At 57.8% G+C, this 139471-nt stretch overlaps 2 protein-coding genes across 2 annotated transcripts; one reads left to right on the top strand and one right to left on the bottom strand.

Moving 5' to 3' along the window:
- The first annotated feature begins 31241 nt into the window (after window positions 1–31241).
- On the top strand, window positions 31242–111339 carry NCAN (neurocan). The gene is made up of 15 exons (XM_074939610.1): window positions 31242–31584; window positions 54403–54482; window positions 74295–74696; window positions 76233–76407; window positions 77666–77793; window positions 79356–79649; window positions 81297–82418; window positions 83706–85604; window positions 92492–92608; window positions 99222–99335; window positions 101028–101186; window positions 104630–104712; window positions 105736–105880; window positions 108322–108504; window positions 109237–111339. The coding sequence occupies exons 2-15, from the start codon at window positions 54410–54412 to the stop codon at window positions 109377–109379; spliced, it is 5037 nt and encodes a 1678-aa protein (XP_074795711.1). The 5' UTR covers window positions 31242–31584; window positions 54403–54409; the 3' UTR covers window positions 109380–111339.
- Window positions 111340–121049: 9710 nt separating this feature from the next.
- On the bottom strand, window positions 121050–138926 carry HAPLN4 (hyaluronan and proteoglycan link protein 4). Its single transcript, XM_074939282.1, has 5 exons — window positions 138699–138926; window positions 134447–134552; window positions 130828–131190; window positions 128779–129081; window positions 121050–123837 (listed from the first exon to the last, which is right to left on the bottom strand). Exons 2-5 carry the CDS (start codon window positions 134550–134552, stop codon window positions 123491–123493), a joined length of 1119 nt encoding a protein of 372 aa, XP_074795383.1. The 5' UTR covers window positions 138699–138926; the 3' UTR covers window positions 121050–123490.
- Between the last annotated feature and the right edge of the window lie 545 nt (window positions 138927–139471).

Here is a 139471-nt window from a genome sequence, read left to right as displayed (position 1 = left end):
CCTTGCCAGAGCCGCTCACCCATGACTGGCCTCCCGGGTGAGCCTCTTGTGCAGCACTGCGTCGAATGCAGCAGTAACCGATACCCCAGATCCCCTGTCAGCCCCTGGTGCTGCGTCCATGCTTGGTTTGTTAGGCATCATCTTCCCACTGCTTACAGGAGCCAGATGAGCCACCCAGGGGACCATCAGACAGCGCAGCAGGGCATGGGTGGTGCAGGCTTGTACACACGCACATGCATGCACGCACAGACCCACATACAAACGTACACAGGTGCACACATACATATGCACAGAGCCTCACGTGCACACTCCCAATGGCGTGCACACACACACAGGCACCCATTCACACCACTGCTCAACCAACGGGCTTCAAGCTCGAAGCACGGCGAGCCGGCCTCTGGTCCATGGACTGAGGCTGCTAATGAGGAAGGTGGTCACAGCCAATTTGTCAGGGGAGTTGTGAACTGAAGTGGGCCCAGCCCCCCCATTTCACGAAGGCCACCCAACAGCACCAGCTGATAATGGAGCCAGTCCCCAGCCACCTGGGCTGGAGTTGTGGGGAACAGTTTCACATCCCCCCAAATCCAGTGATGAATACTGCTGCCCACTCAGGGTGCTCTGATGGCCCCTCCCCGGCAGGAGCAGACAGCTGGTCTGGAGCGCTGAGGCCACAGATGCTGGACTGGGGGTGTCTTCTGGGGGAAGCAGAGTTCACAGTGCAGGGTGATGGCAAAATGCATCGGTCAAGCCGGGCCTGTGGCATCGATTCAAGCAGCTGTGGGAGTGCTGTGGCCCATGGGGAGCTGCAAGATGCCAGCTGGGATGCCCAGGGGAGGCCGATGTGCCCCTGCCCATGAGGAGAGAGGCAATGCTGGCTTACAGGGTTAAAATGTCTTTCATCCCCAAAGATCCCAAAGTGTTTATCGATTGCGTATACCTGCATGCAAGGTACCCATAGCCACCTCGGGGAGCAGCCTGCCTGGGCTTAACAAAACAGCCGCTTAGGGCTGAAAAAGAGGAGAATTGCATCCTCTTGACACTGCAGCAGCGAGCTGGAGTGGGGGTGGGGGTGGGGAAGGACACCAAGGTTAACATCCCCGAGATCATTAAAGACTGTGAGTCCTTGGGCCTCAGTTCCTTTCCCCTCCCTGAGCCAGGCTGCGGAGGAGTGGCCGGCAGTGGAGAATGGACAGAGCATCCAGAGGAATTTTGAAGGTGGCCCCAGCAGGGGAGAGCTGAGGGCTGAGAATGAGGTTCATGTCAGATCAAGGAGAAAAAAGAAAAAACCATGCTTGATGAGAGGGAAGCAGCAATCAAGTTTATTCAGCTTAACGATCTCTGAGCTAGCAAAGTTCGGCAGCCAGGCCAAGGGCTTGTCAAGCAATGTGCAGCACCGCCGACATCTGAAACAAGCAAGGATGGGCGCTCTGCACCGGCCTGCTAGGGGTCTTATTGGGATGGACAGGAGCATGTCCCAAGGGGTTAACCCAGCTGGTTTTGCCGGGGAGGAGGGGGGTTGGGGGGGGATGGATTTCTGTGCTAGGTGAATTATTAACCCTGGAATGTGCCACTTTGTTCCAATCTGCAAAGCAAAATTTTAAATTCAGATGAATTTAATGAACGAACAGCAATACCGAGCACGGGCTCCAGAGCCCCTGACTCGGCCCCAGCCTTGCCAAGCAGGAGGAAAGCTGCTCCCTGTTTCGCAGATGGGGATCCAACACCCTATGCACCGTGTTCTGCCATGGGCCACAGCTTTACCGCCGCTCTGTTGCTGTGCCAGCCAGCTCCAAGCTTGCAAATAGCAGAAGTCCCCCCAAAATCAAATCATGAGATTTTAACCATACTAAACGCTGGGTCTTTTTCGTTTGCTTTTGGGGTGTAGAGTCTTTAGGGGATCCATTTTCAAGCTTTTCTCCACGATTACGAGAACTTGAACCCACTGGGGCTCTGGCTCTCTGGCGCGTGCGGGAGGCAAACGTGCCTGGGGTAGTGTCCAGGCCAAGAGAAAGGGCTCTTCCCGGGGAGGCCTGGCCGAGCAAGAAGGGGGCCCGGGCACGTTCTGAGCCACAAGGGGAGTCGGTGGCAGAGCCAGGCTTCGGGCTCAGGAGCGCCCAGTCCTTCGGTCGGACCCCCAGCTCAGGCATCACCCCTCTGCCAGAGCACACGCGCCTCCCAGACACTCTGCTGCCAGAGGGGGGATCGGCCCTTCCAGCCCAGCTCTCCCCGTGCCCACCTAGGGCGGAGTTTACTTCCCCTGAACCTGGAGTGACCCCCCACTCACACACACACATACACACAGCAGAGCCAGGGCCCCTTCCCGGCCGCTTAAGGGAAATCGCCACAGAGTGCTGCTCCCGAGCCCCTGCCCGTGTCCCTCAGCAGAGGCTAATGGGGAGAGACGGTTGCTCGGGGCAGCGTCTGTCGGCTCAGATTAGAGGGCGCTCGCTGACTGTGGGATTCCTGCCCCCTGAGCCAGGACGGGGAAGGTGAGAAACTTGCTGCCTGAGCCGTCGGCAGCCAGTCCCTGGCGCGGCCAATCCCAGCTCCCACGGGGCCTCGCTGGGCAGACACGCATGCAGTGGCAGGAGAGGAAGCTTCATGGGGCTACGGACCAGATTCCAGTTGGGGTGGGGTGGGGAGGCTGATTCTCTGTTCCCTTGTCCCTGGGCTTGGAGTGGGGCTTTGTGCTGCCCATGTTCTGGGGCACTGCAGGGCCCTGCCTGGCTTCTGGTATCAGTTAGAGCCACCTCAGGGCTACTCTGCCTTACACTCCGCTCCCCATGGCTGCTGAGATGCAGAGAATAGCCAGAGTGCAGTGCCCTCTGGCCATGCCCCGGGGCCATGCTTGGCCAGGGACTGGGAGCAGAGCACTGCGCAGGGGGGATTCTCCCCTTTATGCTGCCAGAGCGTAGTAAAGGGGCTTTAGCCAGGTGCTGGAGCAATTTCCTTAAATTTCCCAGGATCTGTTATAAACCTTCCCCCTAATTTTACTACCTTCTTTCCTTCTTCCCTGCTGCCCATCCCCCACTGAGAGACATTGTCCCTTCTCCCTGGTGATTCACACCCCCCCCTCCACCCAATCCCCAGCGCCAAGCGAGCGGAATTTGCATAGTAATGAAGGCCTGGGAGTTGCAAAATATCTGGCAATCATGTTTGAAATCTGTTCAATTAGCAACTTTTCAGGACTATTTATCCATCATGTCAGCGGCTTGGAGTGCAGCGGAGGAAAAAAACCCCACCCAGCTCCTAGAGATTGCTAATTGAGCCACTTCTGATGTGTGTTTTGTCCTCGTTTTTTCTATGACAACTGTGCAGAATGGAAGGTTGCCTTTTTATTCTCTTCCTCCTTTAGGAGGCAGCTCTTAATATGCTGGTAATTAAGGGCTCATTTGGCTCAGGTTCCTTTTAAAAGAAAACATTTTTGCAGAAGCAAAAAGAAGTCATTAACAATAACAGCGCCTTTATGGCAAACGTATTGGCACCGAGCAGTGGTCAGGTCTTCTGACAGGAAAGCTCAATTGCTGTGAGCCAGCCCCAGGACCCCTCTTATCACTGTGGCATGGTAGCACCTCCAGACCCTGACCGAGATCAGAGCCCCATTGTGCTGGGCACTGCAGGTACACATCAAGGGACAGGCCTGCCCTCCAAAAGCTCACAAACAAAACAGACAAAAAGCATTATTGAGGCTCAGAGAAATTAATGAACAGTGAGTCTGTGCAGCACCAGGAATCCAGCCCAGGGCTCCAAAGCCCCAGTCCATCTTTCCTGCCTGTCAAGTGGTGGGTGAACAGCTCCAGATTCCTGGGTTTAAGTTTAGACCTGAGACTCTGTTCCAATTCAGCTAGGGTCAGTAATGGCTGGAAATCGCTCACTGCCATTTCATGGCCAACTTGAACTGGGTTTGGTGGCTCTCAGCCCAGCTCCTGGTGTTCTGAGGTTCACGTGGCAGACCCACCGAGGTCTGAATGGACCATCCAGGGGGTGCGCCCTTGTGGCCCATAGAGGCTGAGGCACCTAAGGGAGGATGCTTGCGGGATGCTTGCCCTGGCTCTGCCCAGACTGTACTCATCCTGTGCATAGAGCACAGCTCCCACTTAGAGCTTAGGAGTGGGTGCATCCCTACAGCCCCTTAGACACTCTGCTCTGGTGTATTTGCCCGTTCTGGCCCTGACCCTGCTGTGGGGCTCAGTCCATTAGCACAGCCCCTAGTCTGCATCCAGGACTTGCTGCTTACATAGCTAGCCCGTTGCTTTCACCAGAACGCTGCATGGGACGGCCATGGGCCGTAGGCTCCAGCTGCCCAGCACAGCCTGCCTGGGGGTGAACTGGGAGGAGCAGCAATGGGCTGGGCTGGGCGTCATCTCCCGCAGGGCTGAGCTGGTCGTTACCTACCCTGGGCCAAGCCACTCTGGGCAGCGTCGCTCCCCCAGGGTGAGCTGGTCTCAGCGGCAGACGATGCTCCTTGTAACTCTTCATCCACCCTCCCCCTTATTTTGCTTTGGAAGCTGAGTCAAAGGGAAAGCGTCTTAACTGTAGCTCGGCTAATCACACATTGGGGCTGGGTCTGCTACCTCTGGAGCCCTATCCTTGGCCCTATCTGAGTGGCAGCCCGCGGTTCCTCCCACCGATATCTCTGCTGGGAAAGGCAGGTGAAATTAACTTTTTAAATAGCCAGCAGCCCCTTCACAGACAGTCTGTCTGATCTATTGTGTCTTTGCTGCAGCCCCGGCATTTTAACTTCTGCTCTGGGTTTTCTGGGGGTTCCCTGTCATTTTTCTGATCCAGCGTGAGCTTCACTTAAACACTGAAGCAAAAGGGGAAGGAAAAAAAGAACCAAGGTCTTCCATCGCCCTGGTGCCTCCCACCTGCCAGTAATTTCCTCTCCAAAGCCTTCTCCAGCAAATTATCTGTTATTCTGACCAGTTTAGAGAGCGCTCACGTTAAATAGACATCTCCCAACCTGGCATCTGGAAACTGGGAATGGCCAGTGCCTGCGATGGCAAATTCAAAGCTGTGCACAAAAAATATCACATTCAATGCTTATTATCTGGAGCTGCCAAGCTAGAGACAAACAATCCAGTGATGAGTGGCTGCCGCATTGCTCCAGACACCCACCGTTTACGTTATTTTTTGACAATGCTTTGCCGGCACAAAAAGCAAAGACATCAAGGAAAACCCGAAACCAGGGTCTGGATCCTAGAGCCTTCCTCAAAGCCCCTTGAAAATGACACAGGACTTTTCCTTGCCTTCAGTGGGCGCTGGGTTGGGCCCTTAATAAAAGGAGGGCAAAGTTCCTAGTCAATTTCACGCCTTCATCCCATGTTACTGTTTCCCCTGCTATAAAGTCAAACGGATAACGGAACCCAACACCCTGCGCCCAATAAAAGCCGGAGAGAGCAGCCAGAAAGCAGCTCTGCTTCCCAGGGACTATTTTTTATGGACAACACAGCATTTTATGATGGACATTTACAGGCAGATGGCTATTCCCCCAGTGTTTTACGGGCTGTCTGTATGCAGACACAGAGCTGTCAGCCCCAGGATTGCCATGCAAATCAAATCCTTCTTGCTATTTTTTGCCTGCAGGAGAAAATTACCCCTCTGATGCTGATTGCAGGGAAAGCAACGTCCCATCATGACTGCTGCAAGGCCCCGTGGGTGGGGGTGGGGTGCATCTCCTTTTGCAGGGAGAAAACTCCCCCCACGTGGGGAGCGGTGGATCATCTGGATGAAAGTTGTTACTGTCACAGAGTCTGAGTTTAAGGGCAGAAGGGACCAGCAAATCATCTCACCTGTGTATCACCAGCCACCGCCACACCCAGCATCCCTGCCCCAAGCCAACAACCAGAATCAGGCCAAAGAATTACAGCCCTCAGGAGACCCACACCACAGGCAAAGAACTAGCCCCTGAGCGAGCAAGCAGCAGCCAGCCAAGCAGCTGAGAGAGAGAATTCTCAGTCCTGCCAGTGGCTGTATCAGTGGCTTGGGTGAGATGAGTTTGCTAGGTCTCTGTTCTGCCACTATTGAAGCTGGTACTGATTGACAGAGGGGATGTCTACACTGCGCACTAAGTGCAGGCTCTGACTCTGGTTTGAGTCCGTACCCCCATTCCATGCACCTACCAATCAGTCTGACTCGAGTCACTAAGCGGTCAGTACCCAGGTCCTAGACCCCTGCTAGAGGGGTGGGTCAGAGTCCAAGTCCTGCCGTGACTCGGGTCCAAGCCCTGTCATCGTGTAGTGTGGATGCAGGTCTAGCCGCAGGCCCAAGCCAGAAGGTCTGCCTAATGCAGTGCAGACGTGTTAGCGCAGTTCTGAGACCCGGGTCCAGCATTGTAAACCCAGGACACCCAAGCATGGGCTTGGAAACACCAAGCCCACAAGCCCGGGTCCCACAGGCCCAGGCTTAGTGAACAGTGTAGACATACCCAGAGAGACCAAGGATTGAATGGGCCCCAAACACTGAATTCCAAGTAGCCAATTCCCTGTCACCAGAGAAGCCAGGGCACCATCACCCTGTGCCAGATCAGAATGGCGACAACTGGCACCCACGTTACCATGGGCTTCATTGTTTTACGTGGTGCGGGGCACCCGTGAATTAGATCTTTGCTCTCTTTGTGCTCCTGGCAGGCGTGGAGCTAAGAACTCTGCAGCTCTTGTCCCAGTTCCACCCCTGAGTCCCTTTGTGACTTTGGCCAAGCCACTTCTCCACTCCAGGCCTCCCCGTCCCCACCTGTAAAACCAGGAAGACAATAGGGTTGCCAACCCTCCAGGTTTGGGCTGGAGTCTCCCGGAATCGGCATCCATCTCCCAGCAACTATTGAAAGCAACCCGGGAGATTTTAATAGGATATTTTAAGAAAACAGCTTTACGTCAGTTTTCTGGGAGGGAGGGAATCTCCTGGAATAGCTTCAGGCAGAGTTGGCAACCCCAGAAGACGATACTGAGCCCCCCTCCCCTCCCCCGCCTCGTTCAGAGTGGCTGGGGAGGGCTAAGTCATGTTTGCAAATAGCTATTCTTTCTTTGTGCTAATCATCCCCATTTCCAGGAAGTCTCGCTCCAGCTCGGTGCTCTCTAGGAACAATGCGGACAGTAAATGCAGCTGCTTAGTTTTCTCCTCCAGCGAGAGCCGCTCAAAAGGCGGTTGAAAGTGAACAGAGAGGCTCCTGTGGCAGGGATTCCAGGCTGCGTTCCAGCCCGGCACTTCGCAGCCCGTTGGGGGGTAGTTTTCATTTTGTAAAACAGCTAATAGAAAAGCTGGTGTTTAACAAGGAACTGGCTGGGGTTCTGTTGCTAGGTCCGTGGGGCCCGGGTGCACCTGCAAGATCGGGGCTTAGCATCTCCATCCTGGTAAGGACACCGAAACCATTCTGGAAGGACCTAATCCTTCAAGGCCGCAAGAGCTCTCAGCTCTCATTGAAGTCAGTGGGAGGGTGCCCAGCACTTGGCAGGATCCAGTCCCTATGTGAGGAACAATAGTGCCGATAACACAAAAAGCCCCCCCCCCAGCCTCAGGAATCCGCGTTGCTTAGGGGCGACTGTGCCGGCAGCTCAAGAGGCTTTTCTTCGCTGGAAGGGAGCTGATGGGGGCTAGCTATTGACCAGGAAGCCGAGTGCACAGGAAGCCAGCACTGGTGTCTTCTGTGTGCCGGGGTCTCAATGCCTGAGCTTTGCTGGGCAACCCCCAGCTGGCGCAGCGAGCGGTTTCCGAACCAGACGTGGGTGTTGTGCCCTTTTCAGTTAATTAGCTGTAAACACTGGAGGGGAGAGCTGAACGCAGCTCAGGGGCTGTTCAGAACCTCCTCCCGCAAAGGGACAGGGCCTCTGCAAACTGGCCCTTCGCCTTGATTTTCTGGGCCGCACTGGCAGACTGAGGAAGCAGCTGACCTGTCGCAGGGGCTGCAGTGCATTGTGGGGGATGTGGTCAAACCATGCCCAGGGATGTGATTCATGACAGAAGAGACAGCGCATGCCCTGGGGGCGGAGGGCAGGGCGTGGGCAGGGCGTGGGCAGGGAGGAAGTGATGCTGTGTCAGGGGAGAGGTGGCCAGATGCTGCACTGGACTCGCTCAGTTAAGCCAGTCGCCAGCCACAAGAAAATGAGCCTTCAGCCTCACAGCCGGGATTTCAGGGAGGGTTAAACTGGAGTCTCCCCACCCCAGTAAACTCAGATCTGGGCCAGAGCTTCCTCTCCCTGGGTCCTGCACCTGCTCCCTTCAGCTCTATTCCACAGTGTCACTGTCAGCGTCATGGAGCGGATGGGACTGCAGGGGAGGCCGCATGCCCAGTGCTGCCCTGGGCCAGTGACAGCAACTGGTGGCTCCACGGTCAGAGAACCCCCCACGATTTCTGGTGTTCAAGCCCCCTGACACAAGGGGGCTCCTAGCTCCCACCAAAGCAGACATGGCTCAGCCACCCCGAGGGGATCAGGGGAATCCTGGAGCCCATTCTAATGGCCAGAGCACAGGGCTGGGAGCCAGGAGCCCCTGTGTTCTAATCCCGTTCCCACCACTGCCTCCCCAGGAGACCCTGGGCAAGGCACTTAACAATTGCCAGGAGCTGGGACTGGACACCAGAGGATGGGTCACTCAATAATTGCCCTGTTCTCTTCATTCCCTCTAAAGCACCTGGCACCAGCCATTGTCAGAAGATAGGACTCTGGGTCAGATGGACCATTGGTCTGACCCACTGTGGCCGTTCTTATGGTCATTATGTGCCTCAGTTTCCCCATCTGTAGCAATACTTAGAGGACGATCGGTAATGTGCTTTCTGTGGCAGGCACTGTCTCTCATCCTGTCGGTGCAGCCCCCAGAGCAGCCAGGCCCCGATCTCAGTCGGGGCCTTGAGGCAGCCCTGTGATAGAGAGATCGATGACAGCAAGACCCCCACACCCAGGGAAACGGGGAGAATTATTCATCTTCTGTTTGCAAAGCGCCGTGCAGACAAGTGCTGCCCAACGGGGGCAGACTGGCACTGCCCAGAGCAGTGGCATCACAGCAGTGCTGGCATCCTCCGACTCCATGCCCTGCCCCGACCCCCTTGCTCCTTTCTCCCCCCAGTTATCCCAGCAGGACTGTCCCTCTGCCATTGCCACACTTGGGGCATCGATCTTGGGGGGCGCAGACCGGGCAGGAGTCACTGCCTTCCGTGCCCGCTGACCAGTCATCATGGAGCCGCTAGGGAACGCAGCTCCGTAATTAATGCTCTTTGCTAAATAGGATGATCATAGTAATAATGCGGCGACATTTCACAAGCAGCTCTCTGTGCTGGGAAGGAGCTCTCTAGAGCAGAGACTAATATCTCCCCCTGGAAAGAGACAGATTAGGGGATATCATTACAATTATCTTATTAATCTGAGGAGGTTCAACAAGGCCAAGTGCAGATTCCTGCACTTAGGACGGAAGAATCCCATGCACCGCTACAGACTAGGGACCGAACGGCTTGGCAGCAGTTCTGCAGAGAAGGACCTAGGGGTTACAGTGGATGAGAAGCTGGATATGAGTCAACAGTGTGCTCTTGTTGCCAAGAAGGCCAATGGCATTTTGGGGTGTATAAGTAGGGGCATTGCGAGCAGATCGAGGGACGTGATCGTTCCCCTCTATTCGACATTGGTGAGGCCTCATCTGGAGTACTGTGTCCAGTTTTGGGCCCCACACTACAAGAAGGATGTGGAAAAATTGGAGAGTCCAGCGGAAGGCAACAAAAATGGTTAGGGGACTGGAACACATTACTTATGAGGAGAGGCTGAGGGAACTGGGATTTTTTAGTCTGCAGAAGAGAAGAATGAGGGGGGATTTGATAGCTGCTTTCAACTATCTGAAAGGGGCTTCCAAAGAGGATGGATCTAGACTGTTCTCAGTGGTAGCATATGACAGAACGAGGAGTAATGGTCTCAAGTTGCAGTGGGGGAGGTTTAAGTTGGATATTAGGAAAAACTTTTTCACTAGGAGGGTGGTGAAGCACTGGAATGCGTTACCTAGGGAGGTGGTGGAATCTCCTTCCTTAGAAGTTTTTAAGGTCAGGCTTGACAAAGCCCTGGCTGGGATGATTTAGTTGGGGATTGGTCCTGCTTTGACCAGGGGGTTGGACTAGATGACCTCCTGAGGTCCCTTCCAACCCTGATATTCTATGATTCTATGATTAGAACCGTGCAACTAAGGCCACAAACCAGTCTCTTCTAGTGGGGTGAGGCAGAGAATGGGTTGACTCTTGCCAGTCGGATTGCTCCAGCCCAGACACAGCTGAGCTGGGAAGGATGTTCCCTTCAGCCCGTGATGGCTGGATCTCACCACAGGGCACAAAATGGGGAGTGTAATAAGACGGACAGGTGGCTAATTTCAAACCGATGTAGGGATGTTCTTTTTCAGCACAGCGCACAGTTGGCCTGTGGAACTCACTGTCACAAGGTAGCGCTGAGGCCAAGGGGATTCGCTCACCAGGATTTGCCAAAGAGTTCCGACATTTACATAGCGTGACCATGCAGAGTCAGAACTCAGTGTAACACCCCCCAGGGTGAAATCCTGGCCCCAGCGAAATTAAGGGCAAGAATCCCATGGGCTTCCTGGGGCCAGGAGTTTCCCCCCACAAGGGATATGAAGCCTCCTATTTCAGTCTCTGATTGATGGGATCAGGAGAGGTCTTCCCCCAGGGGCAGGTTGTCCCGTCATGGCAGGGCCCCTTGCACCATCCCCTGGAACAGCTGGTGCCAGCCACTGTTAGAGACAGGATACTGGGCTGACCTGGGTTGGACCCTGGTGCTGATCCCACCTGGCAAGTCCCATGTTCCTATTTAATGTGCGGGAGAAGGGAGCCTGGGAAAGCTGAGACCTGGCTGTAGAGCTAGACTGTGCAGCACAGGCCCGTGTCTCTATCACGCAGCGGGCCCCATGGGCAGCGAATGGCTAGTTCCCCTAGCAGGCCCATGTCTCTATCACGCAGCGGGCCCCATGGGCAGCGAATGGCTAGTTCCCCTAGCAGGCCCGTGTCTCTATCACACAGCGGGCCCCATGGGCAGCGAATGGCTGGTTCCCCGAGCAGGCCCGTGTCTCTATCACACAGCGGGCCCCATGGGCAGCGAATGGCTAGTTCCCCGAGCAGGCCCGTGTCTCTATCACTCAGCGGGCCCCATGGGCAGCGAATGGCTAGTTCCCCTAGCAGGCCCGTGTCTCTGTCACACAGCGGGTCCCATGGGCAGCGAATGGCTAGTTCCCCTAGCAGGCCCGTGTCTCTATCACTCAGCGGGCCCCATGGGCAGCGAATGGCTAGTTCCCCGAGCAGGCCCGTGTCTCTATCACACAGCGGGCCCCATGGGCAGCGAATGGCTAGTTCCCTTAGCAGGCCCGTGTCTCTATCACACAGCGGGTCCCATGGGCAGCGAATGGCTGGTTCCCCGAGCAGGCCCGTGTCTCTATCACGCAGCGGGCCCCATGGGCAGCGGGTGGCTGGTTCCCCGAGCAGGCCCGTGTCTCTATCACGCAGCGGGCCCCATCGGCAGCGGGTGGCTGGTTCCCCGAGCAGGCCCGTGTCTCTATCACGCAGCGGGCCCCATCGGCAGCGGGTGGCTGGTTCCCCGAGCAGGCCCGTGTCTCTATCACGCAGCGGGCCCCATCGGCAGCGGGTGGCTGGTTCCCCGAGGAGGATGGTGTTCCTTGGCACTAGCCTAAGTTGCCGGCAGTCTGGGGATATTTGGAGCACAGCACAGCAATGAAGGACAAAAGCTCCAATTCTGAGCAGATGTCAGTGTATCCTTGACCACTAATGACCGCTTGCTTTGCTAACTGGAGACGCTATTCTGCCTACGGGCACCGGCAGAGCCAACAGCGCAATTAACAAGCCTGGGATGGATAATGGGATCTCGGTGGGTGTGCATTTCGCCAGCACCGCTGCCCCATCCCTGGGCTGATCATCCCCGGTTCTTGGCAGGGCTCTCTCCTACTGGGACCACAAGTTACAATCTGGACTAGCACATCCACACAGGGCAGATGCTCCTGGGATCCTAGAGGCTGGGGGAGAACTGTCCTGATCATGTGTCTCTGGGTCCCCTGGGGTCAGTCCCATCACCTCTCTGTGCCTCAGTTTCCCCATCTGTGAGGTGGGGAAATTCACTCTGAGCTTCTGGTAGCCTCATGCGGTATCCAGTCTGCTGATGGAGGGCACCCGAGGTGCACAAAGGTGGGCTCTGCACCAGGCAGCGGAGCAGGAGGGGGATCCCAGCGCCCGGGCACAGCAGCAGCAGATAGTCATGCAGAGACGGCCCCAGGTTATTCCCACGCCTTTCGTGTCCTCTGCACCATGTAAAAGAGACCGAGAGATTGAGGGCGCGATCCCCTCCGAGGACCCCTGATGTTAGAACCCCTCCCGCCACGCGCTCTCTGGAGCCTGGGGAATTGGAGCCAAGAAAAACAAGAGCTGGGCCAGTCCTGCTCCCCTAGCAAACCTGCAGAGATGTCAGTCCAGGGGGACCCAGCCTGGAGCAGCTCTGGATCAGCTGCAGCATGTGTGTGTGTTATCCTGGGGTCCAGGCCCCCTGCCCCATACCACGCGACTGCACTGCTCATGTCCCTGCCTGCGACCCCCAGCGTGCTGGCAACTGCCCACTCGGCTCCTTTCCAGGGCGCATTTTGCCTCTGCTGCAGATTTCCCGACGCCATGAAAAATCCCCATTCCAGCTCGGCGAGGAGCTGCTCCCCCTTTAAATCCCTGCCCTGCTTCCTTGCTTTGCAGCCGCAGTGAACAGCTGCTGCAGCGGGAGTGGGGCCTTCCCCGGTGTCCTCATGGAAATGGAGGAGAGGCTGAGGGACCTGGGGTTATTTACTCTGCAGAAGAGAAGAGTGAGGGGGGATTTGACAGCTGCTTTCAACTGCCTGAAAGAGGGTTCCAAAGAGGATGGATCTAGACTGTTCACCGGCCAGGGGCTTGTCCTTGTCCGTTACTTCAGCTGGCTCCTTGGCAGCACCAAGGAATGGAGCCAGGCGGGGAGGCTCAGCCCCAACGCACCAGAGAAGGGCTTGGACAGGGCCCCTGAGGAGCAGGACCAAAGAGAGGGGCCCTCATCCAGGGTTGGTTCTAGGGTCCCATTACTGGGGGGCAAGGGGTTATTTGGGGGCCCCTGGGTGTTGCTATTTCAAACACAACCAACCTGCCAGGAGGCCGGGCTGCAGCATGGCCAGGCCAGAGCAAGGGGTTGGGAGGCCAAGGTGAGGAAAGGGAGCCAGGGCAGAGTGAGATGAGGGGGCTGGTGGCCACTGGGGCAGAGCAGGATGATGACTAGGTGGTGGTGGGGGGGCACAGCTGAGGATCCTGGCAGCTGGGCCCACCAGCAGAGGGAGAATCCCTGACTAGCCATTCTAAGGCCTGTCCCTCTCCAGTTCTCCCAGCCTCGCCAAGGATCTTTGCCCCCTCCCACCCCCCCAGGGCCTGGCTCTGACCCCGAGGCAGCCCCATGCTCTTCCATCTCCTTTATGAAGAGACACCGCCGCCCCCTGTGGGCTGGAGCCCCCCACTTCACCAGCGTCCTCCCCCTGGGAATGTAATTCTGATTGCAAATTAAACAAGGGGCCGGGCACTTCATTTTTCATGTGCGATCTCACTGCCAGGAGCATAATGAGACTCAGGGACGTAGCAAAGCAAAACAAATAGACGGCTAATGGCATTTCAGCTGGCAGCGGGGAACGGATTGCAGCGGCACAGCGGGATCCCCCCCACCCCACTCTCAGTGGGGAGAACTTTGACAGCTGTTGGCCTGGCTTATTTCCTCAGTCGGGCAGAAGGGGGTTCCTAAGGAGGGGGACGGGTTGGTTTTCTCTTCCGGTCCCTGTTAATAACAGCAGGGACCGACATGCAGCCAGTCCTGCAGGGAACAGCGCAGGGTCTGGATCTACTCCTGCTCCCGTGTGGCCGGCCCCTCAGGGTGCTCGGATCAATTGCCCTTCGCAGTTTCATTACCAGCACCGTGTGGATGGGGACCTGGGTCCAATGGATCCTCCATCACGAGGCTTAGACCAGGAGGAGCTGCACTGAGGATTCGTCTCCCGGCAGCTGAGCTGGTGGCAGCTGCCGGGAGCTGGGTATTGCCCCCTAGTGCAGATCCTGGGGGAGTCATGCTGGGCCAGTCTCCATGCTGCCACGCCCTGGGCTGAGCCGCAGGATTGCCAGCCCCCAATGATCAAAATTCGGGAGTCAGGCTCCCCAGAAATCAGGAGATTATCCGACCGCCGGATCAGGGGCTGCTCTGCACACACCAGCGCCTCCGTGCTGACGCGGGGTTGGGGGATGATGGAGTATTTGAAAGGTAGGGGTCAGGACAGGGGTCAGGCTGCTCTGTCACCCGGGGTAAGCGTCACCTTGGGGGGAATTTATGGGCCACTGGGGCTGCATTTATGCGGCAGTCGCGAGGCATCGCCAGCTCCGTGATTAGCTCTGGCAGATACGCGGGAGCAGGAGGGGAGAGAATCACATGCAATTAATCTGAAGTCGCCCAGCGTCCGCTGAAAGGGGAGCTGGGACCTGGGCTGGGTCGGGTTAAATTATTGCTCTTATTATAGCATAATGGAGCATGAGATGCACCGGGCTGCGCTCTCATCCGGCACCCCGACATCAAAGCGTTTTGCAAGGAAGGGGAGGGGAAGGACATGCATCGGCCTCCCTTTTTACCAGGTGGGGAAGCAGAGGCGGCCAGAGCGGTGGGGGGGACGGGACTGCAAAGGCAGCTTCGGCCACCTCAGAAATTTGCCACTGAAGGACATGGGGAGACAGATGTCCTGTCCCCTTCGAGTCACGAGTGATCATGCTAAGCTGGGACCCAGACAAACTCTGCACTGGATAAACCCAGCTTGCCTCCCTGATTCCTAGCTGCATCCAACTGGCTGGGACATTCCTCTTCGCCTCTGTGCACTGTCAGCTCCACCCCAGAGGCAGCTGCACTTCAGGGCTGTAGGAAGCGATTCCTCATGGTGTTTGTCGGTCTTGGATGTAAGGCAAGGCTCTTGCAGACTGAGTGCCTGGATCAGGGTCGAAGGGGAAGAGGGAAACGAGGGGATGTGGTGTCCCCAAGACTAATTCGGGCCCCGATCCTGCAATATGTGGATGGGCCACAGGCCGCAACCACAGCGGGATGAGGGGAAAGGAGTGCCGCCTGGGAGTCTCCACCAGCTGGAGCGACGACCGGCGCAGCACATGGATTATCGCCTCGCCAGGCTGGCTCAGCGCGTGATTAGCATCTTCCAGCCTCTCGGGTGATGGATGCTGCTGAGCAGGATTCAGCCAGCAGAGGCTTGGAGTGATGACAGCCCCTTGGCCCTTCTCCAGCACCTTCCAGGGGGGATCTCAACCCTGTCACCTGCCTCAACGCACCAATCACGCTTCAGATCCCATTATGGGCTTATTGCCCTATTGCTGCAACTGTGGAAACTGAGGCACCGGGAGGGGAAGCATCAGGTCACACAAATGAGTCCGTGGTAGAATCAGGAATAGAACTCAGGAGTCCTGGCTCCCATCCCCTGCCTTCACCACTAGCCAAAGCTCCAGTACACAGGGCGAATGGGCCTGGCTGAGTCTGATGGACGGCATGATGCACCCACTTGCCATATAAGTGGGGACTGGGAGGAAAGTGAGGGTCAGTTTTGCACAAGGAAAAAGTTATCCAGAGGAGGAAGCCTTTGAAGGGATGGGAGTGGGCCCTAGGGGGGTGAGCGGAGTCCGGGGTTCTAGCCCCAGCTCTGGGAGGAGGCGTGGCCCTGGTTTCAGGGTGTCATTGATGTGTCCAGGTACCAGCGCTGCAGCTGGCACAGTTACCGCAAGCCGGGGGTGTTGCCGCATCCATTCAGAGCAGAGGGAACCCCCCCCCGCTTCCCTCCGAGAAGAACCCCCCCATTCCGGAGCAGGTAGCTCCTGAGTAACTGAGTGAACTACACTCAGTGCAAGGGGCTGTGCGCATGTGCGTCTGCACATGGGGGAGGGCGCGCCTATGCTCGCTGGGTGATGTCGGCGAAGTCCGTCCCCCCCCCACCTGTGCCTCAGTTTCCCCATCTGTCCAACAGGGGCTCTACGTGCCTTTGCAAAAAGCTTGGTGCTCCCAAGCAGGAGGATTGCTGGCCGGCCGGGCGAAGGGGTGCAAGGTCGGGGCATCCACCCCATTTCTCAATAGCTGGATAAAAATCTGACACACAAGGTGGGGGAGGGAATCTCTTTTATTGAACAGTGTGTGTTGGTAAGAGACAAGCTGTCGAGCCACCGAGCTCTTCTCCTGGCATCCTGTCTGGGCGGGACCGCCCCGGGGGTTCTCAGTTGCCAGCCCTGCTATCTGGGGGGGGAAGCTGGGAGGTGAGCGGCTCCTCCTGTGCTGGGGCCATCTCAGGGGGAGCGCCTGGGGGCTTCGGGGCTGGGCCATGGCTTCTGTAAACCCCTGTCTGCCCCTCCCTGTGCGCCGGCCAGACGGAAGTTCCCCACCACGGGCAGGACCAGGCCCAAACAGCACTCTGTCCTCCCCCACCTCTGGGGCCGGTGGGGCGCCTCTTGCCCCCTTCCTGGTGCAGCGAGATATCAGGGGGGAGGTGTCCGTCCGTCTGTCCATCCTGGAGGCGCCTCTCTTCCCTTTCGCTCGCACCCCGGGCACTGGCCCCAGCTGCAGTGGCCTCATTAATAAGCCAGTCTCCGAATGAATGTGGCCGTTCTCCTGGAACAGGCTTCATTAGCAGCCGGGGAACACGAGCAGAATAACAAGCGTCTCCACAGGATGGCGGGGGGGGGAGGGCTGGGAAGCCCCATGCTCAGCCCTCCAGGGGGCTCAGCACCACTGTGCGAGCGCGGGCACCCTGGTCTGGCGAGCGTGGCCCAAGCAGCCACCTGGGACGCTACTCACGGACTTTCTGTGCAGACTTTCTGTGTCCATTCCACCCCTTCCCGTCCCTGCCCCCCACCAGGACTCCCCCATGTCTCAGAAAACAGGGCGACTTTTAAGGATATAGTGGCACAAGGGCCCCTGCCAATCGCCCCCACCCTGTTCTCACACACCAACCCCCCCCCCCCCCGCCCAGCCCCAAACTCTCATCATCTTCATCGTACGGGGGTGGGAACTGATGCAGAGAGGGGGCACGGCCTTCCCATGGCCACAGAGGGGGCTGGGAATAGGCCCGGGAGTCCTGACTCTTTGGCCTTGTCTAGGCAGGTCTCTGTTTTGGCATGAGTGTAGCCACTTCAGTGCAAACTCCTAGCACAGATCCCCGTCGTCCGCGCCCTGTTCTCCCCGCCGGGCCTGCTCCCTCCCAGATGCAAGCCCAGCTGGGGCTGGCGGCTTTCCAGGGAAGGGGGTTGCACTCCAGGCAACGCTGAATTAAACATTAAAGCCTGGCGCTGGCTCAGTCTGTAACAGGGTCTACTTGCGGCTGGTGCTGAGATCCGCCCAGCCGCAGAGTTCCTCCCGCTGGACCCCGGGGCGGTCACTGAGCACAACTGCACCCAGAGCCAGCCAGCCCCCGCCGCCAACCACTGGCCGGGGAGGCACCGGCTGTGCGGGACGCCCCCGCCGGGCCTGCGGCTCATGCTGCAAGGCTGGGCTGCTGGGACAGGTCATCCTGCGGGGGGCAGAACCCCCCCCGTCTGTCTGGTTTTCCCCTCTTCCCCTGTGCCCTGGGCCGCGCCTCACACCGCTGGATCTCCTGCAGAGGACGGGGCTTTCACCTGCTGCCCTTTGTTTGCCAAATCAGTCTCCTGGCTTATCTACAGCGTGTCAGAGAGTCCAGCCGCGGCAGCCCCTGGGGTAGGACAGGCCGATTCCTGCCAGGGCAGCCTCTTACCCCGCGTGCTCCCCGCTCTGGGCACTTCCGAGCCAGCGGGGCTGCTGAGGAGTCCGTTCACGGAGCGCAGACCGGAGCCAGCGGGGGTGCCGGACCAGGCCTTTGCAGGCCAAAGCAGCTCCCGGGCCAGGGAATGGGACACAGACCCTGCCAGGCTGCCAGCACATGGCCGTGCCCCGGGGGAGATGAGTTGGGTGGGTCACAGCGGTTCCGAGGGGGCAGGTATCCATGGCACCAAACTCCACCAGAGCTGAGGGCACTAACCAGCCTCTGTGCTGGCCAAGGACTGAATGGGCCACGGAGACCGAACTCCCCTCCTGGAGTCTCCCCGGGGTGGGACGGCGGGGGGGCTGGGAGATGAGAGGGAAGCTGCCTGGCTGCTGGGCTGGGGCTAGTAGTCTCGGGTCTCACCAGCAGGAGTCAGTCTTGCCTCCCTCAAGCATTGCCAGGACACTTCCTTCTCTTCCCTGTTGCTGACCCTAATGCACGAAGCACACTCTCCGGCAACCTCGGTGAGGCCATCCTGAGTCACAGTGGGTGACATCATCTCCATTGCCATGACAATAGTCCGAGGATGTCACACGGCCTCCCTGTGGGGATCCAGCAATCAGGGACAAGACCGCTCCGGGAGGGGGACATGTGTCCGCACACAAACATCATCCGTGCAAACAAGGGCACATGGGGAACTGCTGTGGGGGTAAAGGGATCAGGTACTGACCTCTTCCCATAGGAGCCTGGCTGCCTCCACCCTTCCACAGAGCAAGAGCACGTGTGAGTCGGCAGACACCGGCCATGCAAACTGCATTATCTGTCTAGATCCTAGTGTGCCCATCTATCAAACTCCTCCCCAGATCCCAGTGAGCCTGCCCATCCAACCATCCCCACACAGCCCCCTCCGTGCATCTATGTCCCACACTTCCAGTGTCTGTCCACTCCTCCCTCCATCCCCGTACACACACCCTCTAGCTAGCTAGGACTCCAGGGTCCTGCAGCCTTGCTCCTGGGGGCAATTTGCCCCAGGTCACAAACTACTCTACTCCCTGCTCCATTCAAAGGCCAGCCCCGGGGACACTGATGTGGCCAGACCAAGATGTTCCCTTTCACTCCCTAGTGGCAGCTGGGCGGGAGGCGCAGACTCTGACAGCTGGGCTTGGGTGCTCAAACTGCGCCATGTGGGGGAGAGGCCCATTGATCCTGGGCAGTCAGTTCCCCAGTACCTCTCCGGACCCAGCTCCCTGCCTGCCATTCACAAAGGTGCCCGCCTTGCCAGGGCACGGGGACCAGGGTTTCCATGGGAGATGTCAGCAGCATCCCTGATTTGCTTCTCTAGAAATCTAGAAAGATTGGAACCGGTTCTCTTGGTATTTGTTGTCTAACGTGAATTGATTGCTGGTGGACGGGGCCGGATGCACACAGCCCCAGCTGACAGGCCTAGCTAGAGAGCAGCCACGGCTGTAGCACACAAAAGCTTATGCTCAAATAAATGTGTTAGTCTCTAAGGTGCCACAAGTCCTCCTGTTCTTTTTGTCTGAACAACAGCTGCCTGGGCCCCTCCACCTTTGCCCCCAAACCCACCGGCTCATCTACCTAACCGGTCCTGATTTTCATAGAGTGCTTCACACACTTGAACCTATTTATCCTCACCACTCCCCGCAGTGCTATTAACCCCACTTTACAGATGGGGAACTGAGGCACCGAGTGGCTAAGTGATGAGCCCAAGGTCATACAGAGAATCTGCGGCACAGTCGGGACACAGACCCAGCTCTCCAAGTCCTAGATTAGCATCCTGTCCACTGGACCATCCTTTCTTCTCTCAGCAGTGAGGACGGGAGGTGAATTCCAGCTCCAGGATCCATTCAGCCCTTAAGCGTCCGGGCTGGGTCAGCTACCAGGGGCGGCGGTGGTGTTTAGGAACCAGGCTGAGACCCACCAAACTCATTGCACACCTGGCTGCGAGATGGCTCTGACTCCTGGCAACTCTGCATCTCTCTAGCCCCTTTTGTCTGAGGATCCCTGTCATGGATTCAACCTGGGAACACGGTCAGGGTCCTCTGACCCGCCTCTGAGCTGTCACGTTGCGGCTGACATAGGATGGCTGGGCCCTGATGGTTCAAAGCTCTTGTGTGAGCAGGGAGGGCGCTGGCCCCAGGGCGAGGAATCTCCTGTTAAAGGGCCCAACTTTGAGGGGCTAATTGTCTTCCCCCAAATGCCCAGACCTCTTCTCTCTCTGTCACAACAAAGGGAAATCATCTGTACCGGGAGCTGCAGGAGGGTCACCAAGGCAACGCCGCGGCTGGTTTCCAGAGCGAGATGGGCTGTCTCCAGCTTTCAGACACTCTCCGATGCCCATTCTCCTCTCCCGCAAACCGGTGCAACACCAGCCGCTGCTCCACGGGAGTTCCCCTTGATTCACACCATGGAAGCGGGATCTGAATGCGGCTTCTCCTGCTCCAGGATTGCTGGTTCCTGGTGCTCCCGGCTGGGCCGGCAGCACCAGGCCCTCTGGCTGCCTAGCAGAATGGCTGTAGCTGGGCCCTGCTGGAAGTGCACAGATGGTGAAAAACCAGGGGCCAAGTTACCTAAACTTGTCAGCCCCTCAGGGGAATAGGAGGCGGAGGCTGGGTTTGTGGTTTGGGGAGAGGTGAGCGCCGGTTCCAGCGGCTGGAGCATTTCATCCCTCGATCCCACCAGGCAGGGGTCTGGTAACGGGCACGTGGGAATGAGTCTTCTTTCAATGACAGGTGTCAGTTACTAGGAACTCCCCGGGGCGGAGCCAGATCGGCAGCATCACTTGGGCCTCACTGATTTCAAATGGGGAGGCTGAAGCTTAATGAACCATGCCCCAGAGGAGAAGGGCTGCCCCAGAGTAGCCTTGGCTGGGAGTTTCTGCCCAGTGGGGTGAATGGTTTCAGGGATCTGCCCGGCCACATCGCAGCCTCCCATGTAGGGCTTTGGGAGCAGTGACAGGTGTAGCAGCTCTCATGAACGGTGCAGAGCTCACAGCCAGGAAGCCACGGTCTGGCTGCCAGGGGACGAGAGTCTGGGGCACAGAGAAGGGTAAATTTCTACCTGGTGGTGAGTTTGCAGGTGCTCCTGGTTTGACCCAGGGGAGCGGGAGGGATGTCTCCTGAGACGCCCCTGGCCTTATTCCGAAACGGCAGGATTCCCCGTGGGACGGAATTTCCCCGGCACCAGTAGAAACGTTCTGAGCTGGGTCGTGTTGGGGCTGAAAGTCACTCGACGCCCTGTGCCAGCTGCAAAGGGAAGCATGAATCTCAGGCTCCAGGGCTGGATCCGAGCAGGGTCCAGGATCATGCCCCTCCCCAGGCACGGCTCACAGCATTGCTAGGGGTGACACGCTGGCTGGGGTGGCCCAGTGCGCTGAGAACCTGTCACGGGAAGGAGGGGGCCACACACTGAAGTTTTGCCTCTGGCAGGGGCTGGGCGGAGCGAGAGCTCGGAGTGGGGCGGGAGCAGGGGACTCCTGTGCCCATTGCGGTAGTTTTGGGTTGGTTAATAACACGGGCTTGTCTTCCCAGAACTCTGGGGAGCACCCGGGTTCGCGTTGCCAGCCCCTCACCTGCTGCAGAAGCTCAGCCCCAGCTCAGGGCTTTGCCCCCTGTGGGAGAGGCACCTGCTAACCGGCTGTGAGGAGCTGGGGTGAGGAGCCGGCCCGGAGAACGCGTGGAAGGAACCGAGCAGTGTGAGGGGCTGGCAATGTCCTCCCTGCCTCCATGGCCTGCCCTCATTCGGAGCCAGCTCCCATCCACTGGCCATTTCCCTTAGCATGGGGGAGCCTGGCACGGTGCAGCCCCTTCCCCAGAGCACAGTCCCCCTGCGGAACTCCATGCTGCAGGAGACAAACACCCTGGCTGGATGTAATAGCAAACCGGATCATTTCCAGCTACACCGGCTAATCCACCAGCAATCAGCACTCACACTTCAGGGCTACGGCTGGTGGCCCAGGTGGGGCAGGGCTGGAAAAGGAGCTGAACCCCCATCCCCATGGGTTGCAATTGTTGGTTACTGAGGTATGAGAGCAGAGCCTGGCCAGTGATTTGCACCTCAAGTTCATTAGAGGCTGCTGGTTTCCCCTTCCCTCCCGGGAACCTGTTAGCTGCAGCTGCTGCCGTGGGGAAGAGCTGTGAGCAAGGGGGCAGGGTGTCTATTATATCCCCATCTATAAGCCATGATGGCTGGTGTCTGTTATAACATTTATCATCACTCGAGAGAACAGCACAGATAACTCACTGCCGGCGCCCTCACTCATGAAGACAAATGGCCACGGGCAGATGAGCCATCGAGGGTTTGCTGCTCGTACAGCAGGGGCGGGCGGGGGGCCGGTGGGGGCGCTGGATCAACAGGCAAAAGGAGAGCGCAGCAGTGGGGTCGGGGGATGGGGAAAGGACAGTCTGGAAGAGAGCGTGCGAGCCAGGCCCAGGGAGCAGAGGGCGTAGAGACAGGGCTCCGTTTGTGCAGCGATCGCCCACGTCATTGGGGTTTGCCAGGGGGATCGCTGGGAGCAGGCCGAGGCCCGCAGTGCAGATGCCGAGCTGGATGCCTGGTTGCTGCGATCCCAGCCAAGGGAGCCGCTCCAGGCTGGCGTCTGGCTCCCGGCTAATGCTTTGCACTGAACCAGCTACCAGCTGATTTAATTGGGGATCGGTCCTGCTTTGAGCAGGGGGTTGGACTAGATGACCTCCTGAGGTCCCTTCCAACCCTGATATTCTTTGATTCTATGATACGGCCGCAGCCCCTGGGTCTCAGCCCCAGTGGAGAAGGGCTCAAATGTCACCTAGCTGCTTCCTACTCAGTCTGGTGGGGAGCAGAACAGGAGCCCCGTGGGAGATTGAGGCATTCCCCCCCTCGGTCACTGGCCCCTGTCACCCGTCTGCTTACCGGGGTCGGGGCACCCGTTCAGATATTCTTGTCCCCATGCATCTCCCCCCTCCTCCCACAGGTAGCCCAAGTCTCCCTGGGCCGGGGAGTCCCCCGCCCCATTCACACAGCGCAGGAGCCGGTGCCCCCAGGAGCAGACCCCCCACCCCGCACTCCACTGATCAGGAACAGACTCCCCGGGGGCCGGGCAGCAGCACCGCTGGCCCGGCCGCCCCTCTGTCTGGAGGGCACCGAGACCCCGCTCGCCAGCTCACAGCACCGCTCACTGAGGTGTGGCTTGGCTGCCCCTCTGCCTGGACAGCAGCAGCCGGGTCACATGTCAGTGGCGTTGGGACCATGCAGCCAGAGCGATCTCCGGACACTGGCAGTGGCCGTACTAGGACCACTGCTTAGAAGTGGCCGGACCATGGCCCCCAGCTCTGCGGCCTATGGAACTTTGAGCAAGTACAAAACCGGGGCCGGGGCATTTGCTTCCCCCAGATGCCCCTCATTGCCGCCTGCTGCTGACCAGAAACGCTGCAAAAGGCTCTGGACCAGCTGCGAGTGGCAGGGGATCCCAACCGTCGCACCCGGCTTAGCTGGCACCGGCCCTGAGGACAGCCTGGTGCCTGCCACACACGAGTGACCCAACCCTGCAGCGGCTTGGAAGGGAGGGAACGTCGCACCCTGTACCGGGCGAAATGCTGGTGTCTTACCTCGCTTTCCTCTTCCGAGTCCCTTCTCCGAGGGGTGCCCTGGGGCTTCCCCCGCCCACATGTTCCTTCAAAGGTCTGGGCTGCTCTAACCATCGGCCCCAAACAGAAACACTGGCCAGATGAGAGCTAACTGGAGCAAAGTAGGGTCCCCAGCTCCAGCCCTGGGACTCAGCAGGCTGCCTGCCCTGGGCCCCTGGAGGGAGCAACCCGCAAGCAGCCACCACAGAGGATCCAGGGGGGTTCCCCTGCCCCCGGCAGTCCCCCGCGCGGGCCTGGGTCCTTCTGCTGCACTCCAGTCACTCCTGGCTTTGAAGTGGAGATGGTCCCCCCGGCTGCTGAGTCTCCCTGCGCCTTCACTTGTGCAGCCCTGGGTTCGAATAAACAAATCCAGGGGCGGTGGAGGAGAGGCAACAGACGGGGTGAGGTTGGAGGGGGCAGGCCTGGTTCTCCAGAGCCCCTTGTCCAGTCAGTTACATCCGGGCAAAGTGGGAGTTCAATGGTACCCAACCATAGAGCCATCGGTTGCATGGCTAGACGGGACCACGGCCATCATCTCGTTTAACCTCCGGCAGGAGCAGCTCCCCTCGCGTTTCCAGCCTGCAGCCCAGAATTTGCAGCTATCTTTTAGAACGGCATCCAGTCTGGGTGTAAAGACCCTGAGCGCTGGAGAACCCGCCACATCCCTGCGCGAGCTGTTCCAGTTCCTCTCCTTGTTCTAAAACACTGTGCCCTAGTTCTGGTCTGAATGGACCCATCTTCAGCAGCGAGCCCTTGGATCCCACTCTGCCTTTGCCTGCCGGATGAAAGAGCCCGCTGCTCTCAGAAGCCATTCTTCCCTGTAGGTACCTCTCGCCTCTGATCGAGTCACCTCTTAACCTCCTCTTTGATAAGCGAAATAGATTGAGCTTCCCGAGCTTCTCTCTGTGCCAGGCCTCCTGGGAGCTCTGTCCTGAACTCTTTCCAGGTCATCCACATCCTTTCTGAAGTGCGGACCCTGGAACTGGGCACTGCCTCCAGGACCGGTCGCACCAATGCCGTACGCAGAGCTCACGTTCCGCTGATTATCCTCCGTGACCCCCACAGTCCTTTGCAGGGCGATTGCTTTTCAGGATGCCGTCCCTCATCCTGCGTGACCTCCACGCTGGGGTCGGAGCAGTCTGACCTTGCCTTTGGCTGCGATAAAACACATTGATCAAGTGAGCCCAGCTCCCCAAGCAATCCACTTCGCCCTGCATAACTGGCACTTATAACTGGTCTTTATCATTATTAAACACACACACACCCACCTTTCTCAGTGTCCCCTGCAAACCCTACCAGCAAGAATTTAATATTTTCTTCCGGCTCACTGGACTCGGGACCGGGACTGATGGGCACTCTGTGCCAGCGTGACTGGCCACAGAAAGCGCATGGCCACGGAGAATTGGGCCCAGAGCATTTGGGCATGACAGCCACAGGGTCTGATTCTGCTCCCACTTACATTGGTGCAACCTTGCTGATGTTGACAGCGTTACTCCAACAAGTTTCAGGACTCCTGGGTCCGATTTCCTGCTCTACCACGGTGACCTTGGGAGACCCCTTGACCTCTTTGTGTTGCACTGATGGGCGCAATTCGCCCCAGAGCTGAGGGATTAAGGGGGCCCAGGGCTTGGTGCTGTCCATCGATGATGTTCACCCTGAGAGCCGCGGGGGTGGGAGACCAAGAGTCAGCGCTAGTGCCCCCAACAGCCAAACCAATATTGACACTGTTATGAGCGGGGTGAAACCTCGCTACGGGCTGCCTTGAAACCCCATGGGAACGGGTGTGTGAACGCGCCCGTCGCTTCTGAGAGCTGCACGACACCAAAACCGCATGGGGCCCGCCCAGGAGTTCTGGTTCTGTGGGTGGAGGGTTTTCTGACGAGTATTGTTTTATTTTTGGGGGGGGGAGGGGCAATGAGGGAAGGCAGGAGACAGAAAATGGGGAAAGACTCGGAGCGCCAGCCAGCTGGAAGGAGCAGCTCGAAGCCCGATGTCTGACCCCAGAAGAGACCCGGGCAGAGGTGTTTGGGTCCGGCGGAGGAGATTGCGCTTGGTGCTGGGAGGACAAGAGGCTGTTTCCCGCTGGTTGATTCCACAGTCCCAGGACTTTGTCCATCCTCTGAAACGAAACGAAACCGGCTCCGAGAGACACCCGGCTGCCCCCCCTTTCCATCCCGCCTGGAACACCCGCAGGGCCGCTCCGGTCGAACAGGGGCAACATAAATACATTCCCAGAGCCCCTTGGAGACCCCCGGGAGCCTGTCATGTGCCAGCGGCTCCCTAATCTCCTGCGGAGAGCGACCACCTTGCGGCTCCAGCCCCGCAGGAATCCCAGCTTGCTGACAAGTTGTGACAAAGGAAGTTTCTGCTTGGCACACGGACGCGCCGGCAAGGCAGGAGACAGCGGCAGCTGCTCAAGGTGCTGTCTGCGGGGGAAGAACGCCTGCCGAAAGTCTGTTTATTCCTTTGATGGAGTTTAAAGCGCCTCCTCCCCCCCCCCCACGTCCCATCCCCCTTAGCTCTGGAGGCAGATTCAGCAGATAAAATATTGATCGTTATTTGTCTGACAGTAGCACCGAGAGAGATCAGGGCCCCCCTGTGCGGGGAGCTGCACAGACCCAGCCCCCGCCCCACGGAGCTCTCGGTCTAGGTAGACAGGAGAAAGGGGGCGGGGCCTCGGCGAAAGAAGGGGCGGGGCCTGGCTGTGATGCGGTGTCGCCGCAATCGCTGCAAACAGGAGTTTGTGACACGCTTTTACACTAAACCACGTGTTCTGACTCCAGCTCCGGGGGCTCCGTAGCTCCGGCTCCCTCTCGCTACCTGCACAGACCTGTGCCTGCGGCCCCTCATGGCTCCCTCGGGCCGCAGGGGGCATTTAAACAAGGCCCCCGCTGCAAACCTCAGCCATGCCGCTCTCTTTTCCCCGGTGGGACCCAGGGCTGTGCCCCCTGCCCAGGATGGCCCGGGGGGGAAGAGTTTGGGTGTTGCCCCTGAATTCTACCTGCTCCTTGACAGAGCCGCTCCGGGCTCACCTGCCCCAGGCTCCAGAGCGCTACAAAAATCCATCAGCGGGCCGCTGGTTTCCCCCAGAGCCCTACGGCTTTCAGCCCGGGCCGCTGCAGGGCGCCCGGCTGACCCCCAGCAGCCTCCCGGAGCCCGGGCTCTGTGTTCCAGTTGCAACGTGGTGGGCCGGAGGGGTAGGCAGCCCTGGGCGGAAGAAGCAGAAATAAACCCATCTCCATTCTCCCCTCATGCGGCCTGCTCCCCTCCGGCCCCGCGGATCCTCGGCACGGCAACTCTCCACTCTTAGCAGCTTTCCGCCTTTATTAATCACCCGCTTGTTGATTGCTTCCGATCAGCTCCGTGACGGCGACTCTGTTTGGCCCGGCAATCTCCCCCCTTCTCTTTCCAGGCGGCGCATAATCACTTTTCTAACGTGCCCTCTCATTAAAGCCCTTCAGACGCGCTGGCTCGCTCCCTGCGGCTGCTGACAGCGATATGGATGGAGCAGGGAAGCGAGAGACACGGGCGGGGGGGAGGCAATTAGGAAGTCGGGCAGACGGAGAAGGTTGGGCTGGGGAAGGAGGGTTGTTGGTGAGGGCAGGAGGGATGCTGGAGAGGCAGTTTTGTTAAGGCATGGAGGAGGGGGCTTGCGGGGGGGAGGGGGCAGCCAGAGGGGAAGGGTGGGCAAAGCGGGCCGAAGAATCCAGCCATCCCTCACCCCGCAACCAGAATCGCGTCTGGACTGGGCAGGAGTCTGGCGACGCTCTGGGTGTGACCCCGGCGCTGGGGAAAGGGGCCCCTGACGGTCCATGCCTGGGCAGAACACAGGCAAGGGCAGCCCCCCCCCCCGCACACCTAGCACCCACCCACTCCCACCGCCTCTCAGCCCTCAGTTGGGCGAGGTCTTGGCCCCTGCATTGCTCCTTGGCCTTGCTGCGGACCGCGGGGTCGGCGCTAAGAAGCTTGTCCTGCTGGAAGATGGAGTGAGGTCAGCCAGGCCTTCCGCGCACGGGCTCCGGCCACCAAGGGGCCCACGTCTCCCGCCAGCCATGATGGCCTCGACCTCTTTCTTTGTGTCTCCCCCAGCTCTGGTCTGTCCCCACCCCACATTGCAGCCCTGTGGAATCCAGCCCTGACCCTGCGAGCCCGGCCACTTGCACTCCCATGCTGAGGGCTAAGCAAGTGCTTGGTTGCCGCCTCAGGTCCCTGGACGTGTCAGCTCTTCATGGCTGGAGCCAGAGCCCTGGGCTGCGCTGCGAAGCAGAGTCTGCGAGCGGCAAACACGGGGGGCCCGATCCTCGGGCCGTGTAAATCAGCAGCGCTCCGCTGGCGTCACGGGAGCACGCCCGCTGAGGAGCCGGCGCAACAACAATTAACCAGACGTCTGCTAATAAAGCTAATGAGCAGTAAATCCCCCTCCTGACCGAGGATTATTGGAAACCTCCAACCTGGTGAGATTTCACCTGCTTTTCTGACAGGTTTATGGACAAAGGTTCAGCTGAGCGGAGTGGAGCTTGGAGCGACAAAGCCTCCGACAAACCAAACACCCTCCCCAGGGCTTTGAAGGGGCGGCGCTTGTGGAGACGCGGGGACCTCCACGCAGCTATTCACACCGGGGCAACGTCCCTTCTGACTTGGGAGCGGATGGCCCTCGCTCGGCTCCGGGTACGGGGCTGGGCGAAGTGCAGGGCGACGGAGAATCAAGCGCAGGGGTGTGTAAATCTGCGCCTCTGTCAGCCCACGCGCCTGGATTGTTCAGATCCGGACGGCTGGATTCGTACGAGCGGAGCAATGGGAAACCAGGCCCATGGTTCAGAATTGCCCAGTGGGCCCCCCAGGTCCCTCCAGCTGCGCTCCCAGCCGTAACTAAACAGGAACACGGCTTGATATTTCTCAGGTCTTAGAGCAGCAGGGGCTGCCTCCACCCGTATGGAACTCCCCTGCGCCCCGCCCGCTCCCCTGGGAGCCCCAGCTGGGCGAGGGTTTGCCATTTCCGAAAGCCATGTCTGCATGGGGGGGGGGGCAGTGGAGACAGGAGAACGCACGCCTAGAGCCATGCACCTCACCGAGACAAGGGGAAGAAGCATGGTTTAATAAATTAACTAATACAACCCCCCACTTCCTCCCACACACACTCATGTCTGATCCATTGTGCAGATCAGAGGCTATGTCGTAGCCTCTGGCTTTTCATCTGCAGCTTAGAAAAATAAAGACAAGGGAAGGGAAAGGGTTTGAACAGAGAGCGCCAAGAACAAAGGGGAAAGCAATAGCACGGCCAGCGAGGAGGCAGATGTCTGGGAGCTAGTTGATTTCTGAGCTCTGTGTGTGCGTCTCTCCTTCCGTGTGTGTGTCTGTCTGTGTACCAGGGATTTATCTGGCAAGGCAGAAGCTACTTCGGCTCGAACGCTATTTCCCTGTTGGAGCAAAGACAGAGCGCGGCTGTCAAAGGCCAGATGATTTCTGTTCCCCCAAAGTCCTGCACATGTTGGAAAACGCTAGACACAGGGCGAGAAGCCGGGGGCTGCTTGGGGCAGGGCTCAGCTCAGTGGTTTGGACCAGGCCAGGGTAAATCTCAGGCTTGGAGTGGATGGTGCTGAAATCGCATTGGCTGTTCCCGGCCGCACCGGGAGGCAGGACTCCTGATTTTGGCTCTCAGCTCTGGGAGGGAGCTGGGTCTAGTAGGGAGAGCAAAGGACTCGGTGGGCATCAAAGCTCCAGGCCTCTACCCTTGGCTCCAGGCGACAGTGGGGTGTAGGGGTTAGTGCCGGGGACTGGGCCTCCGGACTCCTGGGTTCTATGGCTGCCTCTAGGTGTGAGTGTGATCTAATGGCCAGAGCAGGAAACTGCTTGGGGGCTGGAGGTGCCCGGCTCTTTGTAGCCCAGGGAGTTGGGTCGAGTGGGTTAGAGCAGGGTGACTGTGGAGTCAGGGCTGTGAGGGTAAGTGGTTAGAGACACTGGAATAAGGGTCAGGACTCCTGGGTTCTCTTTTCAGGTCTCAGTGTGCGATTTTGAGCAAGCCAGTTAACCTCTCTGCCCCTTTTTCCGCTGCCTGGGGACCTCGGGAGGAGAGCAGCCCCCCTGCAGCTGCGCTCAGGCAGCGGAGGGGGAACAGAAGGGCTCTGTGCTTAAATAATATTAGGCCTGTGACAGTGACTCACAAAAGCAGGAAGTGGCGCCTGGCTCTTATGGGCAAGTCCTATGCGTGGGAACAGGAAAGGAGAAAGTTTCGGTCGGGTTTCCTCGGCCTGGCCCTCAGAGGTGAAGAGACAATTCTGCCCGGCTATAGAATTCCGTAGGCTGGTGCCAAAGAACGGCAGAAAAGCCCCATTCTCCATTCACATCTAGAGGGTGGATAGGCCACAACTGGTTTAATCGTCTCCGCTGAATGCCGGGGCTCTTCCCATGGGGAGATGTAACTTTCACCCCAAAGCCGCACTCACCCACTGGTTCCTGCTACCGGCTGGGTCCCCGCTCTGGTGTTTCAGGGGCGGCGGCCGAGTGACCGCCGGCTGCGCTTAAGACCCATTTTCCAGATTGGCAAACAGGATGTGGCTGGCCCGGCCTCGCACAGGGAGGCAGCGCCAGAGCCAGGACTAGACCCCAGGAGTCCGGGCTGCCGCGCTGAACACCGGAGACCCGGGTCTCCATTGCGCTGTGCAGTCATTTACCCTGGGGCAAATCAGCACGGGAGGGTTCTCCGTTCCCTTGCACTGGAGTGAGGTCTGGGCCAGGGGCAGGCGGATACCCAAAGGGGTTGGCGGTGGATCCCTGCTCCCTACTGCTGTCAATTTGTATTAACTCCAGCTCTTCACCTTCATTTCTTGACCTTTACCCATTCTTGTCACCTTCCTGGATTTTTTTTTCATTATTATTTCTACATTTAAACACTAGCTGCTTTCCTACGCTTAACTATGGCCAAGCTGGACTCTTGGGCAAGTCACATGGTCTGTCCGGGCCTCAGTTTCCCCATCTGTAAAATGGGGATCATGATCCTTCCTGTGGCTCTCTGGGGCAGGGCCTGTCTCTCAGTGTTTCCCGGCACAGTTGGCATAGTTGCCCCTGATCCTGGCAGGGGGAGGGGGAGTCTCTGTATGCTACTGGAATATAAATAATGAACAGTAGCAATGCACCAAGTGGGTGGTATTAAAAACGCAAAGAAACCCAGCGCAAACCCAGGACTTTGTCCTTCCACCCGCTCTGCCAATGACTGTCCTGCCATCGGGTCTCAGATCTCTGCCTCCCAGTTGCCCCCTAAATTCAAAGCACTAGAAATTGCTACTCTATTGATTTATCAGCACCACCTTCTGACCCCTGCTCGGCGGCCCAGCGGGCACCCCATGGGGAGCACGGCTGGGCACCCACACCAGAGCTGGCTGAACCTGCAGGATTTCAGTCTATTTTGTTTTCTTGCTGGTCAGGTTGTTTGCAAACTTTAAAGCTGGCTAAGGCAGCTGAGCAGCGGTGGGGAGGGGGGGTCTCTTCCTAGGTTTTGCATCCCTCAAAGAGCAAAGCAAAACAGAATCCAAATAAATATGCAGCTCCCAACACCCCCCGGATCGAACGAGCCCCCGCTCCAGCCCCCCAATAATCTGGGAAAGCTTTACAAAAGTTCGGGGGGGGACGACTGCGCCCCGCTTCCGCGTGGGTGATTTGGGGGGCGGGGTGCTGGCGCGGCCAGGAGTTTGAGGGGGGATGGAGGTGTGGTGAGGAAGGGAGAACCGGCGACGCATGCGCAGCACGGACACACGCCCTCCCCTGGAAAGAGCCATTGAGCATCTTTGCCTCCCGGCTCCGGGCAGGTGACGGGGACCGGGCAGCCGGGGCAGGGGGCTCGCGGCCCATGGCTGCGGGCGGGGACGCGAGCAGCCCCGGGGCCCAGCAGCAGCAGGCGGCGCGCTGGGCTTGGTGCCCCCTTTGTTCCCACCCTGCTGCCTAGGATGAGCCGGGATTGGCTCTGCCCCCCAGCCCGCTGCAGGAGCCACTGACGGGGCTGGGCATGGAGCTCTGCCCCCGCCTGGGGTAGCCCCCGGCCCCCCAGTTCTTCCCGAACCCTCCCGCCTGCGCTCCGAGATGCGATCGCTCCCCAGCCGGCGCTGACCGCGGCCCCTCTCTCCGGGCGGCACGGGGGTGCATTCCTGCAGACCCTGGAGCCCGCGGCGGGGCTCCCCCTCCGCAGCAGGTACGTGGCTCTCTGCCTCTCTCTCCCCCCGCTCGCCTTTACAGCCCAAATTTCTCCCCTCGCCCCCTCTCGGGGCTCTCCGCGGGTGGCTTCGCTTAGCCCTGGCCCCGCCGCTGCTTCTCCCAGCCGAGCCACCAAAAGTCCCAGCACTTGCCAGGCACCTTTCGCAAGCTGCTTCAAATGACCCCCCACCCTCACCCCTTTGCATGGACTTCTAGGCATCTCCGGAGGAGCATTGTCGAGCGCCTGCATGGCTGACTTTTCTTTGCAGAACAGCTGGCTCGCGGCACAGATTTTTAAGAAGGGGGAAATCTCCCCTTACCTCCCCTTTGCTGCCCCCCCCCTTTTTTTTAAAAAAGAGTTGGTACCGGGGTTGTTTGCATGATACATTATGGCTATTGCTCATTGCCTTGTAACTGAGCATCTCATCCGAACAAAGCCGGGTTGTCTCTGGTTGCAATGGATTTAGGGGGTTGCTTTCTTTTTAATTAATGTATTGTGGCGACTGGAGGCGTTGGGTATATTGGTTTGCAGCCTAGCGGCGTGTTAAGAGGCGGTAAGCGAGGTTGACTTGGTGGGAGATCCAGCAATCCCGGTGGGACAGAGATGGCAGGGAGTTCAAGAGAGGTTGGCAAAACGTTAGCTCTGGTGAATGGAGAGCGGACTGGAGCCCCATGGATTGGTTCCAGATGAGCCGGTTTTCTGTGAGTGTGAAACACACACACACGGGGAGAGAGAAAGGGGGAGAAAAATAGAAGGAAAGGTGGTGGATGAGCCCCCCTTCCTCCCGACACAACCCCGGGGCACTGAAATTATTGGTGAGAGACAAGAGTCTCCAACTGAATGAAAATAAGCTACAAGTAACTCGGTTCAGAGCGGGAGGCTCGAGCCAAGCCAAGATAAGACACGGTGGTAGAAGGAGGAGAGAGATGGGCGCTAATGAGACAGGTGGAGAGATGCTGAATAATTTATTCTTGTTAGTAGGAAAATGCTGAAACTAAAATTTCAGCTAAGGGGGAGTGCATGTGTGTGTGTGTGTGTGGGGGGGGGGATTGGTGAGGCAGGAGCAGGAATTGATACCAGGCTGGCAGGATGGGAGAAATATCATTAGAGAGGATTATACCCTGTTAAATCACACTGCAGCCTTGCAAGCCAGGGGGGTGGGCCGGGCAATAATGCAACACCAACGCAATCCAGAGAGGAGAGAATGTCAAATAACGTTGTGAAGATCTATGGCTCTGCCTCCGAGTCCTTTCCCCCTCCTTCCCAGTCCTGTGGAACTCACTCGGAGGTAGCTAATCCGACACAGAGACAGCATCAGCTTACAAAGGAGCTAGCTGTATCTGTAGCCTCGTCTCCACGGCCTTTGTTACCAGATTCAAGGAGGGGGGATGGATCACCCCCTAGCTGCCCTGTTCTGTGCATTCCCGCTGGAGCACTTGGCAGTGGCCACGGTCAGAGACAGAAACACGGGGCTAGATGGACTGTTGGTCTGGCCCAGCCTGGCCGGTCTCGTGTTCCTGTTCTCCAGACGGTGGAAGTGGGGGTTTGTGACAGTGGAACTGTTTATTTCAAAGAAAGAAAGAAATCAAAACTTTCCGAGCCAAGAACATTGCAACTCGCCCCCCACGTAGTCTGATGGGCAGAGAGCAAAGCTGAAGCCCCTTCACGTTTCCTGCTTTGAGATTATTCAAGGGTGGGTGTGATGAGGTCGGTTGTGATGTCGTGCATTGCTGGAGCAGATTGCCTAGAAGGTACCAGGACACATCCTGGAATTTCAATCGGCAGGGCAGGAGATCAGGGTTGCGTATATCAAAGTGCCAAGAGCCAAGGCTGGTTTTCCATTGCAGAATACCTAAACAGAGACAGCAGTGGCAGGCCAGGCCGGAAACTCCAAGACTTTTGGCTATGCCTTCCCAGAAGACACAAAGAAGGGGGGTAGCCAGCACTCTAGAGGATTAATTGGGCTGGATTTAATTGCAGCGCTTTCAAAGAAAGAAAAGAAACCATACAAATGACCGAACCTTTGCTAACTTCACTAAGAGGCTTGGTTCATTTGCTAACACATTTTCCCAGTGCAAAATATTTGCAGTCTAGCAATAGGGATCTGTGTCTTTTTGAAAGCTACTCTTTGCACCTGCCATCGTGCATGCCAGCTTGAAGGCATTCCTACCTGCATGGGTTCAGCAGCAGTTCAAGGGGAGATACTTGTTTTGCTGTTTGGATGAGCTTGTGTTTAGTGTGTGTGTGTTGGGGGATCAGATGCATGTTTGTTTAACAGGAGGAAAATAACTCAGGCTGAAGGTGGGGTCTGAACATTATCATTCCTTTAATGTATTTTGTTCCTGGGTAGCTCCTACCATGTGATAGAAAAAGCAAAATAAAATAAAGATAAATACTCTTCTGAAATAAAGGATGCAGACTGCACGCCCAATACAAATCACACCTATTAAAGAGCCCATATTGGACAAGATCGCAGCTTTCCAAGGTGCTAATTTACTCTAGCAGAGTGGAGGGGAAAATCTCTCATTGCTTGAACGATACGGGGACAGCGAGTTTTGCAAAATCCTTTTGTTGTGGATGGTGGGCAGCGGAGGTAGAAAAGGAAGCGCTGGGATTTGCGTGTGGATTTCTGTCTTTCTGATTCTTGTCCTTCGCCGGTTGATATCGACATATGGATGGAAGCAAAACCCCACCCCCTCCCTGGAAGGCAGAAGCAAGTTTGTTACTGGAGGTGGGTGCTGGGAGATGCATCTTCTCAAGGGCTCGTATCCTGTCAGTGAGCTAAGAGGTCTCTTCAGTCTCTAACTGCCACCCTCCTCTTGTGCGAGGCAGCAGCTGGGCAGGGTCTTTTTGGGGAGAGATCTGCACAACTTGGCTCACCCCCTCCTCTGTAAAATTGGTTGAAGCCTCAGATTGCAGGGCACATCCAATCGGGGCGGTTCAGCATGAATGACACCCTCTCCAACAGCTCCCCCAGCTGGCCAGTCCGCGGAGTAGCCCCCCTCCCAATCATTGACTGGCCCAGCTGAGGAAGGAGGCGGCCCCCCACCCTGTCACCTCCTGGGAAGAAGCTGAGCAGGTTTGGGAGCAATGTGGGGTGGGGCTCTCTGGCTGCTCCATGAGCTGTGCCGGAGCCCTGCAGCCCAGGTGACAGAGATGCACAAGCGGCAGGCAGGGCTGGTCAGTCCCAGAGGCCCTCGGCAGCGTGAATGGACCTCGCTGATTCTTGGCTTCTGCTGCCCCATCCCAGGGCCACAGCAACCACATGGTGCATCCAGCTGCCCCCAAGATTCCATCATCTTAGGTGGCCACCTGGCGTGGCGCCAGAGAGGTGGAAGTGACCTGCCAGGCCCATTCCCCAGGCAGTGCAGGATTGCTCCCTACAAACGTGCCAAGCGCCGCTGCTCCCCTCCCTTCCCTTGGGACACAATTCCCAGCCAGCTCCATCGCCTACTCTACAATCCCTCTTGTGCACCAGTAGCTCTCCAGAGCCGAGGTACCTGGCTGGAGTGAGGAAGGAGTCAGGGCCCCCTTGGTCGGGGGAGGGCTATTCCTGATACAGAATAATCTCCGGTCCCACTTTAAGGTCCTCTGGGGCAGATGCATCCCTGTTACCCCAACCTCAGCCACTGGTTGTGGGGCTCAGCCGCAATGGGCCAGTTGCTCGGTCTAAAGTGGGGCAGCTCCATCGAAGGCTGATTTACACCATTAATTATGTAGGTTCCAGGAGCACCTGGAGGCTGAGATGAGACCAGGGCCCCATTGTGCTGGACACCGTGTGATCAGACAGTGCCGACCCCAGCGATCTTACATCTAAATAGACGAGACAGACACGGGGCAGAAGGAGAAACAGAGGCACGTGGATGGGGCGGGAGGGTTCAACCAAGGTCACACAGGGGGGTCAGTGGCAGAGCTGTTCTCCTACCGCCCAGTCCAGTGACTGGCCAAAGGGAAGCGCGTAGACCCCAAGGCCGGAAGGGGGCACTGTGATCATGGGCTCCCTGGCTGCACGGCACAGGTCGTAGGACTGCCCCGCAGTGGTTCCCGTTTGGACCGGAGCATGCCCGGTACCATTCCTGTCTGAAACGCAGCGGGTCGTTCCCCGCACCCCCGCAGTGTGGATGAGCAAACGTGGGTGGTGAGATTTACCCCGGACAGGCGGTTTGGCTGGGAAAAGGCAGCTGGTGCCCCCCCTCCCCAGCTCCAAGTCAGAGCGCAGGGCCAGGAGCAAATAAAGGGAGTCTGGTATGGGGCTCCTGGGAGTGTCCTGCCAAGGGTGATCCCTACACCAGCTGCACAGCGCCTCAGCCTGGATTCTGGGCTCCAGGGATTTCCTCCCCTTCGATTCAGGCCCGGAATGTTTAATTCCAGCCGCCGCCAGGCTCTGCGTTACAGCCTGCCCCAGCCCCTAAACGGGAGCCCGAGACTCCTCCTGGAGCAGCTGGGAGGCGCTGGCCTCCCCTAGAGATCGGATGGGCCAGTTGGAGGGCGGTCCCACAGAGAGCCAAGAAACGTTTCATGTCGGTTGAACTGAGTTGGTCAGGTCTCATCCCAGCCCCTGGGACAGGCTCTGCGCTGGAGCGGCCGTGGGGGCCGAGGGCAGTTGTAGAGATCCAGGAAGAGGAGTGGATTCTGGCCTGAAGGTCAGTCTGAAGGGCACTGGCTGAGCCCGGTGGGTGGGTGGCGTAGCAGGGTCCAGCACTGGTCTCGCTGCTGATCCGGGCTGAGGTGCATGTGTGTGTAAGGGCAGGACTGGTGCTGGGATGAAACCAGCCTACATAGAACCCGTCAGCTGCAGCCGGTGCCATCCCCCGCCTTTCCACTCAGGCCAGAGTCACCCAGGGGCTTTCTGGACGAAAGGGAAAGGGGTTCATTCCCCAGGCGTGGCAAAGGGACCTGCCAGAGTCCCCCCTCCCAGACTGAGGCATCAGCACGGGGAGAGCTCCCCAAGCTCACTAGGGCGATGAATCCCTTCTGCCCACACCCATGTGGCTCCGGGGTTTGGAACTGGGCAGTGAAAACTAGCAGGGACGCCCAGGCCCCAAGCTTTGCATATTCATGAGATGGATGAATTATTCATGAGGCGACAGCCCGCGACGGATGTGAAAATGCTCACCGCTGCTCGGGGGGCTTTGTGGGTGTTTTTTAAAATCAATAGAATCCGGGGTTTCTCCCGGGTTTAAAAGGCAGACGGTAGCCCGAGGGCTGGTCCCGCGTGAGGCAGGGATGAGATTCCCAGGCGTCCAAGAGGCGTGTTTAGCAGCCGAGCCCCGTCTTCTCCGGCTAGTGGAAATAATGGCATGTATTTATGCGTCGTGTGCCAAACAACTGCCTACAAATGTCTCCCTAATTGCGAAAAGCTGCCGGATGAGTGAATTATTGTCTATCACACAAGGGCCCAGACAGCAGGCGTTTCAGGGATTTGGGGTTTATTTTTTATTTTTTTTTCGCTAACACTGTTATGCCATGACAAGCCGCCTTGGAATTTCATTTCTTTGCTTAGAGGAGGGGGATATAATCTGCTTTGTTCTGTTTGGAACCACTCCTTTCTTGTTTGGTTTGGTTCAGTTTGGTTTGGTTTAATAACCTTAACATTAGCTCTGAGGGCGATCCCAGCTAGTATTAATTAATTAAACTGCTCTTCTTAATTATCTGCTCGCACATGGGTCGCTGTGGCAAAGGGAGAGGACCCTAATGACCAGGAGTGGCTTCTGTTGTGGCTAATTGACACCCCAGCCCATCCCGCACTGACCCCATGCATGGCAGATGTGCTTGAATCCGAAACACAATCCAATCTGTTACAGCAGAAATGGACTTTACACTATGGAACATCTCCTCCACCCCTGTCCCAGGCCAGCCGATCCCGCTGGTGTCTCTGCCGTTCACACCAATAAGCAACAGAATCATAGGCCTGGAAGGGACCTGGAGAGGTCACCTAGTCCAGACCCCTGCATTCAACACAGGGCTAAGTATTCTCTAGGACACCCTGACAGGTGTTTGTCTAACCTGCTCTTAAAAACCTCCAATGACAGCTCACTCAGATCGCCAGCCGAGTCTTGGCTATCTAACATTGCTGGGTTTAAGCCATACACAGGGAGAGGAGTACTCTGGGGAATTGGTTCACGAGGGAGCCACAGAGACATATGCTCCCACAGCAAGACGGTCCTGCCGCACAGCGCCTCCTAGCGTCGAGCGGGGGTGGGGGATTGTTTCAGCGCTGACTCGACAGGTAGTTTGCCCCCCTGCTGAGTCACGTGGCTTAAACTAAAGCTCTAAATGGTGGCAAATAAGATGGTGAGGTTGTTCCCACCTCCAGCAGCATCCTCCTGCCCTGCAAAGGGCGGCCCAAATGACCTTTCTTCCTCACCCAGAAAAATCTCCCCAGGAACGGCCACAGCAGTCAGCATAAGAGTGTGGAGGGGTTCAACCCCCCCACCTTTGTGCCTCAAGAATCAGCTGCTCCACCACCCTGCGGAGGGACACGTAGAAGTACTTACATTGCATTAGAGGCTTCTAACCACTAGAGGGAGAGACGAGTCCATAAGCAAAGGGGATGTTTAATCAGAGGCATCATGTAAAGTTCAGGCCGAGATGGTGAGCATGAGTTTGTGCACACGTGAGATGGGCACAGTGATCCTTCTTGTGAGACACAGAGGCATGGGGTGGAGGGTGGGGTGGGCAATGAAGCGGGAGAGGCAGCGTCTCCTGGCCTCCTCAGTGCTTCATCCAGGAATGTCTTTCCCCCTAGAATTTCAGGTCAGGGTGAAGTGAAATTAGCCAGCATCCAAGTCAAACAATCCAGGCCACCCTTTGCTCATTCTTCTCTCTGCGGTGAGGTGCTTTCTGGGAGCCCTTTGAGGTGCGAAGTGCAGTACCAAAAAAATTAGAAAGAAACAACAATGAAAAGGCATGAAAGGGAAGCGTGTCTCTTTCATGTCTGCTCTGTGTAAGCTCTGCCTTGGTGGGGACGATGGCATTCTATTCAGAGAGATCCAGGTCCTTTTGTAAAGAGAAGCCAACTCCTGGTGGAAGCAAAATTCTGTATGCCTCAGTCGGACACCTGGATAAATGATCTGGGGGGAAAGGGTAAACAGGGTGGTGGCAAAATTTGCAGACAATACAAAATTATTCAACATAATTAAGTCCAAAGCTGGCTGTGAAGAGTTACAAAGGGATCTCATAAAACTGGGTGACTGGGCAAGAAAATGGCAGATGAAATTCCATGTTGATAAATGCAAAGTAATGCACATTGGAAAACAGAATCCCAACTGTACATACAAATGATGGGGTCTAAATTAGCTGTTACCACTCAAGAAAGAGATCTGGGAGTCACTGTGGATAATTCTCTGAAAACATCTGCTCAATGTGAAGTGGCAAGCAAATAATCTAACAGAATGTTAGCAACCATTAGGAAAGGGATAGCTAGTAAGACAGAAGATAGCATAATGCCACTATATAAATCCATGATACAGCCACGCCTTTAATAGTGCATGCAGTTCTGGTTCCCCCATCTCAAAAAAGATGTATTAGAATCGGAAAGAGTACAGACAACGGCAACACAATGATGACGGGTTCGGAACAGCTTCCACATAAAGAGAAGAAAAAGACTGGCAATGTTCAGCTTGGAAAAGAGGCGACTAAGAGGGGATATGACAGAGGTCGATAAAATCATGGCTGGCGTGGAGAAAGTGAATAAGGACGTGTTATTTACCTCGTCCCATAACACAAGAACCAGGGATCACCCAATGAAATGACCAGGCAGCAGGTTTTAAACAAACGAAAGGAAGTATTTCTTCACACAACTCACAGTCAGCCTGTGGAACTCGTTGCCAGGGGATGTTGTGAAGGCCAAAAGCATAACTGGGCTCAAAAAATAATTAGCTGAGTTCCTGGAGGACAGGTCCAGCAATGGCTATTAGCCAAGATGGTCAGGGATGTAACTCTGTGCTCCAGGTATCCTTAAACTTGTGACAGCCAGAAGCTGGGACTGGATGGCAGGGGATGATGGATCACTTGATAAATTGCCCTGTTCTGTTCATTCCTTCTGAAGCATCTGGCAGTGGCCAGTGCTGCAAGTCAGGATACTGACCTAGTATGGCCATTCTTATGTTCTTATGGATTCTAAGTAGCCCTGTCACGTGCCATAGGAAGATCTAGAAGCCTTTCTCTACCTATCACCTGTGTTCAAGGTTTCATGACCCCTGCTGTTACCTAACCTAGAACCCCTTTTCCAGACATCCAGGTTCTAGGTTTCCCTATCCCACATCTCATAGCCAAATCTAGAACCCTTTCTCTTCTAGCTGTCCAGATTCTAGGTTGCCCCACCACTTGCTGTAGCTCAGCCTAGCCCATTACTTTCCCCAGATATCTGGGTTCTAGGTCACCTTACTCCAACCTGCTATAGCCAAACCTAGAACCCTTTATCTCTCAGGCTAAAACCTTGCAATACCCACCCTTTTGCACATCTCCTTCACCCTTTTCAGCCTTGGTGTTGGCTTCTCAGAGTGTCTTTCTTTGCTCCACAGAGGTCAGATGGGTTGGGATCAGTCCTTAGCAGCATTTCTGTGTTGGGCAAGGGCTAGTCCACTACACAGGAGGCTGGTTGGGGTTTTGATTGCAGGTTAGTGGATCAACGAGGCATGGGGAGGGAGAGAGCAAGAGAGATCTCAATAATTAATGAGCTGTCAGCACTCGGCGGAAATATGAAGCCAGCTCGTTGGCTGGAGGGTCGATAGGGATCTATCGATATTCTCACTGTTGCTCAGAGTTAAGTACATGGGCGGGGGGGCAAAGCTGGTCCACATGCTCTCCCAATTAAAGGCATGTTAAAAAAAAAAGACCTAAGTGAATCTATTGCTGGTGAACAGTGCCAGGTTTACACTCTTGAAATGCTCTGTTCATCCACCGGGCAAGGTCAGCTGCTCCCACCTCTGGGCCTCAGCCCTGCCCTGGAGGGACTCCCTCTGGTGTGGGGATGGGGGGTAAGTCCCTTGTGATACGCTCAGTGCTTGGCCCCTCTGACCCTGCCAGATTGCAGGGCGGGGGAGGAAGACAGTCCATGAATGGACGCCTGGGGCCTGGACTGAGATCCACTGACTCATTCCACACAATGGCTATGAGGTTGGGATGAGCTGTCATTCACTTGTGGGCGGGGGGGGGGGCTGCTCCCCAGGCCAGAGAGAGGAGGGGAAGCTCCCCCTGCTCCCTCCACTCTGATTCCCAGGAATGACTCTGAGCTGCCTCCCAGCCAGTGACCTGGGGCGCCATATCTCATCCCCAGCACCCTGAGCCACCTACACCTCAAGAATGGACAGCCACCCCCTGTGCTCTCCCCTGGGACCGCTTTACCTTCATCAGTTTCCCCAAAGGAATCGGATCAGGCAGCTGCTTGGCGAAGGAACCAACCTTCCAGGGGCGGGGGAGCTGGGAAGGACAGTAGCTGCAGTGACCTTTTCCTCTGACCAAACTTGTATTTTGCAACGGCAGCTGTTTTTAGTACCAAGCCTGGCTGCAGCCGCTTTAGCACTTTCTGGGCTCCCCTAGCAGGTCACAGCCAAGCTGGGCCGGGCCCTGTGGGCTGCGTTTAGTTAGAAGCCAGTGAAAACAGGGCATCCCTCCTTAGGTTTGGTCTTTGCCTTCCTTGGCTGTGAATTGAAGCCTGCTCTGGGGAGGAGAGTGGGACTGTGTCTGCACAGCCCCGTGGCTGGGGAACGCCTAGACAGATGGGATCAGGACTGTGGCTTGGGACCCTCACTGGACTCAAGGGGGGGAGCCCGGGGCCATTTCAGCTCCCTGCTGAGCTGCGCCTCTGGCTCTGAATTAATTTCACAAAATTCCTGGCTCAGGCGTATCCATTGCTGAGGCCCCCCCCAGCCCCAAAGGCGGTTAGCAGGGATGTTCCCGGGGGCAGAGGGGAGGGAGAAGCTGCATCATTTAGCAAAACTGTAATGCAAACCCCTGGGGACAAGGATATGTCCTGGCTGGGGCAGTGGCTTCAGTCGGGCAGCCCATTTACACTGAGCATCTGGCCCTAAGTAGGCAGATCCAGGAACAGATTGGCTGGGGGGGGGAGACAGAGTCTTCCCCATCCCCAAAAATAACACCCCCCCCCCGCAACTCCTGACTCCAGTTCAGAGCCTGATCAGATCTTGGAGGCAGTTTCTTCACTCCACTCCCCTGGGGCTGCTTGATCTTCCCTGCTGCTTCAGTGAAACCTGCAGGAATGCTGATGTCAGGGGGATGGGGTGCCACAGCTGAGCGGGCGCATTAGTTAACATTGAACAGCGAAGCATTTTACTGCGGCCCCCTGGCCTCAACCACTGCCAGGCTCCAGCCCCGGCCTCCCCCTCTGGGCGGAGGGAGGATCTGCCTTACATCCGGCTTTGCCCGTGAAACCGGACAGCCTGGGGGTGGCTGCTGCGTCTCCAAGCACAGGGGGGCCAGTCCTCCCCACAGCCCGGGGTGGGGGTGGAGCCCCGTGATCCCAGCGAGTGGGGGGCTCCCTGTCCAGCCGTACCGAGCAGCAGCACGGGGGTTGACATGCCCTGGCCATGTTTGTGCTGGGTGTTGTGTGTGCAGGTGGCACTGGAACTCAGAACCGAAAGCACAGGCCCCTACTGCTTGAGCTATAAGGAGACTCCTCCCCGATGGACAGTATAGGGCCTATGATTCACAGCTGAGCAGTTCTGGTTGCATCTAGGAGAGGACAGAAGACTGTGCGTGAGCATCCATCCACCCACCCAAAGACCATCACACTGTATCGGAGAAGGACCCACACTGGGCAACCCAGAATTTAGGACAGGAGCTGGGGGAATGGGATTTCAACCTCAGGTGCAAGAGGAAAACCGGGCCATGCCCGGGGGCAGCCGGCTGCTGTTCCTGACCAGGGTGTGTGATCAGAGCGGGGAATCGGGGCGCGGAGGAGGGGAGCTGAAATAGGATCCCACTGTAAAATGTCAGCTCAGCTGTGAAGGAAGCAGATTTGTGCATGTGGATGTATTCATCCCCCATTGTCCGCGTGTCCGTGCGTGTGGGTGACACCCCTGAGGACTGGCTTCCCTCCCCAGCAGGAGGATGTGGGAACTGGCTGAGCCCTTTGCCCATGTCACCGGCAAGAAGCCTGAAGCCACCATCTCTGGTGGAGGCCGCTGGCCGTTAGCGTTCCTCCTGCCCTGGCCACACTGGGGCTGCGCCCTGTTTAGTGCCACGTCTCTCCGGGAGGGTCTTGCCACTGAACGAGCCCCCTCCCCGCCAGCTGTGGGGCAGACAGGAAGCCTGGCCTGGTTCCCTGCCTACCTATCCAGCCAACCCCTTGCACCCCATCCCTGTGTCCAACCATCCAACCACCTCCAACCCCATTCCTCCATCCTGCCATGTCTGTCTGTCCACCTGTCTCCCAGGCCCATGTATGCCCCTCTATCTGGGCCCATTACCACAGGGTCTAAGTTCCTAGGGAAACTTTCCGAGACGTAGGCCCCAGCCACTTCCCGCAGGTGGGCTAGTCTGTGGGTGGTGGGATGGAGCCTGGACTCTAGAAGGGCCCAAGATGGGGTGCATCCCCCCTCTGGGACTGGGGGAACTAAAATGCCCCTTTGCTTAGGGTCTGAACTCTAAACCCATCTCTGAGCCCAGAGCCGTGCAGGCCCCATCTCCTTGCCCTCAGAGGCTGACAGCTGCGTTTTATGATTCACATGCCATGGCTGGTGAAAAAGGCCCCCAGCAGCAATACGGGAGATGGGGGAGGGAACTGACAGGCCTTTAATCTTCCCCACTCCCGGTGTCCCTAGTGGAACAGCCTTGTGGGCCGGGCCCTTTCCCCCAAAGTTTAATGCTAAGGTTTTAACCAAATCCAGGCCGGTGAAAGGCTGGAGTCGGGGGACCCAGGCAGGACACTCTGAGCATGGGCTCGTTAAGGGAGATTATTGATAGTCCAAGTAGCACCCAAAGGCTCCCGGGCAGGATTGTGGCCCTGCTGTGCTTGGCGCTGTACATACACACGCAGACACGGTCCCTGCTGCAGGGAGTTTGCAATCTGAGAGGGGAGGGTGAAATGGGGCCCGGAGGGAACGGGCCAGGCAGCGGTTACACGTACTGTTGCCAGAGGAGGAGGCCTGGCAGGGTGCTAACGAAGGACCCGACGAGGAGCAGAACAACCAGCCCGTCACCACAAGGCACACGGCCGCCCTGCTGCTCCACCGGCCAAGAGATAAAGGCCAGAGACAGCCTGAGCAGAACAAACCCCAGCCCTGGATGGCTCACGTTCCGCCCACACCCCGGTAAGCCCCTGGCCCTTTGTCTCCTGGGCTGTCAGCCTGCAGGTTGTGTCCAGCCACCGAGGGTTGGGGAGCGGCCCTGAAACTCACACTGGCCTCCCTTGAGCAGCATCTGGCCTCCTTCCCTGCAGCCCCAAGGCTCTGGGGAGGGACAGCCCCGTGCCAGGCTTTGCAGCCTTTCTCCACACCGCAGCCACCAGAGCCGGCTCTGGCTCCCAGGTGAGTCTCGGTGACTTATTAGCAGTTTATTTCCCATCTTCTCCTTTTTATTACTTCAGAACGTGTCAGATCTGAAGCAATTTTCCCCCTGTCAGGGCTGTGTCGGCTTTGTGTCTGCGGCTACCTTTAGCCGACATGCCAGTGCCGGGCAGTGTAGGACTCTGGCTCGTTAGTAATGATGCTGAGCACCTGAGCTGCCTGAAGGGAACTCGGCCCATGTGTGGATGGCTGGGAGGGTGTGAAACTGTCACAGTCCAGCCCCCACTCCCACTCGAGCCCTTGGTAGTGGTAGCTGGCTGGGGGCCTGCACTGCCTGCTGGGGATGCTTGTCTGGCCGTGTTGTGACAGCGCAATGAGGTGCTGTGTGTGGGTGTGTGGAGGGAGCTGGCTGGGATGTGTGTTTGGCTGTGCATTGTGTGTGCGTTATACACAAATGGAGGGTGCTGTGGGGGCAGGGTTGTGATATGTGTTTGCTGGGCTGTGGGTGAGCAGCGTTGTGGGAGGCTGTACACAATTGTGGGGGCAGGGCTGTGACGTGTTTGCTGGGCCTGTGGGTGTACGGGGGTGTACACAAATGGGGATGCTCTGGGGGGGCAGGGCTGTGAATGTGTTTGCTGGGCCATGGGTGTGCAGGGTTGTGGGGCGTTGTACACAAATGGGGGTGTGCTGGGGGGCAGGGCTGTGACAGGTGTTTGCTGGGCCGTGGGGGGGTTGTACACAATTGGGGGTGCACTGGGGGAGGGGCAGGCTCTCTGTGTTCTCTGGGTCTGATTCTCCGCACACGTGCGCTGGCTTGACACCAGTGTGGTGAGCGGCGGCACGGGCTCGCTCCGTATTTACACCAGGTCAGGGAGCTGAGAGCCAGGCCCCCTGTGAGAGGGTCAAGGGGGTGTGGGCTGCACGCTCTGTGTGTGGGCAGGGGATCAGCCCCACCCCCCAGTAGGTGTCTGCTTGCCCCGGGAAGCGCCCCACTGCAAGCTCTGCATCTTCAATGGTGTCAGCACCACGGACAAGGGTGCAGCCCCTCTGCCATGGCCAGGCTCCCAGCTCTAACCACTGGGTGCAGGAAACATAACCAATCCCCGAAAGCCCCTGTCCCTGCCCCACCTGCCAAGTCACAGGGCCTGGGAAACTCCCCACTGCCCCCGATGGCTCTGCTCCGGGCCTCACACACTCGGGCACCTGTGGCCTTGCTAGCGCCCTGCCTCCCAGTGCCACGGGGAACACCCAGGGGTGGCCCTGGTGTGCACGTCTCCTCCAGCCCCCCAGCAGGGGGGTCTGCGCAATGCAGATCGCCCCCAGGGATCCCTTGGCCCCACATCCCCACCCAGCTGATCAGAGGCTGACACAGCATCACAATGTGCCACGCCACGGAGTCTGCTGGGGACTTGGCTGTTCCTACCAGTTTCACATGGGACATGCCCAGACGCCACGGGGATGGGCAGCAGCATGCAACCTATGTTTGGGCCGGACAATGAAACTCCATTGGTGTCACCCTTCCCCAGGGCCTATAGATGCAGGCCCTTGCCACTGAGCTGGGAGAGGGAGCTGGTGCCGGAGCTGGGAGCCAGGCAACAAGATTTAATGTGTGGGGATAAACTGGCATTTTAAAACTGTCCGTCCCCACCCCCCACCGGCCTCTCGGGAGCCAAAGGCCTTGGGCCTGACGTCCCTGGGAAGAACCTTGCTGATGTCAATGGGAGTCAGTGCCAAGCGCATGGATGTGGCTTCCGGGGGCGGTGGGGGGAGAAGCCTCCCCTCTCTGGTGCCTTGAGTTTGAACAACTCCCCCCCCCACCCCCATGACTCCTCTGAGCTTCAGTGAAGACTCTGGCCTGAAGCACTAACTTAAATCTGCTCCCAGCCACATGCTAGGTAGGTGATTCCTGCGGAGTCCCTCCTGGGCACCCCAAGCTGGGCCCAGGTTCATCTGAAATTTGGCCCCAACCCTGGACCTTTGGCTCAGAAGGCAGCTGCTCCACTGTTTGTGTGGAAACACAAAAGCTACCTCCTGGCACCGGGAGCAGCTGCCTTTTTGCCCCATCTCAGCACAAGGAGGTGGGCGTCTCCACCTGGCAGGTAACACAGGTGGCAAACCATCCCCTGTCCCGAGCCGGGGTTCGCAGTGAACCTAGGATACAGGCTGCGTTAATCTGACCTGGGGCTCAGCCCGGCTCCCCTTCAATCCACCTCCCAGCCCTCTTGGATGCCGGGTTCACAATCCAAAGAGCAACTTTCATGTTTAACATTTAAATAAAATACTAAATGTTTCCCCAGCCGTGCTGGCCTGGCGTTTGCTCAGCCGGGAGCCACTATCCAAAACAACTTGCTGGGTACACAGGGAAGGACTTATTGGAGTATTTACACATTTGCACATTAAAGCTGCTCTTCAGATTCTTAAACCAGGGCTCCTGTCAGCTGGGAGGTTCCTACAGCCCTGCTCAGCCTGGTTCCCAGACAATCCTTCTGGTCGGGAGAATTAGGCCTTAGCTAGATCTTGGTCTGCAATATACCATTGATGCCTTCCTTTCTAAGCGAGGGGGAGGATGGTCTTGTGACGGAGGCTCAAAATCTGCAGCCAGAGTGGATGACTTTAGGGAAGTCCTTTCCCGGCTCCATGCCTCAGTTTCCCCATCTTTAAATGGGGGGTGATAGCAGTGATCTGTCTCAGTGAAGCGTTGGGAGGGCACATTCACTGATGTGTGTGATTGAGGCTGAATAGCTACATCCAAAAACCACTGACCTTTGGCCTGCTGGAAATCTGGACCCAAATTTAGCAGATGTATCGAGATGTGGGTGGGAAATGGTTTTCCTGTTCCATGAGAATTTCACAGATTTGAAAAAAAAAATCCCCTCCTGAAATGAGACAAAAATTCAAAATCTCAAAAACATTTATAAGTTGAAAATCTGAACATTTCAGGTGGGGTCAATTGAGACGTTTTGGTTCAGTTTTGACCTAACTATAAATTAACTTAAAGTTTAGAAAATATCGAAACGTGACCCGGATGATTTTGAAATGGGAAAATCATCAAAACCGGCCCTTTTCCCAGGAACCATTTGGTTTCAACCAGTTGGGATTGTTCACCCTAAAAAAGGCTTTTCAAAAACTCCCGCTGGCTGTAGACATGACCGACAAGAGACTGCTCAGAAACACGGGCTTTCAGGGGCCAGGGTAATGTCATGTGCATTTCACAGCTCAGTGTTCAGGGCCAGGGCCAGCCATTGTTACAGACAAGGATCCTGCTGTGGTCAGCTCCCTCTGTGGCTGTGCCACCGCCTGCTGCTGGATGGAATCGGAATTGCTTAGCTGTGTTTCATAGGCCCTGTACCGCTAACGAGGTTCTCCTTTAGTTCAAGGGGGAGGGAGCTGTGAGGTCAATCCCTGCTTATCACTGAATTCGGAGCAGCCCCTGGGAGCCAGCACCATGAAGGGGTGGGTAGTGCTAGCTCTGTGCATACAGATTTGGAGGCAGACAAGAAAAAACAAAACCAGTGCTCTTGTATTAAGAGCTAAAATCAACCAAGCTGAGTTGTAACCAAAGGATCCAGGGGAGGCAGGAGAATCCCAGCTCTGATTGGGCCCAAGGAAATTCCATCCACGAGGTTTCCCCCTCTCCCCACTGCAAGATTTGGAGGTATACACATTACATCATCCGAGCAAGCTCTCCAGGGCTTTGTCACCTGGCCTCTACTGACAGGTGCTGGCTTTTCACCTGTGCCACTTTCACTACCATGGGTCAGAATATCAGCTGATGCGAATGGGCTCTGCTCCCTCGACTCCCTGAGTGAGTCGCACCAGCTGGGGAGCTCTGGCCTCAAGGACTTTCATTTCCTCCTGCTGTGGCTTCTCCGGACAGTCATGACTGGTTTGCGGCTGCATTCCAACAGCCTAAACCCTAACCGTTATTGTAAAGCCTTCAGACTGAGTGAGGAGTTTCAAACCCATGGGGGGAAGGGCGGGGAATGGGTGGGAGCCCTGGGGCGCCCCAGGAGATGCCTCATTCCCCAGAGCAGGCTGCCCATCAGACATTAATTGTTTGGGATGGAAAAGCTTTTTCTCTCCTGAGGCCTCAGAGAAAGTCAAAATTAGCACTTCAATGGGGAGGATTTAGAAATGTGCAACATTCAGAGCTTGATAATGTCAAGCTATTTTTTCTTTAAACGGGAAGGAAAGGGAAAGTATAGAGCCGCTTTTTGTTTCGACTGGGAAGCTGAATTCCAGCCTAGGGGACTTTGCTTCTTGCTAATGATCCGGGCCTGGGCCGAAGCTTGGGGCAGTCCGGCCTGGTGCATGGAATCAGGGTTTGGCGCATGCCCCTTTAAGAGCCCCCTTTGCAGAACTGAAGTGCTGGGTAAAGTCTGGGTTTGCGCTGATCTGAAAGGGGTGAGCTGCCAAAGTGCTGTCTGCCCCTGGAGAATGCCAGCAGCCAGCCTCGCGTCAACCCCAGCCCATCCTTGACTGAGTCTCTGCTTAGATTGCTGTCAAGGGAGCCAATTAGTGCCAGGAGATGGATCGAGACCCGCCAGCTTCATGACCACCAGACTAATGGCACATGGAAACTTTTGTCACTGCAGCTTGGGACTAGATTCAGCTCAGGCTAGAGGCTCTGTATATGCCATTCCCTAAGCCAGCCAGTCCACCCCAAACTGGCCCATATTCCTTTCCCCCTTCCCCCAAGCCAGCCAGGTCCCCACCCTGGGGGCCAGATCGGAGCCAGCACCCCCATAGAGGGGAAAGCCCTGTGTCCCAGTCCCTCCTACCCTGGGACTGGCTCAGAGCCAGTGCCCGCTAGAAGGGAAAGGCCCATATCCAATCCCTGAGGATATCCAACCTTCTCATCAGAGAGGTGCAGCATCCCAGCAGCTGCTCTCTGGGCTTGTCTGTTTCAGACCTCCTGCAGGCCCAGAGCCCAGCTGTGGTCTGGCCACTCCGAGGGACATTTGGAGGGAAGCGGCTGCTGAGTGGACCATGGCACCGTTGCTCTCTGAGAGCAGGCGTGAACGGCAACTCCTGACTTGGGAGGGGTCTGGCCCCTTTGCTAGGAACCCACTGACTGTCCATTGACTGAGCCCAGCCGTACCTCATGATTGAGGGGTGGGCTCAAGCTCTAAGCTCCGCAGGATGCAGGATCATTCCTTCCACAGCCCTGGTACTTTCACCTCTGGGCCGGCTGTTTTGTGGGGAACAAGTGTTGCTGCTGAGCCAGTGGGGGGATCTTGGGCCCAGTTCTCAGCTGTGCCCAGTATCCGTAGCGCGGGGGGGCCTGCAACTCCCCAGTTCTGCCAGCCCAGTCCTCACCATAGCACAGAGCAGCCTTAGGGCTGCTCTAAATGGCCCTGGCAGCCGCATTTGGGACAACCCCCCACACACGCTTTGCAGGTGGACGGCAGAGAAGGGGACTACACTGGCCTTACCTCATCTTGGGGACTCCCCCATGTCAAAGGGGACCCTCTGCTCGGCCACTCCCCAGCTTCACCAGCCCTTTGCACAAGTCCGAAAGCCTGAGGGAGGCTCCAGGTCTGGGAGGAATCTGCAAGAGGAAAGACCCTGTTACCCTGCAGAGATGAAGGCTGAGGGCTGAGCAGGGGGTGCGTGAACAGGTTCTGCATCAAAGCAAGAGAGGCAAGGGGCACCGGCAGCAATCAGCCCGGTCACAGACGGCTCCCTCCACCAGCTGGGAATGTCCCAGCACAGCACAGCCTTTCCAAACAATACAATGATTCACAGATACAAAGAGTTTAAGGCCAGACAGGACCATTTGATCATCTGATCTGTGCTCCTGGATAACACAGGCCAGTCAGTCCTGCTGTGTTCAGTCCAATAACTTGGGTTTGACTAATACATCTCCAGGAAGGCATTTGGTCTGGAGCTGACTATATCAAGAGATGGAGAATGAACCACTGCCCTTGGGAGTTTGGTCCAGGGTTAATCACCGTCATTGTTAAACATCGGGGCCTTATTTCTCCTTGGAATTTGGCTGGCTTCCGCTTCCAGCCACTGGATTTTGTTTGGCCTCTCTCTGCTAGATTAAAGAGCCCTTTGGCAACCAGTATTTCCTCCCCATGAAAACCCTTATACACCATGATCAAGGCACCTCTTGATCTCCTATATTTACTTGAAAAGATTCCTGGAGGTGAGAGACACTGCCCCGTGGAGCTGGAAAAGCAGGGCCAGGTGGGGAGAGGAAAATATTTGTTGAAACGTCAAAAACATTTTTATTTACAAGCTGTGAAAAGAAATTTGTTGGGGGGGAGGGGGGGTTATTTTTTGCAAAACATTTGACCAAAATTTTCCAGTGTTGCCTATTCAGTCTTTGCATTTCCCCTCCCCTCTGCTTCCTTTTCCTTTTCGCCACAGAAAAAGGAGGAGGGAAAAGGAAAAAAATAAATCTGAAAATTTAACATTAACGTTTATGTCAAAAAAACCCCCCCCAGAATGTGCCAACCCCCAGCCTCCTCACACACATTTGTCCTGACTTTTGCCCCACCAATGGCCACTTTTTTTCATGGAAAAAATATGCCATTTGAGACATTTTGCCCGTTCTCTGCCATGCGCACCTTATAGCGCGGGGGGCAGATGGATGGTTGGACAGACAGACACACAGACGGGCTTCTGCTCTCTGAATCTCTCCATCTCATCTGCGGTCCTGTGACTCGGAGGAGCGCTGTCACGTGCTGTGTTTGCAGCCAGATTTCCCCCCCCCAGTTAAGATGACGCGCCCTTTATGAGCGCTGGACATGCGACCACACTGATGGTTTTGTGAGGAATAAACTCTCTGTCTGTGAGCTCCCATGCTCCTCCCTGCTCCCACTGGCTTCCCCCAGACATTGTGCCAGGGCTGAGCCGTTTACAAACTGGACAGAGACCGCAGAAGGGATCTGGGTATGGCTAGTGGGGAAATGCTATAATCCATCTGCTTTGACAGCCGCTTACAGGGAGGATGCATGGATGAGGAGTCAGGAGACTTAGGAGCTGTTCCTGTCTTTGCCACAGACCTGCGGGGTGGCCTTGGGAAAGTCACTTTCCCTCTAGGTGCCTCAGTTTCCTCTCCCACCCTCTATCTATCGCGACTGAGCTCTCTGGGGCATGGGTCTCCCGCTCCATGTCTGTGCAGCGTGCGGCATGATGGGGCCCTGATCTCAGTTATGTCCTCTGGATGGTACCGTAAGTGACAGAGTGCGGGGACCAGACGAACATAAGGTATGCGCCTTGTCCCAAGGCAATGGAGAGATGCCAGGCGAGCTTTGGATGGGCTGTATGTCAGCAGAACGTGGCACTAACTGGAGCCTCCTTTCCCATCTGTCAGGAGCCATCACCAGCTCAAGTGCACAGCCCATGTGCCAGAGCAATAAGTGTCAGGGCTGGGTGCCTGGATAGTGCCGTGAGACGCCAGCAGCCTGGTGCCAGCAGCGGGGGGCTGAGTGGACACCTCCCAGACACAATGCTGCCACTGGGCTAATTACATCTCCTCCCAATAACATCCCTGCCCCTGCCACCTCCAGGGGCCCCGGTGCCATCACCTGGCACCTCCTGCCTATGGAGACATTATTAGATCTGATCAGGCACCAGGATATCCCAGCAGGGTGGGAGCTAGCGACCCTGCACTGCCAACAGCAGCTGCCACGTGGCTCTCATTGGAGAGTGGTGTGGCCTGGTGGGAATCCACCCACCACCGGGAATCCTGAGGTCTCAGGGCTCTGCAGAGCCCAGCCTCATGGTATCCCTTGGGCAATGCACCTGGGGCAGTAGCCCTGGCCTGCCTTCCACAGCCACAGAGGGTGCCAGATAGGATGGGACCAACAAGGTTCTACCACCCGGGGGAATCTGAGCCCTGTGGAGTCTCCTACCCAGCCCAGTGGGGAGGGAGCATCGGTCACTATGTGCCGGCTCCAGCCTTACTCCAGGGAGAGTGAGGCACAGGAGCAGCCGGGGCTGCGATTGTGCCAAAGGGCTGAGGCCTGGGGACAAGGAATCCCCCCACCTCGGAGGGGCAGGGGCGTCTCCAGGATGGGGAGGGGATGTTGCCGTGAATCCTGGGGCAGTGCCTGGCTGGATTCTCCAGCTGCACAGGTCACAGAGTGCTCACGTGGTGGGGGGTTCTTCTCCAGCAGAGCTGACCCCTGGGCTGGAAGGCCCCCCAGTAACTAATGCCAATGGCTAGAGCCATCCGGAGGGAGGATCTCCATCCTTCTGGGGGAAGGAGAAGCCCCAACACAGGAGGGAGGGAAATCGCAGCTGGGGTCTGATCTCGGTGACCCTGGTGTAAATTCAGAGTCAGGGCCACATCCTGATCTTGGTGACACTGGCGTAAATCCAGAGTGACTGTTGATTTCAGTGGATTTACACAAGTATCCAACTGCAGCCCTAGACGCAGCTCAGAGCCAGCGTCCTATCTCCGACAGCACCAGCTGCTGCATAGCCGGGGCAAGAATCCCCGAAAGGGGCAGTTACAAGCCCAGGTCCTAGTCTCTCTCTGCCCAGACAGCTGGCTCCTGGAATGGCCTGGCCTCCTTGCTGGCCATTGTGTGTGGGAGCCGGGGGTGCGGGGGGCAGGAGGAGGACTGTGGGCTGGTTAAAATTGCTGCATTTTGTATCCTGAACAAAGAGCAGCAAGGTGCATTGAGGCCAACCGGGGCTGTAAAAGCAGCCGGCAGTTGCATCGCCGCGTGCTGGGATGGGAGAATGATTTGTCTGAACTTCCTCTCCTAGATTGGAGAGCAAATGATTTAGAAAATCGTAATTGGCGCTGCAGTAAAACAGATTAATGGGAGATTTTAAGCAAGTAGTGTTGCCGTCTTTGTGCGGCACGCGCAGCCCCAGCAGGAGGCCGCTGCTGAATGGTAACGCTCGGGAACAGGAGATCTGGAGCACGCCAGCTGGAGGCCGGGCATGGCTCTGCTGATCCCCTCAGTCCTGACCCACAAGCCCCCTGCTGTCCCACAAACAAGCCATGGGACTGTGTGTGTGTTGGGGGCAGGTCCTCTGCTGCAACAATCCATGCTCACTCCAGCAAGCAGCTCAGTGAGCGAGCCTGTCGGGGTCCCTGCAGGGCGGGACACCAAGATCTGGCTCTGCAGCCCTGGCGGGTCCGTAATGCAGAAGATCAGGCTTCACAAAGCCCCAGTGACATGGAGGAAAGAGGGGGCCCATCCTCTTTGTGGGGAGCTCTCGCCCCCCTCAGCACATCACCGTTAGCCACTCCAGGGAACCCACAGGGAGAGGGAGAGTCCATCACTGTGCTGGGCGCAGCACAGACAGAGTGAGACAGTTCTGGCCAGAGCGGCGCAGGCCCATTATCCCCTGTTTACAGCTGAGGCCCTTGAGAGATGCAGGGACTGGCCCAAGGTCATAGAATAGCAGGGTTGGAAGGGACCTCAAGAGGTCATCTAGTCCAACCCCCTGCTCAAAGCAGGACCAATCCCCAATTTTTGCCCCAGATCCCTAAATTGCCCCCTCAAGGATTGAGCTCACAAGCCTGGGTTTAGCAGGCCAATGCTCAAACCACTGAGCTATCCCATAGGGAGGCTATGGCCAAGCTTGGACTTGAACCCAGATCTCCTGAGCCTGCCCCCTACATGTAGGGCTCTCCCTTGGGCCAGCAGGGAGAACAAGAAATGTCCAAAACACCTTGAGTTTTAACCCTTTTGCATTTCTAGAGTGGCACCAATGGGCGAGGGTGAGGAGGTAGCTTTGAGGCCCTGAAATTGATCCAAGCAGCAGGAAGAGACGGGGCAAATGTTGGGCCAGGGGCTGGTTGGGCTATCGCAGCCCTGGGCGCCCCACGCACAGCTCTGCCAATGCCCCTCAATCCCAGCCTGCAGTCCTCTGCTCTCCCAGCCCCAGCCCTTACTGAGCAGAGACAGACAGCAGTGGTATGCTGGGGACAAACCTCCCTTGGGAGCACGAACTAGCTCCTCCGTCTCTTTTGGTGGGTGGCCTCAGCCTGGGTTCGAAGGCGGGTCGGGTGGCCCGTTCCCGTGTCACTGCACGGGGCGCTGTTCGCCCATGGCTTTCAATCCCTCCTCCTGCCTGACCCCACCCGCTGGCTGCTCTCACAGCCCCATCCAGCCGCCTCTCCAAGCACTCAGTTCCGGAGGCATCTTCTCACCAAGAATGGGATTAAATCCTCGCCGTTTAAAGCCGTCTCCCTAAGTGGAGATGATATTGCACTGCAGGCCATTTCTTCTCCATTACTCACCAGGGAGGTTGGGTGTCACGGGGGCCTCAGTGCCCGCTGGTGATTTACGAGCTGGTGCAGGCACTAAACAAACAGGGAGCTGGGTACGGGGAGAATTTGTCTTCAAAAATCTCTCTCTCCTTGCAGGTTAAGGATGGTAAATGTGATGGGTGATGCCGGCTGCTGGCTCCTGCTCGGGTTGTCCCTCCTCCCTGTCTTCGGGCTGGGTAAGTGACGCCAGGCCGGGCGAGCGCACGCCAAGGGATTGCCACAGCTCCTGCTGCACGCCAGATGGGGAAGGGGGCTTCCTTCCCCAAAGAGGGCGGGGTGGGCTGGGGAAGCCAGTGAGGCCTCAGGGGAAGTGGGGGAAGCTTTGCTGGGATGTCTGGCTTCATGAAGGCCCCCCCAGCCCAGTGCAATGCAGCCCCCTGGCAGGAGCAGCAGTGCAGGAGGATGGAGAGAGGGTTATTGTCCAGCTGCAATGAGTGCTGTGGAGTGGGGCCCCCTACTGACCCCTCCAAATAGGGAGAGCTGCCCCCCATGCATTGCCAAGGAGCCTCCCCTACACCCCACTGCCCACACACATGGCCCCGGCCCTGCTCTGGCCGGGTGTGTATGTGGGATGGGGGAGGGGACAGGGGCTTGGTCTCTCTGGCAGTTACTGCTAATTGTGTGTGTTTGGGGGCAGGGGGAACTGAGACCCCTGGCAGCTGGGATCCCTCTACTATGTGCAAGCTTGCACCAAAGAGGCCAACGCACCTGGCCCCAGGTAGCTACTTCCCGGCTGCAGAAGAGCCGGTGGCCTGGGGTGAATGAGTTCGTGTTGTACCCACCACCTCCCGAGCCCCCACAGGTTCACTCCACGGTCACAGATCTAGTCCCTGGGAGAGGAAGGCAGCATGGTCTGGGAGTCAGGACTCCCGGTTCTATTCCCAGCCCTGCCACCGACTTCCTGTGTGACCTTGGGCTAGTCACTGCCCCCCTCCATGCCTCAGTTTCCCCATCTGTAAAACAAGGACAATGACACTGACCCTGATTTGTAAAACTCTTTGGCCTCACTGCAGATGGCACGTGCCTGACAGAGAGCGCACGACTGTCCTGGCAGCACGTGGAGCCTACCAGACCCAGCCGGGCGCTAATGCTCACCACCAGTGCCCTGTGTAGACACCCACCCCCTGTAATGTGTGACTCATGACCCACCACAACACTCAGCCCATTGCTGGGCCCTTATCCCTGCAGCCATTCTGGGGGCTCGTTTCCCTCTGTCCATTGTAGAGTCCCGTATCCCTCCACCCGTCATGGGATAGGGGCCTGTTCCCCTTTCCCCACCGAGGAGCCCAGTATCCCTCCGCCTGTTGGAGCGTGGGCAGGACCTGTATCCCTCCGCCTGTTTCCGTTTGCCCACCGAGGAGCCCAGTATCCCTCCGCCTGTTGGAATGTGGCCAGAGCCTGTATCCCTCCGCCTGTTGGAGTGTGGCCAGAGCCTGTATCCCTCCGCCTGTTGGAGTGAGGCCAGAGCCTGTATCCCTCCGCCTGTTGGAGTGTGGCCAGAGCCTGTATCCCTCCGCCTGTTTGAGGCGTCCCCCAGCGGTGTTCAGGCAGGTTCTAGCTGCAGGTGCAGCACAAGCGAAAGTGTCACAGCGCCCTGCCTAGAGTCTCTCTCTGGGAAGCTCAGTCCTTAGCGGCACAGTCCCCAGTACCGCGCCTTCCCTCCCCAGCCAAAACGTAAACCAACATGGCCATAACACACGTGTGCAAATGCTTACAGCCAACCCAACAGCGAACCCCACTAACAATCTTCAAGGAAGAAAAGGAGGACTCGTGGCACCTTAGAGACTAACCAATTTATCTGAGCATAAGCTTTCGTGAGCTACAGCTCACTTCATCGGATGCAGCTCACGAAAGCTTATGGCTCAGATAAATTGGTTAGTCTCTAAGGTGCCACTAGTCCTCCTTTTCTTTTTGCAAATACAGACTAACACGGCTGCTACTCTGAAACCAATCTTCAGGGAGTGTCTGGAGTGCCCAGGGCGGTTGTCTTGGCCTGTGGGCTGCCCTGGAACACCATCACCGCCGCTGGCAGGAGGTGGCTGGTCCCACTTCTCCTGGGACTGCCATGGCCTGGGGCTCCATTGTCGCACCCTGCCATGGTTGTTGCGTGTCTGAGATGCTCTAGGACACAGGGACCGACTCAGTGCTCCTCATCTCCCTCCCTTCTGGGATTTGGAGAAGGTGCCGCCCATTCCCCCGGAGAATGTCTCTGTCCAGGGGAACAACCCCATCTGACCCCAGCGCCACCTGTTTGTGACACTCCTGCTGCTTAGCACCATTGTTTCCCATCACAGAGACACCCAGCGACCCCAGATTTTTTGTTTGCCTTGTCTGTCTCTGTAGACGTCTGCAAGTCCCCTGTGACTCTTGACATCGGTTTCTAACCATGCCGGCACTCCAGGTGTCAGTTTCCTGTTGAACAAAACGTCAGCAAGTGACACCCCAGCTTCGCTGGCGGGATGCTGCAGTGCTAAGTAGGGATCAGCCTGGCACTGCAGCCTCTTTCAGTCGATGCTTTATGATGCTGACACAATTTTTAACCAGCCCAGTGGATTGAAGATAACAGGGACTGGGGGTCACCTGTCTAAACCCAGACACCACTGCAAACTGCTTAAACTCACACCCACAGCCACTGCGCTGCTGCCCACCGTCAGCCATCACAATGTGATACACGCTGCGTCTAGCAAACATAGGTTTGATACGCTCAATCCCATGGTCAGCGGGAGTATCTGCCAGTAAGGCTCTCTCAGGGAAGTGAGAATAATTGCCTGGGATTAGTGCAGGCTTTTTTTCCCCAGCCAGCATAAATAAATCTGTACCTATTTTGCTTCAGGGGGGCAGTTTGTCCTGTGCCACCAGCATGGGCTCTTTTTCTTGACTTTTCCTGTATTTTTTAGCTAGGCAATAAGGTCTAACAGCTTCCTGAATGTCGCTGTTCATTTGGGGCCAGTATAAAAAACACTTCTGGCCCTTCGCTTAGATTTTTCTATGTCTAAATGACCTTCATGTGTCCTTTAACGTCTTCTTTTGCAACAATTCAGGAATCCCCACCCTGCTGCTTTGAAAAAAAATTCCCATCTCCTACAGAGAGTTCCTCCCTGGGTTGGTGCGAGCATAATCGGCCTGATGGAGGGCTGTTCTGAATCAGAGCACTGAGGGGAGGCAGAGTGAATCTAAGAGTCCAAATTATGTTCTGTCAACCAGTTGGGGTACAGTATAAATCAATGACATGGGGAATAATCCCAGCTAAATCAAAAGTAGTTGTTTTAGCAGGAACTATTTAGGTTTACACCATAAATTACTGTAAACTCTTCCTCTGCTCTATTATCTGCTAGTATCTTAATTAAATTCACTTTATAGGTAACAATGAACATTTATGGAATGACAGAATCTGGAATTAGAAGATACCATGCACTAGAACATAAACCCCACCGGTGTTCGCTCCCTTTTCAGTTCCTCAGCGTTCAGCCTCTGCAAGCCCGGAGTTCGGAGGAAGAGTTCTGGGGCTGGTTAGTTCTCTCTTGTGCAATCTTTGGTTGCTGTTTGGAGTTCCAGCTGCAAGAAAGACAGCTGTTCCTCGATGCCATGTGTTGGCTTCTTGACTGATCAGTCCCTCGGCTCCTTTCTGGCTTACAGTCCCTTTGCTCTCTGAGAATTTCTCTGTTCCTGTCACTGCCCTTTGGATACCTTCGGACGCTCACCAGAAGTTGTGACGCAGTCCTTCCTGTTTTCTTATCTTCACTCCAGCTCACTTCCTCCTTATTTCCTAAGTCTATTCCCCTTTAATTACAGTTTATCTTTTATTACATCTTATTTCCCTCCCATTTCATTCTTGCTTGACTTTTCTCACCATTTGCTAACAATGTTTGTCTGATGATTTCTTAGAGACTCTTCTGTAAGTTTGGCCCTTGTTTATCTGCACTCTTCTTCCTTTAACTTTCCTTTTTTTCCTGTTCTACCTCTGCCTTGTCTCTTACTGTCCCTTTTGTGGCTAGCCCTGCTATTCCCCAGGCTCGATCTTTCCTCTCCCTCCTGAACAGGACTTTCTCCCTCTCAGCTCTGTTCCTGGCGCTCCTCCGACGACACAACTGGGCCCTAGCCACTTGCTGCATCCCTTCTTTTCTGGTGCCAGCTGCTGCCCCACTGGCGACTGGCCTCTCTGCCCCCCAGCACTGGGCAGCCTCCCTCTCACTCCCCCAGCCGTTTCTGCCACTGCCTGTTTCACCTGCTTGCAGCAGGGCTTCAGGAGGAGGGCAGGAGCCACCGTCTGCTCTCACTCGCTGTTTTTTCCCCTTTCCCTCTCCCAGGCTGGAGCTCACCCTGCTTCAACTGTCCTGAGACCCCATCTGGAGTTCCTGGGACTCCCCACGAGCAGCTGTCCCGGGCTTCCCTCTTGAACAAAAACATTCTGAGCCCCACGAGGCTGCCTCCTAGCCACCAGCCTGCGCTGCTCCCTTTGCTGTTCGGGCCCAGCAGCCTCCAGTCCAGGTGGGGCGTTACGCTAGGGGCTGGGAATATGCTGGCCCAGCCATCCTGTGCAAATACCAGCCATCACTCCCAGGCAGGAGCCTGGCAGTCCCAGCTCACCGTTTGTGGGAGGCTGGAGGGGTGTTTTTTAATCAGATCGACGTGTACACTGTCGAGCTCTGGACTCAGCTGCAGCGCCCTTTTGACAAAAGCCTCCGTAATCAGCAGCTCTCTCCCAGGTTTGTATTCAACATGCAAACCCTGCCACTGGAGCTGAACAGCTGATCTCCGTATGCTCAGGGGAGCCCGGGGGCGTTTGCCAGTCCACCTTGGCCATCGCTGTAAGCGGTTTATGGTCAGTTTCAGCTAGCGCTGGCCTCCCATCAATAGAGTCATGAAACTTTTTATGCCCAGGGACTCAGGCCAAAGCCGCCTTCTCTATCTGAGCACATTGATACTCAGGTTTTGTTAGTGACTGTGTCAGGGTTCCTTCCCCACTCTAAACTCTGGGGTACAGCTGTGGGGACCCACATGAAAGACCCCCTAAGCTTATTCTTACCAGCTTAGGTTAAAACTTCCCCAAGGCACAGATTTCTTTCTTGCCTTGGGATCACTGCCACCACCAAGTGATTTAACAAACAATCAGGGAAAGGACCACCTGGAGTCCTATTCCCCCCAAAATATTTCCCCAAGCCTACACCCCCTTTCCTGGGGAAGGCTTGAGCATATATCCTCACCAGTTGGTTACAAATGGACGACAGACCCAAATCCCTGGGTCTTAGAACAATGGAAAAATCAGTCAGGTTCTTAAAAAAAAAGGATTTTATTTAAAGAGAAAAAGGTAAAAGAATCACCTCTGTAAACTTAGGCTGGTAGTTAGCCTTACAGAGTATCAGAAAATTCAAAGAGCACAGAGGAACCCCCTCTAGCCTTAGTTTCAAAGTTACAACAAAACAGGGATAAACTTCCCTCTAGCAAAGGGAAAATTCACAAGTTGAGAAAACAAAGATAAACTCAAATGCCTTGCCTGGCTGTTACTTACAAGTCTGAAATAGGAGAGACTTGTTCAGGAAGATTTGGAGAACGTGGACTGATGTCCGGTCCAGTCCCTCTTAGTCCCAAGTGCCAACGGCCACAGAAACAAAGAACCCAAAACAAAATCTCTGCCCCCCCCACCAGATTTGAAAGTATCTTTTGTCCCCATTGGTTCCTTTGGTCAGGTGCCAACCAGGTTACTTGAGCTTCTTAACCCCTTACAGGTAAGGAGGAATTTAGGCTACCCCTATGGTTATGACACGATGTGACGCAGAAGCCGATTGTCTCCTGTTGGGACCATGCTGCTGTAAGAGGGATGTGCCAGGCCCCCGTTGGTGCTTATTGTCCGTCATCGAACCTCAGAACTGGGGCCTCCGTCAGTTTCTCGGACTGCAAGATTTGCATCCCTTGTCCTTTGGACACGCTCACAGATTGCTGGTTCGGGCAGCTAGGTGGGGCACATTTTCTCTCCACAGTTCCCCTGCCTTGTCGTTTGGGGCAAGCATGCTGGGGATGGCCTTGGCCTTCCTGTGACCTGCCCGTCCCCTCTGCTGGGCTAAGGTCTCTTACACGGACTTTACGTTTTCATTTATTCAGCTTTAGCCCAGCAGCTCTGGCTCTTCCTAGAGCTGCCTGCAGCCTCTGGTCACTCTGCTGATCCCCCCAGGATGTGTTTTTATATTTACAGCTCCCTCCGGAAGCAGGAGTTTGCCGAGCAAGCCACAGAACATGAGGCCGGGGGCGCTGGGAACCACACCCTGCCTTTCCTCCCTTTCCTGGGGGTGAGACCCTCTCTGCTCCCGACAGCCTCAGCCACCATCCTCTTTCACTCCGTAACTTCTCAAACAACCGATGTGTGCGTGGCTGCTCTGGAAAGACATTCCCAAGGTTCGCGCCTGTGGATGGCCCCGCACGCAGAGGACTTCGGGAGAGAATCAGTACTAACGATCCCTCATAAAAAACAGCAAAGAATAAACTGCTAATGATCAGTAACAAATCACCCACAATAATTAGCCAATAACAATGCATTAACAGGCAGCAATGGTTCCTAATGAACAATCAGAACAATCGCTGGCTTCTGTCGGGGCTCGTGCTGGGGACAGTAAAACCAGACTCAGCTTTAGTATCCAAGTTGCAGAATTAGACACTAAATAACTGGTAACAGCTGCAGGCCTGGAGTGGAGACGCTGGCTCTGCTCCTTGCTGACTAGCGGGGGAGGATGCAGTGGCTGAAATGCAGGCATTGCAAGGGGTACTTCCCAGCCCCCCAGGTCATTAGCACCACTCCAGGCCCAGGCACCCATATGCTCCTCTTCCTTCCAGGATCTCCTTTCCCAGCAGTCCACAGAGGGGCGCTACTGTTCCCTAAGATCAGTCTCATTGCCCAGCCATGTGGGGCCTTGCTTGATGGCTACCATTTGCTCTGAAGGCTCTGCCAGGCTGGGGGGCTCCACCTGCCCTGACACAGGGAGATCTTTGCCTGCTGACAAGAGCCGGCTCAGAGCCGCCTGCCGCCGAGCTGCACCGGAATTAATTTGTCCCCGGCGGTCTGGCGTCTGCAGTGTCCAAGAGCAGAGGGGTTTGGCACAGCTGACTGGACGCAGCCGTGACTTAGAATCATAGAATATCAGGGTGGGAAGGGACCTCAGGAGGTCATCTAGTCCAACCCCCTGCTTAAAGCAGGACCAATCCCCAACAATCCCCAACTTCACCTGAGGCAGCGGAGATGCGGGGTCCACATGCACCATTGTGCACCCTCGTGTGCCTAGTGCAAGGACCCCGGGAGCTCCTGGTACACACAATCGCTCCCCTTGCCCTTCTGACTGGAGTCAGCTGGAAAGCCCCCAGCCAGCAGAGTGCACTGAGCATCCTAATGAGGGTGCCCCCAGCACCCTATCAGCCCCTGTGGCAGGTTACATGTTTACACCATTTTGACTCCCTCAATGCAGGGAAATAATGCAGCTGGCAAAGTAGGTTTGAGTCTGAACGCTTCAGAGTGATTGCAGGCCTCATGGGGCAGAGACTGTGGGGCAGAAGGGGCTGTGCACCAAGTGTGGGCACAGGGCAAGGAGCGGGACAAGGAGGCAAGAGGAAAAGTAGCAAAAAAAAAACCATCCCCAGTTCGCGTTTTCCCTGGCAGCCCCAGAATCCTCCCCGGGTGAATCTTTAAACCCTTAATCCCGTTCTCTCCCTGTCGCCAAGCCCGTCAGCTGGGATCGGGTCGGCGAATGCCCCGCGCTAGCAGCTCCTCACAGCTTGAGCCCTCACCCGGCCAGGATTAGCCGCCCGCTTGGCATGTGTCAGGGGCTCCCCCTCGGGGATTATTTGTGGCTCTACTGTGGCTGCTGCTGAATGTGCATTTACCCAGAGGCCAAGGACAGTGCAGGGAGCCGTAAAGTGCAGGCTTCAGCCCTGCCCATCCCTCCCCTCGCCTGGGTGCCTGCCTGGCGTAGAGTGGGTTCCTTCGGGTCCAGTGCTGCCCCTGGCCAGCTGCTGGAGATAACACCCCTGCACTGCCCCAACTAGGGCCAGCCATGGTGCGGGAGGCAAAAGCTTCTCGAAGGGCAGGGATCTCTCTGGGGGTGGGGTTCCAGGCCCTGCCCTGGACCTGCCCAGGTTTAAAGCCAGCGCCCCCCGTCACCCGAACACCTCGCGCCGTGCTGCGGCCAGGACTCTGCTCTCGGGACGTGACTCAGGAGCCTCCGGCTGCCCCGGGACGTGCTCGGGGCACACACGGTGCCATCAGCGCCGTTGGCACAGCCCTGGGGAGACACGGTTCCTGCCCTGCCCAGTTCACCGCCTCGGACAACGAGACACTTCATCCCAGGGCAGGGGCCGCCGGAGTCAAACCCGGCCGGGACTGGTTTTATACGCACTTGCTACTGGCAGCTCTCCACCACCTGCCCCTCTGCCCAGCCACAGTTCCTTGCAAGGGTGAGGGGAGCAGCGGGCCCTATGAAGAGCTGTGAAGGAGAGGTGGGCAGTGGCACCGGGGTCGGGGCACGTGGAGGTGGTGGTGGAAGAAGTTGGTCAACACTTTGAGGCAGCAATGAGGGTGGGTTGGCAGCGCAGGGCTGTCAAGGGGAGGTTGAGATGCTTGACCGGGCTGCTGTAGGGGGAGTGATGCTGAGGGGAGGTGACGCAGGGGTCGGGGAAGCCAGCGAGGAGGGGGCGGTGACCGAGGCCAGAGGAGATGGTGAGGGGCCTGTGGGGAGTTCTAACCGGGTGCATAGAAAGATAAAGTCTGAGCTTCGAAACATTCTGGGGGCAGCAGCAGTGAGGGTGGGGACTGTGGGGTGAGTCTAAGCATGGTCCTTGCTGTGGGGCTCTGCTCATCATGCAAATTGCCCACACGCTGCGGCCGGCTGTACATTCACTGGCATCGGGGCTTTTAACCTAGTCACCTGGGGCATCTTCCCAGCTCCCTGCTACCAAAACCAGATCCTCTGGCTCCTCAGTCTGCTTTGTAATCATAGGGTTGCTCGGGATCGTGGGGCTGAGACCCATCAAACTCATTCCACCCTCCAGGCCAGGAGTGAGCCCTTAGCATGTAACACCTGACCTGGGGCTGGATTCGAACCTGTGACCCAAAGGTGAAAGGCTCTGTGTTCCATCCTCTAGGTTCCCAGAGCAACTCTCAGGTGGCGGAACAGGAGCATAGGAAGAGACTGAAATGGAATATGAATAAAACATCCCCCCGCCTCCCGCGTGGCCTGCGCTGTGAAAACCCATCCGCACACTCCCTGGTGCAGGGAGCAGAGCAATGTAATGAGGGGGGCAGCGCATTAATAGGATTGCAAAGCAGGGTCACTGGGTATTAAGCTAAGTAGAGAGCGGCCGTAATGAGGAGCATTAATTATTACCGTACGTCTCCTGCGTCAGAGTTGTCAGGAGAGCAGAGCATGTTAGCCTGTGCATTCGCGAGAGCCATTTCACCAGGAGGAGAACTAGAGATTTACAGCCCTGGAGCCCCATCCTTGTGCTGCCTGGTGGTGGATTAGCTGGGTGAGAAGGACTTTATCACTGTGAGGGCTGGAGGTGGTCTGGGAATGACTTTCCTGCCTGGCACTGTGTATGTAGGCAGGAGCAGACTTCTGGGCTGGCAGAAGGAGGTACAATTCTAGCCCAGGCAATGGCATGGTACTGCTTATGCTGGCAGGAATTGGGCACCTCCTCATGTGGTGGCCCGGTGACTTTGTGGGGCTGGCTGTTATTCCATGGCCCATAGAGTACAGCACAGAAATTAATTATCTCATGCCCGGTTTACAGAGTCACACGTGCCTTGCCCAAGGTTGAAGCTGGTGTCAGCAGTGGGATTAGAACACAGGAGTTCCCGGCACCCAGGCCTGTGCTCAGATGACTCTGCTCACCCTTCTCCTATGCATGCATCTGTCCTGAGCGGGAGCATTCAGGAGCATGGGACTCTGAGGAGATGCTGTCAGATCCACCTCCTTTGGAAGGCGGGAGCAAACATCGCAGTGCTCAGCCCCGGGAGCTGTGGATCAGAGGGGATCCCCAGGAAAGTGTCCTGAGCAAAATAGGACACGCTGGAGTCATGTGGGCATCAGAGATTCCCAAGATAAACCTAGCTGCTCTCAGCATGTCAGATCCTGTCAGCAGTGAGCCCTTGTGGCCAAGAAGGCCGACGGCATATTGGGCTGCATTAGTAGGAGCGTTGCCAGCAGATCGACGGAAGTGATTATTCCCCTCTATTCAGCACTGGTGAGGCCACGCTTGGAGTACTGTATCTAGTTTTGGGCCCCCCCACTACAGAAGGGATGTGGACAAATTGGAGAGAGTCCAGTGGAGGGCAACAAAAATGATTAGGGGGCTGGAACACATGATTTATGAGGAGAGGCTGAGGGAACTGGGGTTATTTAGTCTGCAGAAGAGAAGAGTGAGGGGGGATTTGATAGCAGCCTTCAACTACCTGAAGGGGGGTTCCAAAGAGAATGGAGCTCGGCTGTTCTCAGTGGTGGCAGATGACAGAACAAGGAGCAATGGTCTCAAGGTGCAGTGGGGGAGGTATAGATTGGATATTAGGAAACACTAGTTCACTAGGAGGGTGGTGAAACACTGGAATGCGTTACCTAGGGAGGTGGTGGAATCTCCATCCTTAGAGGTTTTTAAGGCTCAGCTTGACAAAGCCCTGGCTGGGATGATTTAGTTGGGGATTGGTCCTGCTTTGAGCAGGGGGTTGGACTAGACGACCTCCTGAGTTCTCTTTCAACCCTAATCTTCTATGATTCTGTGATTCTATCCCAACAATAAAAGCATAATAATAAAGTACAGCACCTAGCACAATGGGCTCCTGGTGCATGACTGAGGCTCCCAGGTGCTGCCACCATAGAAATAAAACACTAGTAAGATTTTAATAACGATGGCTGTCTGGGAGTGTCTGCTTCGCACACGCTCCCCGAGATCCCTTTAGTCCTCCCATTCAGTCTATAAATGAGCCCCTCTCCAGAGGGATAAACTATTTCAGCAAATGCCCTCAACAAGTGATTCAACTCACTACCCGGTCATTTCTGAAGGGCATAAAAACAGTTTATGGCTTTACATAATTAGATGCATTGATGCCAGGTTTTTATCCCTGAAGGGGAGTGCAGCCTTGCTTGCTTATTTCTTCTCCCTTCTATTTTAAAGCAATTTATGCAGCCAGTCAAAGTCCCTCCTCCCCAGTTGCAGAGCTCAGATTGCTCCTCATGGATATCCTTTCCTAGATGAATGACTGCTTCAAACACAAGCATAACAGAAAGAGAGGCCAGTGAGCAGGAAGGCTGGGAGGGGGGCACACAGAGGGTGGTAAAACAGGTGTGCCAGGAGGAAGGGTGGGGCAGTGTATATCTCACTGCACAGCCATGCATGGGAAGAGGAACCAAGATGTGTAGGGCAGGGTTATTCTACAGGGGAAAGGAACACAGCTTTCAAAGTAGCTGGGGAAAATGTGGGATCTGAAAATGCCAAGGCTGTGCAGGGCTGGTGGAAAAATGTGAACTGCAGGGTATTCATGTTATGGTGGGCAGTCATCAGGTGGCACCTTTCCACGTCGCCTCACAAATTCTTTGTCTCAGTGTACCGTCCATGAGGAAACACAGCATTGTTGTTTTGTTATGTTAAAGCTTTGGGGAAGCGGTCACAAACAGCAGGAGTTTGTTGCCTGCTGTAACCTTCGTAACTAGAGTAATTTCTCAGGGTGAAGTTGTTCCCAAGCAGCCAGGCATTGATGTTTGGGCTGAGAGTCCTGACAAAGGGGATTTGCTGCATGCTGTTTGTGGCCACCTCTGTTCCAGGACTGGTATGTATAGGGTAAATAAACCAGTTACTCTCGGAAAATACCCAGATTCCGTATCACTGATTTCTCCTCAACAGGAACTGATCTGCAGCCTCCCGCACCTCCCCATGCCTGCTACCACTCCATAGAGTGGGAAACTGATGCACAGGAATGGGGAAGTGCCCTGCTTAAGGCTACTTAGAGGGTCAGCAACAGAGCTTGGAATAGAACCCAGGAGTCCTGATTCTTGTGCTCACCATTAAATCATGCTGCTTCCCTCTACAGCCAGGCCATGGTCAAAATGGAGATGGGGCAAAAATAAAAGCCCCAAACCTTGTGGCTTCAGCTGAGGGAAAAATCTTTCTCCAAGTGTGGAAGGGATGGAACAAGTCTTCCTGGCTCCGGGGCATCAGCTGGTCCCGAATTAATGGGGGTCAGGAGGGAACCTCCCCGGGGGAATTTTATCCCAGTGCTGCCCAGTGCAGACCATCTGCAGCATGTGGCACTGCCCTCTGTCAGAGAGGGGGTCCTGGGTTGGACGTCTCAATGGTCTGATCCAGGCTGGCAGTTCCTGGGCACTAGCCTAAGAATCCCCACTTCACAACTCCAGTGTTTTCAAGTGCCCCTACAGTAGCTAAGCTACTGGACTGTGTGACAGAGTGGGGCAGACAGAGAGAGAACGGTACAGAAAAAACCCAAAGCTGCGGGGGAGGGGCATTATGAAGCGAGAGAGGACGTTACAGATCCCCAAAAGCCCCCAGAGATCAGGGCCCCTTCTAAACATTGTTTAACTAAATGAGGTGGGTCTTTTTGGAGCTGCTGTAGAATTCAGCTGGGACAGCAGGTTGTCCTAGAGAGATTACAGCCCGGTAATTATGACCTGGGGCACTTGGGTATGCCCTAAGGCATGCTGATTGAAATCTAGCCACATGCAGCCCAGTCCCCCCGTGGGGAGGGGGTGTGCAGGGAGCAGGGCCGTCCATGGAGTCTCTGAGCTTGCTGATTTCTCGCCTCTGTATTTCTCGTGCTCTCCCCATTGGGCTCGCTCTGCCCAGTGATACCTTCGGGCCATGGGTAGCTCCATCAGCCCGCAGCCCGTGGAGGGGGCTCTGACTGGGAAGTTCTCTACCATGGCTTAGTGGCAGAGGCTGTGAACCCTGGAGATTCAGCCTTGGAGGGATGGGTTTAAATAGCAAAGTCCGCCTCCAAGTGCCGGATGGGGAGTGGCACGGGGGTCCATGGGGGGGGATTAGCCAGGCCTTTTTATGCTCTTCCCCCGGGGGCCTTGCTGATATCCTAGACAGCACAGCCCACCTCACCCCTTAGAATGGGACTCCGGTGCTGGGGTGTTTGTCACAGCTGGCTGAGAAATGCCATCCATGCATCTGCCATGGAGCTCGCAGCTCCTCCCTGTCCCTCCCGGGATCCAGTAGTTAATTTGTCGCTGGGTCTGGGCGCCTGAGTCCCCTGGAAGCCATTTGCATTCAGGGCGGCCTGTTCTGCCGAGATAAAGAATCCAAGACCCTAGCGGGGAGTTAGCACCTTGGCCATGTCAACGAAGAGCCCAACACACCCAGAAGTGCATGTGAAGGGGGCAGAGATAATCACAGACTCGGAGCCTCAGGGGGAGCTTAGTCCCGCCCTGTTCGAGGTGCGTAGGCTGGCTGGAGAGCCATGTGTCGTCCCCGCCACGCTGTGTCCGTTCTTACGAGCGACACAGGGTTGGGCTGGGGGATCAGGAGGGGTTCTCCAAAGAACCAGGGCAATAGAAGATGTTGGGGATTCAGAACATGGAGCTCCTCCCACTGGGTTTGTATCTGGCTGCCAGAGACTGGGACTGAATGACAGGGGATGGGTCACTCAATAAATTGCCCTGTTCTGTCCATTCCCCCTGGCACCGGCCACCGTAGGAAGACAGGATACGGGGCTAGATGGACCATTGGTCTGATGCTGTATAGCCATTCTTATGTATTGGCGGGGGGAGGGGGGGTGGCAGTGGGTCCGCTCTGCCCTCTGGAGGCAAAGTCAAACCAATCTCCAGGCTGCATGTGGTCACTAAAGATCCCATGTGGTGTTTGCCTTAAGGGGCAGGGTATTAACCTTGGTGTCCTGGTTCCATTCCAGCTCCATTCTGCCTCCCCGTGGTGTCAGCCGCGTCCCACATCGCTCATCACTTCCCATCCTGCCCTGCAGAACTGGCGCCAGGTCAGCCATCATGAGGCAGGAGAGGCGCTGTCTAAAGGGGAGATCTCGCTAGTTACCCAAGCTAGTTCCCCGGGCTCCCCGGGCAGGGCCGGTGTTGGTGGCAGCTGGCTGGCTGCCTGCCTGCCGCTGGAGGTTAGGGAGTTACCCACAGGGATGCGCTGGGATGTGCCTCAGCGGATCATTTTGCTGTTGCTCTTGCGCTGTAATTGGGGGAAAAATCAATCACAGCACAGGCTGGGGAGCGCCATTGTGTGCGTCGTTAATTCTGACGAGGCTGAGTCCTGGTGCCCTAATTGCCATCCGCAGCCAGCCAGGCAGAGTCTCTGCTAACAGCCTGGTCAGCAGCAAGACCCTTGGCTCTTTCCCGGTGGTTTCTGGAATTGCTGCAGGTACGGCCGGCCGGGTGAGCCATGAAGCTGCGGCGTCAACACCAAGCCAGGCCCTCTCCCTCCGAGATGGGCTTAGCTGATGCCGGACGATCGAAGCCCATGCTGCAGGGTCTCTGGGGAAGGGAATGGGGATCAAGCCCACCTGCCGGGTTATGGGGTCCACTTAACAAGGGTGTGGGAAAGTCTGCAAAGGCTTTGACTCAGGTGAGGCTGTGCCTGGATCAGATTGGAGCTGAGCATTACGGATAGATCCAGCCACGCGGAGAAAGCCTCAGCATGAAGCCTGGTGCCAGCTACCAAGTTCCATGCACTGCGGGATCTCATGCCAGTGTGGGGGTATCTCCTCCAGGCTGCCAGCAGCCTGGCATGGATTGGCTAACATTCAGTGGTGAAGCAGTGACGGGGTATGCGGCAGACCCAGGATTAACTGGAATCTACCTGAAACAGTTCCAGGCCATCCTGATGTGGACTGTGCTCTGCTATACAAGCTGGGAGGGAAATTTCTACCCCAGTTTTTCCCAAGTCCCTTAATCTGGAAGGTGGCCCTGGTGTTTGGGCTGAGAGGCACCAGGTCAATACCATCATACCGGGGTCATCGGGTGGTGCCGTTACCGTCTCCAGATATTTTGCTTCGTGAGCGAGCAGTGTCCTTGAAGCCACGCTGTGTTGTTGTTAGTCTGGTGATACTGTAGCAAGCAGCAGGGGAGTGGAGCTCTCACTGGAGTCAGTCAGGTCCTAGGGCAAAGTGGCTCCCCGGGAACTAGTCCCCTGGAGTTTGGGCTGAGAGTTCATAGATTCTATGGCCGCATCGACCCCTGTGATCATCTTGTCTGACCTCCTGCGTAGCACAGGCCAGAGACTGCCCTGAATTAACTCCTGTTTGAACTCAAAGCGCGTCTTTGAGAAAAATAGCCAGTCTTGATTTTCAAATGTCCAGTGCTGGAGAATCCACCACGACCCTTGGTAAATTGTTCTGTCAGTGTTTAAAAACTGTCGTGCCTCGTTTCTAGTCTGAATTTCTCTAGGTTCAATTTCCAGCCATTGGAGCTGGTTAGACCTTTGTCTGCTAGACTGAAGAGCCCTGTGTTATCGAATTTGGGCTCCCCATGGAGGTACTTGTAGACTGATAAGTTGCTTCTTTGCCTTCTCTCTGTTAAACTAAATAGATTGAGCTCCTTGAGTTTTATCACTACAAGGCAAGTTTTCTAATTATTCTCGTGGCTCATCTCTGAACCCTCTCCAATTTATCAACATCCTTCTTGAACTGTGGGCACCAGAACTTCACAAAGTATTCCAGTAGTGGTCGCATCAGTGCCAAATCCAGAAGCAAACTAACCTCTCTACTCCTACTTGAGATTCCTCTCTTTATGCATCCCAGGATTGTATTGGGAGCTCATGCTCAGAGGATTATCCATCGTGACTCACAAATCCTTTTCAGAGCGTCACGGCTTCCCAGGATAGTCCCCTGTGCTCTGGGTATGGCCTGCATTCTTTGCTCCTAGATGTAGGACTTTACATTTGAACAAAAGTTCGGACAGAGGGGAGTGGCTGTGTACCATTTGTGGCCACCTCTGTTCCAGGACAGGTATATATGACATAAATAGTTACACTAGGAAAATACAGCGACTCCACTTCACTTATTCCTCCTCCAGTGAAAACTGACCTGCAAGGATATGGCTCAGCAGAGGGGTGACAACAGCATTTATTGCAAGCTCTAAGATCCAGCTTAGAGCACACAAAGATTCTAAGGGCATCAAGCTTGGCGCCAGGGGATACCACCATGGGGGTTTCCATTTGCACGTGGTTTCTATTTTCATACATGCTGGCGCCACGTAGAAATTGATGGCACCAAATGGAAGGGTCCCCACCTAGACTCTACGGCGTTTGATAAATGCCTTGAGGTAGATTAATCCTAGCAGTGTAGTTCTTCAATGCCCCCCTAGGGAACGCCATCCCAGCCAGAGAGCCTGGCGGGTTCTGGGTTACTCCTGTGGAGCGGGACACGGCTTTCTCTGGGGCGCTGCTCTGCATACAGCTCAATTCCTGGTGGGGCTGGAGGGCCAAGTGCAGGGAGCTGTAGTGGGGATGGCAGGCAGGGAGCGTGCAAACACAAACCTCACAGTTACAGCTGGTACTCGGGCCTCAGAGAGACCAGGTCAATTTGCAGCTCAAAGATTTCCCAGCACGGCTTCCCCCCCGCCACACTGCATGCTGGCCTGTGCACCAACGAGCCTCGGTTTCTGGTCTTGGCACCTCCATAGACCAGCCCGCTGCATCCATGGGACCTTTGTTATTCACCCCAGGACCCAGACCTCTCGCTGTCCCCATTCCACACCCTGGGGCAGGGGTGGACTGTGTTGCTTTAAATAGTGTGGGTGCCATGGCAACCAATAGGCCTGGGGATGGGCCTTTAGCCCCTTTCCACTGTCAACTCAATAGTCTTGCCACCACAGGAGGCTCTCTTAGCAGTGGGGCCCAGGCTGGAGGGACATGGGGAGGAACAGAGCCTCCGGCCTGGGCCCATCACATTTGGCAAGGACAGGCTGGTAACGTGTGTGACGAAGCGGGACTGTTCTTAATGTTTCCTCTGAATAGTGTGGGAGTGCCTCAGTTTCCCCTATGCAGTTCTTAAGTACCTAGGGGGTGGGATAAGGGTGTATGCTCATTGCAGAGCCCTAGAGGGCAGGTGTGTGCAGGAGTCTGGACACAGAGAATGGCCGACACCCTGTTTCCTGGCAACTGATGGCCTGGCCCTTCCCCCCTGCAAGGTGAGAGCTAAAGGGTTGGAGAACAAAGGAATCAGGTGATCTCCTGGCCCAGGAAAGGGACAAAGCCCAGAGGAAGGGGGGCTGGAGAGAGTTTCAGTTTGGGGCTGGTTGGGGACATGGAGTGAAGTGCAGATGGGGTTGTCTGGCTCACTGCCCCCCAAAATGGAGCCAGCAGAGGGGTCCTGTTCTCTGCACCTACAAGCTCTGTTTTAGACTATGTTCCTGTCGTCTAATAAACCTTCTGTTTTACTGGCTGGCTGAGAGCCCCGTCTGACTGCGGAGTTGGGGGGCAGGACCCCCTGGCTTCCCCAAGAGCCCCGCCTGAGCGGACTCGCTGGGGGAAGCGCACGGAGGGGCAGAGGATGCTGAATGCTCCGAGGTCAGACCCAGGAAGGGGGAAGCCGGGTGAGCTGTGTGTCCTGCCGACAGGCTGCTCCCAGAGAGGAGACTTCCCCAGAGACCTGACTGGCTTCGTAGGGAGCAGCTCCAGAGCCCTGCCCGGGGACGCCGGGACACCAATATTTGGCTAGAACAAGCTCAGGGAGATGGGGTTGCATTACTAGTTAGGTAGTTCCACATCAGATAGTTGGGGGCGAGGGGGGTGGGAAGAGGGTACAGTCTCTGGCCTGTATCTCAAAAAGCCCCCCTCCCTCCTTATTATGTGAATTGGGGTAGCTCCTAGAAACCCCAACCTAGGTCAGGACCCCACTGCGCCAGGCAGCTCTTCAGGGCAGCGCTCCCAGTTGTATCTCCAGCCTCACAGCATTTTCTTTAAGCCTCAACTTCTGGATTCATTTGATTAAGTGCAAGTCTCCGTTTTCATTTTATTCAAAAAGGGTAAGTTTCTGACTCCGCTGATTGTAGAAAAGAGATGGAAAATGGCTCCAGGACCAGAAAGCAAAGGGAAAGAACCCACTAGTTATCATCCCGTTTAAATCTCTTCACCTGGAAGCCAAACTCATAATCTTTGGTGCCTGGCTTATGGGCTCTGATCATTTGAGGTTCACAATATTGGCCAGGGAAAAGGAAGCGTCATTCACCCCACCTTCCAGAGAAGGAGATGCAGGGACTTGCCCAGAGTCACAGCCTGCCAGGACTGGAGCCCAGATCCCCCAGGCCTGTGCCTCCTTCCTTCAGAGGCACCTGCTATTTTGCATTCAGACAACCCTCTCCGGAGGAGGCATATGCTGCGTTCCCTCACCAGAGATTTAGCTTTTATTCTTGGCTACAGCAAAGCAGAGCCCTGGGGGTTTTCGGAGTATGTTTGAGAGGAGAGAAGAGGGTTGCAAACATGCAATTAAGAAGGAGAATTGTTAATTGCAGCTTAGAAAGGACTCCTGATCTAAGCTGATATTTAGCTACTTTATCTTCCACTCTCTAAAGAGCCCTGCCCAGAGCAGAGCACCCCCTCATTGCACCTGCCTCCCAGCCCCCAGTGACACAATAGCCTGAGTTTGCCAGGGCTGCTTTTATACCTGGCTCCCTGCTGCCGGTGTCAGCACTCATGCAATTAAGCACAGCTTGGGCCAATCAACCTAGCTGCCTGCCCGGACCAGATTGCCTGACACCCTTTCATGCCCAGACAGCCCTGCTGCTAAATCCATACCAGCATCTCCAGCACTGCGCATGCTATGCGAGAGCACAGGAAAGGGCCCTAGCAGAAGAAAGTCGTGGGCCGTCCGGCCTAGCCCAGAGGCCTGTTTCCAGCCATGCTCTGTGCCCCCTGCTGCAGAGGTAGCCGATAGCTCTGCAGTGCTAGAGAACCTGGGGGCTGGCTGGAGGTGCAGCAGCGGGTGCTGTTTCGAGTGAGCAAAGCACATCCCTGATTTCCAGTGTATGCTGACTATGGGCTCACTCTGCTGATCCTGCTCTCACCTGCCCCCAGGTAGCTGGTACCCTCCCCCGGAGTGACTGCTGGCAGTGAGGTCATGCTGGGGCCCGTTGACTTCTACAGGGCTCTTCTTGTGAGCAAAGGCTGCAGGGTCCAGGCCTTGCTCTGCACTCCCACCTGGCTTGGTGGGAGCCTGCCGCGCTGTTCTGCAGAGTGCGTTTCCAGCTCAGTGCTGCAGATCACCTTAAACCCGGACCTGGGCTTCGACTGGGGACACCGCTGCAGCCCAGGGGCCTTCCGACCTGGCGGGTCTAGTTCAGGCTGTCCCGGCACCTGCCGCAGCCCCAGGGCCAAGGAGGATGAAAGCTAGAAAGCAGAGCTGAAACCAGGATCCTGCTCCCCGCCGCAGCTCACTTGATTTATACCAGTCATCCAGAAAGCCCCCAGGTGTCTGCAGTGCCAGCCAAACCCACTGTGGGAGTGACCCTGGGCCCGCAGGGGGAATGGATACCAGTGAGGAGGGGTGCAGCCACCGGCGCTGGTACAAGCTGCCCCTTGCCTGCTGGTGAGTCTGCAGGTGTCAGCGAGGGATTGACAGGGCTGCTTGATCTTGCCCTGTCCTCGCCATGTGATGCTTGCAGGGAACGGACTCTCTGAGAGTCGCCCAGTGGGAACGGATTGCAGGAGCGTGGGGATCATGTGGGAGATCTGGGCAGAATGCTCATCATCATGGGGCTGGGGGCTGGAAATGGACGCCAAGTAGCTTCCCGGTGGCAGCCTGGCACTGCCAGATCCCAGCTGGACGAAGCGAGAATGAAACTATTGGGGGGAAATGCAAGGGACTTTTCTGCATCCTGGAGTCAGTTCTGATTTGAGCTGCAGGTCGGTTCTGAGTCTCAAATGGTTTGGCCAGAACATGTGTCTCTCTTCTGTGCCCATCCCCGTGGTATCATGCTCCCTCTCCCCCCAGACTTACACCTCCCTCTGATCCCCCCCTCTTCTTTGTCTCTCTCCTGCAGGCTCCCAGGACAATGGGCCGGTGATTCACATCAACAAGGTCCAGCACCAGCCGCTGCGCGTGGGGCTGGCTGAGCCAGTGGCCCTCCCCTGCCTCTTCTTGCTCCAGCCTTCGGCCTCACTGGGGCCCAACGAGCCGCCGGACCCGCCTCGCATCAAATGGAGCAAGGTGCAGTCGGCATCCGGCCAGAAGGAGGACGTGCCCATCCTGGTGGCCAAGGAGAACGTGGTGAAGGTGGTGAAAGCCTACGAGGGGAGGGTGTCCCTGCCTGGCTACCCCAGCAACCGCTACAATGCCACCCTGGTGATCGGTGCAGCGCGGGCCAGCGACGCCGGGCTGTACCGCTGCGAGGTGGTGGCTGGCATCGATGATGAGCAGGACCTGCTGCCCCTGGAGGTCACCGGTGAGTTGGGTGCTGGCAGCGGGGACGCCGGCAGGAATGGAGGTCGTGATTAGGACCTAATCAGCAGGTGATTAGTTTCCCATTGGATGCCTATGGGAGAGCCGCTGCGGGAGTGTTGGCTACTCCAGGCTGGCCAGAGCCCAGCCACCGCTGCGTGCTGCCAGTCCCAGGAGCTGGAGGTGAACTCAGGCCTGGGGGCAGGAGGGATCGCTGCAGCTGCTGCTGCACGGTATAATAGCAGGGTAGGCAGTGGCACTGGCATCTCTCAGGGCAGCCCTGGCTCTGGGGCCGCTATCTCTGGGTCTCTCTCCTTTGTCTGCAGGACTGTCTGGCCGTATGTATACGTGTGTGTGTGCGTGTGCGTGTGTACTGAGCAGGGGTGTACCGTCTCGTCTCCCCAGTACGCTGGAGTCTCAACAGCATGTAGTGTAGTCACTTGGGCACCCCCAGTAGCAGCTTCCCGCGGATGCTAAGGGCTCGTGCTCAGGCTGCACGTCCAGCTGGTGTCCAAAGGGGAACTGATGGAATCTCTCCACCCGGAGAGCACACGGCCAGCGACTCCTGCTCTATATACGCACAGCCCCGCTCTGGGGCTGAGCAAACGCTGCTGGCTTTGCATCCCTGCTGCTTCTCACCCTCCTCCTGGGGCTTCCCCCTGGAGATCTAGTGGCTCCGCAGGGCTGTAGTACTTACAGACTGGGGCCTTGCTCGTGATTTGCTTTGCTCTTTCAGAAGGGTCTGCTACTGGCTCCGGGAGGGGAGTGAGGTCTAGTGGGTTAGAGCGGGGGGGCTGGGAGCCAGATCTCCTGGGATCTGTCTCTGGCTCAGGGAAGGGAGTGGGGTCTAGTGGGTTACAGCAAAGGGAGGACTGGGAGTCAGAAACCCTGGGTTCTATTCCCAGTGCTGGGAGGTGAGTGTGACTGGGGGGGCTGGGAATCCAGACAGCTGCCTCATGTCCCCAGCTCTGTCACTGTGTCACTTTGGGCAAACACCTTCTCCGTGGATAAACAGAAAACGGCAGGCTCCAGAGCTATCAATCCAGCCCCTTTCACCAGCATGGAATTTACTTTGTCCCTAAGACAAACTAACTCTGGGCAGAAGAGAAGAGTGAGTGGGGAGTTGAGAGCAGCCTTCAGCTACCTGAAGGGGGGTTCCAATGAGGATGGAGCTCGGCTGTTCTCAGTGGTGGCAGATGACAGAACAAGGAGTAATGGTCTCAAGTTGCAGTGCGGGAGGTTTAAGTTGGATATTAGGAAACACTATTTCACTAGGAGGGTGGTGAAGCACTGGAATGCGTTACCTAGGGAGGTGGTGGAATCTCCATCCTTAGAGGTTTTTAAGGCCTGGCTTGACAAAGCCCTGGCTGGGATGATTTAGTTGGGGATTGGCCCTGCTTTGAGCAGGGGGTTGGACTAAATGATCTCCTGAGGTCTCTTCCAACCCTGATATTCTATGATGGGGGGGCTCCTTCTTCCCTGCGCAGCCCCCATCAGCATTGTCCCCCTGCTCATGCCCTGCGTGTCCCCTTCTCCCCAGGTGTGGTGTTCCACTACCGAGCAGCCAGCAACCGCTACGCGCTGACGTTCCCCGAGGCCCAGCGCACCTGCCGGGAGAACTCCGCCGTCATCGCCTCCCCACGTCACCTGCAGGCTGCCTTTGAAGATGGCTACGACAATTGCGATGCTGGTTGGCTGGCCGACCAGACCGTCCGGTAAACTGGGGAGCCCCCGGATCCTGGGCGCTGTCAGGATGCGGCTTGGGGAGTAGCCCTATTGGAGAGTGGTGGGACTTGCTTGGTGATGGGGGTGGGACTATGGGACAGCTTCTCAGTGCAACGTGGCTGCTTTGTTTCTGCATCTTGCACCACACCTGGCAGCACCGGAGCCCTGGGAATCCATGTGATGTCGTATCCCTCCTTTGGAGACCCTAGATCCCTGTTTCCCTGTGGGCCCAGGCTCCCGTAACACAGCCCTGACCCAGCAAAGCAGCCATGCCAGTGGCCCAGAGGCACCCAGCTAAGCAGCAGCCACTGAGCCATATATTCAGATAGCAGCAGCCTGCAAAATCTGCCCAAAGCAGGTTCCCGTGCAGGGGCTTGCACATGCAAAATGTGTGTGCAAAACACCATTGTGTCTGCAGATCAGGCAAGGGGTTTGGTTACTTGTGCACAGTGGTGCCTTTCCACACGCAGGCCTGTTCCATGCACACAGATCTGCTCCCAGCTCTGCCACTGATTCGCCGTGTGACCTTGAGTGAGTCATGTCCCTGCACTGTGCCTCCCTTTCCCCATCTGAAAACTGGGGAGAATAACCCTGGCAAGCCTGAGAGTGGGGGGTGGAAGGTGGTTAATCCCTGCCAAGCACTTTAAGGCTGCACTTCTGCTGTTAGCAAACAGCTAACCACAGAGGATTGCTCTCCTTTGGGTTCAGGACACAGATCTGCACTTACATCTCCCATCTATACATCTCCAGCTCCCCCTGCCCCACTCCATCTCTCCCTCAGCCTGTCTCCATCCCCTTGGATATATAAAGAGATTTTTTCCCCCTCCACCTCTTCTCCGTTATAGTTGAAATTGCCATCAGACACCCTCAGCTTCTGACCTGAATCAAAGTGACGGCTGCTTGATTCCAGCGCGGTTCCCCGTGGCGAGTGATTCTCTGCTAGATCTGAGTGTCATGCAGCCAGATCCGTCACAAATCCTGAGAGCCGGGGCTCGGCATCTCTGCTGTCAAAGGGCCCCCTGCAGAGACACCAGGCCCCTACCGCCACCCCAGCTCCCTGCAGAAACCGGTGGGGATGCTGTGAAGCTGTGACCGCCCCCATCTCCCGCTTTGTACGCTAGGTTTCCTGCTTTAAAGCATAGCAGCACGGAGGTAGCATCTGTTCTGTGGCTGTCCGAGGCTTGTGGGATGAGCAGGACAAGGGCTGATCCAGGCCTGTGACTGCTGCTCTGCACCTTCTCCCCACAGGTACCCCATCACGCTCTCCAGACCTGGCTGCTACGGAGACCGCAGCAGCCTGCCAGGCATCCGCAGCTATGGGGAGCGGGAAGCCAGTGAAGCCTATGATGTCTACTGCTACGCCAGGGAGCTCCAAGGCAAGCCCGGGGCACGGGCCCCTTCCCAACGACGCTTTCCTAGGCAGCCCCAAAGGGCCCCTCCTGCCACCTGCTTTCGGGGTCTGGGAAGCGGGTCTAGGACCTGGCTGGAGGTGGGCAGATAATTGCCCCTGGCACCTCTGGGCTGGAAGCGTCTCTCCGGCAGGGTCCCCAGTCCCTGCTGGGTGCAGAGAAGCCAGGAGGATTTCTACCCCAAGAGGTTCAGGGCAGGGAGCGGGCTCTTTGGTGCCAAGCCCTGGCCATCTCCCTCCACCCGCAGCCTCCCCTGCTGCTCTTTGAGAGTCAATAAAAGGCTCTGTGAGGGCCGTTCCGCAGCCAGCGCCGGGCGGCTCCTGGATTGGCGATGCACCGCCGGCTGCATGCCACCCCCAGGGGACAGTGATAAACCAAGGAGCACCGTGCACCTGGCTGTGCCTTATTGCTTAAGCAATGAAGACTTTAAAAATGCATTCCTCCTCTCCGAGCTCCCCAGGCTGACGGATGCTGATTTCACGGCCGTGTCAGCAAACGGAGCAAAGGAGAATTTATTGCCTCTTTGCACCTGAAGCCCTTCTGGTGACCTTGAGCGGTGGGGTGGCTCAGGGATGCGATAGCTGCACCCCCTGGGATTTGTGCTTTGGGAGGCCTTGCAAGCTAAGCAGGAGTAGACCTGGTCAGTGCTTGGAGGGGAGACCCTAGGGCCTCTCAGCAAGTGGAGGTGATGTTTGCCCTTCGGAGCCAGTTCTGCGCCAGTTTCCTGGTAGGATGACAGCGGGCGCTGTGCTGCTGGAGGGGCTTTTCTTCAGATGAGAGGGGAAGGTGGGGCCCTGAGTGCTGATCGGTAGCAAAGGTTCCCAGGCCTGTTGTCACGGAGTGTGGGGGAGTCAAGGCCCTGCACCCCTCTTCCTGGGATTCACCATGACTCTCAGCCAGCCAGTAAAATGGAAGGTTTATTGGACAACAGGAACACAGTCTAAAACAGAGCTTGTGGGTACACCCAGGACCCCTCAGTCAAGTCCTTGGGGGGCAGGGAGCTTAGACCTCAGCCCTGGGGTTCCCTGCGTTCCTCCACCCAGCCCCAAACTGCAACCAAAACCCCCCCAGCAGGCTCCCTCCTGCAGCCTTTGTCCAGTTTCCCGGGCAGAGGTGTTACCTCCCCCTCCCCCTCCTGGCTCAGGTGACAGGCTCTCAGGTCTCCCATCCCCAGTGAAACCCCCCTGCCACATCCCCAGGTCAGCACTCCCCCCACCCTGCGGCGTCACACCTAGGCAACGCGAGCCCCCGTATCTTGGCTGGATGCCAGCATGAACCTGACATCCCTCGTGTGGGTTTTATTGGATGCAAGAGGCCCAGATCCTCAACTGGCGTAAGTCAGCATCGCTCTAGTAAAGTCAATGACTCTGTTGCTCCACTCGGCTTCAGTTCACATCCCAGCTGTTGTACAGCGCTGTTAAGCTGCGGGTGCATTCTACCCCAGAGGCAGCTGCACTGCAGCCATGAGCTGCGTGACCCTGGGTGAATGGGGAGCTGTATGCATCAATGGGCTTTTCTTCCCCTTGCAGGGAAAGTGTTTTACGTCTCCACGGCCGGACGGCTGACGTCCCAAGGAGCCAGGAAGCACTGCCAGAGCCAGGGGGCCTCGCTAGCCACCACAGGCCAGCTGTATTTAGCTTGGAGGGATGGCTTGGACCAGTGCGACCCAGGCTGGCTGGCAGACGGAAGCGTCCGATACCCAATCAGGACCCCACGTAAAAAATGTGGAGGGGACGAGCCAGGCGTGAGGACCGTGTACCAGTTCCCCAACCGGACTGGCTTCCCGGGCCCGGCCATGAAGTTTGACGCCTACTGCTACAAAGGTAGGTGGGAAGGAGGGCGCCCCTTCCAGGGACAGATCGGACCAGGGATGATGGGCTAGTCCAGTTCCTGATCCAGAATCACCCTACGTGTCGTTAAAAGCTCCCGCCCGCCCCACGACCCTGATGCCCACCTGTCCCCGTGCCGCCCGCCCGCCCCACGACCCTGGTGCCCACCTGTCCCCGTGCTGCCCGCCCGCCCCACAACACTGGTGCGCACCTGTCCCCATGCTGCCCGCCCGCCCCACGACCCTGGTGCCCACCTGTCCCCATGCTGCCCGCCCGCCCCACGACCCTGGTGCCTACCTGTCCCCGTGCCGCCCGCCCGCCCATGACCCTGGTGCCTACCTGTCCCCGTGCCGCCCGCCCGCCCACGACCCTGGTGCCCACCTGTCCCTGTGCCACCTGCCCGCCCCACGACCCTGGTGCCCACCTGTCCCCGTGCTGCCCGCCCGCCCACGACCCTGGTGCCCACCTGTCCCTGTGCCACCTGCCCGCCCCACGACCCTGGTGCCACCTAAACCTGTCTGTCTCATAGACACAAGGGCCATGGGGCCAGGTGGATAGATGTTGGAGGTGAAGCTCAGACCTACCTTGGGAACAAGCAGGGCCTCCAGCCCTTTGGGTGCTGGTTTCTATTCCCCTGTTAATTCCCACCACGTGCACAGAGTGTCAGGAGTGGCAGGGATTGGCTCCCAGACAGAGGCACAAACCCCCCAGCTGGGAAAAGGGCACCCGTGGGCTAGCTCCTTGTGGGTGGAGTTGAAGGGGGTGAGGGTTAGGGAACAGAAGGAACCAGCCCCTGCCCCCATGGGGAAATACACAAGCCCTGCTGGGCTATGGGCTGCTGAGGGAGCCTGCCGGCCAGAGCCCCCCAATACCAGTGTGGAAATACAGCCGACCTATTTCATGTTGCAGCAGCAAACTGGAGACAGCTCCCTTCTGCAGCCCCCGTAAATCACCTGGCCGGCGCCTTTGTCCGAATCCCCCTGGCACTGAGCAGCCTCAAGTGTCTGGACTAGTGTTCCTAGCACCCAGCAGAGCCAGGCCGGGAGTGTTAAAGGGGTTTAGGTACCTGAGATGCAGAGGGGTTGTGTCTCAGGCACCTGGAGAAGTCCCACAAGGTGCCTACCTGCATCGTCAGACCCCTGAATCCCTATACACACCTCCCATGGCTCGGTTCCCCACCTGTGCCATGGCTTTGCTCTGCGTATGGTCACCCCTCCGTTAACGACCCCGGCGTGGGGCTCGGAAATCCCTCCATTACTCCCTGGGGATGGTGCAAGTTGCTGGGCCCAGCACCTCTCCCAGTGCCAGCTGCCTCTCACACTGTCCATTAGAGACTAAAACAGGAAACGGGCTCGTTCTGGCATTCCTGTCCCCCCCGCCTCCCCCCGCGACCCTGCGTTCACTCACAAAGCTTCGGCTCCCCCACGCTCCTGCAACCCCATAAGGGGCCAGAGCCAAACGAGACCTCCAGGCCCCCGGGTTTCACCTGGCTCTGGGTCCAGGCCTGGTTCGCAGGGCGGCTTCCTGCCCTCGCTGCGTGAATCCCACTGAGTCCCTGTTAGCACACGCCTAGTTCTCGTCTCTGTGTCCGTTCGGGTCAGAGCAACCCATGTCAGCTCCTGCTCGTTCATCTCTTTGCAGTGGGTCAGCAGCCATCCCCGTCACAGAAGAAACCAGAGCAGTTGAGTCCTGAAAAAACAGAGAGCAGCCTGGATCGTGGGCAGCCGGAGCCGGATCTGGATGGGTTGGAGCCGGTGGGGCCTGACCCTCTGGGCATTGACAATGTCTTGGTGGAGCATGCCGAGGAGCAGCTGCCTCTGGCGCGAAACGAGCTGATCCCCAAAGAGCACAAGGACCCCAGCGTGTCCGGGGACTCCAGGGAGATCACCCGCGATCACTACAGCCTGCAGCACAAGCTGCTGGGGCCAGTCCTGTCGGAGGACGAGCAGCTGCAGCTGGTGACGGCTGGCCCAGCTGGGAAAGACCCAGAGCCTCCCCAGGTGGGATCCCAGAGGGCAGCAGCCACGGTAGCTCCCGTTCTGGAAGGGGCTGGGGTTCTGGCTGAGAATGTGTCTCCGAAACCCTCTTCAGTCTCCTTTCCGACTGGGCCAGGGAAAGATCAGTCTCTGAATATGGTCGACCAGGCACCAGTGCAAGGGGTGAGCAGTGACCAGGGAGCCCACGAGTCGCTGGGCTTCACCACAGGTCGCTGGGAGGAGACACCTGGCTCCAGCCAGTTGACCTCTGTGGAAAGAGATGCCCCAGCCCTGGGGGAAACCACCGATGCCTTCCAGCCAACCTGGCGTGGTGGCATCACACAGGGGCCCCTGTCAGCTGATCTGCAGCCGCTTTCCCAAAGACCTGCCCCAGAGCTCCCCCAGGAACATGTTGCTAGCACCGTGGCCCAGGATGGCCTGGGGCTCTCATCTGCTGCCAAGGAGCCCGAGCAGCTGAGCCCTGCCACTCTGGGTGAACCCAGCCATCTGCCCCACGGCCCTGAATCCACCAAGAAGAGTGTCTCCTCGGGGCTGAACGGCCGGTACTTCCAGCTGCAGCGTGAGGGACAAGCCCAGGGCGTGGACGGGAACGCTTTGGGGGGCATCACGCCCGCCCCTGGCCTGGCGTGGGAGATGACAGGCCCGGCGGACAATGCTGTCGAGATCCTCCCCGCGTCCAAGCCCACCGCCAAGGCCCACGCAAGGGACCGCGCCTACCCCCTCTCCAACGAAGTAGATGAGCAGGCCGAGGGGCAGGCCGGCCACAGTGAGTATCTCTGATTAACCTCTTTCTGAGGGGGGCGTGAAGTGGAATTCTTTGCGGCCGCTGCAGCTTTATAATGCAGGACTGGCCATTTGCCCATGAGTTGGCCGGGGCAGCCCCCTGATCTGAGCGATTTGTATCTAGACAGAGAGAAGCGTTTCCCTCCCAGTTGTGCCAGTTTCACCCCATTCTGAGGACAGTCTCTTCTGCTCGTTACACCTGCAGTTCCACTGATGTCTGCAGGGTTATGCCTGATCTGCCGTGGTCTGACTTCCTGTTCGCTCTATCACGGGAGCATCTACACTCCCAAGGATCGGGATCCCGTCATGCTGGGAGACTCACAGACCCCAGGCGAGATCTGGTGCCCATCGGGCCCGGCGCGGCGCAGACAGGACCAGGTCCCTGTGAGGAGCTCAGGGAGATGGGGGGCAGTGAGCCAGAGAGCCTCTACAATACAACACCAGCCCCCCGCCTCATTCTGCCCCCTTCCCTCCTTATCCACAGACTCCCTCTCCCCATGCAAGGGCACCCCTCCCTTCCCCCCCACCCCCTCCAGAGTGCTGCCCATCCCCTCCCATCTGCACTGAATTCATCATCTGTATGGAAACAACTCTCTTGTTCTCACTTCCCCCACTCCCCGTCCCCTGCTCCCAGGGACTGTTGGTGACCTGAGCCCTTTCTGCCCCCTTACCCACCCCATTTCCCACAATTCCCCCTCCCTCACACATCTGAGGAAGGCTCCCCTGGACAAAGGGCCGTCTTTCCCCCCTGCCCCGCCAGGAGAGGGAGCATCATGTGCAGCCCCCCATCACCTGGCAATTAACCAGGCCTTCAGAGTGGGGGAGCCTCCTCCCCAGATGCTGCCTGAGTCATGAGGAGCCAGTAGCCATGGCAACCTTGCCTAGCTGGGATCTGCTGCTGCTCATCACGAGAGGCCATTGTCAAGTCCTTATGATGATATAACAGCGCAAAGCGCTCGTCAGGGACCGGGGTGCTGGGCGTCATCCACTCAATAGCACCTCTCCTCAGACCCTTGTGCACAGACGGTGCTTTCCGTCCCAGGATCCCCCCGCACTGTATACCCACACCCTGCCCCTGAGAGCTCCTGGCCCGCGGCTGAGGAGCCGGGCAGAGCCAGGGCACGTGGCCTGCGTGGGTCCTGCTGTTGTCTGATTATTGTATTTAGAGGGGGGCTCCCGGTGTAGCCGGTTGTGTGATCCACGCCCCCTCACTGCTCCTTTGCCCATGCCCCAGGGCCTTCTGCTAACCAGCATCTCTGGCTTTTTGCAGAGCGAAGGGGATCAACCCACCAAGGGCACCCGCAGACGGGGACAGCCCCAGCACCCCCCTCACCATCTGCTCCCGACCAGGAAAAAAAGCCACAATGGACCCTCCCTCTGACACCACCGCTCCCCCAGCACAGCCGCTGGGCTCCCACTGACCAGCCCCCAGCTAGCGACAGTCCTTGGGCGGCGCGTGCGGCCAACACCATCGGGGTGGGAGAGTCACTGATGGGTACTCGGGGGGCGGCAGAGACAGCAGCCAGCGCGGAGGAGGGAAGACGGGACCGGAGCTCTGAGAGCACCCCGATGCTGGCTGAGCCGACGCCGGCAGCCAGTGGGCTGTCTCTGCGCCCGGCTGGCACCCTGACCCCAGGAGACGCTCTCAGTCCACTGGAGGAGGCCGCTCTCAACCCGCTACTCCCCAGCTCCAGCGTCCGAGGCGATTACCCCCAGGCGGGAGGCCTAGGGCTGCCGCCCTCTGGGGAGGATGTGGAGGATTCCTCTGGGGAGGTCACCTCCAGTGAGGAGGGTGCCACCCCCATCCCGCCGCTATCTGCCCTCCCCAGGGCCCACCTGCATGCACTACTCCCCCCCCACGCTGCGGATCTGGGGGCGCCCCCCTCCACCCATCCCCACCCCGGGGGCAGCGAAGGCAGCGGCGCTGCGGAGTTCAGCTTCCCGGAGAGGAAGGGCAAAGACGTGACCTTTACCGAGAGGTTCATTTCCTTGCCTGGCCGCGCTGGCAGTCCACCAGCCAGCGCTGAGAGCTCTGGCTCCAAGGAGCCCAGGGAGAGAGCTGGCACGGACGCCCACAGGGCTCTGGGCTTGGAGTCTCTGGATGAACCCCCGGGCCTGGAGGAAACGCTGCCTGGCCCAGCCTGGGAGCTGAGAGACGAGCGTGCAGAGGATGGGCAGGCTGAGCTGCAAGGCGAAGGCGCGGTCACTCATCCCGCTGAGGAGATTCCAGCCCCAGCACCTGCCCGCTCTGACCCTTGGGTGGCACCAGCCGAGTTTCCAGCCAGCAACAGCGAGCCAGCCAGCCGCGAACCTGCCACGCAGCCCAGCCCAGCCTGGGCAATGACGGCCGGCCAGCCACAGCCACGGGAGCTGGAAGGGGAAGGTGAGGACATGAACTTGGCTGCAGCACTGTCTGGGGATGGGTCAGCGGAGCAGACTGTGGGTCCCCCGACGCTCCCTTTTGGCACCACCCAGACCACGGCTCTGGACCCCTACAAGCCTGCAGGGACCAACTGGCTGGTGACCAGGAGGGGGCAGATGGCAGCAGGAGCCATCAGCCTCCTACAGCCATTGCTGACAATCACGGAGCCTGCCCACTCCCCTGTACCGGGTCCCACACTCCCTGGCACAGTTGCTAACCAAGCCCCTGTAGCAGGACCAGCCCAGGCTGCTGTCACAATGACCAGGCTGCCAGGAGCCACGGGGCTCGAGAGCTCGCCCTCCGCACCGGCTGCTGCAAGCCACACAGAGCCCAACGCAGAGGATGTCTTGGGGGAAGCCAAGAGGGATGAGCCACTGACGCCATGGGGCTCTGCAGCTGGGCCATCCCAGCTGGAACAAAGGATGAGGGTGAGCACCAGCCCTCAGGACCCCCTGCCCAGCGTGCCCACTGATTTATCCCCGCTGGTTCCTGGGTCCCGGGAGGAAGCTGTCCTGGAGCCCCCGGTGCACGCCAGCCAGGCCTTCAAGGTACCCAAGGCGGAGCTGGACAGATTCATTCTCCAGCCGGTGATTGACACGGCCCAAGAGGGCATCCTGGCCGAGGTCCCAGGGCTTTCACTGGCGGACAGGGAGGCTGACAGAGGGAGCGGAGAGGAGCAAGTGCTGCCCTTTGCGGGGGAGAAGGAGAGCCTGACCTGGATTGGGGAGAACAAGGCCAGCACACTGGGTAAGTGACAGCCCGTAGAGCCGGGAATGGGGTCAAGGCTGTGAGCAGAGGTGGGGTGGCACCTGCTGGAGCCAGGCAGAGCATGCACAGGAACTGAGCAAATTCTGCTCGTGCTCCCCACTCCCAACCTGTAGCTCCCTCCTCCTATCCCAGTCCTGGGCTCCCCCTCCAGCTCTGCCAATGCCCCTGCGTCATGCTGAATTGTGCTACGCAATGCGGTGGCTGTGTTGCTTGCCTGCCACTCCTGAAACCCTAGGACCTTCCCCAGGATTTGAACCCAGGTCTTCACAGCCAGGCTGGCAAAGCCAGTCCCCCAGAAGCCACTCAGTTCTGAGATAGGAAGCAGTCTGCACATTGCAAGATGCCATTCTGTGTCCCCCCACTTCTCTTCCCCTGCCTGCTGCTGCTCCTGATCCCAGGTTTCTGCGTAGCTGCATCCCACCCCTGCACTTCTCCTCCCTCCATCCCAGGGATGACCAAAAGCCTGATGAAGTCATGGGGGACGTCTGGGGATGCAGGACCCTGCCCTGGCAGAGGGCGAGGTCCCCCATCTCAATTCACATGGAACAAGGAGCAAAATTATCCGTCTTAGTTTCCTGGCTCTGCTGCCCGGGCAGCCACCCGAGTGCCCTGCGCAGAGGTTCTCCAAATGGGTTGGAACGCACTGCGCGGCCCCGCTGATGAAATGCAACTCAGATACAGTCAACTTGGCAAAACATAGCCTCAGCTTCTCCTCCGCGCTGGCAGGCTCCTGGCATGCTGGCTCCTCCGAGGGGGAAACACAGCCGAGAGTAGCCCAGCGAGCAAGTCTGCCCAGCTGCTAAAAACCAGGGTGTATTCAGAGAACAATGGAGAAAACAGTCAATAGGCCCTCTAGGCTCTAGGAATGGATAGATACTTACTAGGATTTAAGGTGGTAGATAGCAGGGTGGGTATGGGGATGGATAGATAGATGGATGACAGATAAAGGGGGTGTATCGGGATAGATAGATTAGATTAGGATTTTGGGAGAGAGAGACTAGACTCTAGGAATGGTGACAGATAGACACATACGGATGTAGACGGATTGATTCAATGCTAAGGCCAGGGTTCAGGGGTCCTTATTTTATTAGCACCCATTTCTTCAGTGCTGAGTTTTATACAGAGCTCTCCTTCCAACCGTGACGGGGCTGCAGGCATAGCCTGGATTTCTCGACATGCTCTGTGCTGTTAGAGCGAGCTGGGAACCCATGGTTTTAAATATTTAATATTTGCAGTTGCTAATAATAATAGCTAGAGAGGCAGCTCCTGGCAGGGAATATTTAAGCATCCAAAGACTTTTAGTATCTGGGAAAAAGACAACAAATATTTTTGAAGTTTGGAGCCACTGAGAGGCGGGAAAGTCAACACGGTTAATATTCAGCAGTCTGAGGTCCCTGCGCTGCTGGTGAAATATGCGTCAGCGCTGGGAGCTGGAGCTGCTGCTGTGCTGAGCCCCTGCAAACAGCTCCCTGATGGCCAAATGCGCTGTGGCACCTCGGCAGGAACCTGACACGACCGTATTGTTTCTGGGACAATACAGACTGTGTCCTGTGGCTGTGCTAATGCTGGGGGTGGGGCAGAGAAGCAGTCAGAGCTTCCCCCAGCGGGGAGGTAGGTCAGACTGGGACTCATACTTGGAGCGATTCCCCAACCCTCCCCACTGCCCCGGCTCTTGACCTGACCCAGGTGGGTTTCTTTCCCCAGCGCTGAGTGTGGGTGGGTGGCTGGGTGGGGGCTGCAGCTTGGTTCTCGCTAGGCCTGAATGAACTGGCCTCTTAGTTACAAGACCCAGCCAGAAATTTTCCATTGGAAAATGCTGATTCCATGAAATCAAAATGTTTTGCGGGAACATAACAATTTCATCTAAATTTTCACCAGAAATTTTTTGTTTCCATTTGATCCTTCAGACTTTGATGTCAATATGCTTCACCGTGCTAGCCTATAATGTCATCAATGAATAGTCCCAACAATACTGTGACGATGTGACGCAGCAGGGAGGGGGGAGTGTTGACCTGGGAATGTGCCCTGGGGACGGGAGACCTGAGAGCCTGTCACCTGAGCCAGGAGGGGGAGGGGGAGGTAACACCTCTGCCCAGGAATGTGGACGGAGGCTGCAGCAGGGAACCTGCTCGGTGGGTTTAGTTTCAGTTTGGGGCTGGGTGGAGGAACACAGGGAACCCCAGGGCTGGGGTCTAAGCTCCCTGCTCCCCCAGAAGGACTTCACTGAGGGGTCCTGGGTGTCCCCACAAGCTCTGTTTTGGACTGTGTTCCTGTTGTCCAATAAACCTTCGGTTTTACTGGCTGGCTGAGAGTCTCAGTGAATCCCAGGAAGAGGGGTGCAGGGCCTGGACTCCCCCACACTCCGTGACAAATACGTTCAAACTATTTTTGGAATGTTTCATTTCATGAAAAATTCCCAGATTTTGACTTTTTTGTCAGATTTTGGGGCAAAACCAGATTATGAACTGGTAGAATTTCCCGCGGGCCAGGAGTTCCCCATGTTACAGCTCTGGGTATAACACTCAGTGTCCCTCCTTGCCAGCCTGTGGAGTGAGCCAGGCAGGTCCTATCTCCAAACTGCCCTCCCCCCCCCCCACACACACACCCAGTGTAGACCCACCCTCCTGGCCCCTATCCCTTGCTCCCCCATCCTGGCGGCAGTTCCCTGGCCACGCCGTCCCAGATTGCAGAGACATCCCTGTGTGGAAGCTGGCCATGCTGTGGGGTTGCTGCGTAGCCCTGGCTACGGTCCAGTCCCAGAGTAACCTCTTCACCTTATCCGGGCTGGGTCTCCGGCAGCGGTGCAAGCAGCAGGGAGCGCCTCACCCTGGGTGGAGCCACCTGGTGCATGTGTATAAACCGCGATAGAGAAGCCCCAGGCATGTCCCCTCCCTCTGCAGGGGTTGCTCTGATCAGCCCCGCAGGGTATTTTTGGTGGATCCCGGTGAGTGGTGCCTGGAGCCCGGCCCCAGAATGCTGCCTTTCATAGGTCTGGAATTTACCCGCCCATCCAAGGGCTTTGTTACAGCCTTTTGCTGCAGCCTCAGCATTCTCTGCACTGGCCTTACTGGTGTCAAGATCCAGGGGACCGCCCACTACCCACAAATCCAAGCTGGCCACAGAACGGCACCTGGGAAAGGGGGGCTGTGCTCTCCTGCATACTGATGGGCAGGCCCGGGCCCCCCTGCATTCCTGCTAATAGATCCCAGCGAGCCCAGGGCAAGATGTGAGATGGTTTTAATAAGGTGCACTTGGGGCTTTGCTGTTGAACACATCTTCCTGGTAAAGCACTTACAGCTCTGAGGGGAAGCAGCTTGGACAGGACGGGGTTTCATGGGGCCAAGACACTGCTCAGCCTGGAAAGGGGTGTTGAGTCTTTCTTTCTTTCTCTCCTATGGTTAGCCCCCTATCACTGGGTCTTGGTGGATTTATAACGAGAGACACAAACACTCAAAGCGGAGCTGTTCTTCCTGCTCCCGGCTCCAGCATGCCCACTCACCCTCCATCACCACCCGGGGTGCAGCGCGCCTTCACCCACGCGCTCAGTGCCCACTTCACGCACATGCTTTCCTGGCCGCTCTCCAGCAGCGTCTCTGCTCCATTCCCATAGCCGGCGGGGACGGCGCATCCCCCGCCGTGCTGTGGGAGCTGGTGGCACTGATGCCTGCCGAGCAAACAAACCTCCGCAGGGCTCCTGGATTCTTTTTCCTGTCTCCAGCACATCTGCCTGCCCTGGCTGGCTAGGGCTGCTGCGACTGCCTGGTTGCTGGGGTTTGCTCCATCTGCGCTGGCCCCAGCTCTCCCCCGTCCCAGCTACCACCAGGCACTGCTCTCCTCTGTTTCCCCTTCCACTTTCTGACTGGGGTGGGGAGGAGGAGAAGTGGGAAGCCCAGCACTCATGGGCATCCCTACAATAACAAACCAGGGTACACAGCAGAGCACCCCTAGGCAGCCCTGCACTTACAAACTCAGGTGTGCAGTCTGGCAGCCATGCAGAGCCCCGGCAGCTGCAAGCCAGGTATGCTGGGCAGCAGAAGGATAGGAAACGAGGCTGCTCTACCATTAACCTGGAGGTTCACGAGTGCCTGGTGACACTTGCTGTTGGGTCCCCAGGTCCTAATTAAGCCCTTCCTGGGGTGGTGGGGCAGCGCTGGAGCACAGCAATCAGCACTGGAGAGCTGGCTGAGCCCAGCCACAGCCGGGCAGGCATCACACACTGGATGCAAATGACCCCAACGGCTGGAAATGGGACCGAAGGGCCTCGCTTCCGTACGTGGCTCCCTGAGCTCAGATTGAGAAGCAAGCTGCGGGAGGGCGACGGCTCCGGCGGAAAAGGCCTGGGGGAATTTGACGGCATGCCAGTTGAGGCCTCTTTGCCCCTGCTCATTGCACCGCCCCATGCTGGCACCAAGCCCTCCACACGATCCTGTCAGTCCCCCACTAACCACCAAGCCTTCCCTGTGGCTCCCCTGCAGGGAAGATCCCGCCTCTGCCAGCTCTCGGCTGTGGTAGAAATAGAGCCTGCTGGGCCCTGCACAATCAGCTGGGGCCTCAAGGGCTGAGAGTGGCTTGCCCTGGCCCAGCCTGTGCCGCTCCAGCTGTTCCCAGGATTGGCTGGGAACTCATTCCGCCCCTGGTCAGGCCCAGCTCCTGCGCTGGACACAGCGCCCCACGCAGCCACTGTTAATCAGCTCGAAAAATAAGATGGCTGCAGACGTAGCTCCCGGGAGACACAATCAAAGGTTAGGGGGCATCATTAGTGTCTGCATTATATCCCTTCGGGGTCACCTGCTGGCATCTAAATCAAAGGGAGCCACTTTCTTCCATCTTGGGGAGAGACAGAAAGATGAGAATCTAACAAAGAGATGAGATAGATTGATTAGATTAGATAGAGGGGGTGGATAGGGATAGATAGATAGAAGGGGGTGGCTGGGGACAGATAGAGGGGGTGTACGAGGATAGATAGATTAGTTTAGATAGATGTGTATTGGGACAGATAGATAGATGGGTGTGTAATATTGTGGCAAGGAGTTTCACAGGTTAATGGTGAATGTGTAACGGAGTATTTCCTCATTGGTTTTAAATTTGCCACCTCTCGTTTGAATTGATGCAGAACTAGGTACCATGGACGGAAGGAAGTAGGGGGAAAGAGAGAGAGTCTGGTCTTGCAGTGCTGCGCCTTTAATGCTCCTGTAGGAAGAATGTGCCTGTTTCAGAGGAACTCGTGATTACCCATGCTGAGCTCTTGCAAAAATCTGGCCCCAATTCTAGGCATTGTGTGCTTGAAAACTCAGCCTTTAGCAGGGGGCTCTGGAGGCAGCCGTGGGAAGCAGGGGACAGGGATGGACTCCAAGGTACAACTCCACTCTGGGGACCCTGAGCACATGCTTGGGTTGCGAGCCTCTGTGGCAGCGTCTTCCCTGCTGATTAAAGCTAGTGGGGGGATTCCTACCCACGCTACCAACACACCGTCATTTGCAGTGTAGATGCACCCGACAGGGAGTGGAGCCTCAGCTGGCGAAGCTGATGGCCCAAGCAATAGCACACAGCACGGCAAAGCTGCCTGGAGGAGCCATCTTCCGCCGTTCAGCTCACCCAGTCGCTGCTGGGGGCTCTCACGGTGCGCATTGCAAAGCTCCTGGCGGAGGGCTCAGCTGCTGTTTTGCCTGCTGTGTCCTCTCTGCTCACTAAGTGCTGCTGTGTAGATAAATGGAGCGAGATTCCTCCACTTCAGCCAGCAGAAGAGTCTGCTCACCTATCTCGGACTTTGCAGGGCTGCTGGCGTTCGGGTGCGCGCCTCATTGCCATGCGAGGGCTGCCTGCTGTTTCCCCCAGAGACTGTTTGAAGTCAGTCAGAACTAATTATAAAAAGAAAGAATTAGATTCCGACTCGAGCCAGCTGGCAGGTGCCTGAGCTGCAAGTCTTTTGCATATTTTAACGCTGCGTTTGGGTGCCGGGCGTGCACGACGGGTCCCGCACGCAGGCCCAAAATAAAACCGGGAGAAAAATCCCAGTTTGCAGAGATCAAGAGCACGGAACCTGTCTCGGCTTAACAGCTAGACGTGTACCAGGACCAGGAGGAGAGAGAGGGCCGCGGAGCTGTGCTTTCATTTGGGGAGCGGAGTGGGTGGGCCTGGGTGTGAGCAGATGGCCACGTGCTAGCACATTACCATAGTGTGCAAATGTGGCTCTCTCCTGGAGTTCGCTCAGGGCCCCGTTCCCACGGAAGCCCTGCTGCAGGGGCAGAGCTGCGTGGGGTTCAAACGCTGAACCAGGCTGGAAGCAGGGAGGAGGGAGATGGCAAGGAATTGTGGGACGGCACTGGAGGACTACCAGCACTGAGTTGGCTCAGGCCTGTATCCACGCTGCAGAGCAGTGACGACAGCCGCTCCAGTGTGGGTTTAGACTGTGCCCCGTCGGCCGGCCAGCTTTGCGCAAAGCACCCCCGTGCTTGAGCCAGAGGCCTTTGGGTGTGGCTGGGACTCGGGTTGGGGCAGCGCTGGCAGGAGAACCAGAGATAACTGAAGTGCAGACAAGCCCTGGGTCTCTCGCTCTGAAGGGGGGTGCCACAGAGCAACCCCCTGGTTGGTACCAGGTGGGTGGGGGAAGGAACCGCTAGTGCTCATGGCTGCAGCAGAGATGCAGGGAGGCTGCCCAGGGGAGCTGGAGAGCAAACCCTGCTCGTGAGGAGCCCACACAGATTACTGATGGCCCATGTGTGGCATGATCTCCGTGGGTCCTGGGGGCCTGAGGGAGGCTGGGGAAGGGGGGGAGCCTGAGCAGTGGGTCTTGGGTCTCTGCCTCAGCGCCCGTCTCCAAAGGGCCCCGTGCCCATGCGCCTGTGCCTTATGCTCGTGTCTTGCAGCTCAGGCTGACCCCTGCGAGACTAACCCCTGCCTGCACGGCGGGACCTGCCAGGCCAACGGAACCGTCTACAGCTGCAGCTGCGACCAGGGCTTCACCGGGGAGAACTGCGAAATAGGTGAGTGGCCTCTGCCCCACAACCACGGCCCTGCCCTGCAGAGTCAGGAGGGGCTAAGAACAGCTGCCCGGCCAATCACAGGTGGGGCAGGGGTCTGGGCACTGAGTCGCCAGTTCAAATCCAGCCAAGGGCAGGCGTGGCACTTGATGGCTGTTGCCTGGTCTCTGCAAAGGTGCCATGCTGGGGACGGGAGTGCAGTGCCCATGGGCACTGATTGACTGCTGGCTGGCAGATGCAGCGAGAATGGAGTGAGCCACGGAGGCTGAGCCCTCCTCTGGGAAAAGGTGGGTGCAGAGCTCAGTCTGCTGCTCCCCCTGCCCAGGCGGGGATCTCAATCTCCAGCCAGGTTGCTGACACCTGCTAATCCCTTCATCGGTGAGAGGGAGCCCCGGGCTCTGTCCTTTAAAGCACCTTTTATTTCACCTCCTCGTTTTCACAATGTCACTTCCCACCCACACCCCCCAGTTCCCGGCACACACCCGCCTGGCCTGGCCCCTCAGTGCCTCTCTGCCGGGCATTGGTGGCGGCTGCACTGCTCAGGCTGCCGGCACCTGCGGGCAGAGGCTGGTAAATGTCATGTTACAGGTGGCACTGGTCGGCAGCCGGCCCTTCGTTCACGGCCAGTCCAGTTCCCAAGGTGAGACTGCAGCACGGCTCTGCCAGCTGGCTGCAGGGCCACCCTCCCGCCTGTACCTCCAACCCACCCAGCTTCTCCCCGGCCATGCTGCTCAAGAGAGACCCCGGGATGCCAGCTCCCCACCCGCGGCCAGAGGACAGGGGAGCTGTAGGGAGCAGATCCTCTCAGCCTGTGTAACCGTCCCGGTTACACGAAGGGTCTGTCTGCACTGCAGTCACCAGGGGTGATCGCAGCTTGAGTAGACATCCCTGAGCTGGCTTTAATCGAACAGGCTCAGGTGCTGGAGCAGTGAAGCGCGGGCTGCGGCACGAACGAGCCACCTGCGTCATAACCCCGTGTTCCCGGCAAGCTTGTACGGCCTGTGCTGTGCCGGGACCCAAGGTATCTAGATTAAAGCTAGCGTGGGTCCATTTACAGCAGCCGCAGTCACACCCCGTGACTGGAGTGCAGACATACCCTCTGGCAGCATGAACGGGTTCTCTGAGCATCCCCCCTAGCACAGGGGGCCTCTCCAGCTGATGTGGAGCTGGCTTAGGGTCCCTGCACCCACCCCGCTCCTAGTCCCAGTCCCAAATGGGGAGATGGGGGTTGTGACTGGAGCTCACTGTGCTATGTCTGTTCTTTACTTTCCAGCACCCGTAGGGGGCAGTAGGGAGAGGAGCATAATTTCCAGACACCCTGAAGTGGCTCTGATTTACACTGGAACCTGGCCAAGGCCATGCATGGACCTAAATTACAGGGAGCACACTGGTTGCGTGAGGCTCCTATCCCATCTCCAAGTGCAGGGACAGGGGATCTGAGAGCGGAGCCCAGCAAAACCAGCCGGGTGCATTTCACTCCCTGGTTTGCCCCCCGTAACGGGAGGTGGCTGTGGTTGGGTTTCACCGTCCCAGAGGGACGTTAGCGTCTGGTTTTTTATAAAATCGTTCTGGCGGTTCTGGGGGCTGGAGGAAGCCATCCTGGGAATGTTTCTGCCCCAGGAGAAAAGGAAAACCCCTGGCTAAAAATGAAGGCTAATCCAGGGCTGGGAGTCTCTGGAAAGGCCATTCCACCCTAGATTTGTTACTGTCATCAGTGTTCCTTTCAGGGTGGTGCTAGGAGCCCCGGGCCCATAGAGCTGGGGGACGCATGGACAGGGAACGAAGCAGGCAGTCCCTGCCCCGGTCAGCTGGGCCTCAGGCAGGATGGAAGCAGCTTGAAGGCATTTCATGCTCCCTGCCCTGCTGTTTTGAGTCCGTCCCTTGTATCAGGGCTCGGCACACCAGGATGTAGGGGCTGCAGGCTGCTCGTTAGAAACCTCTCTGATCCAGTGGACCCCCCACCTTGGCTGTGTTGGATAATGACCCTTGGGTGTGTTGCTGGCAATCCAGCTGCGAGCTGACTCCCGCTGCCTCGGTGGCGCGAAGAGCTGGCACCGTTCCCTAGCGAGGGGGCGGGGAGTGTTAATGGTTGGCTGGGACGATCTCGCCCCCCTAAATCACGCCGCGCCTGTGCCGTGATGAAGCACCGCACTCCAGGCTATTATCGCAGTGCTGGGGCCGCCACACTCGCTGGTTTCAAATTGGCTCGGAAGCTGGCAAGGGAACAGCACCTCGCGGATTCCTCTTTAATCCTCTCTTCTAATAATCTCCTCCCCACCTGCCCCCAATCTCCTTGTGCTTCCCCCTGGGCAGCACTCCCAGGGCGTACAGTGGGATATGGGGGAGCCCCAAACTCCACCCAGGGGGGACCCTAGGGAGGGGAAGATCTTGCTTTCCAAGCGGATTCATTTCCCTGCAGGGACCTGCCTGCTGCAGCTGTTTCTCTCACAGTACAAGCTAGCGGCCCTGTTGTGCAGGGTGCTGCACGAACCCAACATGAGAGACGGCCCCGGACAGACAGAGGGAGGATCCTTATTGCCCAGCAAGGGAACTGAGGCTCTGAGAGACAGAGTGATGTGGCCCAACGGAGTCTGTGGCAGAGGCAGCTCTCCGGGTTCCCCTTGCGGTGCCTTTCCCCAAGGTCAGGGGCTGCTGGAGGAGACACTGGCCCCTGACTATGCGCAAGGGCTGCCATGGGAGCCCGTTGCGTCTCCCACAAAGGACTGGGCCCTGCCCGTCTGCCGTGCTTCGCAGGCCAGCCCAGGGCCTGGGGCAGCCGGCACTGGAATATCAGGCTTAAAACCAGAGAGGCTGAGATACACGTGGGGAGAAAAAACCTTTCCAGAGCCAGGTAATAACGTTTAAGCAGCATCGATTTCCCTGTTACAGCTCAGTAAGCGGTAACGAACCACTCAGCGCCTTCCCAGATGGGATCGGTGCCTCCTGCGGGGGGGCAGGCTCTGGCCTGACTGCGCACACGCCAGCTGGCTGTTGTGGGGGGCTCACCGGGCCCCCACTGCTGTGGCAGCTGAGAACTGGGCACACAGTGGTGGATTTCTCCTCACCCGCCCCAGGAGGCAAGGCAGGGAGATTAGCTCATTTACAGGTGGGGAGCTGATGTCCAGAGGGACTAAGGAACTTGCCCAAGGACACATGGTGAGTTTCTAGCAGAGCGCAGCACTGACCCCAGGTCTCCTGAGATAAAGCCCTAACCTCTGGACCATCCTTCCACTGAGCTCCCACTGGGGTAGAGGGTCATGGCATCCACCTTATGCCCCAGCTCCAGCAGTGACCCAGCCCCTGATCCAAAGCCCACTGAAGCCAATGGGAGCCTTTCCATGAGCTCCAGTGGGTTAGGATCAGGCCTCAGGAGTCTGTGTGATGGCAGGGGGTTTGGAGCAGACAGGTATCTGCGTCCCGCCGGAGAATTGCCCCAGAATGGCTGGGGAGCATGTCCAGGAAGCGGGGCTGGAAATATCAACAGCACGGGCCATCTCCAACACTTCCTGCAGCACCAGCTGCCAAGAGGCCTGGCGATCCCACCAGGGAGCTCCAGCCCAGTCCTGGTCCACACAGATGTCTGCCCCTTTGGGTGCTCTCCCAGAGTCTCTCATCACTGGTCCCGCCCACGTGCCCCCTGGCCAGCTGCCCGCACCGCCCAGCCCTCGGCACCAGCGCTGGGCCAGGTGTCAGAACTGAAAGCGTCAGCCTGATAATTCATTAGCCACAGATAAATCAGCTCCAATTAGCACTATTGAGTGGGGCAGCCGCGGCTGAGCGGCCTCAGCTGCGACGGCAGGTGCACTCCGTCCTTGTCCGGGAGAATCCGATACCCCATTAGTGAAGTCATCAGCCTGGTGGCACGTGGCACACTCAGCCCCGGGCCTCTTGGGGCTAAGCAGCCACCTCACCCCACTTCTGGGACCTTGGCACATGGACGGAGCAGGGAGGGCAGGCCTGGAAGGCAGGGGCGTTGTGGGTCTGGATTGAGGGCCATCAGCAGCAAGGCGTGCACTGTTGGCTGCCTGTCTTTCACTTCCATCTGCACTGAACCCCCCGCCCAGAACCACCAGTTGCTCAGGAGCTGGTGCCCTGTGTGTCCCGTCCTGGTGGTCTTTGCTCTCGCCGAGAGGGGATTGCGGAGTGCTGTGTGTGTGTGCTGGGGGTCACCCAGGGATCCTGCTTCTTCCTGGGCTGCGTGGGTGATGGCTGCTGCTGCCCTTTGCCTTCTCTGGTGCTTGCTCTCGATCCCAAACCGTCTCCCCACCCCCCCATTGCCCAAGTGACCAGCTGCAAAAATACAGCCGTGGGGAGGGACAGGACCAGTGGTAACAACAGCCTGGGCCCGCCCAAAAGTCCCGCTCTTGTGTCTGTGACTCGGCCGTGTTAGTCTCCCAGCCGGGATGGAGCTGCTGAGCCAGCACCCGGCGATATTAAGGTGGGGTAGCAGTGGGGCTTGTGTCCCAGCTGCCGAGCTGCTCCACAGAGACCCAGCCACTCTTGCCCATCAGCCCGATCGATTTCCTCTGGGTTTAATCTCTTACTTAGGATGCAGACAGCTGTGCCCTTTCCCTGCCTGAAAGAGACAGCGTCAGCTCAATCCCCTCCGATCAATCATTTCGCTAGCCCCGGCCCTGGCTCCTGGTTGTCTGTTTATCTCCATCCCTAGATCATAGTGTGTTTATCCATCCAGCCATCTCCAGCCCTCGATCCTGGTCTCTCTCTCTCGCCATGGTTTCTCTAAGGTGCCCATCACCATGGCGTCAAACCACCACTGACAGCACCAGCTCCTCAGCGCCATCAGGAGATGGATGCCCTCGTTTGTTGGAAAGGCATTGTGACGCCCGAAATCGCTAAACTGTGGCCCTGGCGTATCCTGTCTGTGGGCAGCTGGTGGCTGCGACGGACTGAGAACCGAGCTCCCCAACCCCACGCCTCATAGCCTGGCAGCACGTACGACCCGTGAGCTGCCTCAGCTGGCATCCAACTGGGCGCCTTGGGGTTCCTTGCCCAGCTGCAGAGGAGGGATCTGCTGGTCCCTGACTCAGAGGGATTCCTTCGCCCGGGCGCGTGGCTGGCTGGTTCTTGCCCACATGCTCAGGGTCTACCCGGTCACTAGGTGTGGAGTCAGGCTGGACTTTTCCCCAGGTCAGACAGGCAGGGAGATGGGCGGGGAGGTTCTGCCTTCCTCTGCAACATGGGCTGCAGTCTGGGTGTGTCTCACTTAACCATTTCCCTGCCATTGTGGGGAACTTGGGTGCTGGTGCACCTGGGTCCCTTCTGTTCTCTGCCTGGGGCACTAGAGACTAGGGGGCTGTGATACTTCGGTCTCATGTCAGTTGTTGGGGTTAGTGGGGGGGGGGCAGGCTGGGGGAGGTGGCCTGCAACGTACAGCAGGTCCCTTTAAATTCTGTGTCTATCTATGACTATGGGCCCTCCAGATCCTTGTTTAGAGCAGCTCGTTTTCCATAAAGCAAACCCAACAGGCAGCCTCCCCCGGCATAACCCTGCTCTCTGGGCAGCGAGCTAGGAACAGATCTGCAGCTGACCAGGCCGTGCTTTCTCTGGGGTGGCCAGGGCGTTGGGAGCAGGAGTCAGTGGCGGGGTTGCGGGGGGGGTGTTGATTGGTTGGTTTGTTCCTAAAGCTCCTGATACCAATGTATCAGGAAGCGTTGCCAGCAGCAGCCCAGAGCCACATCCTCCCCAGTCCTGCTGCAGGTGACATCCAGCATCCCAGGCTTCCTTGGCAGCTGCTCTGGGGCGCCGTGGCCCTGCCTTCCATCCATCCCCAAGTCCCTCGCTCCCAGAGCAGGATGGGCTATCGCAGGGCTGGCTCAGGCCAGTGGGAGAGGGGACTGGCCGCTGGCACCTGGTCAGGGAGAGCCACGCCCAAGTGACAGGGCCTGGTGACACAGGCTCAGGGGCATGGGCACCATCTGCAGGCAGCTGCCTGGGCTGCGGGCAGGGGGGAGAATTGACGGTGGCCCCAGGAGTGTGTGTGTCACTGGGGTGGAATGGGCGGGAGAGTAGGAGGTCTCTGAGCCAGAGGAGAGGCCACTGCTGGGGGGCCCCAAAGGAAGCGTGTACCCCAGGGACAGCGACCCCACCCAATGGGGCCCAACAGGTTTTCTCCAGCTCTGGTTTCCACGATGGGGGAGGGAGCTGCGGGAAACCCCACCCACATAAATAAAGGAGGGCAGGGGCCAAGCCCCAGGGCACAGGGCCCAATCCTGGGGGCCACAGCACCACGTCCTGTCAGCAGGACAGACTGGCAGAGGCTGTGTTCCATGGGATACCCTGCCTCATTAGAGCTCGTTAAAGCCCTTTTATCTCCCCAGAGAAGCTGTTTCAAGTTGCATCCCAGCTGCCGGCACATACCCACCCCCAGAACCAGTTCCTTGCCCAGGCAGCTCCCCCAGCGAGGGCCATGGCTTTAACGCCAATGCCGTCAGCCTCAGCGTGTCAGGCAGAGCAAGCATGTGTGTGCACATGTATGTGTGTACACGTGTGTGGAAGTGTGTGTGCAGGTGTGTGCGCGTGTGCATCCCCAACGCAGACACTGCCTGGGAGGGCCTATCACTGCCGGGCCCTGAGCCATCGTGTGCCTCTCGTGCAGACATTGACGACTGCCTGTCCAGCCCGTGTCAGAACGGAGGCACCTGCATCGACGAGATAAACTCCTTCGTCTGCCTCTGCCTGCCCAGCTATGGGGACAGCCTGTGCGAGAAAGGTAAGAGCCGAGGCATCCCATGGCCCGGCCTGCAGGGTGATCTTGGGAACACGCTTAGCAACATGGCCCTTTAACAACCCTAGACTGGATGGAGTTAAATCAGAGACAGCCCCGGGGAGGGAAGTTCCACATCAGGTCTCGATCCGGGATCAGGATCTGGGGTTTTGCTTTGGGGCCAGCCTGAGTGGGGCTCTCTGGGACCTGTTTGTAGGTTGGCCTCACAACTGCGAAGTTTGGAGATGGGAGGAGGGGACCCCGAATCTTGTCGCTCAGGTTCCATCGTGATGAGTGCAGGATAGAAAGACAGACAGACAGATGGACAGCTTGATACCCTAGCATCTAGGGAGGGAGAGCGAGCCAGAGAGTGATCAGGATATTGGGAATTGGACAGGGGCGTTGGGAATGAAAGCATGGATAGACAGACAGACCAGGATCTAGGAGGTGGGTAGATAAGACTCTAGGGATGGACACAGATAGACGGAAGCACCTGATGGAGCAGCCAGGTGAAACTCACTTTCAAGTGGAGCCTTGCAGCCCAACCCAACCTCAAAAGGATGCGGGTACGAGTTTTGGGTTTGGGTTGCTCAGGTCTGAGACCAGCCAGACCCCTTGAGCCAGGCCGTCTCTGATAACTCCTCCTGGCAGGGGGGGGTGCAGCTCCTCCCAGGCGCTTCCCCTTCGCTGAGTGCTGGGCGTGTTGCAAAGTGAGCGAGGCCAAGGGGTTGCAGCACCCCTCGCTCCACAGCGTTCACAGCACAGCACAAGAGGGTCGGGTCTCAGACCTGCCATTCCACAGGCAGGAGACAGCCAGGGACGGATCGTGGATGCGGAGCAGGGGGAGCAGGGAGTCCCGACTAGGCTGAGGCATTGGTGCTGACACTGGTTCAGGGGAGGTGTTGGGCCAGTTCTGAAAATGTCTCGATGCCCTCGGGTCAGGCTCTGCTCGGCTCGGGGCCAAGTTGGATTTTAAAATTAGGCCGGAGCAGACCTCTAGTTTCAAGTGAATTTCCAGGTGATTTGGGGTTCGTCCCAAACTGTTGGTCCATGTGCGATTCAGAGCTTGCGCTTCCCCAGCATCAGCCCTGCCCTGGCAGCCCCAGACCAGAACTGAGGAAAGAAACCCCCCTGCAGTGACATCCCACCTGGCACCAGCCACAAGGCCCCTGCCTCGTCTCACGTGCTGTCATCCTGGCTGCCGGAGACAAGGACTCTTTTAATAAGATCGTGTGAGCAAAGCCCCAGCTCTGAGGCCAGGGAATGAGCCGTCTGCTCCCCTCTGTGAGTGGGACTGTGTCAGGGGCACGCTCCGTACCACTGAGCAGCGGAGCGCAATGGGGAATGGGGCTTTGCCTGCCTTCCCAGCTCACTTGCTCTGCACTCTGGGGAAAATCCACCCGCCTCTGCCGGGCGTTTATCAGACCTGGGCTCTGCTGGCTGGCAACTTCCATGCCGCGAGCGTCGGTGCTGTGCAGACACTGGGGCTTCATGTCACGGCTCATTTCCCCTGAGTGAGAGATGGGGAAAGCGAGTCATAGGGCAGGCCAGGCACTGCCCCAGCACCACCCAGCCAGTCAGAGCTGGGCATAGAACCCAGGAGTCCTGCCCCCAATGCTCTGACCTGGAGACTGGCGCCGATGCTGGGGTGCTGACGGTATTTGCTAACCTATTCCATTTCTCCCCGCTTGGCGGCAGACACGGAGGGATGTGATCATGGCTGGCACAAGTTCCAGGGCCACTGCTTCCGCTACTTTGCGCACCGGCGCTCCTGGGAGGACGCGGAGCGGGACTGCCGTCAGCGCGCCGGCCACCTGGCCAGCATCCACTCACCTGAGGAGCACGGCTTCATTAACAGTAGGGCGGGCGCTTCCCTTCTCCTGTAGCTTGACTGGGCCGGGAGGGCGGCGGGGCAGAGCCCGGCTTCAGTGCTAGCAGGGGCTACTCTACACCTGTCGGTTAGAGAGTGGTGTCCCAGTGTGGGTGCAGTTACACTGGTATAAAGGCGCCTTGTCCTGGTCTAGCACATTCACCTTCCCGCACAGGATTACACTGGTATAAACCCCGTCCCCCCAGTATAGCTGTGTTAGTGCTAAGGAGAGTTGCACTGCGTTCATGAGATCGCTGTAGGGAAATATATAGGATCCTCTCCCAGGCTAGTTAGAGCCGCTCAACTCTGTAGTGGGACTGTGTGCTGAGGGATGCAGGGTTAAGCATTGTAGAAAGCCTCCAAGTCCTCACCGCCTATGCGGGCGCTGGGCCCTCGAATCCCAGCCATGCCCGGAGCACAAGCCTCGTGAGTGGTATTCAGAGGGCGCTGGTTCGCAGGGAATCAGAAACCACGCCCGGTGCAGTGGGGCCATTGCAATTTTGAGGAAATGGTTCTAGTCATGCTTGGAAACCTCAAACTGATTCCCAAGGCCAGGAGAGACCAGTCTGACCAGTCTAGTCTGGACTTGGACTTGGGAGACCTAGATTCACCCCCTGGCTCTGCCACTGCCCTGCTGGGTGACCTTGGGCAAATCACACATGGCTGCTCCGTGCCTCGGTTTCTGTCAAATGGGGATAAGGATCCTGACCTCTTTATAAAGCACACTGGGATCTGCTGCTGAAAGCGCTGCAGACGAGCGGGGTTTTGTGATGATCTAGCCCGGCCTCCTGCAAAGCACAGGCCAGAGAATCTCACTCCTGCATGAGCTGAGGGACGTGTGGCTGAGACGCCCACTCTTGATGTAAAGACTCCAAGGGATGGAGAATTTACCACCTCCCCTGCGGAGCTGTCCCCATGGTTAATTACCCTTGCTGGTGAAATGTGCCTCTTATCTCAAGTCTGACTTCAGCTCCCAGCTCTTGCGCCATGTCCCTCTTTTGTCTGTGAAATGAAAGCACTCCCTTCTCTCAAGAGCATCTCCCTTTCGAATAGGGAATACTCCGAAATGCACGTTTTCCTGCCAGATGGGGGAGGGGGTGCTGGAACTAGGGATGCTGGAACTAGGGGTGCTGGGGGCACGGCAGCACCCCCTGGCTTGAAGTGGTCTCCATCGTATACAGGGCTTACAGTTTGGTTCAATGGCTCTCTCCCCTCCCCCCGCCCCACTATACACATTGTTCAATGCCCCTGGTTACACGATGTCAGAAATCGGCAGTAGGTCTGGTGCATCGCACAACGTGCCTTGATCTACGGTCACTACTGCCCTGGCGTGAAATAATGGACAGAACGAGGCGGGTGATATAAAAATGGGGAGGAAAACAAAGAAATTCTAAAGCAAAAAGTTTGTTTTGAAACAAAATTGGGGAATTTTTCAGATACAAAACCTGGCCAGTGGGTGCCTCGGGGGAGATTTCCGGCCCCCTCAGGTTTGTTCTGATTCGCCAAGTGCTGAGTCTCCCGTGCAAGAGAAGCTCCATGTTCGGACCCGCTCTGGCTGGGAGAGGCCGTTCGCTGCCGGGCGTTTATTGGGCCAAGAGCCAAAGAGGTGCTGTGGGGCCCTGGCCAGCTCGGGGGCTCGTCATGGAAACGGAGCATCCCGCCTGTTGCTGGGGCTGGAGGGAAGTGGCGTGGGGCAGCACGGCCAGGATATGTTGCTCTCTGATGGGTGGCTCAGGGATCTGTGTGGAGTGAGTTTGCTGGGCCTCAGAGCACACGCACCATAAAGCCATCGTCCCCATTGGCACCAATTGTGCCATCTCAGTGCCCTGCTCCCCCCTAGAGCGGGTCCCGCTGGGTCCAGCACATTGGCACGGGGCTGCCCCATTGCCTGTGCCTGCAGCTAAACAGAGGACTTCGTTCTCCAGTGGCCCCAATCCAGCCTCCTGCACAAACCCTTTTGGTTTGGCCAAGCTCCTGGTGCCTCTTCCTCCGCTCAGCCCCTCCCCTGCACACACGCCTCCCGCAGGTCTCGGCAGGCCCCAGCTCTCTTCCAGCCCTGACGCCGAGCTGGCACCCATCCAACCTCTTCCCCCGCCCAGTGCACCTGCCAGCTGAGAGCCCAGGGTCAAGTAACCATCCGTGGAGCCATCCCTGCACCACTTTGCAGGCAGGGGCGTCTGTTCAGTGCTTCTTCTTTACTTGGGCCATGACCCGATCAGTGGAGCGGGTGCTGCAGAGGGGACCCAGCCACACTGGGAAATGAAGGTTAGCCTCTTTATTTTTTATTTTTTGCTCAGTCTCTGCTCTGCCTTTTCCATCCACAGCTGTGCAGTCGGGAAAGGCCTGCACGGGGCATGGGCTGCCCTGCCCGAGGCCCGTCCTGCCACTAGGAATTGGCCGGTCTCACATCCTGCTAGGTGCTGAGCTGAGCACTGGCGCCAATGGGAAATCAGGGCACTCAGCCCCTCCTATGAGGTGCTCAGTTTCTTGCAGGATTGGCTCCACTATGAACAGATGACCCTGAACAACAAAACCAGTTCCAAGTCTCTCTCTCAGGTCTCTGGGGCGCTGAAGGGCTCCGTAGTAGCTGAGCACTGACAGTGCGGGTCAGTTCTCTGTCCGCTGATTCTTCCTCGACCCAACAAAACCGGCACTAGGGACCCCCCTGCCAGTGGGCAGCACCCCATCTCCAGCAGCCTCTGCAAAGGATCCAGTGGGAGGGTGGGAGTTGTTGTGGGGAGGGATGACAAAGAGGGAGCCAGGACCCCTGGGCTTTATTCCCAGCCCTAGCACTGACGTCTCAATTAGTGCCAGCAGAGCTGGTGTTTCCTGGGGCATGGGACCTTGGCTGAGCCCCACCAAAACTCAGTCCACATCAGGACTCCTGGGTTTTATCCCAAGCTCTGGTGTTAGACCTGAGAGCTGGAGGTCAGGACTCCTGGGTTCTATTCCCAGCTCTCTCACTGGACTCAGTGTGTGACATTGGGCCAGGCACAGCCCTGCTATGCACCTCAGTTTCCCCATCTGTAAAACGACACTAACACAATCTTTGAAAGTGCATTGAGGTCTATGGATGAAAACCCACAGGCCCATCCAGCAGAAGTGCCCCAGGTAGACTCTGGGTGCAGTTGGTAAATCAATAGGTAAATATCACCCATCACGGAAATGCAGCCATCACTGGGGTGGAGCATGACACACTAGCTGTCTAGTATTACACAGCTTAGCACAGGAAGAGAAGCAGAGCTTGGTGCCAAGTTCTAGTGCCCTGGAACGTACCATCCAGTAGCATTTCATGTGATCCCTGCCAAGAACAGTGATCTGCTCTAGCAAGTGCTTTCCTGGTTGTGCAGCACAGCTGCTGCCTACGCAGTGACTTGGACGCCAGTCCCTCTGAGACAGTCACGTGTGTCTCTTGTGTGACTGTCCCTAGGCTTTGGGCACGAGAACACCTGGATCGGGCTCAATGACCGGATTGTGGAGCAGGATTTCCAGTGGACGGATAACACTGGCCTGGTGAGTTTGGAGCACTTCTGGCAGGGAGCGCCTTTGCTGCTCCGGGCCCCAGCATGGCGTTGTCCTGTTTGATCCAGCCTTGGCCCAAGGGATTGGGGTTATAAAATGCCCATTGGCCACTTGGGCCCAGCTTGGGAACATGCAAGTGCCCGATATAAAGGGGAGGGGAGAGGGGAGCCCCAGGGGAGTGGTGAGGTGGGGGGGAGAGCGTGCAAGGGAGTGCATACCTGGAGTCACAGGGGAGTGAGTGTGAATGTGTGCGTGTCTGAGGAATGTGGAAGAGAAAGAGGGAGGGGACTGGGAAGTGTGTGAGGGGGTTCAGTGTGCATGAGTGTGCACACATGCCAATGCGTGCAAGCGTGAGTGTGCACATGAATGTGTGTGTGCCACTGTGTAAGCATGGGTATGCACATGGGTGTGGGTGTGCATGAGTGTGTGATAACCTGTGATTGTGGGTGGGTGGGTGTGCAAGACAGCATGTGTGAGCGTGTGACCACGGGCCTGGCCTCCCCACTCCATGCAGTCACAGAATGCAGCATGCCACCCCCAGGAGCTAGCAGCCTCAGAGGCCTCGCTCTGGCCCAGCCAGGCGAGCCTCTGCCTCTGGCTCACATGGGCATCACTTTGAGTTTGGGCAGGGGGATACAACCCAGCCGAACCACGGGGGGAGGTGGGGGGCAAACAGCCCTGAGCAGCCCTGAGCCTAATACTCAGCTATCGGTGCAGGACACCACATGGTGAGTCTGGCCAGCAGCTGGCTCAGTCCCCCTCTAATTTCTGGGAGACCCCCTGGAATAAACAGGGGTATTATCACTAGTGTAAATGGAGGGGGCACGGCCAGGGCCTGGGGCAACCCGTGCCCTGCTCCAAGGGGCTCCCACCCTGGCTGCTGCCCCCGCTTTGCCCAGCAGAGAGCGGTGCAGAGGGTCCCTGCAGGGCTGGCTGTTCCCCTGGTGGGGCGGTGGGGGGGCAGGCAGGGGCCCGCGAGCAAGGGGCTGTGATTGCCACCCTCTTTCCCACCAGCAATATGAGAACTGGAGGGAGAACCAGCCCGACAACTTCTTTGCGGGTGGCGAGGACTGCGTGGTGCTGGTGTCCCACGAGATCGGCAAGTGGAATGACGTCCCCTGCAACTACAACCTGCCATACATCTGCAAGAAAGGCACAGGTAACCCCGCCACAGCCCCTGCCCCGCACCCCCTCCCCCAGACTCCCCCAGCTGCAGCTGGCTGGGGGCAGGAGGAGGCAGCTCCCCTTGGCAGGTGACCAGGGTCAGCCTCGGATTGGCAGAATGGGAAAGAGGGGTGGGGCCAGTGGAACTATAAATTGGCTCGTTTGCACCTGGTGAGCTGGAGGTGGCTGGGGAGGGAATGTGGAAGGGGTTTCAAGAGTCCTAGCCCACCACTGAGAACAATGAGAAGTCCCTCCTCCCCTCCCCCACTGAGAACAATGCAGAATTAAATTAACCCCTGTTGACAAGTCCGCAGCAAATGAGTTGCTGGGCCAAGGGAGGCTCCGTCCTGCTGGCCTAGCGAGCTCCAGCAGTGGCCCTCGGCTGCACTTGCCTCAGGGCTCAGTCCGACTCTGGGCCAAAATGGGCCTTGTTGAAACAGAGGGGTGACTTCTAGCCACCCTGACCCCGCAGCAGGGGGGTGCAGGCAGGGAGCCAGAGAGGTCAGTGCTGCAGGGTGGGGCAGCCCAGGGAGGCTAGCTGGTGAGGAGGTCAGCTTAGAAGTGGGCTGCTTTTCCAACTCTCACTATTCATCACAAAACTCGCGATACTTGGTGGTTTTCTTCAAGTCCCAGCTCCTGGAGTTATCTGAGAATCTCAGCTTTCTTTTCTTTTCTAAAGTGACATGTTAGCCCTCTCAGCTGCAGAAAAGAGCAGGAACATAGGGCACCAAAGGTCTCAAATTTCAGGAGGCAAATGAAAAAGAACCTGATGTTTAAGCCAACCTCCTGATTTGGGGGATGGGTCATGAATTTTGAGGGCCTGTCAGTGCCAGCCTGGCTGCATTCAATCTAATCCCCCTCAGAGGAGAGTTTTGCTGGTTGCCAGCCAGACCCATTTTACGGCTGTAAATCCAGCGCTCCCCCCACACCCTGGAGAGAGATTTCTGCGTGGACTCCTGCTGCCTCTCAGTGGAAGGTGGCAAATCAGATTCAGGCTAGACTGTGCAAAGAAAAAGCCCAAGTCACAAGTGGCTTTCCCCCCTCGTTCCCTTTTGCTACCCTTTGCACCCCTCAACAAAGAAAATCCAAATAACCTCACTTAATCTCATCTTTTTTACTGCTTAATTCTCCCCCCTTTGCTTTATATTGCTTAATAGGCCACCATTAAAACGATTAAGTTCTCATTCCTTATCTTGAAAGTTATATTAACCTCCAGCTGTTCCCGGTGAGCCGAGAAAGACGCTCCGGAATCCCAGCCACTGTATGTAATGATATATTTTGTCCCGATAAGGCCATTAATTAAATATGTAAATCCTCCGGAACACCTTGGCGTAAATCTGTCAAAGGAGCCCTCTCCGTAGACTGGATTTATGCAGCAGCCGCCAGCAGCTTCCTGACGCGTCCTGTATTCCATAAGCAGTGCGGTGGACCTGCAGGGCAGAGCGGGAGACAACGGGCATATTTCATAGGGAGCCTGATGGAATGGAGAAAACGTGAAGGCTCTGAACAGGCGTTTAAGGACAGGATGGGGGGGGCTGGGCAGACGCGCCCAGGTTCTGCTCCATCTTTCTCTTTGGGCTCTGCCACAGTTGCACCTTCCTCTGAAGGCATCTGGTCTCATGCACTGCAGGAGGCACGACTGTGGACCACACGGGCCCCTTGGCTGCTGAAGGGGGCAGGGCCTGGGTTATTCTGCCAGCTATTCAGGGCCCTATGCTGGGTTCGGTTCCCTGCCCCACCATGGGCAGGTCACTTAGCATTGGATTTGTCCAGGTACTGAAACCACTGGGAGTTAGGCACCTAGTGGGGTTTTCAGAAGAATCTATCTGCATCTTTAGGCACCTAAATACCTTGAATGGTCCGGCTCTAGGCCTCTCTGGGCCTCAGTTCCCCATCTGTACAATGGGAATAATAGCCTAGCCCTGCCCCGTGGGGTGCTGTGAGCATTGCATTGTGAGGGGCTCAGATACTGCACAGAAAATAGGGTTTGCCCCACCAGCACCACTGGGTCCCACTGACTGGCAGCTTCAGTGAAACCCCTGCGCTCCTAGCCCTGGGCTCCCCACACACAGCTCTGCTGATGCCCCGTGGTCCCAAACCCAGCCCCACAGCTTGCTAAGTCCAGCCTCCATCCATAGCCCGGAGCGATGGAGCTGAGGAACCTGCAAAGTGCAGTGAAGTGGGTCTGGCTGGCCCTCCCCAAACTCCATGAATTCAGATGCAGGGGGTAGAGGCAGCTCTCCAGCTGAGTCCAAAAGCTGGTGGTTTGCAGACCGGTGTAGGGCCTCTGGTGCCCGTGCTTTGCCCGATCAAGGGCTGCTCTGGTATCCTGCCAGCAAGCCACAGGCCACAACCCATTTGCATCCAACGGAGGGCACTGTCCGCAGCCCCCTCTGCCCCTGCTCTCTTGTAACTGCGGCCTTGCCCCCTGTGCAGTGCTCTGCGGGCCGCCCCCGGCCGTGGAGAACGCCTTCCCCATCGGCAAGCAGAAGGAGAAGTACAGTATCCACTCGACCGTCCGGTACCAGTGCGGGGATGGCTTCACCCAGAGGCACGTCCCCACCATCAAGTGCCACAGCAACGGGAAGTGGGACAGACCAAAAATCCTCTGCACAAAACGTTAGTGCCGGCTTCCCACCCCTTCCCAGGGGGGCTGAGGGAGGGGGCAGTTCTCAGGGCCTCTCCAGCCTCTCTATAGACAAACCCACCATTACTCACTGGGCGCTGAAGGTAGCTGTGCTGGGGGTGAAACACCGGGCTCCTTCCCCGGAGGGAGGAGGCATTTAGCCCCAGCGTCCTGGCCAGATCCCAGGGGCATCTCTCCATGCTTACGCTGCCCTGCGCTCTCAAATGGAGAATGCTGAGCAGCTGCTGCCCTCCACCCCAGACGTGGCTGCACCAGTGGTAGCCCTCAGGCCGTGTCTTCACTGCCGATTCGTGTGCGTCCCTCCACTCAAATGGGCGTGATCTCACTGCACACCAGCGCTGGAGCTGGGCAGAGGGTCGGGTTAGCAGCTGCTGGGCTGCTGTAACTCGTCCCCGCGGCAGCCACAGCATTCAAACGTCCGCGCACACGCGCCTGGGTCAGATCACTCCAGTTTAAAGCACCACTTAACTGGGACTAAAGCTGGGTGCGTGCGTGGACGGGGGTCGAGGTGGGGCCACGCCGGAGCTATGCCTCGAGCCTTCGTCTGCTGTCTCGTCCCAAAGCTGCCACCTGTCGCAGTGCAATGCCCCTCCGCCCCAGCGTCTTGTCCTCTCTTCTGCGGCTTCGCCCCCCGGGGGTGGGGGGCGTTTGTGGCTTAGCCCCACGGTGACGCGCCTCCCCCTTCTCCTCTTTGCCTCCGTTAGCCAGAAGGGCCCACAGAACCCGCCGCCGCCGCCACCGCCGCCACCATAACCACCCGCGCCACCACCACGACTCCCGCAAGGAGAGGAGAAAACACAGGAGGCAGCTCCAGTTGGACTGGGTGGAGGAAGGCAACTACTTCTAGAGGCTGGTGACGAGCAAGCACAAGTCCCCTCCCAGCCCCCGCCCCGGGATGAGCCGGGCACGTGTGTGTGATGGGAAAGGGCAACTTTTACTGACCCCCCCAGCCCCCCTTTTCTAAACCCCTTTGTTTTAATTCCTTAGGACGCCCCCAGTCCCCATCGCCTGTGTCCCCAGGGGGGTACGTGTGTGTGCATTTGTGTCCCTCTGTGCATACACAAGGCCTTGACCCTGCTAGTGCTCAGTCCCTCCCAGGAGCCGCTCAGCACCACGTAGGGTCAAGTTGTTGGGCCCCACCCATCCCGGCTCCCACTGAGCGCAGAGGCCAGGCCAGGCTCCCAGGACGGGTCCATACTGTCCTTGCACGTCCGTACAGGGCCTGATCCTCAGCTACTGTAACCTGAGGCCACTGTCCACTTCAGTGGCTTTACACCGATTCACACCGGTGGAGGGAGGGGAGGGCTTTGGCCCGGTTTGGTATGTCTACACAGCAAAACAACCCCGCAGCAGCGAGTCTCAGAGCCCAGCCTCAGAGACTCACTGCAGGGGGTTGTTTTGGGAATGTCGACGTCCCCGCTGACTCCAGTGGAGCCGGGCGGATTCACTCCAGCTGGGATCTCGGCCTTGTTCCCAGGGAGGCAGGACAGACAGTTCCCCTCCCCATCTCTGGCTCCTTTGCTTGGGCTCCTCTTCTGGGCAAAACCCCAGTGTGACTCCTCATCCCCAATCCCTCTGGCCTTCTGCAAGGGAGACTCCAGTTTTTTAATAAACAACCCCCCCCTTCCTTTTTGCCCTCCCTTCCCTCCCTCCCCCAAGTAGCAGGTCCCTATAGTCCCCTCCTGCCAGGCCCCCTCTTCCGCTCCTCCCCGCGGTGGCATCTATGTTCCCTTCTCTTCCTTTCGGACCCAGTGGTTTCCTGACTGGCTAGAAGTACAGAAGCTCAGAGCAGGACACACGCTCACACTCAAAGCACTGAAGCTTTCTCCGTATTGGGAAACAAATGTCCTTACTAAAACCAAGGGCAGGTCCCCTAGGAGCCCACACCAGAGTCCTGTCTGAATAGGTGACAATCCTTTTCCAGCTTCGGTCTCCCCGACAGACCGGGAAAGCAAAGCAAATCCCAGCCACCGACGGGTTACAACGCAGTGGTTGTCTCGGAATCCCTTTGCTTCTATCTGTCTTCATTTTATTTGCTATCTTCCTTTCCCCGGGGCAAGAGGCAACGGGTAGAAAACGCACCGTGGGAAAGACAAGGGGGAGCAGGCGTCCCTTGATAGCCAGTATTGCTCTGGTGTTGGGATGCTTCTCAACCGAAAACAAATGAAAACCCTCCAGGGCGGGGTCTGTTCTCGCCTTTCCGTCCCTTCCCCTGGGGTCTGGGAGCATAGGCAGCAGCAGGCCATTACACTTTATTTCTGTGCTGATGGTTCTTCCTGTCTCCAGCCCCTGCCCCAGGACAGACGTACCAAGGATCCAGGGTCTGCTTTTCATTTTCTTCGCCATTTTAAAGCACGGATCTTACAAACGTGACATGAGCAATCCCCTCGGGCCAGGCCCTCAGCGGAGGTAAATCAGCACTGGTAGAGCCACACCAGTTTGTACCAGCTGCAGATCTGGCCTGTTGACGCCAGTGGAGCTGGGCTGATTTACAGCATCTGGGGCTCTGGCCCCATTGACTTCAGTGGGGCTGCTCGTGTGAGTAAAGTTACCCCGGTGCGTAAGGGCTAGATTCTGCCACCCTCACTGGAGCTGCCTGGCCGATTTCAGCGGGACTCCTCGAGCAATAGGGAACTTGCCCAAGTGAAACTCAGCTGTGGACAGAGGTCGGCACAAGGACTATGCACCAATCCAAACTGAGAGTCTCCCCTTTTGAATGGCAGCACCTGGAGCCCCCAACTGAGATTGGGCCCCATTGTGTCAGTCGCTGCACAGCAGAGCTGGCCCAGCCCCACAGAGCTCACAGCCTGAACAGACAAAGCGCAGAAGGCGAAGCAGAGGCCCCGAGGCGGGAAGTGACTCCCCCAAGGCAGTGGCAGGACTGGAACCCCGCCCTCCCCAGTCCTGTCCACTAGCCCCGCTGCCTCTCCTTTGCATCCAAAGGAGCTGGACTGATTTACACCAAGGGAGGGTGGGTCTGTGCCTGAGCTGGAGGTGTCATATCCAACTCGTGTGGCTGCACCTGATCATGCCAGTACACCTGAAATGGGAATGTAGCCCTGGACATGTTACCTAGGGCCACAGACGGGCTCATCCCCGGGCCAGCTGGGCCGTCCCGCTGCCCGCACTGCTGCGGCTCATTGCAAATGACACCTTCAGCTCCAGAGCAGTCGTAGCCTGGCCCGGCACATAGGCCATTTCGCACGGGGAGGGGGCTGAATTTCCCCCAAGGTTGGCAGAATCGGTCCCAATGCCTTTGCAGGATCGAGGCCCTCCCGGTTTGTTTTGTGGTTGGGTTTTTTTTTCTGTTTGTCGTCATTCGGGTTGATTTGGTGTGTGCGCGTGTGTGTGACAACGCAGCCAGCCGCTTTCCCGTCTCTGCTGTTTGCGATGTGACCGCAGTGTCCTGTATCCCCAACCCCCCGTGGCATTGATGACACTCTGCGTTTCTGTATTGCTGGACATTTTAATAAATTTTTTTAACAGTTAATAAGCCCCTGCAATCTGCTTTGCCTTTTATTATTATTGTTATTATTTTTTTGCCTTCCATTTCCTTTCCCAGATGCAGTGACACAGCTGAGACTCCTGGCTCCCGCGCTCGGCTAATTTAATGCTGTGAGGGCATCTTTCTGCCGCTAATTCCAAACTTCACTGCCGCTGGATTGCTACTGCACATAATTATATTCTGTTATTCTTTTCAAAAAAAAAATTCCTGTCTTCCTATTTCCATTTAAATGAGCCTTGAAAAAAATTGGATTTTTTTTTTTTTTGGCTGTTCCAGCCTAAAACTCCAAAGACTTGAAATGTCTCAAGGGGTGGGGAGAGGGCAAGATCTAGGCATGACATATTTCAAGCTAAAAACAAATTGACACCTGCAGCTGCCCTTCTTTGGTGCAAGGGAAAGGTCCCACTAGCTACAAGAGCCTTGCAGGAACTGGGAGAGAAGCCACCATACGCCCCCAGGGCAGGTACTATGTTGGGCAGCTGGAAGCAGCCATGTGCTGTCCCCCACCCCAAGCCTCAGTGCAGGGGGCATGTCTGGAAGTGGGAGGGGGCATGCTAGGCTAGGCTACAGCTGGTCTCTGCTGCTCAGCGCTGTGGAGCAGCTAATAGGCTGCCGTACATTAGAACAGACCCTGGCCTCTGGCAGCCCAGAAATGGGAGGGTGCTAGAGTGGCTGAAAGCCACCTTCTGCCCCCAGGCTGCTCCTTCTGCGCTCTGCCTCCAGGGGGCGCAGCACAGACTCTCTCCCCATAGGTGTTGGCATGTAGAAGCGGGTGGGTTCCGGGCTCCATGGGCAGCAGCCGGGGAGATTCCCTGCCCCGTATCCCAGCCTCACATCAGTCTGGGAGGGGCCGGAAGATGCTCCTTCAGCCATCACCTGGCTCTGGGCTAAGAATGATCCGGGTCCCAGCAGGGCCGGGAAGGGAGGCCTGAGGAAGGGGCAGGAGATCAAGCCAGGTGGCTGGTGAGGGAGCTGGAGGTTGGATTTCAACGGCACAGTTCATCCAGAGTGATCAGAAGGGTGCTGGTGATGGTCAAGTGCCGGGGCCCTTCAGCAGATCAGTCTCCGAGCGACAGGCCTGTGTGAAGCCGCAGGGAGCGTCAGGCTGCACCGGGCGCTTGGGCCGTGGGTGCTGGGCTAAGCACAGAGGGGTGCATTTCCCCTTCTTCCGTTCTGTCTCACACCGTGAGGTTTCCACACACTCACACCCAGGTGCCCTGGCCCGGCCGCCTGCCCGCCACTGAGCATAAGTGGCAGGTTTTTGATTTTTAACCAAATCAAAAAACTCCTCGTTTATTTGTATCCCTTCTTTTGTTCCTCCTATTTCTCTCTGGGGCAGGGAAGGGGACACAGGCATGACCACCCGCGAGACCTCTTCCCATCTCTGATCTCTTCTGTAGCTGGGGCTCAGGTTCCCATCTGCCCCCTGGACAAAACAAGGTGGCTGGAGATCAGAGGAGGCCCTGAGAGTCTCCTCCTTTGATTCTGCCACCCTGCTATTCCGGGAGCTCTTCAGATCTTCCCCGCCAGGCCCTGCACATCGATTCCCTGGCTGTGCTGGCCTGTGAAGGAGGCAGGGAATCGATGTGCAGGGCGTGGCGGGGAAGAGGGGAGGGGAGCGCCATCTGAGGACTGTTACTGACACCCCAAGCCCCCTCCAGCCAGTGTTCAATAATTAATCACGAATAACAGTGGGATGTCTTAGCAGGCAAAGGGAGCAAGCGTCACAGACACTGGAATATTTTCCTCAATCCCCCTAGTTTGCTTGGCCCAGTATCCCGTTGTCACGGAGTCCCCGGGCGATGCTCTGGAACTGCTCCCCATAAAGCCAGTCAGGTCTCTGGGGAAGTCTCCTTTCTGGGAGCAGCCTGTCTGCAGGACACACAGCTCACACAGCTTCCACCTTCCTGGGTCTGACCTCGGAGCATTCAGCATCCTCTGCCCCTCCGTGCGCTTCCCACAGCGAGTCCGCTCAGGTGGGGTCCTGGGGAAGCCAGAGGGTCCTGCCCCCCAACTCCGCAGTCAGACGGGACTCTCAGCCAGCCAGTAAAACAAAAGGTTTATTAGATGACAGGAACATGGTCTAACACAGAGCTTGTAGGTGCAGAGAACAGGACGCCTCAGTTGGGTCCATTTTGGGGGGCAGTGAGCCAGACAATCCCGTCTCTTCACTCCATGTCCCCAGCCAGCCCCAAACTGCCTCCCCATCCAGGCCCCCTTCCTCTGGGCTTTGTCCCTTTCCTGGGCCAGGAGGTCACCTGATTCCTTTGTTCTCCAACCCTTTAGCTCTCACCTTGCAGGGGAGAAGGCCCAGGCCATCAGTTGCCAGGAAACAGGGTGTCGGCCATTCTCTGTGTCCAGACCCCTGCACACACCTGCCCTCTAGGGCTCTGCAACGATCATACACCCTTACCCCACCACCTAGATACTTAAGAACTGCATAGGGGAAACTGAGGCACCCCCACAATATTCAGAGGAAACATTAAGAACAGTCCCGCTTCGTCACACCCCTGCCCTGGGCCTGTCTCATCTGGATATGCCAGAGCTCACTGATCCCAGATACATAGGATCACGGGAGCTGGAGTTGGGAGAGACCCCTAGGGACCCAGCCAGGGGCTCTCCTGGCCCTGCCTGGTGCTCAGACATGGCACTGATGGGCACTAAAGCTGCTGGCACAGAGATCTCACGTACCTGCCCAGCCCGCAGACCCTGTAGTGACAGATTCTGTAGACTCCAACATGGAGAGCTCGTGTACCTTCCTCCTGCTCAGACGCTGCGGTGATGGGCTTCATAGACACCGGCACGAAACTCTCATTTGCCTAGACACAGGGGCGGATAAGGGGCTTGTGGGGCCCTGGGCCAGAGAAAGTGGGGGGCCCTCCCCACCCCTTCCGCCTGCAGTCCCCCCACAGCACTCCTGCCGGGGAGCGAGATCAAGGCTCAGGGGCTTCCCCTGCTCCCCGCAGGAGCGCCAGGCAGAGCAGGTCGGGGCGCAGGGGCACCCCAATTGGCTGGGGCCCCTGGACACAGGCCCCGTTGGCCCAGTGGCTAATCTGCCACTGCCTAGATACTGCGGTGATGGCCCTGGGCAGACTTACAGACAGGTTAGCTCATCCAGCCCCACCTCCTGAAAGCGCAGGTCACAGGAGCCCATGGCGCGGACGCAGCAAATAGGCACCCTGGACCCCAGCATGTTCACCTTGGGAAACATTTCTCCCAAAGGTCGATGGGACCAGCACTGGGGTGGATGGAGCCTTCCACAGCTCGGCCCCTGGTTCTGCTCCGGTCCAGCGCCTGGGCGCGGTTCCTGTCTGACGGCCATGGCGTGACTTGTGCACAATAACCTGGGGACAGCTCGGCGGGCACCACCACCGCCTGGCCCTGTGTGGGCAGGCTCAGCAGAGAGGCCAAGGGATGGAAGGGCCCAGGGAACTGAGCACCTGTCTCAGCCTTGCAGGGGCCCCTGAGCAGGCCCGGGATGGTGGGGAGCTCATCCTGCCACCACTCTGAGCAACAAAAGCCTTTCATCTCCAGGGCTGCCAATCCGGCTCCTTTCACCGGCACTAAATTAATTTGAAGCAAACACAATGCTTCTGGGAGCGCTCCTTTCCCAGCCCCGCCGCCTGCTCCTGTCTCCTTGTAAAGTGAGCGCGAACGAATCAGCCCCGCGTCGCGGCTGGGGCGGCTCTGTGCGGTGGATGCAGGCCGCGAGCTCACCCAGCCATGAATAATACAGCAGTGCCGGCCTTCCATAGGCAATGGGCAACTTTATTTTGCCACTTCGGAGAAGACACAGAGGCATTAATGAATTTGTCGGGGAGCCACCTGCATAAAACATGAATCCCGGGTTCCTGCCTCACCTGAGCACGATGCCATCTGTCAGTTCTGCTTCATCAGTGGGCCAGTGGGCATCTGCTGCCCTCCTCCGGGCAGGGACCCCAGCAGGCTTGACGGACCCAGCCCCCTGCGCAGGGCGCTCTGCCTACAGCTGCTGCCACCTGGGCAGAGTCCTGGAGTGGCCCAGATCACCCAGAGCCAGGAAAAAATCCAGGAGCCCAGTCCTATCTCTAACCATTAGACGCCGCTCTCCTCTCACAGCTGGGAAAGAGAACCCAGGAGTCTGGACCTGCCCGTTGCCTCATCTAACCAGCTGCCCCTAATCTTGTCCTACAGGCAGGAATAGAACCCAGGAGCCCTGACACCACCCCACCCCCCCACTCCGCTCTAGCCAGTAGGCCACACGACCTGCCTTGCTTGAGCATGCTCATTCCACCGAGCCTCCCTGGCGAGCGACAGGTCACGCTTCCCGAAGCCAGAGGGACCCCGGCTTTGCTGCTTCAATGGCAGTGGATGGGACCTGGGGGGGCAGAGGAGGTTGGGGGGCAGGTGGCACTTGTACAAAGGAGGCAGCTTGGCTCCACTGAAGCCATGCACACTTGTGAGAGCTGCCTCTGGGATGGGCAGAGAGAAGGGGCTTCACATCTGCTTGGGGATGCAGAAGGGGGGAACCCAGGTGCACCCATCCCCACCGCCCCTTACCAGGCCAGGAGACGGTCCGCCAGCTGGATCTGCATGCACGAGACCAAGGCAAACGGCCCTTAGACCCCCTCTGCAAAGCCTCCATCCTCTGGCCTGGGAGGAACTGGAACTAGAACAGGGCCCAGTGCAGTGCCGTTGGTGCACCTGCCCCTGTGCAAACCCCTAGTGGCGACATGCTGCTGCATTCTTGCAAAACAGGGCCTGTGCCTGGCACCTCATGGGTTTATGTCACGCTGGTGAGGCCCCCTCTTCCCGTGGTGCACGGGGCTGCTCCATCCCTGTGTCACGGAGTCCCCGGGCGATGCTCTGGAACTGCTCCCCATGAAGCCAGTCAGGACTCTGGGGCAGCCGCCTTCCTGGGAGCAGCCTGTCGGCAGGACACACAGCTCACCCGGCTTCCACCTTCCTGGGTCTGACCTCGGAGCATTCAGCATCCTCTGCCCCTCCGTGCGCTTCCCACAGCGAGTCTGCCCAGGCGGGGTCCTGGGGAAGCCAGAGGTCCTGCCCCCCAACTCCGCAGTCAGACGTGACTCTCAGCCAGCCAGTAAAACAGAGGTTTATTAGACGACAGAAACATGGTCTAAAACAGAGCTTGTAGTTGCAGAGAACAGGACCCCTCAGCTGGGTCCATTTTGGGGGGGCAGTGAGAGCCAGACAACCACATCTGCACTTCACTCCATGTCCCAGCCAGCCCCAACACTGAAACTCCCTCCAACCCCTCCTCCTCTGGGCTTTGTCCCTTTCCTGGGCCAGGAGGACACCTGATTCCTTTGTTCTCCAACCCTTTAACTCTCACCTTGCAGGGGGGAAGGGCCCAGGCCATCAGTTGCCAGGAAACAGGGTGTCGGCCATTCTCTGTGTCCAGCCCCCTGCCCACACCTGCCCTCTAGGGCTCTGCAACAATCATACACCCTTACCCCACCACCTAGATACTTAAGAACTGCCTAGGGGAAACTGAGGCACCCCCACACTATTCAGAGGAAACATTAAGAACAGTCCCACTTCGTCACATCGTGCAACAAGCCACGGCACAAACCCCCAGCATGGAGGCCCGACTTTCCTGAGCTGGGTTTTCCCCAGCACCCATCTCTGCTGACCTTAGTCCCCAGTGGAATAGCCCTACTCCTGGCTCCTCCTGGCTCTGCTCCCTTCTCCGGCACCATCGCGGCCAGCGCCCGGTCACCCAGCAGCTGTGATGACTAGATAGATCTACCCACACCGAGCAGCGTGGAGCTGGGACAGCGCCTGGCATGAGGCTGTGGGACCGGCCCGTGCTGCCTCTCAAAGCCACCCCCCTTCCCGGAGGGATGTTGCCAGTTCCTCCCCTCCACCCCCTGGACACTGCTCCAGAGGGGAGGGAGCTATGGGGGAGCAGGGCAGGGGGAGCCTCTCTCTTCGCTTTGCAAAATGAGGCGCCTTGTTTTAGCCCCCTTCGTGCGCTTGATCCGTCCTGCCACAGGGCCCTGTCGCTGTCCCCTTGCTCTCGTCGGTTCACATCCCCTTTCGAACAGCGAAATCCAGCCCCAGCACAGCGGAGCTCCGCTCCCCCGCCCCTTAGCCATGGCAGAGCTGCCGTGAGTAGAGCCGGGGCCAGCTTGCCAGTGCTTCAAATTCCGGCAGCTATTTATTTCCACCAGCGTTTGGAGTCAATAAACATGATGAATGAAACGTGCTCGAGCCCCCGGCAGGAGATAAAACACCACCAGAATCCAGGCCTGCCTGCTTCGCCAGCCCCAACCACAGCCGCCGGGCGCCAGCATTCAGCACCTCTCCTCGCACAGCAGCAGAGAGCTGGGGGGAAGAAGAAAGGAAGAGTGGGGGGGGGGCACCTCGCTCCCAAACTCTAGAGAATTAAGCCAGTTATTGAGCAACGTCACTAGGTGGAAAACAAGCGCTTTGGCCACTCTCCGTCAGAGTTAGCGCTCTGCTAAAGGGCAGCTCCGATTCCAGCTGGGAGGCTGGTTTTACCCAACTAGACGTGGCCACCTCGTCCCTGGTGGAGCAAGGGCCGGCTGGCCAGGAGGGCAGAAAGTGGGGGCTTGTGGTTAGGCCACTGGGCTGGGCCTCAGGAGAGCTGGACTCCCACCCTGTGTTTGTACAGCGCCGGCACAACGGGGCCCTGAATGCAGCTCAAGCTTCTCGGGGCAACTGCAATAACAGGGCAAAGGCAAAATCAAGAAGCAGGACCTGACCCAGAGGGGGTGGAAAGGGCTGCTAGGCTTTTCGCCTCTCGGTGGCTGGTTCCAACCCAGCCCAGGATGGTGACCCGCCGCTGCGGCTGTCTGATGGGTCCTGGTCCCTTTCCACATGGCCAGGTGCCCCCCGCACTGAGACCCAGCCCATCTGCAACTCACTGCCCCCCTGCTGGGATGGGGCATGGGGAGTGGGTGGAATCTGCACTCTGGCTATCCCCATCCTGTGGCATCAGCCAGCGGGGCTGCCCATGGGGTATCTTCCACCATCTGCAAGTCATCCTGGCGGAGCAATTCCTGCGGCAGCTCTGGGGCTCGCCTGACAGCTCAGCAGGTCACACGTGCACACGCTCACAGACACTCACAATGGGAGGGACACGAACCTTTCGCGAAGCTGCTCGACTCCCCTTCGCAGCCCTGGGTGCCCCTGTGGGGGTTAGCGTGCAGGGCTGCAGCCAGGAGCAGCATGTGGAAGCTTGATCCCTGCCCAGCCGGATCCTGACACTGTTACTGACGGCATGTACGATATCTGCTTAGCCCCGCTGCCCTTTGGCAAAGCCCTGGGAACGACGGGCGGGCCGGGAAGCCACTCACCGGGAGCCGTGCTCGGCACACTCAGGCAAAGTCTGCGTTTTCCAGAGGCCACCTCGTGGCTGCAAACAGGCCCTCAGAGGCGCCGGCAGGCGCTACCAGCCTGACATGCCCAGCTATCTCGGCAGCTGCTTGTTGCAGAGGGAGTGGGGAGAATCACTCCTGACAGCCAGCCCTCTATGCTCCAGAGCCCACCGGGGCCAGAGACTGGACTAACGCCTGTCGCTAGGGGCTGCCAAGGGCCTGTGGTACCTGCTTAGGATCTGGCGCACCAGGACCAGACCAGAGGAGGGGAGCGGACCCTGCCACACTTGCTGGCAGCTGGGATCTTCTCGCTGTGGGCCTGAACCTCCCTCCTGGACTAGGCTGGGTCCAGATCAGAGCTTGGGGTCAGACCCATATCTCTATAATGCAGCAAACCGGAACCCCAATTCCCCATCCTGATTGAGGGGTCATGGTTCAGCCTCCATGGCCGGGGTGGGGAGGGCGCCTGGAGAGCCAAGGGGCTGGGGTGCGCTCACCCCCTCTCAGCCCCCTGCGCTGTCTTGGCTCAGAGGCCCCCCACCCCGTTGGTGAGCAGTGTAACCGGATCAGGCCATGTGAATTTTGCTGAGAGCAGGCACCCCCCATGCAGCCCAGCCCAGCAGTCCCGGCTTGTCATCAATGGCTCAGCTGTAAGGGCATTTCCTGCAGCATAAATTATGCAAATAAGCCACCGTGGGGGCGCCACACTCCTAGGGAGCCCCCGGAATGCTGCACTGGCTTGTGGACTCCCCAACACACCCTATGCAGTGGGAGCAAACTCGCCCAGCAACCCCCCACCAGGCCAATTATGCAAATTAGCTGCAATCATGCAAATTAGCTCGCCACCTCGCTTGCATTTGGCGCTCTCCCGGCTGCGCTGATGACACGCGGGTTCTGCGGCAGAGGGCAGCGATGCCAGGCCCGCTCCCGGCCTTCCCGGCGCTGGCGGAGCGACCCAGAGACACGAGAGCAGAGGCAGGGCCGGGGAGAGGGAGAGGGAGAGGGAGCGGCGCTGGTTTGGCTGCAGGTTCCCCCAGCAGGGTGGCTGGCCCCAGGGAATCCCCGGTTGCCCGAAGTTTAAACAAAGCTGGTTGCTCACCGAATGCTGCCTGACAGGCCCCCAGGCTGCAAAGTGGGAGAGGAGCTCCCGGTCCTGCACTGAGCAGGCCCAACTGGGGGACACACCCATCCTGCCACCAGCCACCTCCGGCTGGGGCCGCGCTCAGCCAGGCAGGGGCTGGGCTGGGGGAGAGAGCTCCAGGGTGAGTGACTGATCTGGGCTGAGCTTGCCCCCCCTCAAGTGGGCGCTGACCCACATGCTCTGGGGGGCACGGTGCTGCTAATGCAGCCCCCTCTCAGAGCCCCTCCACCTTGTGTTCCCGAGCGATCCCAGAGGAGCAGGAGCGCGGGCCCCACCTCCCTCCCTCTTTCCCACCGCAGCTTGAACTGGCTCTCAAACCCCCCCCCCCCCCGCACCATTAAACAGCGTCTGCGCTTCACCCCAGAGCCGCGGCATGTTTGTTTCTCCTGCGCATCGTGCAGCACCTTGCACATCAATGTGCCTTGTTCCTATTAGCCAGGAAGTTTGACTGGAGCCAGGCCCTGCCTGAGAGACCCAGGAGCCGGAGAGCCAGATACAGAGACGTGAGTCCACAGTTCATTCTCAATCAGCAGCCAAGCCTTTATTTCATTAGCTCCCCGACCACAACCGACCCCCCGCTGGCCAGAAGGGAAGCCCCAGTGGATCTGGGGAGCCCATTTGTGACCTCTGGCTCTGAGAGCCTCCTGCAGGCCTGTCCCAGTTGCCGTCTGGCCCTAAGTCGCGGGAACGGAGACCTTGATCAGCTCTGCTGCTCAACTCAGAGCAGAGGGACCCGGAGCTCCCTCCCCGGTCGCGGGTGGTGTCCCTCGCCCGGCCACGCATGCAGCTGAAAACGAAGGCAGGCGCGGCGTCTCTGAGCGACGCAGCGTTGTAGCGAGAGCGGGAGGCGGCACACGGACTGCATGCATCGGGGGCGGGGAGATAGCCCCAGCCAGGGGGACGGGCTCTGTGCCTCGAGCAGGAAAACACACTACGAGCCACCGGGGTGACCACGGCCGACCCCCTGCACTTGCCCTGGCCTGGGAGGCAACGCGCATCTGCAGGGCAGGGGGAAGCCAAATCCCTGCCCCCTTTCCCTGGCTCCTCCCCTTTCCCTGGCTCCTCCCCCTCACTAGATTTCTCTCCCACGCCGAGCCCATCCTGCGTGGTGCTGATTTCAGTGGCGGCTGAGGGCACTCAGCCCCTGGCAGGATCGGGCCCTATATCATGATGCTGTATTAATCCCCATCGGTCGCCCCAACTCCACAGAGGAGCCCCCCTTTCTCAGGGGGGCCCCTGGCTGGGGATCTCTTAGGACAGCACTGTGGAGACTGAAAAATCCGGTCCCTTTTTTCTTTGCCCGGGAGGGGGGAAAACCCCACCTGCGCTTTGATTGTTTACGGGACAGCAGCAAGCATCAGCCCTGGGCGAGCCCTGGACACTGCAGCTCACGGCAAAGCACCCACACACCAATTTCCTACTGCAGTGGTCAGTGCCTGTTTGAGCTTAACCACGCCCGATTTGCCAGATTCCTGCTTTCCCATAGTGCCTAGCTTCATGTGCTCAGTGGCAAGGTGATTCACCCCACCTATCGTAATGAACAGGCTGGTGTGGGTGGGGCACCACGACCGCCCACAGATGGAATCTGAGCTGTACCACTGAGTACCATATGCCCTGTACTGTATAGCGCTAAGGGGATTCTCCTTCAGCTCAAAGTGTGTTTTCGAAGGGGGAGGGTCAGAGTTCTGTCCCTGTAAAGTTAGATCAGCTGCTTGAGCATGGCATAGATCCTGCATGGCTATGTTACAACGTTAAACTAAACTCCACAGGTGGGATTATTCAGCCAGATGTTTTACATGTACCTCAAAGGGTTTTTGCTCTAGAAAAGCTTACGTTAGTGAGTCCAGCTCTCAACGTGCCTGCTTTCCTGTCCCTCCTGCGCAGGGTACATTCAGGGAGCATAGGCCTTTCCATGGGTGTTTCAAGGGCTTTGCATTGAGTATGCGCCGTCTGGTCCCTTAGGGAGCTTTGTCAGCAGGACCCGTGCTGAGCTGCGCGGATCCCGGGGAGCAAGGGGAGCAGCTGGTCTCTTCTGACACCCTCACGCTTGCTTCTCTTCGCAGCGCTGCGGGCAGGGGGACGCTGTTGATTTTGCTCCGGTGCCGTTAGCTGGAGCACTGACAGGGAGCGCGTGGGCCGTAAACTGCACAGGGCAGTGCCATCCCAAGCGGACGCTTTGCACCATCCACCCGCTCCCCATCCAGGGCATTAATCTTCTGAGCATCCGCCCCCCATGCGTGGGGCGAGAGCTACACTCCCATTTACGCCCCCTCTGAGTTTCCATCCTCCACAGTCATCGGAGGAGCAGGGCCCAAGGCCTGTCTGGTTCAGCAGGACCCACCCTAGCGCTGCGGGTGTGCACCACATCTGAACAGCCCCCAGCCCCAGACAGGAGCGTGGCATTGGCATGGGGGATCCTGGGAAAGCTGCAAGGGCGGCAGCCCAGCCCTGCCCCCTCTGCAAGCAGAGAAAGGCCTAAAAACTAGATTCCAAGCGCTAGCCACAGCAGCGTGAAGCCAAGAAGGAATCCGGAGGTTGGGTTAGCGAGGGGGACAGCGGCTGCACCGGAGCGTGGCCGGAGTGGCCCCTACGAGTGCAGAGTCTGGATGTCCGTTTGCAGGAGAAAGCAAGTGAATTGAAGCTGGCATGGTCCCCCCTCCAGCCCTCTTCCCTTCTCTACCACAGACCCCCTCCCCAGCCTGCCATGCCGTGGGACCGTCCCCACCTGCTATGGAAAGGGATAAGGGTGGGGGGTTCCCTTCTGTTTCCTGTGATGCTGTTACCAAGAAATGCCCGGTCCCTGGGGCTCAGCGGCCAGTACCACGGTCCTGGCTCACAGCCGGCTCCAGGTGAGAAGGGATGGGGGGGCGGGGGGGAATTACTATGGTAGCAGCTCTCCAGCTGCGGCGTTTGTCTGATGGTTGCAAGAGCAGTTCTGTCCCCAGCAGAGCGGCCATGGCTGCCTCTTATACCTGGAGAGGCCTCCACTTGCCCGGCTCCTCCCTGCCGTCCTTGGGGGGCCCTTCGCTGGCCTTCTTGTAGCAGTAGACCCCGAAGAGCTTGTACTTCTTGTCCGGGAAGCCCAAGTTGCGGACGCCGGGCTCCCGGCCCCCGCAGCGTGCCCGGGGGTTGACGATGGGGTAGCGGATGCTGCCATCCTCCACCCAGCCCGCCTCACACTTGTCCAGCAGCTGGATCTTCCAGGCAGCGTAGAGCTGGCCCACCTTGGCCACCCTGGCGCCGTTCTTCTTGCAGGCCTGGAGGGCCTCAGGGTAGCTCAGCTTGCGATAGGTCTTCAGGAAGTAAACTTTGCCTGGAGGGGGAAGAGAAGGAGCTGGGTTAAAGGGATGGAGCTTCCCTCCTCCCCTCCCCCTCGCCAAGAGGTGCAGGGCACCACGCCCGAGACTGGCCATGCCGGGCCCGGGGCATCAGCCACGTACAGTGGGCAGGACTTAAGCCCATAAGCCCTGGCACCCACAGCTCCCATTGGCTTCTGGGGGAACCATGGGTGCTTGGCACCTCTGTGGATCATGCCTGTAACTGGTGGGAGGGGTCCCCGCCATGGGACCCTGTCATTGTCACCATGGCATGAAGCGTGAGCGCAGCCAGGAGGGACTAGTTACACGTCTAGCTCCAGGATCGGCCTCTCCATGACCAAAGACGCCAGGGCGGGTCTCAGACCTAGCAGGGGGACACGGCCTCTCGAGGGGCTTGAACGGCCCTGTCTAGCATCTGTTGGAAGGAAGAAAGAAAGCAAGGGACGGTGCCGTGCAGGGTCATGTCAAGGCAGCGACTAGCCCCCGTTAGCCATGGGTCTCAGAGACCGGGAGGGAGCAGGATTTGTGGCTTCGTTGCCAACATCCCCTGTGCTGGGGGCCGCGGCAGCTGAGGCCAGGACAGAGCTCCAGCCCCACTGGGATGTTGAATTAGGATCTCTCCCACGCCCCCTGGGTCCATGAGCTATAGACACTCGGGAGCACAAGGGAGCCGAGGAGTCCGAGAGGACCCCAGGGTGGATCTGCGTCCAGCAGCCTTGAGAAAGAATCCCCTTTGCAGCCAGGACACCCGAGCCTGGTCCCCTCTCTGCCCCACAGGACACTGGTGCAGCTTGGCTCCCCCCGCCCCGGCTTTGGGATCCAGCCATGCCACACTGCCTCTTCCGATCCCTCCGCCCAAGGGCAAAGTGGCAAAGGAGCCCTACCAGTCCCAGCCGGATGGGAGGGGCACACAGGCAGGGCTAGGCCTTCATCAGCCAGAGGTGGGGAGCGAACAGGGGAACGCTGAGCCAGCCTGGCTGCAGAGGAATAAAGGCAGCTCCTGGAAATTAATTCCTAGACACATCGAGATTGATGGGGGATGCAGCGCTGCGTCCGGTGATGAGTCCCCGTAGCTATTACATCCGCTATTTATCCCGCCTGCCATGATTAAATAAACATCCGCAGAGCCCCCTCTCCTGCACTCCACCTCCCTCCCCCCCTCGCCCCCAGCCCTGCCAGCCAAAGAGTACTGTAATTTACGCACAGGGACAGCCCCTCTAGCTCAGATTTGTCTTGTGTAGCCCTGGCTTCATCCATCATCTGTGCCTCTCTCCGTTGTAATTACCTGCTTCTCCTTCCTCTGTTTCTGCCCCGGGGAGGCAGGAATTACAGCACAAAGGACCTTGTCCATCGCGGAAACCTCGCCTCTTTGCACTAAAGCCAGTGCCGCTGACAGCGGGAGCTAGTGTAAACGGCACCTGCATCTGTGCCACCACGTCGCCCCAAGCCGCTCTGAAGAGTCAGGCGATGGTGGACATGCTGGTGCTTCTCCCGCTGTTGCCCTGGGGAAGAGGTTCCCCCCCCAAGGTGTGGGGCGGCTCTGTCTGCATTGAGTCCTTCTGAGATTTGTGAGGGCTGGGGGTGGCTTTGCAAAAGGAGCGGGAGGGGCAGCCGCTCTTGTCCCTCAGTGCCTTGGAGGGGCAGGGGCCGGGGGTTCAATTCCTGACGAAGGGGGGTGGATACAGCGTGGGCTCGAGCAGGGAGGCACCCCCCACCCCGAGACCACTGGCTGTAGTGGGGTGGACTCCCCTGCATGAGGAGCTTGGCTGAGGCTCATCAAACTCACCGCACACAGGCCAGCGAAAGAGCCCCCTGGTCCCCGGCTCTGGCCCGTCAGGAAGCCCCCGATGGAAACTGGGCTTTTCAGAGCCCGAGCGAGCGGCGAAGGCTGCTGACATGCAGTCCCCAGCGCTTCGCCGGGGGGGCGGGGGGGGCTGCCATCGCGCCCAGCAGCCACACACCGCGACAGCGAAATAAACCAGCGCTAAGGGGGGAGATTTATGTGGCAGCCGTCAAGCTGTCCTGGCAATAAAAGCCATCGTTAAAAGACACCAAGAGACACCTCCCTCTTCGCCACTTAGCAGCACCAGAGCCGCTGGAAGCGAGAGCCCTCGGGTTCGCTCCCTCCTGCTGTTAGCCCAGCCCCAAATCCCAGCTGGGATTCCTTCCTCTGTGCGGAGAAGGGGGCCGACAGCTTAAAACCCCCGTCACCTTTAACAGAGAGAGAAAGAGAAGGCCGGGGCTGGGGACAGCAGGCGGAGTGCCATGCTCCAGCTGTGAGATGAGTTGGGAGGGTCTCAGCCACTTCCCGCTAGGGCTCCCCGGCAGTTGGGCCCCCTCATTGGCAAGCTGAGCGGAGAGGCCGAGGGCTGAGCAGGCCACAGGGACGGAACCCCCAAAGGCGAGACGGGGGCGTGGGGAGGGGAGAGGCTTTTGCCACGGCATCCCGCCCTCTCGTGTGGGTACAGAGAGGATTTGGGACTCGGGGCACCTCCCACCAACATCGTGTTCACGTCCCCTGGTCCCACCGGAGACCCCTGGGCTCCTTCTGTCATTGCTACAGAGAGCTGGGGGGGGTGGGGGTGGGGGTGGTGGAAGGGTCTCTTCTCTCCAAAGCACCCTGCCCAGAGGCTGAGCACTGCCTAGCTCGTGTCAGCAGGGACCCCTTTGCTGTTCCCTCCTCCCTTAGGTGGCAGGGGGTGGATACAAACAATCCCTTTAGCAATAATAGCTGGTGCTTCCTGGGGCCGGGGGGGGGGGGGTTGACTCAAGGCTGAGGGGCAGGGGGAGCCATGGGGCTGCCCTGACAGCAACCCCTCCCCTGCCCCGCCCCGCCCCAGGGAGAGCCGAGTGAACTCACTGACTTCCACAGGACGCAGCACCAAGGGCAGGCAGGGCGAGACCCCAGCAGCTGAGGGGCCCAGATCAATGGCTGGGGGGCGGGGGGGAAGGAGCCCTGGGAAGCCTTTGGGTGCTTAAAAGCCATCGTGTGACACTGATCCACAGCAGGGGACGGGGGTAGAGTGCAGAGGGCTGCACCATTCTGGTGATGAGCTGCCTCAGTTCTGAGCCGATCCCCACGCCACTGCCCAGGGAGGCAGCGTAGTCCAATGGGTGGGTTCAATTCTGCTTTGAGGATCTAGGCCCAATCCCACAGTCTGTGCGCCGGGACCGGGGCAGCGCAGGGGCTCAGAGGCAGCGTGGGCTGACCCATGCTTGGGGGGTGCTGGCGTTCCTGGCTCCTTACCCTCCCACCCCTTCTTTTAATCTGTGCCCTCCACTTCCACCCCGCAGCAGTGGCCGTGACTATTAAAGGCATAAAAGGCCCAGGAGAGCTGTAACCACCCAGTGTGCTGCTCACTCACTCAGGTGCTTTAGTGCCTAATTAACTCCCAGTAATCCCAAGGCAATGAACCAGGCATGTTCAGCAGCCAATCACCCTGGGCTAATAGGGAGGGAGGACGCCACCAGCCGCACCTGAGCTCCGGGGGCTGCAGCCAGGTACAGAGTGTTTAAATTCCCTGAGGCCTCAGCCCTCCACCCTTTTCCCTAGCATTTTGGGCTGTTGGAGTCTTTGGGTGATGGGCTGGGGCACTGGCTTTCAGCCTGTGGATTGGGGGTCTGCAGACTGTGTCTGACATTTCCAAAGGGGTCCGCACCAGCATTTGAAACATTTTAGGGGTCTGCAAATGAAACAAGGTTGAAACCTGCTGGATTGGAGTACGGGGGAGGAGAAGGAGGGGATGATGCCAAGGCTAGGCTAGGAATAAATAAAATTAAAGGGCCAAAACCCACTGAGGCCAGGGCTATTGCCCAGGGTCCGGGATGGGCCGTTCTCTTCCCCATTCAGCGTCCTGTGATCTGGGAATGCAGCCTGCTCCTTCAGCGCCTGGGTGGGACAGAGAACAGCTGCTGCTCTGGGGGGCTGGGATTTGGTGGGGCGGGGGGGGCTGGCAGGGAGAGACGCATGGCCTAAAGGAAGATTTCTGCTCTCCCCAGAGCAGGATCAGCATATCCGTGCTGAGGGGCGACAGCAGCCCCATGCCCCCAGGGGACCCGTGGGGCACGCACCAGCAGGGAGGGGAGCCTCCCAATCCCAGGCGGAGAGGGGGATCTGCTTAGAAAGTAGTACTGAGTGACCGTAGCCCACAGAGGAGTCATGTTCAAGGGCTCAGGCCTTCTAGGCAAGGGAAGAAAAGAGCCTCAAGCTCCAGGAAGGGGACAGTGGCCGGCATATCCGTTCATCAGGCCCTGTGGAACTCTCTGCCACAAGGGTAACACTCGTCTGGGCAGGGGCCAGAACTTCCTCAGGGGCCAGTCCCAAGTGGCAGGATGAACTTCCGCAGGAACAAGGGGCCATCCCAAACCAGCCCACCACTCCAGGTGGTGCTGTGCCCTGCTTTCTCCAACACAAACACAGCAGTGCAGACCTCTAGAGATCCCAAAGCCCTCCCTGGTGTGCACAATCCCCCCGTTGGGGAGGGGAGAGAGACCAAATCCCATGTGACAGATGTGAGTCACACAGCTTAGTGCCCGGCTGTACGGCACTGAGATGCGGCAGGATGAGCCCCTAGTAGAATGGGGCACCTGAGTTGAAGCTGTGGGGGGGGGGCGGGGTAAGAAAACACAGCATCAAGGAGCACGGCTTGTTAGGCAAAGCACTAGGCTGGGGAGTTGGCTCTCCCACAGCTGCCTGTGTGACCCTGTGCAGGTCACTCCCTTCCCCCCCGCCCCACATGATGTGCCTCAGTTTCCCCCTTTGTAAAGCGAGGATAATGACCGTGACCCGCTCTGCTAAACCCAACGTGCGCTAAGTATTACGTTCTTGCTGAGCATTCAGCGTGCTCCAGGACCGGCTGCGCTGCCAGTGCAGCTGCCCCGCGTCTCTCAGCACCTGCCCCCTTGGCCCTGCCCCACAGAGGGAAGGGGGCTGTTACCGTTCAGGTTGGACGTGAAGCAGAAGGCGTCGTAGCGCTCGTCCTCCTTGTGCCGGTACCCGTAGCTCCTGACCCCGACGGGGGTGTCTTTGCGGCCGCACTCGTCTCGGGGCCTGGAGATGGGGTACTGCACGGAGCCATCCTCCAGCCAGCCGGCGTTGCACCAGTCCATGCCCTCCACCCAGGCCTTGTGCAGCTGGTCGTAGGAGGCCAGGATGCCGTCCTGGGCCAGACACGCCTCCTGGGCCTCCTGGAAGTTGAGGGTGTAGCGGCCAAGACGCGGGTGGTACGGGAAGATCACTCCTACAGGGACACACAAGCAGAGCAAGGCGCTGGCTGGGGGGGTCCTACAGCAATCGCCGAATGGGGAGCTGCGCGGGGAGTGGGGGAAGGGCCGTTGGCTCTCAGGCTTCAGGGCCCTCGCTGTGCACTGAAGGGGTCAGGAAGGGATTTCTCCCCCCACCTCCTCAAGGACATTACTTTACAATTTCTCTAGTGTATTACGGGTGTCCCCCCCCGAAGCATCAGTTATTGGCCGCTGCTGGAGGAGGGATACCAGGCTAGAGGGACCAATGGTCTGTTCGGGGGCTGGCAGGGGAAGCCTGGCCTCCTGCCTCCTGATCCTGTGAGCCAACCTCCAGCCCACACCTCCTTGCAGAATCAGGAAGAGAACTTAAGACTCCTAACTCTCGTTACCCCGCCCGTCTCCTCTCACCACTAGCCCCCACTCCCCTCCCAGAGCTGGATCTAGGACCCAGGCGGCCTGGCTCCCTGTCCTCTGCTCTAGTCACATGACCACGTTCTCCTCCCAGTGCCCATCTGTCCCCGCACCCTGCTCTAACCCCGGGGAGACCTGCCCCCCGTGTAAAATAGGAACCGCCTGAACTTTCACCCAAAGCTTGAGCCTAATACCAGCCGACGCCAGCCGTGGGGCTGCTGTCCGGGTGGCAGGCACGGTGCGGGTGATGGGACTTATCTGCCCTGGCAGCTGCTGGGTTTTGCTCCGGCACGGGCACGTAACGCTTGCTTTTGAAAAGAAAGTAGGACAAGGTGAGCGGCACTGCAGCTCGGAGTGACGGATGCATCTCTCAGCCCTGCCACCCCAGGCATCGGCTCCTCCGCCACCTTGCCCGGAGCCGGGGCCCAGGTTCTGCCAGGCTGCAGAGCGAGGTGATAGAGAGGCATGCTCCAGGTCGTGCTGTCCTCCCACGCTCATTCACATCACCCTCCCGCCGATCCAGCATTAGCCAGCCTGAAGCGACGTGGATGAGCTCTGAGGAAAGCAAACCAAGTGTGGCAGTGATTACAGCAGGGCAGAAGGGAGTCTGGCCGCTTGGGGGCAGTGAAATCTAGTGGTTAGAGCAAAGGACGGGGCAGTCAGGACTCCTGGGTTCTATTCCTGGCCGTGTCATTCTCTCTGACCTTGGCCAAGTCACGTATCTCTCCGGCTGGCTGGCTGCAAAGAGAGGGTGATTCCTCCCTCCCCAGGCTGAGGGGTTGTTTGCAGCAATGCTTTGAGAACCTCAGACACAAGGTGTATGCTAATGACCTCGCTTGGACATGTGCCGCCACTCAGGGTTCTGATTGCATGGACACCACACTGGGACCTTGTCTACACTACAGGTTACTCCAGTATAATTTACCTCATTCGGGAGTGTGCATAATCCACACCCCTGAGCGACCTAAATTACACCCACCTTAGCGCCGGTGTAGACGGCGCTATGTCAGCGGGAGTAAAATTTGCAAAACCAGATGCTCAGGCCAGGCCTACGCTAGCAAGCCCACAGCTGCACTGCTACATAGGTTTCGCCAACATGAGTGGTAGTGTAGACGTGGCCTAAGTGGGTGTGCACGGTCGTTTTGTCTCCATACGGTAGCCGGGCGCTGCAGTTCAGAGCTTTGGCGAACAGGATTTATGAGCACACGCTGGGTGGTCAGGCCATGCGTGCGTGCAAAACGGCGCACACAAAACTGGGTGTGCAATGCAGCCTGGGGCTCGCAGGCCCCCGGAGAATGCGGCCCTGCTAGTGTCTCCGGGATTCCCTTTACCTTCCAGATCCAGCTTCACCATGCCCGTGTCGTCCTCCAGCTCATTGGTGACCTCGCACTCATACTGCCCGTAATCCTGCAGGGTGACGTTGCGGATGATGAGGGAGGCGTCCCCTGTCCCATCCTCCTGCAGCGCCGTGCGCCCCCGGTAGCTCCCGAAAGCCCTGCGCTCCTTCCCCATGGCCACGAAGACGTCCACGAAAGACATCGGGTCCATCACTTTGGTCCACTTGAGGCGGATCTCGGCGGGGTCGTGGGCTGACGTGTCATAGTGGTACCGGCAGGGAAGGAGGATGGTCCCGCCCCGGTGGGTGACCACCTTCCCAGGCGCCGTCTGGACGACCACGGCCCCGCTCTCATCCTCTGCACACAGACACAAAGGCTAGCGGTGGCTTTGGAGGACACACACCCCTCCTCCAGCCAGCACACCACCCTCTGCCCTGCCCCGCTGCACCAAACCGCAAACCAACCAGGGACCCAAAAATACAAAACTCTTCTGCTAACGTTCTGGGGTGTGAGTTTCACACACTGGCTGGGAGAAGGGCTGGATGGTCCGACTGGGCTTTTCCATCTCGACCTCCCGGTTGCTTGGAAATGAGAAAGCTGCCGCTTCTCCATGTCACATGAGGACACGAACACGCGTGTTGGGAGCTGTCTGCCCTAGGATGGCCTGCAGCGCTGGGGGAAGGTTATTATGTGACGGCTAAACGTTTGTGGAGGGTGTCCATCTGTCACACAGCCAGGCAGCCCTTAGAGAGGTGGCCGGAGACAAACGGACCCAACCTTAGGAAAAGCTTGTGTCCATTGTCAGCGATTCACCTCCTTAATGGATGCTGCGGGGTGGGGGGCGGGGTTGGAAGAACGAATCCACCCCTGCAAATGCACCTCAAATTTCCAGAGAGAGGAAATAAAGCTTCCTTTTTATTGGGGAAGAAAACAAGGTGATTCATGCTCCCTCCAATGCTCGTCTGGGACTCTCTGACTCCACGTCTCTCTGCATCACGCTCCCTCGCTCTCCGGCTGGCCTTGGCTATCCTAGGAAATTGCACCCGTTTAACTACATCGATATTAAATGTCAATGAATGGCGCTAAAGGGATATGAACCAGATTTAAAGTGACTGGAGTGCATCTGCATTAGGGGCGTGAAGAAGGTGGCTGGGCTTGGGCTGCAGGCAGCAGGCTGCGATTCCAGAAGTCTGGGTCCATTTCCCAGCTATGCCACAGACTCCCTGTGTGACCTTGGCCACGGTCCTTAATGTCCTTGTGCCTCAGACCTCACACCCTTTGTCTATTTAGACTGTCAGCAGTTTGGGGCAGGGCCTGTCTCTCACTGTGTCTGTACAGCATCAGCACAGGGGTTGCCCAGTCTTGGTTGAGGCCTTTTGCAGCTCATCCATTGTAGTATAACAGCCTACTACTCCTAGTTGCTGATGGAGTTAGTCCTTTAGCTCAGAAGACAGAGGCATGTGCTGAAGTCCTGGGTTCAAACCTTGCTGATGCCCTATGGTGGGGACCGGGAGTTTATTAACCCTTCTGGACCTGGTACGATCCTGGTAGCACAAAGGAGATGGCCCAGTTGAGAATGAGAATGATCTCTAATGAGATGTGATACAATGGAGAAATTGGGGTGAGGGGGAGCGAGAGGGGACCCATCCGACAGGCTGAACAAAGACACTGCTTGCTGGAGGGCTCAATCCCATTGGCAAAGCAGCATCCCCATAATAAGGCGGAGGGAAGGTGCTCACTCCCAGCGGTGGAGCCTGTCACACAGCAGAGCCAGGGTGGCTGGGCGCGTTAACGGCCACCTCCCTCCCAGGAGTCATTCCTGCAGGCAGGTCATTCCCAGGCAGGGTCCCACGGGCTGGGGTTCCGCCAGGGGACTTGCACTGCAGATTCAGTGCCTGGCTGATGCAGTCCCAAGCACTGTTCCCTCTAAGCCACGCGCGGGTGCGTGCACACACAGATCCTAAACACACGGCGAAACACCACATGCACAAACATTTGCACAGAAGCACAAACATTTGCACAGAAGAAATTTTTTGTGCACATGGCCTGTCAAAAATTAGAGGGAACATTGGTCCCAAGCTGGGTGCCAGCGCTGCCAACAGAATAGTAGTGGGGCAAAAACCTGCCCAAGAGCCATTATTGCCTGGGTAACACTGTATAGGAAGGTTCCATTTATAAATAGTTTATCAAGGGTTAATAACTGAGGATTAGATGCTTTAATATGTGGTTACGTGATTGTCAGAGTCCAACAGATCAATGTTATGTGGCACCGTAGTTTATAACCGTCTATAACACTGCGAAGGACGTGCTCACAACCAGAGATGGCTGGGAAAAGGGTTTCCACCTCATGACAAATGTAGAGATTTAAAAAATAAAAAATTCAGCTCAAATTGGGACCAAAAGCCAAAATTTTGAATTTTTGCACTAAATGAAAATTTTTAAAAAATTCATGTTTGGTCAGTTGAAACATTTCATTTTGATTTTGACCCTTTTTAAAATGATGACTTTTAATTTGTGCTTGTTGTTTAACTTATATTTTTTATTGTTGTTGTTTGATGTAGAAAATAAAGTCAATGTCTGCACACAAAGTCACTTTGAAATGACAAATCAAAATTTCCCCTTTTGAAAATATTGATAATTTGAAAGCAGGTTTAAAACAAACAAACATTCAAAAGGAAATTTTGTCAGAACTATACAATTTCATGGGAAAATCTGGTTTCATTAAAATTTGACCAGTTCTTAGAACCACCTGTACCAGCCAACTGCTCCTATCACCGTCCCACAAAGTACTCGCTGGGTCGGTAATATTCTTATAACATCTCACGTACATGTATGCACCCTTTAGAAACACTGCCTTCCTATAAAGTAAGACCAGTACCTGTAGCCAAGTAGCCCCTGGAGACCTCAGCTGGCCTGTTGTGTAGGAGACAAAGGCTGCACAGACACAGAGTGAGAGACACTCCCTGCCCCCAAACATGTTACAGACTAAATACATAAAGGGTGGGAGGGGAAACTGAGGCACCAAGCAGGGAAATGACTTGCCAAGTTCTCGCAGTAGGTCAGGAATAGAAACTGGGTCTCCCACATCCCAGCCCAAGAGGCACTAGACAATCGCCCTGTCCATTTAAGAGGAAAGAGGGTCTTATACACTTTTGCAGGTGGAAATCAAATCTACCTGCTGGGTGCTGGGTGCAGAGCCCCCCACTCCCCTCCCCGGCCTCCTGTCTTATCCTGAGGGGGGAGAGTGAGTGAGGCCCTTAGAATTAAAGGTGCAGTTGTGAGAGATGGGCTAGAGCAGGGGGACAGTGCTGGGCACTGGCACTCTAGGGTTGTATTCCCAGCTCTGCCGCTGACTGGCCATGTGACTCTGCTCGGTGCCTCAGTTTCCCCATTTGGTGCCTCAGGGAAAACGTTTGGGTGATATTTCTATGGCAACAGTTCCCCATGTCTCTGGGCTGGAACCATCCCTTCCCAGCCCTGTGTGGATAGTTTTTTGTTCCCTTCCCCCTGAGGTGACCATTCCCTTGGGGTGGGCACGCTTGAGACCTCCTTAGCGAGCAAAGTGGGGGGGGACCCATCTTGGGGGAGCTGGCTGAGCCAGCCCCTCACTCACCTGACACGTGGATGACCTTCTTGCGCCCCCTCTCGCTGAGCGCCGGCGGGGAGGAGAGGACGGCGATGAGAAGCAGCAGGGTGGCTGCCCGGCACACAGGCTGCATCTAGCAGAGAGAAGAGGAAACCCCCATTCACCCCTGGCTGGCAGGCCTGGCTCAGAGCTCTAATGCCCTAGAGAGACCGGCGCCCCCTACAGGCCTGCCCCAGAGCCCCCGGTGCCTACGCAGGGTTGAAGAGCAAAGGGGGCATGGAGGTTCCATTGGCTGACCCTTGTGCAAAGGGATGTTGGACAGTGACACAACCCGCGGGGACTCCTTCGAGGCTAGGGCAGAACCAGGCCCAGGCCAAAGCGCCCAGGACAGTGGCTTTCCTGGCATCGAGCGTGAGTGACCCAGTACGCAAAGGGGACGGGGGCAGATACTGGGGGTGAGTGCAAGAGAGAGAGGGAGGGTGGAGATTCGGATAGCCGGATTGAGAGTATGAGAGACAGACAGCAGAGAGGTACAGATGACAAGGTATTGACAGATGCAGAAACAGAAGGGTGGACGGATAGATAGCTAGATATGGCCATGGATGGATGGAGAGAGAGAGATGGATGTTTGTAAAGTGCCTTAAGACCGTGAGCTGGGCAGTGCGGGTGGGCACCACTCCCCCTCTGACTCAGTTTAAGTGTCACCAGAGGGCAGCACAGACAGTGCCCCGTGGCATCCATGTGAACTGCACATACTCAGCCCCTCCCATCAGCAGCTGGGCACCGTTATGAGGCGGGCTGCGCCCAGCTGGACACGTGGCTCCCAGCCCAGCCTGCAGCGGGTCCCAGCGTCCCAAGTTACTCTGTAGATTTCGGTTGTGCTCGCAGGGCGCAGGGCGGTCCCCAAGCACACGGTGTCACAGCTAGCTCCCAGCCAGTGCCGCCCGAATCTCACTGCCGCGCAGGCCCGTGCCATCCTTGCTTGGCCGGGGATGCCCACACGAGGGAAAGGAGGTGCTGTCCCCTCGCTGTCTCCAGCTCGGAGCGCCATACACCATTATGCCGGCTGATTAAAGCAAATTGAATCAAGAGCAGGTGATGAAATTGGCTCTAATGCACTTATTACCTGCCCTGCTGAGCAGGGGGGCTCAGCTTTTGCTCGAAACTGTTATTTCTGAAGCCGGTTAATTGCACTGCGTGAGGGAAAGGTGCCCAGCTGGCTCCTCCACCGAACTGCCTGCCTGAGCTGCCTGCTCCACCCCAGGGAGGCTGCGCCATGGGGCTTTCTGAGCCCCCAACTGCCCCCCTTTGCTCTGAGCATCTACGTGGGCCACTCCTCGGAATGAGGATGTAGTTGGTGGGATGGAAGCTGGAGTCTGTGTATGAGATGGGGCCGATCAGCTGCCTCCAAACTCAGATGTTCGTGTTCCTTCTCCCAGCCAGCATGGGCCATGACCGCACCCTGGCTACATAGAGATTCATCAGTTCCTAGATCCCAAGGCCAAAAGGGACCATTGTGATCCTATCATCTGATCCCCTGTATAACACAAGCCAGAGACCTGCCACGAAGTAATTCCTAGATCAGATCTGTTAGAAAAACATCCCATCTTGACGTAAAAATTGTCAGTGATGGAGAATCCACCACAACCCCTGCTAAACTGTCCCGATGCAGCAATTCTCAGATTGCTGTGTCCCATTCAGATGGGAAATGTTTAAGTGAGGGTGATGATTAACCACTGGATCCACCATGGGGTCCATCCAGGCCAGTGTCCTGTCACCAGCAGCTCCAGTAAAAGCCCTACAGTGATGGGACAACCCGCTCCCAGGGAAAGTCCTCTCCTGACCCCCGTTAGCTAGAGGGCAGCACATGTCCTGAAACAGGAGGGTTTCGAGCCAGTCCCAAACTCTTGTTATTTTTTAATCCTTGCTATTATAACTCAGCTGATGCTCTTCAGTCCTCACCCCCAGCCCCGGTGCTATCCTAGCCCTGGGCTCCCCTCTCCCCCTGCCCCAGCTCTTCCAGTGCCCCTCAGTCCTGACCTGCAGCCCCCTGCTATCCCAGCTGTGGGCTTCCCCGCACACCCCGCTTTGCTGGTACCCTCAGTCCTAACCCACAGCCCCCTGCTTTTCCAGCCCCGGCCATCAGAGTGCTGCGTTCAGAGTCTGGGCTAGAACCCTGCTCTCCTCTGACCACTAGGCCCTGCTGGCCACAGAAAGCAGCTGGCAGGTAGTTTCTGGGACCAGGACTCCTTGGGAATTGCTCTCACTTCCCTCCTTTTGTGGGGCTGGGCTACAGTGTCTGCTTCCTGAATGCTCCCCCCCCACACACACACACTCCTAGTACAGCTCGAAAAGGTTGAGGGCCATTCCCAATTCCTCCCTCTGGCCCAGTGTAATGTTGGGAGGCTATTCCTGCCCCCACAGGGGAGAGGGAGTGGTGCACTCACTGACCGCTTCCTCATGGAGGGTTCAAGGGGACCTCACCAGCAAAGGGGTGGGGTGTAGGTGCCCAGGTCCCAGCCTGCCCTGTGGCTGCCAAGGCAGAACCCAGCCTCCCAGCACTGAACTTGCTGGACACATGAGAGGGGACAAGTCTTGGGGCAGGAGAGGAGACCGACTCTTGCTGAGCATGGCCCGTTGGAATGGTCCATCCCTAGGATGGCCACTGCCCCTGGGGGGAAGCTCCCCTGTGCAGCCCTGGGTCCCTCCAACTGTGTGGGAAGAGGCCGTACCAAGGGACAGTGATTCCCAGTCACTTGCACCTGTGCGACAGACGTGCCATGTGGGTGTGGAATGCTGGTGAGTCCTGCCCGCTTGGCCCGGGGTCATTGCCAGCCCCCGAGCAGCAGAGCAGAGCACTGGCCTTGGGGGCAGAGTGGGGCAACTTTGCTGACACACAAACATCCCCTCCAGGCTGGGACCTGTGGCTCAACTGCCTCTCTGCCCTTGGCAACCAGAGCCAGGGCATCTGCAGTGCCCCTTAGAAAGAAGGAACACGCAGGGGTTCAGTTCCCACACCTGGAAGGACAAAGCCATGGGGGCTGGGGGATCCAGCCACAAAAAAGACAAGGTGGTACCAAATATTCTCTCTCTCAGGCCCACATGCTCAGGCAGGGTCTAATCGTTGGCCAGGTATGGGGTCGGGCAGGAATTTTCCCCAGGTCAGAGTCTCAGGGACCTTGGGGTGTGGGGAGTCACCTTCCTCTGCAGCGTGGGGTGCGGGTCACTTGCCTGGATTATCTCGGTGTATCTCACTTAACCATTTCCCTGCCATTGTGGGGGTGGGGGGCCACTGGTGCACCTGGATCCCTCCTGTTCCTTGCCACACAGAGGCCTAGTCCCCTGGGGGCCTAAGTCCAGTTGTTGGGTTCCGGGTGCAGGGCGGTGGAGGCGGCCTGTGGGGTACGGGGATGGAGGATCATGCGGGTCCCTTCTGGCCTTAGGCTCGGGGGTCCTAGCAGGGAAGAGCTGGGGGTCACGCTGCAGATGCAGCTGGGGGCTGGGGCAGGCTGTAAGGCCACTTTGCCTTTGTTCCTGGCACAAACCCCGCTCCGGCCCACAGGGGAGATCTGCCGGCTGGCAGCTGCTCTCTGCGGAATGAGTTTGACGGGTCTCAGCCGCAGGGGCTGCCAGGGCAGTCTCAGCAGAGCGGGCTGGGATGGCATGGTGCCCTGGGTCCCAGCTCCCCCGGCCGGCTGGGCATGCAGCATGTCAGTGGGGTGCAGGGCAGCTGCTATGCCTCTGGCTCCGCTAACCCCCCACACACCCTCCGCAGCTGCTGGCAGGGAGGTCCCGGCAGCCGGCCCCGCTGGGGACAGCCGGGGCCAAGGCGCTGCACTGCAGCGGATGGCGGAGCTGCGCGCCCCGGGGTACCCGGCCGGCCCCAATCCGGGCCGCGGCGTGGGGGCCGATCCCCCGGGGGCCGCTGCACCCGTGCACGAGCTGAATCCAGGGGCAGCAGCTGGGCAGAGGGGACCCAGGTTCTGCCTGGCTCAGGGCCCCGCGTGGTACCGGCTCCATCTGCAGCTCCCTGAGCTCGGGTCTGGGGGGCGGACGGACGGATCCTCTCTCTCTCTGCTCAGCTGCCCGGTCCCCAGTTGCAGATCGGTCCGGGGTGTGTGGGGGGGAATCAAAGGCCATTCCCCCCCCCGCGAGTCCTGCTCTCTGTGTCGTCGTCCCCCCGCGCGAGTCTTGCTCTCTGTCGCTCCCCCCCCCCCGGGCCCCGATCCGGCCCCGCAGACCGCGCCCAGCCCAAGGTGACCCCGCGGGGCGCACTCACCGTTGTCCCGGGGCAGGGCGCGCGGGGTCCGGCCCAGGGCAGCCCGTGGCTGACGGAGGTGGGCTCGGTGCACCCGAGGGGCCCGCGGGCTTGGCTCCTTCCCCCTGCCTGGGCCGCCCCCAGCCGGGTCTGCGAGGGGGGCGCCGGGTCCCTGCTCGGAGAGAAAGTTCCGCAGCGAGGCGAGGAGCGGGGCCGGCGGGGGACTGGAGCCGCTGCAGTTACCGGCTGCGGATGGGCTGGGAGGGACGGAGGGGGCGGGCGGGCGCGGGGGGGAAGACTTGGGAAGGCGAAAGGAGCCGGGCTCGGTCACCGCCGGGAGCTGGCAGCTGGGGCTGTGCCGCAGACAGCAGGATGCTCTGCCCGTGGGGGGAGACATGGGGTGGGTCTGCTACAGTGAAAAGGGGAGCGCCTCGAGACCCCCCACCCCGATCAGGGCCCCTCGTGCCGGCCACTATGCAGACCCAGCAGGAGACAGTCCCTGCCCATAGAGCCCACAGCCTGAATGCACCAGACAGACGAAGGAAGGATCATTCACCCCATTTTACAGCTGGAGCACTGAGCCCCAGAGAGACCCAGTGACTCGCCCAGGATCACCCAGCGAGTCAGTGGCAGAGCTGGGCATTAAACCCAGAGCTCCTGAACCCAGGCCCAGGGCCCTTAACCACAAGCCCCCTGGGCTCCTTCATTCTCTTTCCCAGGGCTCCCTCCTCCCTGTGCTGCCCAGCTCCCCCAACCCACCTGCCCTCCTGCAGCAGGTGCGCGCTGTCCCGGGC

Source organism: Natator depressus, chromosome 25, assembly GCF_965152275.1.
Source record: "Natator depressus isolate rNatDep1 chromosome 25, rNatDep2.hap1, whole genome shotgun sequence".
Lineage (NCBI taxonomy): Eukaryota > Metazoa > Chordata > Testudines > Cheloniidae > Natator > Natator depressus.
The sequence above is the reverse complement of the archived record's forward strand: the minus strand, read 5'-3'. Positions and strand labels throughout refer to the sequence as shown.

Bases quoted from the DNA above. Each gene is read 5' to 3' on its own strand.
- NCAN (XM_074939610.1), top strand. From the start codon at position 54,410: ATGGTAAATGTGATGGGTGATGCCGGCTGCTGGCTCCTGCTCGGGTTG. The intron at 74,697-76,232 runs GTGAGTTGGGTG...CCTTCTCCCCAG, and splicing joins GCTGCCCCTGGAGGTCACCG to GTGTGGTGTTCCACTACCGA. The intron at 99,336-101,027 runs GTAAGAGCCGAG...GCTTGGCGGCAG, and splicing joins GGACAGCCTGTGCGAGAAAG to ACACGGAGGGATGTGATCAT.
- HAPLN4 (XM_074939282.1), bottom strand. From the start codon at position 134,552: ATGCAGCCTGTGTGCCGGGCAGCCACCCTGCTGCTTCTCATCGCCGTC. The intron at 131,191-134,446 runs GTGAGTGAGGGG...GTCTGTGTGCAG, and splicing joins GAAGGTCATCCACGTGTCAG to AGGATGAGAGCGGGGCCGTG. The intron at 123,838-128,778 runs GTAACAGCCCCC...TTCCCCCTCCAG, and splicing joins CTTCACGTCCAACCTGAACG to GCAAAGTTTACTTCCTGAAG.